Below are 107,254 nucleotides of genomic sequence, written 5' to 3'. Positions count from 1 at the left end.
GAAGCTGCCACAGCCAAATTTGGGCCAGATTAAACCAAACGTCTCAGATTTATGAGGTGTCAAAGTTTCATTTTTTGCTCATTTTTCCACCCCTTCCTGCCCCTGTCATGCCAAGACGAAACGCGCTCCAGCGACACCAAACTCACAGATCCACTCATTGTCACCCCCCTGAATGACTTTGTGAAACTCAGCCCTCTGGGATGAGCCTGACCAAAGATCCCCACCCTAGCTCAAGGATTTAGGCTTCATGGAGCCCCACCAGGCCCAAAGAGACACCAGTAAGATCTACTTAACTTGGAGATATCAAACGCACGGTCTAGGGTGTGAGTATAGCAGGCCCTGGTCATTTGGGGTCCCTATCTGCCCCAGGGCCGAGAGAAAGCCGTGCTGTGCCGTCAAACCTAATAACCGGTCAAAAAACGACTAACAGATGGAAGTCTTTGAGAGAGTATAGGCTCTTCCGAGGTTGGTAGCCACCTTACCACAGGAAGCTGCACAGCAAATTGGGCCAGATTAAACCAACGTCTCGAGTTATGAGGTGTCAAAGTTTCATTTTTGCTCATTTTTCCACCCCTTCCTGCCCCTGTCATGCCAAGACGAAACGCTCCAGCGACACCCAAACTCACAGAATCCACTCATTGTCACCCCCTGAATGACATTTGTGAAAATCAGCCCTCTGGGATGAGCCTGACCAAAGATCCCAACCCTAGCTCAAGGATTTAGCTTCATGGAGCCCCACCAGGCCCAAAGAGACACCAGTAAAGATTCTACTTAACTTGGAGATATCAAACCGCAACGGGGTTCAGGGTGTGAGTAGAGCATGCCCTGGTCATTTGGGGTCCCCTATCTGCTCCAGGGGCCGATAGAAAGCCGTGCTGTGGGCCGTCAAACCTAATAACCGGTCCAAAACAACTAACAGATGGATTGAGGCCTTTGAGAGATAGGCTCTTCCAGGTTGTAGCACCTACCACAGAAGCTGCACAGCAATTTTGGGCCAGATTAAACCAAACGTCTCAGAGTTATGAGGTGTCAAAGTTTCATTTTTGCTCATTTTCCACCCCTTCCTGCCCTGTCATGCAAAGACGAAACGCTCCAGCGACACCAAACTCACAGAATCCACTCATTGTCACCCCCCTGAATGACATTTGTGAAAATCAGCCCTCTGGATGAGCCTGACCAAAGATCCAACCCTAGCTCAAGGATTTAGGCTTCATGGAGCCCCACCAGGCCCAAAGAGACACCAGTAAAGATTCTACTTAACTTGGAGATATCAAACCGCACGGGTTCTAGGGTGTGAGTAGAGCAGGCCCTGGTCATTTGGGGTCCCTATCTGCCCCAGGGGCCGAGAGAAAGCCGTGCTGTGCCGTCAAAACCTAATAACCGGTCCAAAAACAACTAACAGAGGGAAGGTCTTTGAGAGATAGGCTCTTCCAGGTTTGTAGCACCTTACCACAGGAAGCTGCACAGCAAATTTGGGCCAGATTAAACCAAACGTCTCAGAGTTATGAGGTGTCAAAGTTTCATTTTTGCTCATTTTTCCACCCCTTCCTGCCCCTGTCATGCCAAGACGAAACGCTCCAGCGACACCAAACTCACAGAATCCACTCATTGTCACCCCCTGAATGACATTTGTGAAAATCAGCCCTCTGGGATGAGCCTGACCAAAGATCCCAACCCTAGCTCAAGGATTTAGGCTTCATGGAGCCCCACCAGGCCCAAAGAGACACCAGTAAAGATTCTACTTAACTTGGAGATATCAAACCGCACGGGTTCTAGGGTGTGAGTAGAGCAGGCCCTGGTCATTTGGGGTCCCTATCTGCCCCAGGGGCCGAGAGAAAGCCGTGCTGTGCCGTCAAACCTAATAACCGGTCCAAAAACAACTAACAGATGGAAGGTCTTTGAGAGATAGGCTCTTCCAGGTTTGTAGCACCTTACCACAGGAAGCTGCACAGCAAATTTGGGCCAGATTAAACCAAACGTCTCAGAGTTATGAGGTGTCAAAGTTTCATTTTTGCTCATTTTTCCACCCCTTCCTGCCCCTGTCATGCCAAGACGAAACGCTCCAGCGACACCAAACTCACAGAATCCACTCATTGTCACCCCCTGAATGACATTTGTGAAAATCAGCCCTCTGGGATGAGCCTGACCAAAGATCCCAACCCTAGCTCAAGGATTTAGGCTTCATGGAGCCCCACCAGGCCCAAAGAGACACCAGTAAAGATTCTACTTAACTTGGAGATATCAAACCGCACGGGTTCTAGGGTGTGAGTAGAGCAGGCCCTGGTCATTTGGGGTCCCTATCTGCCCCAGGGGCCGAGAGAAAGCCGTGCTGTGCCGTCAAACCTAATAACCGGTCCAAAAACAACTAACAGAGGGAAGGTCTTTGAGAGATAGGCTCTTCCAGGTTTGTAGCACCTTACCACAGGAAGCTGCACAGCAAATTTGGGCCAGATTAAACCAAACGTCTCAGAGTTATGAGGTGTCAAAGTTTCATTTTTGCTCATTTTTCCACCCCTTCCTGCCCCTGTCATGCCAAGACGAAACGCTCCAGCGACACCAAACTCACAGAATCCACTCATTGTCACCCCCTGAATGACATTTGTGAAAATCAGCCCTCTGGGATGAGCCTGACCAAAGATCCCAACCCTAGCTCAAGGATTTAGGCTTCATGGAGCCCCACCAGGCCCAAAGAGACACCAGTAAAGATTCTACTTAACTTGGAGATATCAAACCGCACGGGTTCTAGGGTGTGAGTAGAGCAGGCCCTGGTCATTTGGGGTCCCTATCTGCCCCAGGGGCCGAGAGAAAGCCGTGCTGTGCCGTCAAACCTAATAACCGGTCCAAAAACAACTAACAGAGGGAAGGTCTTTGAGAGATAGGCTCTTCCAGGTTTGTAGCACCTTACCACAGGAAGCTGCACAGCAAATTTGGGCCAGATTAAACCAAACGTCTCAGAGTTATGAGGTGTCAAAGTTTCATTTTTGCTCATTTTTCCACCCCTTCCTGCCCCTGTCATGCCAAGACGAAACGCTCCAGCGACACCAAACTCACAGAATCCACTCATTGTCACCCCCTGAATGACATTTGTGAAAATCAGCCCTCTGGGATGAGCCTGACCAAAGATCCCAACCCTAGCTCAAGGATTTAGGCTTCATGGAGCCCCACCAGGCCCAAAGAGACACCAGTAAAGATTCTACTTAACTTGGAGATATCAAACCGCACGGGTTCTAGGGTGTGAGTAGAGCAGGCCCTGGTCATTTGGGGTCCCTATCTGCCCCAGGGGCCGAGAGAAAGCCGTGCTGTGCCGTCAAACCTAATAACCGGTCCAAAAACAACTAACAGAGGGAAGGTCTTTGAGAGATAGGCTCTTCCAGGTTTGTAGCACCTTACCACAGGAAGCTGCACAGCAAATTTGGGCCAGATTAAACCAAACGTCTCAGAGTTATGAGGTGTCAAAGTTTCATTTTTGCTCATTTTTCCACCCCTTCCTGCCCCTGTCATGCCAAGACGAAACGCTCCAGCGACACCAAACTCACAGAATCCACTCATTGTCACCCCCTGAATGACATTTGTGAAAATCAGCCCTCTGGGATGAGCCTGACCAAAGATCCCAACCCTAGCTCAAGGATTTAGGCTTCATGGAGCCCCACCAGGCCCAAAGAGACACCAGTAAAGATTCTACTTAACTTGGAGATATCAAACCGCACGGGTTCTAGGGTGTGAGTAGAGCAGGCCCTGGTCATTTGGGGTCCCTATCTGCCCCAGGGGCCGAGAGAAAGCCGTGCTGTGCCGTCAAACCTAATAACCGGTCCAAAAACAACTAACAGAGGGAAGGTCTTTGAGAGATAGGCTCTTCCAGGTTTGTAGCACCTTACCACAGGAAGCTGCACAGCAAATTTGGGCCAGATTAAACCAAACGTCTCAGAGTTATGAGGTGTCAAAGTTTCATTTTTGCTCATTTTTCCACCCCTTCCTGCCCCTGTCATGCCAAGACGAAACGCTCCAGCGACACCAAACTCACAGAATCCACTCATTGTCACCCCCTGAATGACATTTGTGAAAATCAGCCCTCTGGGATGAGCCTGACCAAAGATCCCAACCCTAGCTCAAGGATTTAGGCTTCATGGAGCCCCACCAGGCCCAAAGAGACACCAGTAAAGATTCTACTTAACTTGGAGATATCAAACCGCACGGGTTCTAGGGTGTGAGTAGAGCAGGCCCTGGTCATTTGGGGTCCCTATCTGCCCCAGGGGCCGAGAGAAAGCCGTGCTGTGCCGTCAAACCTAATAACCGGTCCAAAAACAACTAACAGAGGGAAGGTCTTTGAGAGATAGGCTCTTCCAGGTTTGTAGCACCTTACCACAGGAAGCTGCACAGCAAATTTGGGCCAGATTAAACCAAACGTCTCAGAGTTATGAGGTGTCAAAGTTTCATTTTTGCTCATTTTTCCACCCCTTCCTGCCCCTGTCATGCCAAGACGAAACGCTCCAGCGACACCAAACTCACAGAATCCACTCATTGTCACCCCCTGAATGACATTTGTGAAAATCAGCCCTCTGGGATGAGCCTGACCAAAGATCCCAACCCTAGCTCAAGGATTTAGGCTTCATGGAGCCCCACCAGGCCCAAAGAGACACCAGTAAAGATTCTACTTAACTTGGAGATATCAAACCGCACGGGTTCTAGGGTGTGAGTAGAGCAGGCCCTGGTCATTTGGGGTCCCTATCTGCCCCAGGGGCCGAGAGAAAGCCGTGCTGTGCCGTCAAACCTAATAACCGGTCCAAAAACAACTAACAGAGGGAAGGTCTTTGAGAGATAGGCTCTTCCAGGTTTGTAGCACCTTACCACAGGAAGCTGCACAGCAAATTTGGGCCAGATTAAACCAAACGTCTCAGAGTTATGAGGTGTCAAAGTTTCATTTTTGCTCATTTTTCCACCCCTTCCTGCCCCTGTCATGCCAAGACGAAACGCTCCAGCGACACCAAACTCACAGAATCCACTCATTGTCACCCCCTGAATGACATTTGTGAAAATCAGCCCTCTGGGATGAGCCTGACCAAAGATCCCAACCCTAGCTCAAGGATTTAGGCTTCATGGAGCCCCACCAGGCCCAAAGAGACACCAGTAAAGATTCTACTTAACTTGGAGATATCAAACCGCACGGGTTCTAGGGTGTGAGTAGAGCAGGCCCTGGTCATTTGGGGTCCCTATCTGCCCCAGGGGCCGAGAGAAAGCCGTGCTGTGCCGTCAAACCTAATAACCGGTCCAAAAACAACTAACAGAGGGAAGGTCTTTGAGAGATAGGCTCTTCCAGGTTTGTAGCACCTTACCACAGGAAGCTGCACAGCAAATTTGGGCCAGATTAAACCAAACGTCTCAGAGTTATGAGGTGTCAAAGTTTCATTTTTGCTCATTTTTCCACCCCTTCCTGCCCCTGTCATGCCAAGACGAAACGCTCCAGCGACACCAAACTCACAGAATCCACTCATTGTCACCCCCTGAATGACATTTGTGAAAATCAGCCCTCTGGGATGAGCCTGACCAAAGATCCCAACCCTAGCTCAAGGATTTAGGCTTCATGGAGCCCCACCAGGCCCAAAGAGACACCAGTAAAGATTCTACTTAACTTGGAGATATCAAACCGCACGGGTTCTAGGGTGTGAGTAGAGCAGGCCCTGGTCATTTGGGGTCCCTATCTGCCCCAGGGGCCGAGAGAAAGCCGTGCTGTGCCGTCAAACCTAATAACCGGTCCAAAAACAACTAACAGATGGAAGGTCTTTGAGAGATAGGCTCTTCCAGGTTTGTAGCACCTTACCACAGGAAGCTGCACAGCAAATTTGGGCCAGATTAAACCAAACGTCTCAGAGTTATGAGGTGTCAAAGTTTCATTTTTGCTCATTTTTCCACCCCTTCCTGCCCCTGTCATGCCAAGACGAAACGCTCCAGCGACACCAAACTCACAGAATCCACTCATTGTCACCCCCTGAATGACATTTGTGAAAATCAGCCCTCTGGGATGAGCCTGACCAAAGATCCCAACCCTAGCTCAAGGATTTAGGCTTCATGGAGCCCCACCAGGCCCAAAGAGACACCAGTAAAGATTCTACTTAACTTGGAGATATCAAACCGCACGGGTTCTAGGGTGTGAGTAGAGCAGGCCCTGGTCATTTGGGGTCCCTATCTGCCCCAGGGGCCGAGAGAAAGCCGTGCTGTGCCGTCAAACCTAATAACCGGTCCAAAAACAACTAACAGATGGAAGGTCTTTGAGAGATAGGCTCTTCCAGGTTTGTAGCACCTTACCACAGGAAGCTGCACAGCAAATTTGGGCCAGATTAAACCAAACGTCTCAGAGTTATGAGGTGTCAAAGTTTCATTTTTGCTCATTTTTCCACCCCTTCCTGCCCCTGTCATGCCAAGACGAAACGCTCCAGCGACACCAAACTCACAGAATCCACTCATTGTCACCCCCTGAATGACATTTGTGAAAATCAGCCCTCTGGGATGAGCCTGACCAAAGATCCCAACCCTAGCTCAAGGATTTAGGCTTCATGGAGCCCCACCAGGCCCAAAGAGACACCAGTAAAGATTCTACTTAACTTGGAGATATCAAACCGCACGGGTTCTAGGGTGTGAGTAGAGCAGGCCCTGGTCATTTGGGGTCCCTATCTGCCCCAGGGGCCGAGAGAAAGCCGTGCTGTGCCGTCAAACCTAATAACCGGTCCAAAAACAACTAACAGAGGGAAGGTCTTTGAGAGATAGGCTCTTCCAGGTTTGTAGCACCTTACCACAGGAAGCTGCACAGCAAATTTGGGCCAGATTAAACCAAACGTCTCAGAGTTATGAGGTGTCAAAGTTTCATTTTTGCTCATTTTTCCACCCCTTCCTGCCCCTGTCATGCCAAGACGAAACGCTCCAGCGACACCAAACTCACAGAATCCACTCATTGTCACCCCCTGAATGACATTTGTGAAAATCAGCCCTCTGGGATGAGCCTGACCAAAGATCCCAACCCTAGCTCAAGGATTTAGGCTTCATGGAGCCCCACCAGGCCCAAAGAGACACCAGTAAAGATTCTACTTAACTTGGAGATATCAAACCGCACGGGTTCTAGGGTGTGAGTAGAGCAGGCCCTGGTCATTTGGGGTCCCTATCTGCCCCAGGGGCCGAGAGAAAGCCGTGCTGTGCCGTCAAACCTAATAACCGGTCCAAAAACAACTAACAGAGGGAAGGTCTTTGAGAGATAGGCTCTTCCAGGTTTGTAGCACCTTACCACAGGAAGCTGCACAGCAAATTTGGGCCAGATTAAACCAAACGTCTCAGAGTTATGAGGTGTCAAAGTTTCATTTTTGCTCATTTTTCCACCCCTTCCTGCCCCTGTCATGCCAAGACGAAACGCTCCAGCGACACCAAACTCACAGAATCCACTCATTGTCACCCCCTGAATGACATTTGTGAAAATCAGCCCTCTGGGATGAGCCTGACCAAAGATCCCAACCCTAGCTCAAGGATTTAGGCTTCATGGAGCCCCACCAGGCCCAAAGAGACACCAGTAAAGATTCTACTTAACTTGGAGATATCAAACCGCACGGGTTCTAGGGTGTGAGTAGAGCAGGCCCTGGTCATTTGGGGTCCCTATCTGCCCCAGGGGCCGAGAGAAAGCCGTGCTGTGCCGTCAAACCTAATAACCGGTCCAAAAACAACTAACAGAGGGAAGGTCTTTGAGAGATAGGCTCTTCCAGGTTTGTAGCACCTTACCACAGGAAGCTGCACAGCAAATTTGGGCCAGATTAAACCAAACGTCTCAGAGTTATGAGGTGTCAAAGTTTCATTTTTGCTCATTTTTCCACCCCTTCCTGCCCCTGTCATGCCAAGACGAAACGCTCCAGCGACACCAAACTCACAGAATCCACTCATTGTCACCCCCTGAATGACATTTGTGAAAATCAGCCCTCTGGGATGAGCCTGACCAAAGATCCCAACCCTAGCTCAAGGATTTAGGCTTCATGGAGCCCCACCAGGCCCAAAGAGACACCAGTAAAGATTCTACTTAACTTGGAGATATCAAACCGCACGGGTTCTAGGGTGTGAGTAGAGCAGGCCCTGGTCATTTGGGGTCCCTATCTGCCCCAGGGGCCGAGAGAAAGCCGTGCTGTGCCGTCAAACCTAATAACCGGTCCAAAAACAACTAACAGATGGAAGGTCTTTGAGAGATAGGCTCTTCCAGGTTTGTAGCACCTTACCACAGGAAGCTGCACAGCAAATTTGGGCCAGATTAAACCAAACGTCTCAGAGTTATGAGGTGTCAAAGTTTCATTTTTGCTCATTTTTCCACCCCTTCCTGCCCCTGTCATGCCAAGACGAAACGCTCCAGCGACACCAAACTCACAGAATCCACTCATTGTCACCCCCTGAATGACATTTGTGAAAATCAGCCCTCTGGGATGAGCCTGACCAAAGATCCCAACCCTAGCTCAAGGATTTAGGCTTCATGGAGCCCCACCAGGCCCAAAGAGACACCAGTAAAGATTCTACTTAACTTGGAGATATCAAACCGCACGGGTTCTAGGGTGTGAGTAGAGCAGGCCCTGGTCATTTGGGGTCCCTATCTGCCCCAGGGGCCGAGAGAAAGCCGTGCTGTGCCGTCAAACCTAATAACCGGTCCAAAAACAACTAACAGAGGGAAGGTCTTTGAGAGATAGGCTCTTCCAGGTTTGTAGCACCTTACCACAGGAAGCTGCACAGCAAATTTGGGCCAGATTAAACCAAACGTCTCAGAGTTATGAGGTGTCAAAGTTTCATTTTTGCTCATTTTTCCACCCCTTCCTGCCCCTGTCATGCCAAGACGAAACGCTCCAGCGACACCAAACTCACAGAATCCACTCATTGTCACCCCCTGAATGACATTTGTGAAAATCAGCCCTCTGGGATGAGCCTGACCAAAGATCCCAACCCTAGCTCAAGGATTTAGGCTTCATGGAGCCCCACCAGGCCCAAAGAGACACCAGTAAAGATTCTACTTAACTTGGAGATATCAAACCGCACGGGTTCTAGGGTGTGAGTAGAGCAGGCCCTGGTCATTTGGGGTCCCTATCTGCCCCAGGGGCCGAGAGAAAGCCGTGCTGTGCCGTCAAACCTAATAACCGGTCCAAAAACAACTAACAGAGGGAAGGTCTTTGAGAGATAGGCTCTTCCAGGTTTGTAGCACCTTACCACAGGAAGCTGCACAGCAAATTTGGGCCAGATTAAACCAAACGTCTCAGAGTTATGAGGTGTCAAAGTTTCATTTTTGCTCATTTTTCCACCCCTTCCTGCCCCTGTCATGCCAAGACGAAACGCTCCAGCGACACCAAACTCACAGAATCCACTCATTGTCACCCCCTGAATGACATTTGTGAAAATCAGCCCTCTGGGATGAGCCTGACCAAAGATCCCAACCCTAGCTCAAGGATTTAGGCTTCATGGAGCCCCACCAGGCCCAAAGAGACACCAGTAAAGATTCTACTTAACTTGGAGATATCAAACCGCACGGGTTCTAGGGTGTGAGTAGAGCAGGCCCTGGTCATTTGGGGTCCCTATCTGCCCCAGGGGCCGAGAGAAAGCCGTGCTGTGCCGTCAAACCTAATAACCGGTCCAAAAACAACTAACAGAGGGAAGGTCTTTGAGAGATAGGCTCTTCCAGGTTTGTAGCACCTTACCACAGGAAGCTGCACAGCAAATTTGGGCCAGATTAAACCAAACGTCTCAGAGTTATGAGGTGTCAAAGTTTCATTTTTGCTCATTTTTCCACCCCTTCCTGCCCCTGTCATGCCAAGACGAAACGCTCCAGCGACACCAAACTCACAGAATCCACTCATTGTCACCCCCTGAATGACATTTGTGAAAATCAGCCCTCTGGGATGAGCCTGACCAAAGATCCCAACCCTAGCTCAAGGATTTAGGCTTCATGGAGCCCCACCAGGCCCAAAGAGACACCAGTAAAGATTCTACTTAACTTGGAGATATCAAACCGCACGGGTTCTAGGGTGTGAGTAGAGCAGGCCCTGGTCATTTGGGGTCCCTATCTGCCCCAGGGGCCGAGAGAAAGCCGTGCTGTGCCGTCAAACCTAATAACCGGTCCAAAAACAACTAACAGAGGGAAGGTCTTTGAGAGATAGGCTCTTCCAGGTTTGTAGCACCTTACCACAGGAAGCTGCACAGCAAATTTGGGCCAGATTAAACCAAACGTCTCAGAGTTATGAGGTGTCAAAGTTTCATTTTTGCTCATTTTTCCACCCCTTCCTGCCCCTGTCATGCCAAGACGAAACGCTCCAGCGACACCAAACTCACAGAATCCACTCATTGTCACCCCCTGAATGACATTTGTGAAAATCAGCCCTCTGGGATGAGCCTGACCAAAGATCCCAACCCTAGCTCAAGGATTTAGGCTTCATGGAGCCCCACCAGGCCCAAAGAGACACCAGTAAAGATTCTACTTAACTTGGAGATATCAAACCGCACGGGTTCTAGGGTGTGAGTAGAGCAGGCCCTGGTCATTTGGGGTCCCTATCTGCCCCAGGGGCCGAGAGAAAGCCGTGCTGTGCCGTCAAACCTAATAACCGGTCCAAAAACAACTAACAGATGGAAGGTCTTTGAGAGATAGGCTCTTCCAGGTTTGTAGCACCTTACCACAGGAAGCTGCACAGCAAATTTGGGCCAGATTAAACCAAACGTCTCAGAGTTATGAGGTGTCAAAGTTTCATTTTTGCTCATTTTTCCACCCCTTCCTGCCCCTGTCATGCCAAGACGAAACGCTCCAGCGACACCAAACTCACAGAATCCACTCATTGTCACCCCCTGAATGACATTTGTGAAAATCAGCCCTCTGGGATGAGCCTGACCAAAGATCCCAACCCTAGCTCAAGGATTTAGGCTTCATGGAGCCCCACCAGGCCCAAAGAGACACCAGTAAAGATTCTACTTAACTTGGAGATATCAAACCGCACGGGTTCTAGGGTGTGAGTAGAGCAGGCCCTGGTCATTTGGGGTCCCTATCTGCCCCAGGGGCCGAGAGAAAGCCGTGCTGTGCCGTCAAACCTAATAACCGGTCCAAAAACAACTAACAGATGGAAGGTCTTTGAGAGATAGGCTCTTCCAGGTTTGTAGCACCTTACCACAGGAAGCTGCACAGCAAATTTGGGCCAGATTAAACCAAACGTCTCAGAGTTATGAGGTGTCAAAGTTTCATTTTTGCTCATTTTTCCACCCCTTCCTGCCCCTGTCATGCCAAGACGAAACGCTCCAGCGACACCAAACTCACAGAATCCACTCATTGTCACCCCCTGAATGACATTTGTGAAAATCAGCCCTCTGGGATGAGCCTGACCAAAGATCCCAACCCTAGCTCAAGGATTTAGGCTTCATGGAGCCCCACCAGGCCCAAAGAGACACCAGTAAAGATTCTACTTAACTTGGAGATATCAAACCGCACGGGTTCTAGGGTGTGAGTAGAGCAGGCCCTGGTCATTTGGGGTCCCTATCTGCCCCAGGGGCCGAGAGAAAGCCGTGCTGTGCCGTCAAACCTAATAACCGGTCCAAAAACAACTAACAGAGGGAAGGTCTTTGAGAGATAGGCTCTTCCAGGTTTGTAGCACCTTACCACAGGAAGCTGCACAGCAAATTTGGGCCAGATTAAACCAAACGTCTCAGAGTTATGAGGTGTCAAAGTTTCATTTTTGCTCATTTTTCCACCCCTTCCTGCCCCTGTCATGCCAAGACGAAACGCTCCAGCGACACCAAACTCACAGAATCCACTCATTGTCACCCCCTGAATGACATTTGTGAAAATCAGCCCTCTGGGATGAGCCTGACCAAAGATCCCAACCCTAGCTCAAGGATTTAGGCTTCATGGAGCCCCACCAGGCCCAAAGAGACACCAGTAAAGATTCTACTTAACTTGGAGATATCAAACCGCACGGGTTCTAGGGTGTGAGTAGAGCAGGCCCTGGTCATTTGGGGTCCCTATCTGCCCCAGGGGCCGAGAGAAAGCCGTGCTGTGCCGTCAAACCTAATAACCGGTCCAAAAACAACTAACAGATGGAAGGTCTTTGAGAGATAGGCTCTTCCAGGTTTGTAGCACCTTACCACAGGAAGCTGCACAGCAAATTTGGGCCAGATTAAACCAAACGTCTCAGAGTTATGAGGTGTCAAAGTTTCATTTTTGCTCATTTTTCCACCCCTTCCTGCCCCTGTCATGCCAAGACGAAACGCTCCAGCGACACCAAACTCACAGAATCCACTCATTGTCACCCCCTGAATGACATTTGTGAAAATCAGCCCTCTGGGATGAGCCTGACCAAAGATCCCAACCCTAGCTCAAGGATTTAGGCTTCATGGAGCCCCACCAGGCCCAAAGAGACACCAGTAAAGATTCTACTTAACTTGGAGATATCAAACCGCACGGGTTCTAGGGTGTGAGTAGAGCAGGCCCTGGTCATTTGGGGTCCCTATCTGCCCCAGGGGCCGAGAGAAAGCCGTGCTGTGCCGTCAAACCTAATAACCGGTCCAAAAACAACTAACAGAGGGAAGGTCTTTGAGAGATAGGCTCTTCCAGGTTTGTAGCACCTTACCACAGGAAGCTGCACAGCAAATTTGGGCCAGATTAAACCAAACGTCTCAGAGTTATGAGGTGTCAAAGTTTCATTTTTGCTCATTTTTCCACCCCTTCCTGCCCCTGTCATGCCAAGACGAAACGCTCCAGCGACACCAAACTCACAGAATCCACTCATTGTCACCCCCTGAATGACATTTGTGAAAATCAGCCCTCTGGGATGAGCCTGACCAAAGATCCCAACCCTAGCTCAAGGATTTAGGCTTCATGGAGCCCCACCAGGCCCAAAGAGACACCAGTAAAGATTCTACTTAACTTGGAGATATCAAACCGCACGGGTTCTAGGGTGTGAGTAGAGCAGGCCCTGGTCATTTGGGGTCCCTATCTGCCCCAGGGGCCGAGAGAAAGCCGTGCTGTGCCGTCAAACCTAATAACCGGTCCAAAAACAACTAACAGAGGGAAGGTCTTTGAGAGATAGGCTCTTCCAGGTTTGTAGCACCTTACCACAGGAAGCTGCACAGCAAATTTGGGCCAGATTAAACCAAACGTCTCAGAGTTATGAGGTGTCAAAGTTTCATTTTTGCTCATTTTTCCACCCCTTCCTGCCCCTGTCATGCCAAGACGAAACGCTCCAGCGACACCAAACTCACAGAATCCACTCATTGTCACCCCCTGAATGACATTTGTGAAAATCAGCCCTCTGGGATGAGCCTGACCAAAGATCCCAACCCTAGCTCAAGGATTTAGGCTTCATGGAGCCCCACCAGGCCCAAAGAGACACCAGTAAAGATTCTACTTAACTTGGAGATATCAAACCGCACGGGTTCTAGGGTGTGAGTAGAGCAGGCCCTGGTCATTTGGGGTCCCTATCTGCCCCAGGGGCCGAGAGAAAGCCGTGCTGTGCCGTCAAACCTAATAACCGGTCCAAAAACAACTAACAGAGGGAAGGTCTTTGAGAGATAGGCTCTTCCAGGTTTGTAGCACCTTACCACAGGAAGCTGCACAGCAAATTTGGGCCAGATTAAACCAAACGTCTCAGAGTTATGAGGTGTCAAAGTTTCATTTTTGCTCATTTTTCCACCCCTTCCTGCCCCTGTCATGCCAAGACGAAACGCTCCAGCGACACCAAACTCACAGAATCCACTCATTGTCACCCCCTGAATGACATTTGTGAAAATCAGCCCTCTGGGATGAGCCTGACCAAAGATCCCAACCCTAGCTCAAGGATTTAGGCTTCATGGAGCCCCACCAGGCCCAAAGAGACACCAGTAAAGATTCTACTTAACTTGGAGATATCAAACCGCACGGTTTCTAGGGTGTGAGTAGAGAAATTCAATTCAATTTTTCAATTCAATTTTATTTATATAGCACCAAATCATGAAACATGTCATCTCAAGGCACTTTACAAAGTCAAGTTCAATCATATTATACAGATTGGGTCAGATTATACAGATTGGTCAAAAATGTCCTATATAAGGAAACCAGTTGATTGCACCAAAGTCCCGACAAGCAGCATTCACTCCTGGGGAAGCGTAGAGCCACAGGAAGAGTCATCTGCATTGTACATGGCTTTGCTGCAATCCCTCATACTGAGCAAGCATGAAGCGACAGTGGGAAGAAAAACCACCCATTAACGGGAAGGAAAAACCTCCGGCAGAACCGGGCTCAGTATGAACGGTCATCTGCCTCGACCGACTGGGGTTACAGAAGACAGAACAGAGACACAACAAGAGAAACAAAAAAGCACAGAAGCACACATTGATCTAGTAATCTGTTCTACATTAGATGGTAGTAGCGGGTGAGCCGTCTTCTCTGGATGATGTCACAGTTAACAGAACGCCAGACCAGGTGTACCTACTATGAAGAGAAAAGAGAGAGAACAGAAAGTTAAAGCAGAAATGACAACACATTATGCATAATTGAAGAACAGTAGAACTCAATAGAGTGAGAAAATAAGATCCTGATATACTCCAGTAGCCTAAGCCTGTAGCAGTAAAACTATAAAGGTAGCTGAGAGTAACATGAGCCACTAGTTATAATTTTTGTCAAAAAGAAAAGTTTTAAGCCTAGTCTTAAAAGTAGACAGGGTGTCTGCCTCACGGACCAAAACTGGGAGTTGGTTCCACAGGAGAGGAGCCTGATAGCTAAAGGATCTGCCTCCCATTCTACTTTTAGAGACTCTAGGAACCACCAGCAGACCTGCAGTCTGAGAGCGAAGTGCTCTGTTAGGAACATACGGGGTAATCAGAGCTCTGATATATGATGGAGTTTGATTATTAAGGGCTTTATACGTTAGAAGAAGAATTTTAAATTCTATTCTTGATTTAACAGGAAGCCAATGAAGGGAAGCTAAAATTGGAGAAATATGATCCCTCTTGTTGATTTTCATCAGAACTCTTGCTGCAGCATTTTGGATCAGCTGAAGGCTTTGAACTGCATTTTGTGGACTTCCTGATAGTAAAGAATTACGATAGTCCAGCCTTGAAGTAACAAATGCATGGACCAGTTTTTCAGCATCACTCCTGGACAGAATGTTTCTAATTTTGGCGATATTCCGGAGGTGAAAAAAGGAAACTCTGGAAACCTGTTTAATATGGGATTTAAATGACATGTCTTGATTTTTTATGCATTATGTATTCAGAAAAAAGAGGGTTAAAAATAGATCTTTGTGGGAGCAACAGGCCTGTAAAAACTAACCAATCATTGCTCTTTATACGAAAGGGCAGGGATTTCTCAGAGTTTTGGTCCTGCTCTCACTCCCCTCTGTCCCTCAAGTTCCAGGGGTATCATCTAAAGTCGAGCATACACTGTACGATATTTTCAATCATTGTACTCATATACAGCTCAAACTGTACAATAAAACCGCAGGGTTTAAAAGTTCACTGCTTACCATATCTGTTGTTACACTGTACGGCCCGATGCTCTGATGCGATCTGACTGCTCACACTGTACGTTAAAAAAACACACGTTGGACTCAGCTTCGTAGAGAGATGGCGCTTGTTGGACTCGTCTATCCGGAAGCCAAATGTAAACAGTAGAAGAAGAAAAAGACGGAAGTGTTGATGCTCATTGTTAAATATGAGGCTCACTGGAATGAAACACACTGCCTTGGCAACTCTATGAGTTGCTCCTCTTTAGTTTGACTCCATGTCACATGTATCGTCGCCATGCTTATCTCCACTCAGTGGCGGCTGGCCCATAGGGGGCGCTCGGGCGCTGCCCTCCCTAGATGTGGAGGGGAGAAGTCATGACATCACGAGCTACATCCGCGCTACATCCAGGTAATGTTTTTTTTTTTTATGTTTTCGCTTACCAGCGTGACAAAACGGGTGAATTAGAGCGTACTTTTAGTTTATTTTTGGAATCTAAACAATGCCTACGACTTGTTGTGCTCCCGGTTGCACACAGAAGCATTCCAAATCGTCGGATGTACGTTTCTTTCGTTTACCGAAGGACAAAGAAATAAGAAAGAAATGGATAATTTCAATGAAAAGGATGCAGGATGCCAATGGACTGTGGGAGCCATCATACTAAGACAGTCTACACTTCATCTCCGGTAAATACAACTTAATTTTGCACTAGTCATTGTTCTACTACTTAAATCATTATATAATTAAAAAATTAGGATACATATATTAAAGTCAAGACGTAAACGTTTGTTTTGTAATAATATACATACATGTACAATGTATGCAAACCCTCTGGCATGAGTCTGTGAAAAGGATTAATAAGACAAAAACACCAAAATAATCATTTGTGAACAATGTTTTTTTTTTATTAATTAAATGCTTATTGTGGAATCGTAGTAATTTTCCGACTTTTAATTTAAATGCATGTACTGGGTTAGGCAGGGAAATCTATTGGCCAGCCCCACCAAGATTTTTTTTCACCAGCCGCCACTGTCTCCACTCCTATGTTTTCATCTGAGAAGAAGAATTCCCTCTAATGCGCGAAGTTGGGAGAAATCGACTTGTGGATTCTCGTAGCTCTGCTGAATTTCAAACATTTGATCTTCATCCGACCATCCGATTCCTGATTGGGAGGTGGTCGTGAGAGGCTTATCGCCCCTCATTACCCCCTGTATACTACAGGACGCACGATGCGGTTGAAACTCAGCCCGATCCAAAAAATTCTCGCACGACGGAAGACTCGGCCCAAAAAGGGCAAAAAAATCGTACAGTGTATGCCCGGCTTAATCTATTGGTTGTCCCACATACGCTCACATAACGCCAGTGTGTATGCACGTTCCTTGTTAGTTTCTGCTTGCTGGCTGTGCATGCACACTTATAGTGTGTTTCCAGTTAGTTTAGCGGTTAACTTCAGTGTTAGTCGTTCATTGTAGCTCCGCTGGTCTTACCGTACACTTTGAACAAGGCTGAGCAAACCCCGTTCATATTTATGAGAAGAGGAAGGACTCAGTAGAAAGAAGTAAGACCAGAGTGGATTTGAGAAAAAAATATACGCCAACCCCCTGAACAGCGAAGAGCAAGGTAAGATGGTTTTGCACATGCGCAGTTATTCAAAAAAGGACTTGGGGAAACTTCTGGAAGAATCGCCGACCCTAGCTTTAAAAGCCACCTGGTTGTTTCCAGAGTGGGTGAGCTCACTGATCTTACTGATTGAACTCCAGCGTATCATTTTTAACACCTCCTTTTAAAGACTCATTTACACCGAATCAGCAGCATGCATGTAGTGACTGTTACCCTAACAGTATCATAATAAAAACTACTGGGGAATTTTTTGCCATGTAGATATGTAACTTCTACCAAAAGATTGACTAGGTTAGTGATAATGGACTGCTGTTATTTTCAATTCAACTGTATGTCTGTAACTCTTTAGCTTATGTGAATAACTGATGCAACAGGCAAATACTTTAACAAATAACTATTTATTGATTCACAAAAAAATCCATCTATTTCTAGTATAAAAAAAAACATACATTCAGATTTTACACAGCACATACAGAGAGGAGTAACTGGAGAACAAAAATAAATAAATAACCAACAGCACAGACGCAGATATCTAATCCATCACGACCTGGGCTAGCAGCAAAGTCTTTAAATAATCTCTTAAACATGCGCTGACCAAAGGAAGTTCAACAACAATTTATGTTGGAGGCAGTGTTTTGTCCAACTTGTCTTCCCATAGAATTCCTTGCTAAATCTCATCTACCAAACACACATTGACAGCTTTAATTCAATGACATAAAGGAGAAGCAGAGAACCGCTCTTCGTTTGTAAATTACCTTTAACAGGTAACCTTGACGTAGGAAAAGAAACCTGCAGGACTGGAAAGCGACAGGACTCATTGGAGGTTGATTCCACCATTCAAAGTTTCACACCGGGCAGGAAATACCTAGTCATTACAATCAAAATGTTGCATACACTGGAGACCAGGAAGGTCGTTGCTTAATACAAATTACTGCCAAATGGAACAACATTGCACAAAAAATTAATACTGATGATTATTTTTGATTAGGACCAAAAAAGAAAATACTAAAATTAGAGTTTCATAGTTAAAGTTTGTTGGTTTGTACGTAAAGCACATTTGGCTCCTACAAATTTCCTCTGAATTGCTTTTTTCTGTTTCAAATCATCAAAACCGTGTTAATACCAGACAAAGATAAGCTCAGTAACTAAAAAATGCCTTTCTAAAAAAAAAGTTTACTTTTGGGAAGAAAATAATGTACCTTTGGGAAAAAAAGTCTAAACCTGAGTTAACTGTAATAAACTACACTGACTGCCAGATACAAATAAATACCTGCAGAATCAAGAAGTAACTAGAACCTGTCTGACAACATGAATAACACAAAAAAATCTCAAAAGTAATGTAACTTGATGTAAGGAAGTTCAAGAACCAAGGACAAAGTTTCTGACATCCATCATTCTGGAAAAGGTTTACAATGTCATTTGACTCCAGAGAACCATTATCCAAAAATGGAAAACCCATGAAACGGAGGAGAACCTTCCCAGGAGTTCTGAGGCTGAAACTACTGCTGACCAAAAAGAACTCAAAGGCCCTTCTCAGAATCTACCAAAAATATCCCCACAGGAGGGGTACCCAAGTCCAGTACTGGAGAGCCACTGTTCTGCAACTGCTAGCTGCATCCCTTCTCCATCACACCTGAATCAGATACATGTCTGGTTACCAGGCCTCTGCAGAGCTGAGAGAGCTGATGAGGGAAAAATGAGTCATTTTTTAAGTGAATAGCGCATTGCATCTGGGCATGTGTGATACATAGATACATAGATAAACTTTATTCTGGACTCATGGTCCAATAAATACATAAACAAAATAAATAAATAGAATAAAAACACAATACAAGTACCATTATCAATTAAATAGGAGCTTTAAGAAGACAGGAATACCAGTGTCTCCACAGCTTAAACTGGTATCGGCTTGCACTATGTGTGGTATCAGTAAGTGACAAGATATCATTGCCAGATGCATTTAACCTACAGATAAACTTATACATTAACTTTCGTAAAACAGCATGTAAGGTATTGACTCCTGCTGTGACAAACATCTCACTTGCACTAGTCCATCTTGGCCATTTTAAAAGTACCTGCAAAGTCATATGACTTTGTGCGTCATATGACTTAGGAAATTCTGGCTACTAAACAAACCCCGCCTTCACTGTAGTTTGTGTGGAGTGCAGGTAGCGGACGTGAACATAAGGCTCACAGGCATTGGTTTTAAGGATTTGTGCCATATTCAGTTGCTTTAAAATGGACTTTATAGGCTTGAACGGTGGCAGAAAAAACATGATTGCGAGGCTCCACCGAGTTGACCCAAAGAAATGCTGTTCTTCACAATTTCCTGGCAGAAAATAAAGATACAGACGGACGTACAAGATGGACTAAAATTGCATGTTTCTTTTCACACATTTATTAAGTTTAATCTTCATCTTTATTTAGGCTATCTAATCTTGAAACCAAGAAAGCTGTCAGGCTCAGGGAGGCTGCCCTGTAAGCAATAGCCGACAGAGGAAGAGAGCAGAGAGACAGAACATGGACAGACATATTTCCCCCACTGTCATTTTTTAAATGATTCAAATGCAACAGGAATAACAGAGAAAATATAGATGAACGCTCAGTGTCTGCTGCCGTAATATGACTTCAATCATGCTAATGTGGCCTGTAATGCCTCATTATGTAATAACGCTGCAATCTGTAATAAATTCCTTGACTGCCTTTTTGTAATACGTTGTAATAATGTGGTGCATTACTTAATAAACAATCACAAACCAGCATTTGTATTCATCCTAATAAATACATTTATAATAACAATAATGTCCCAGATACAACACATTAAATATCGTGTGCATTGTCGATGGCTTTGCAGCCATGGACAGTTCAGATGACTCTCACTGTGGCTCTACGCTCCTTCAGGAGGAGTGAATGCTGCTTGTCAAGACTTGATGCAACCTGCTGGGTTTCCTTAGAGAGGAAACTTTTGGACCAATCTATTTAATCTGATTGAATTTGACTTTGTAAAGTGCCTTGAGACGACATGTGTTGTGAATTGCTGCTATATAAATAAAAATTAAAAACTTTGTTCAGTAAATGCTAAACTCATTCATGGTTTTCTTCAGCAGACAAAAAAAAAAAATGCTATCAGTGGCAAGTTCGTCCGTTAAGGCCGCAATGTACTTTTTAAATCCCCAGCATTAGTTGGTGAAGAGCTGAATAATAACTACTGGCTGTGTCTCATTTATTAAGCTTAATTTTGAGGATTCTATGACATTTTGGGTCGATTATTACATAGTTTGGTTTCAATTATGCTTTATTACATTTTGAAACCTGATTTTATTACATTATTACATATTGCGGCGCTATTACACAATGTGCCGTTACATGGCCAAAACAACACTTTATTCAGGGTAATTGGGTTTTAGTGGATTACAGAAATATAAGGTTACAGTATTACATCATATTGCTTTAAAAACTATGATTATATATTACACTTTATCTTCGCAGTAAGGTGTGCTGTACAGAAGCATTTTATCATGGTCTGATGTTACGTTCTTGCTTGCCCCTTGCCTAAAGAAATCTCCAGGCCGTCAACCCGTGCAGTATTTCAGAGGTACTTTGGGTCACGAGACCGCTGTGGTGAACCTAGAACCTGCTTCCAGCCCCTTCACCCCTCGCTGAAGAAAATAGCTGAGGAGCCTGAAGTCTTTGGAGCAGCAGCTTATTTACAGTTGTGAGGAAGTGGCTAGGAAAGCTCATCAGGAAGACCAGTTCTAGACCAGTGTTCTAGGATCACTACAGGTGGTGTGCTGCTAGACTTTAGAACCATCACTGCTCCCATCAACCTCATTAAATGTTTACATCCATATTGGTTTCCCAGTTTTTCCCCCACATTTTGAACTTTTTTTAATGCTCATACTGAGATGCACAATTTTATGAATCTGAGTACACAATTTTTAATATAACTATTGTACTTCTTTCTTATTTATTTTTTTTAATCATTTCTATCCTTTTGCATGTCTGAATGCTTCCATTTGCCTTTCACTTTACAGCTCGTCCACCTTAACTTTCCCACTTTGGGACAATAAAGGATATTTCTAATTTACTCTAAAAAAAAAAAAAACATCACAATGACATTCAAACATGGAGTGGTAGTGTGATGTCTGGGGCTGGTTTACTGCCTCAGACCCTGGATGATTTAGTCTAAATTATGGAACAATTAATTCTGCTCTCTTACAAAAAAATCCTAAAGGAGAAGGTACAGCCATCAGTGTGTGATCTTAAGCTCAAGTGCATTTGGCATATGCTGCAGAACTATGATCTGAAACACATCGGCAAGTCTACCTCTGAACGTCTTTTAAAAGTTTTTGAGTGGCCAAGTTAAAGTCTGGGCTAATATACAACAGAAACACTGGTGTGGCGCCATTTATGCTGGAAAGCCCTTCATAGTGGCTAAATTAGAAGAATTCTGCAAATCAGAATGGACCAAGGTTCATCACAGTGACGGAAACATTAATTAGCAGTAATCAAACACTGGATGGCAGTTGTTGCCGCCATAGATATTTATTACTAGCTTGGACATCACGTGACTACCGCATGACACACAGGCGCCATTGCTATGTCCTGAGTCAGGGCTGCTGCAGAAGCAGCGTCAGAAGTACACAGAACTGGCTCTTTTTAAAGGGTAGTAAAGTTTTATTAGTAGAGTGACCTGTTGCTTTGACAGATTAACTTAAGTGTAATTGAGATAAAATTGACATGAAATGCAAATTGAGATAGTATTCTAGAGAAAATAAGCGATTGCATGAGGGGTAGAAATGTTTGAAATATTAAAACAAAACATTTTATCTGCTTGAAAAACGGTTAATGAAATAGTACAAGGAATTCAATATTCATATATAGTAATTTTTATGGTGTTTATGGTTCACACAATATGAATTGATGGACATTTTAACACTGAACAATTTTTAAGATAGTATTCCTGAACAGGGGGGCGACGGGTGTCCATCTTCAGTCTGGTAGCTTCAGCGAGGCAGAAACTGGAGTGAGCCGCACAAACTGCATGTTTTTTTTTTTTTTTTTTTTTAAATCAAACTGGATGCGAACCAAACCATTGTAAAGTGCTGCTACTGTAAGAGATTCCTCGGTTTGCTTAACAGCGCCACATAAGATGAAAGGAGAATGGACTCAGAGCCTGGCTTCTGAGTGGCTAGATATGCTCTGTAGGGAACTCCCCCCAATCTCTGGCACTTACTGTCTACAATACGGCATCCTGGAGGGAGATTTACCATCCCAAAATTATAGACAAACATGCACAGATTTACTGAACACAATACAGTCTGTTACACTATAGTAAGAAGGACCTGCAGGCTGGATGCCTCGGAAGCATTGGGAAATGTCCTGGATTTATGGTTAGAGAGAGGACATATTTCTGTGTATGATCATTTTTTGGCAATGTTCTCAGCTTTAATTTTAGCTATATTTTATAAAAATTGGATATTCTCATTCTACGTCAGAAGAGCATGGTTTATTATATGACTCAATGCACAGCAATGGAGCCTCTGTGCGCACTTCCCTATTTATAGCAGTGAATTGGTGATATCCAAGCCAGAATTATATATTAATGCAATCAGAACAATCAGTTATTAGGTTTAGGGGTTAATTAGTTGTCCACATAGGGCCAGGTTGGTTTGGATAGAACTTGAAGGGGACACATCATGCTTTTCAGTCCTTTCTTTTCACATTTAAATCATTCTGTTGTGGTCTTTAGAAAGGGGAACTGCAATGCTTTGGTCTGAGTTCCTCATTAATTTACCCCCATATTCCCCTTTTCATCCCTGTTCTAAGATGCGTCTGAGAGCTAGTCATTTTGGTGCTGTCTCTTTAAATGTAAAGAAAGAACTTCACAACCCACCCCTCCCCAGGTCGCAGAACGTTCAACTCCACCTCATTCAGCCAAGTACTCCAAGTACACAACAAAATGTATTTCAGGGCTAAAAAAGGAAATTTTGCATGATATGTCCCCTTTAAAATCTTCCTTTGCAAACATTTTGAATTTACTCTTGTTACATTTATCTGATGATCTAAAACATTTAAATTACATAAAAAGACAGAAACTAAAGTCTGTAAGGTAAAAAGTTTTCCACATTAAAGTAAATTATTAATAAAGTATAATAAACCTAACAGTAGGCTCTGATTCCTTTTAGAGGGATCTACTGAGAATTTCCAAACAATTAGGCTGATAAAAGAAAGAACAATGTAAAAAGATAAACATAGTAGGAATAAAAATAGACATCTTGGGAGTCAGTCTAATTTTCTAGAATAAGCATCTATGATTGTGGATGGGTTGTGTAACAAAACATTTGTGGAATCGGATAATTGGGAGGTGAAGCTTGCTAGTTGCACACACGCATAAGACAAGTCAGAAAAATGTTAACACCTTACTGATCTCTAATCTCTCGCACCTACAGCACAGAAGCTACATTGCATACTCCAATATGGTAGAATCCAGTGGTTAAACTAATCCTAAAATCTCATAATATTTTTCTCATAAATACTTCTGCTCACTTAAGTTATTTTAGTATCAGTAGAGAATGCATTTGAAAGAGTAAGAAATAATCTTTAAAGCCCTCATCACCCAGTGGTAGAGGAGTCGCTCTTGTCCATCTTTAGCAGTCCCTCAGGAGCCACTCAGTACTCCTGGCTGCCTCTGTGTTGGCTATGTCTGCCCTGAAACTGCAAAGATCTGTTTAACCCCATTTATCTTCCAAGACTGGTCAAAATGTAACCTAGAAGTCCATTCCAGTGAGGTGATAAGAAAGCAATAGTGAGACCCCGTGTCTATTAGGTCCGACATGTTAGTACGTCCGCAAACGGGCCCAAGAGGTTCTTGTTGAAGATACATCTCACCCAAACTAGGTAGGTAGTGAAGGGCTTTATGTTCTCAGAGAAAGTGTAGTTCTGTTGAGGAAGGATATAAGGCATGTAGGTGTTTTCTCCCTGCTCCTGGATCCACACCTCGTACTTGACCTCTCTCACCTTCAGGTACTTCAGATTCCACGGGATCTGCCAAGACACTGTGAGTTTGGCCTCGTTGGGGTTTTGTACTGATGTCTGACAGTGGGCTTCTCTGACGCGGCCAGGGTGGACCGTGCTGGTTATCTTTGTTTTCTTCAGGGCTGGCTTACTCTTCATGCCGTCTTTGAGAACCATAAGGAACGATGGAATATCTACTAAAGTATCCTGGTAGATTCGGAAAAGCCACTCTGGGTTACGGCAGCACAGGTGCCTGGGAACGTCTGTACTCGCCAGGATGCGCTGCTGCTCCTCTTTTTCTAAGTGGGCAATGCCACCTTGTTCCCACGGTCTGTCCGGATGGGTGACAGTGTTTTCTTCAATAGAGTTCCTCCAACAGATGTAGTGAAGATCCATGCCTGGAAGGGAGGCGAGGGTTTTATACGGAGTATACTGCTCTGGGTTCACAGCGAAGGGGAATAGCTCTACCACTGTTGCACCTCTGGGGAGGAACATTGAGGTGATAAGCTGAGCTCCATGCATGCTCACTAACATAGAAGCAGCGCTGATCACCTGGATGATACTGGGAAAAGACTGTTCCTCCAGGGATAGTGTAACCACTCTCATCTGGAACTCCTGGGCTAAGGCCATTATCAGCTCTGCTTCATTCAGTATTAACCTTGTTGTTGAGCGACTAAACACAGCAATGTATTCATCCTTCTTGTCTCTGTCCCTCTCTTGCTCGGAACTTCCTCCATCCTTCTCTGCCTCCTCCATCCTTGTTATGTTCATTTTGCCCATCAAAGCACTGGCAAAATGTCTGATCTCATTTCCTGAAACCAAAATGTTGGCTTTGGGTCCCTGTGGCTGGACAAACCCATACTGGTACCAGGTGGTCATTTTGGACAAACCAACATAAGATTTAGTAAAACACATTAGCTTTCCAAAGTTCCTCAACTGTTCTTTGAGAAGTGGCTGCTTGCTGCTGAGAAGTCGATAAAGGTCAAAGTGTGGCCCTTCGGCCCAGCCTTCCATAAACACAAGACGCGCCTCATCGTCCAAGTCTGAATACTGCCTCATAGTAAAGAAGGCTGGAAGGAGGTCATCGTGGAACACGTGCATGAGGTTATCCGGATTAAATCTGTTGAGGATCAGAGTCACATCTGGTACAAACACGGGTTTGGGCATGAATTTTAAAGCTGCTGCGGGGAGTTCCAAAAAGTTAAAATACTGGGTGTTGTGATCCTCTACCGAGGACAAATCCAGCAGGGCAGGTTGAAAGCGCCTGGATCCCAGATTAGGCAGCATGACCGAAGAGTTGGAGTGAAAAAACACAAACTCCTCTGCCTCGGAAGAGTAGCACAGATAGTCAAAGCGGCAGATGCGGTCAGTATGCATCTTGCCAGTGCATACCATGCGGGTGCCATGTTGCTGGAGAGCCTGCAGGGCGACGTGGTAGTCGATGCGGGCCTGAGAGAGCTCCTGGGACTGCTGGGTCATATGCAGCTCCTCTTCCAGCAAGGCAACATGCTCGCTCAGCTTAGAGTACTTCCAAAGCAGAGCTGCAACCACTGAGACCAGCAGCCCGTTAAGGAGTGCGCCCAAGCTCATCCTGCAGCCTGCCACAGAAGCCCGCATCACTGCAGCTGCTGAGGACACGCCGCCCAACTCCAACTGGCCTCCAACTTCGGACGGAGGCAAGGAAACATTAATTACCTGAAAAAGAGAGAGGAAGAGCAGGATTTAGAGTTATAAAGATGCAGGTAAATGACTGGCAACCGCATTACAAAACTGTGGGGAAAAAATCCCATCTTATTGCAGCAGCATCATTATGAACAGTGTAGAAGAGTACAACCTTTAATTTAAGGACATGTATTAATTTATTTAGTGGATTAATATATCATATTTTAACAAACACCACAGCTTGAACAATGGTTGGAACCATAACAGTTGAACAGTTTTCCAAAGCTTCCTTAAGGCCAACCAAAAGGCTCTCTTCACAGGCTCTCCAAATTCCTCCCATGCCTGAGTTTTAGTTTCTGCAACCACAGAAGCTGCTGTCCTTCTGGGTGCCCAGTCCAGTACCTGTCCGCTACATCAGGAATCCTCAAGGACAACCGAACCCTAAAGGCCTCCTTCTTCAGCTTGACGGCTTCCATCACCAGTGGTGTCCACCAGCAGGTCCCCTGGTTGCTGCCACGACAGGCACTGACAACCTTCAGGCCACAGCTCCTGGAAGCTGCCTCAGTAATGGAGGTCCTGAACAGGGTCTATTCCAATTCCATGCCCCCAACCTCCGACAGGAGATGAGAGAATTTTTCCTGGAGATGTGAATTGAAAATCATTCGGACAGGGTCTTCGGTCAGACGTTCCCAGTTCACTCTCACCACTCATTTGGGTTTACCAGATGTGTCAGGCAGCCTGCCACTGGATTTAATTTACTATGAAGTGGTGATTGGTTGAAAGCCCTGCCCCTCTCTTCACTGGAGTGTCCAAGGAGTAATCCAGCAGGTCTGAGGACACAGTTACAAAATCGATCATTGACCTTTGGCACAAGATGGCTTGATACCAAATATAAGTAGGACCACCTTGTGCGTGAGCATGGTGTTTGTTATGGACATCCTATGCCTTGCACCTAAGTTCAGCACCACAACACTGTTCAGGTTCAGATAAGGGAGGCCATTCTTCTCGATCACACTCCTCCAGGTAACATTATTATTGCCCACATAGGCATGAAGGTCCCCCAGGAGCACCACTGACTCCCCAGATGGCACCCCTTCCAGGATACATCCAGGTACTCCAGGAAGGCCGGGTAATCTGAACTGCTGTTTGGTGCATAGGCACCTATAACAGTCAGAACCTTCTCTTTTGCTAATTGAAGTCGCATGGAATGTACCCTTTCCCTAATCATGGGGAGAAATTCCAAAATCAAGGTATTCAGCCGGGGCGTGTAGTCATCCCCACCCTGGACTGACGTCTCTTGAGTAACTCTGAGCAACTCTTGAGTAGGAGAGAGCCCAGCACCTCTTCAGGAGCTGGGTTACAGAGCTGGACTTCTTACCCCCAATGAGGTGGCATTCTACATCCCTAAAGTCAGTTTATGCCATCAGGGATTAGCACACCCTCACCTGCCACCCAATTTGCATTACAACCGATCTCAATGTTCCTCCCAAAAAGAGGGGGCCTCCTGTAGCTTCTAAATGTGGCCATAACCACAGGAGCCAATAACCTGGCCAGCCAGATTGATAATGTGTAGCACTCTAGTTCTACACATTATCTATATGAGACCACTCCGTTGGAATCAGTTTGGGGAAAATAGGGAATTTCAGCAAGACTCTCTGAGCTGATTGGGCGAAGCGACACCTAGTGGAGAGTATAAAGAGAAGTCCAAATTAAATTGTCACCAAATATTCTGAATTAGTTAATGCAATTATCAAAATAATAATGGAGATAGTACACATTTGCAATAACGAGAACCAACAAATTAATACACAGACCATATTCCAGGAGGACTGGATCCATCCAGACATACATCAGGCGAACACAGCTCTCACCTTTAGGAATTGTGTCCATTTACTTTAGCAAACAAAGTCTCCTAACCTTGCATTCACTGTCATCCACCCTGATGTGTCAGGACAAATCATACTGAGAAGGCACAGAGAAAGAACATTGATCTCAGCTCTCCTCATCTGCATCCGGAAAGAACAAGTGAGTCATTCAGAGATGTCAAATCAAAGGAACAGCTAATGGCCAGCAGCTGCCTGCACACACGAGGCAACTGGCATGCTAAATATCCCTAGGACTGCTAGCTTAATTAGCTAAACCGACTTACATAAAATTATTCTACTCCACTCAGTGTCATGCATCCACTAATAATAATGATAAATTAAACTACAGGGGGGGGGGGGCTTAAACTAAACTATGGCAAGAGTCTGAACACACACTGAAAGGTTATATCGGACAAGATCTATATCAATACACTAAGCACTGAATGAATGAATGATAAATATCCCTTTATCACATAGACTGAATCATTCTGCTCGTTGCTGTCTATCACATTTTGCCTTTTTGCACCCTTGCTGCTGTAGTCTCTCCCAGTGCTTCTACTCCACTCTCCTCTACTGTTTCCATTCTGCAGGAGCCCGTCACAGTCCCTGGGCTATTTTTGACATTCATGCGAGTAGGATGTTACTGGCAACAATGTCACCTTTTCAGTTCAGAATGAGTGTAAACACACGCACAATCCAAACACACTAAAATGCAGCAAAGAAAAAAGATTCACATCTCGATTGTCAACCTGAATATTTAACTGGGTGTAGCTACCGGCAGCCCAAACATTTTCTGCAAGCAGTTGGTACAATAGGTAGGGGTTGTCTTGTAATCCAGATGTTGTCAGCTTCATTTCAGCTACCTCCTGTCATATGTCGATTTAGGGCATTTATCCCAAGGTTGTCTACCTATCTGTGCATGGTGCATGAATGCGTGCATGTTAGTGAGTATGACTTGTGATTGTGGCTCTAGTGTAAAGTGCTTTGAGTGGTCATGACTAGAAAAGCTCTATAATAATTAAGTCCATTGAGCATGTATTGAAATATTAGAATATTTCTCAAAGAAGAGAAATAATTACTCAGTACTACATACCAGTTGTTTTACAGCCATGGTATCCAAACATGGGATTAAACATTTTTGTACCATTTTAGAATTTGTTTTAGCTGAAAATAACAAAATATTTATGATTTTTGTTTTTTTACTTGCTCAACAATAACCTTAAGGTGTAATATTTCAATTACATGGTTAGAAATAAAGTAGTTAAATTTATTTTGTAGGAAATAGAGTTTGCTAGACCAGGACCTTTAATATCTCCCAGGGGGTAAACGAAGGTGTATCAGCGCAAAGTGACTCTAAAACTAGGAACGTTTTGAAAAACAGTTATACAATGTGAGTGTGACAGAGTGTGACAGTGATATGATACAAAGTGAAGACAGCTTCAGAAGGAGGAGTCTTTGGAGCGTAGTGAGACCTGTGCCAGTATTCACAAAGAATCCTAAGACTAAAAGTAGCTCTTACTAATAGTAATTTTGCAAAAAAAAAAAATAAAATCTTAGAATTTCCCGAATTCTATGATTTTTCTTAGAATTTTACCTTGACAATGTAAATGTTATTCACAAAGCATCTTAGGCCTTAAAAGGGCTCCTAAAGTGGAAAAATGTTAGGAGTAGTGAGGAAGACTTTTAGCAAGCCTAAGAGTGTCTTATAGGAAAGAGGGAGGAAAGACAAAGAGCCGATTGGCTGATCCGCCACCTAAACAGTGGAGGAAATGAACACAAACTTCCATAGCAATCATACAATTATTAATACGTAGATACTATAAACTTTATCATCCCCATAGAGTTAAATTAATTCGTTCCAGCGCCCCGAAGGGTTAAAGGCATGGCTCTAGCAAAAATTATTTTATTGAGGTAAATAAATAATAGGAAATAATCAAGAATAAAAAGTTTAGCAATTTACAAAGAACATATATAAAAGCGGTGAGAATGTATTTTCTGTATTGCATGATAACGGCAGTAGCCTAAATGGCCATCTAGAAGTTCATCTGTGTGATGCCATCTCCTCGCTTTCGATTGCCTAAAAGCACCAAGACGCGCAGAGAAAACGTTGCATTGATCTGGGGCAAAACGATTCAAGAGTCCGTGTTATTTGCGCCGTGATCCAGGGACCATTTTACCTTTCAACTCTCCTTTATTCTCATCCCAGTGCTGTGAGCTGTGCACTGAGCAGCACTGGTGTCCAATTCGGTTTTCACCACCTGTTTATCTCCATTTTTATGTCAGTCATTTTGCCAAATACAGACGCTTCATACAAGCAGACGATCCCAGTACAATGCTGACAGGTGTGTGCGCAATAATATCAAGTGTATCAAGAGTGACAATTAATTTTTGTTAAGGTTTAGCATCATGTCACACATTTCTTCATCCAGTTTAATCTGTTAATTTCTCTCCTCTGATCACTAGGAGCGCATTTGTGTGTTTATTTCTTGTGCTATCAACCAATCACAGCTCTTGAAAGAGCCCAGCAACCTCACTAAAGATAAAGATTTTTGTCGTCTCCTTACTCAGTCGCCCTCAGCATCGATCTGAATCCCTCTGAAGCTAAGACACCTAGGTAGGAATGTTTAGGCTAAGATAGGAGCTCTCTGAGAGGACTCTGAGAATCTTTGTGAATATGAATGCTGATCTGACACAGATAACATGTAAAGTTGGGCCAAGAACTGTGCTAGCATGTAAAGTACTGAATGGATGCGGAAAGGCAGCATGAGGATTGCAGCAGAAAGTCTGCCTCATGTCTTTTGCATTGCCATGGATCATGGATCAGGAATCCCAGAACATGCATTTTAAGCACAGGGCAAAAGGCACATTGATCCATAATGGGGGGGGGGGGGGGGGGGGGGGGGGGGGGTTGGGGGGGGTTGGTGGTTGTGTTGTGGGGCTATAATCTGGGAGCTGCTTGTTTCTCCTCCAGCGTTACCGTAGCAGGCCTCCCTGTGGTGGAGATAAGTGCTCTGATGATGTGGTAAGGGTGGTGCTGGCAGTCTGGAGGCTCTGATGCATTTTAATGAGAATCCTGGAAAGTAGCAGTTGAAGGTCCTGTGGGAGAAGAGTAGCTGCACACACATCCAAGGTGTTCATCACTCTGTCCAGCCAACCCTCTTTGGAGTAACCTGATTCTTTTTCTCTACACTCCAACCCCATGGATTGCATTTTAAAATTAGCGCTGGGAACGCACCAAAGCTTTATTAAAAGAGCGATTAAAGCAGAGCTAAGTGCTTCACTTGAGCCTCGACCTGTGTTCCCCTTCCTTTTGGAAGCTCTACTAAACATGACGGCGTGTCTTTATTTGTTGTCATTTTTATTTCTGGACCTGAATGTGGCCTGTCAGCTTGGCTCAAATTGCCTGAAGCTCAATGTGGCGACGGGGAGAATGAATGGCCCAGCAGCCATTACTTGGTTGTACCAAGACATGCCTTGCTCCTGTTCTCTCGCTTTGCATCTGCTTCTCCTTCATGTTCGGACAGAGCGTTAAAGCCTTAGAATCGGGTCCAACAGGATGGAGGATAAAAACGCTGGCTGCCTGAATACTGCTAGAAAAGACCAATGGTCTATATTTGACACAACACACGTCATCTTTTTTTTTTTTTTTTTTTTTGAAAGTACGACTAATTACCAACAAGATTTAAACCCACGCTGCATTCTGTTTTCCTACAGACATTGTTAGAGAAAATATATGCTCAACAGATGAATGAACAGAACTGACCACATCTTTGTATCGTCTCTTCTCCCTCAGGGTACATAGGCTGACGTGGGTTTTTTGCAGAATGTCCACATTTAAGTGACAAAGGAAAAAAATGAATAAAACGAGGAAGCCAGACATCAAAAAACGCAGCACACAGATGTATAGTACCAAAACAAGATACGTCTTTACTAAAGCATTTAAGCCGTATGCAAGATTCAGGCTTTCTGAAGATACAGAAAGATTTAAACCCTGCTCAGATGTGTAGGGCAGCAGAGCAGAGGTTATGAGGAATCATCTGCTGCTCAGCAGCCTACCAGCTGCAGACAGCGTGGGTACTGCATGCTTATGTTACGCTGTACTCCCATCTGGAACCAGACATATGTTCACGTTTGTCAGTATTTACAGTTTCTCCATGTGCTACAGGTGTAATTCAGGGGACACAATCTGTCTGGGATTGTCACACTAAAAACCTGTAGAAACCCAGGAACAGATTTCATCATTGATGCCAGGTTTAAAAAATGTTCTTTTCATTTTATATATAAAAAATTGATGAATACCAACATGGGCAAAATTACATTGGTTATTAAAATACATTTTGGTGTTGGTAAATTTTCAAGATTTGTCTCGTTAGCTCAAGTGACTAGTGCAGATGGAAACTTTTTATTTTTAAATTAGGACAAAATTATTAGACATTTTAAAATCTTAAAATTCTAAATGTTAGGTACAACGGGAAGCATTTGTCTTTAATTAACCACATTTTTACATGCTCTTTAATGTCCAAGTAAATACGACATCTATTCAATGAATTTTACTCAAATGCAGACTATGGTGCATTCAAATCTGCTTTAAATGTATTAATTCAAATTGACTAAACAAAGCAATGTTTTCAAAGAAATACTGACCCAAATCCTGGTCTTATATAGGTAACTAGACCAAGAAGAATTCAGAGTTTCTACAATCCATCCCTAAATAATTTGCAAACTGGATGATCAAATTTTATTAAGGCAAATGACCTTTGGTTCTACAATTATTTACAAAACCCTTTTCCTGCAGAACATCAGACTAATTTGTTTATTTAAATTATCATGTTTTGTAGAGGTAAACATTTTTTTATACACTATTATTCTTTTTTTGTCTTTTACTAATTTTTCAGCCCTCGAGCGCTTTTAACTCATGTGCCGAAAGGTTTGGACACCCTTGGTCTCCTGCTTTCAATGGAAGCGACTGGAAGTTAGAGGCCATGGGGGTGGAGCCATGTATTGGTTTGATTATTCTTAAATACTCTCTGAAGCAGCACAGTCTGAGCAACAGCGTCTTAATCGGCCCTCAAATTGAACCCCAAACAGAAACCCAATCCAACCGAAGGCTGAAATAAACACTGCAGGCTTCTGAAAATAAATTCCAGGTAGATGCAATCATTTAGGGTATTTTAGATGATAGGGCAATATTCCTATTAAGATCTCTTATTAGTTTTTCTAGAGAGCACAACATCATGTGTAGGAGCCAACATCCCACCTGGGAGCTGATCAGCAACGACTACGAGACAGATGGCTCTACATTTTTAGAACTGTAAGCCTGTTTTAAGGCACACATTGTTCTGTGAGCTGTTGATGAAGGATTGAGCTGGGAATAATGGATCCCTGGTTCAGTCTCGTAGAAACAGTGGCAGATTCACACCTTCTAAAGCTTTCTTCTATGCAGTTAACCTTCTCCAGACCAGGCCAACTACCAGGCTTACCTAACTGTGAGGCGTGTTCAGTCGTCCAGGCCTTTCCACCAGGCACGGAGCCAGTATCACATTACAGAGGGGCCGGGGACTTGTTGTGTGGGCCCTCATAGCTTTTTGGCTATTTCCCTTGTTAACAATTCACATTACAGATCTGGGGTCTCATTTATAACACTTGCATACACACAAAATGGGGCCTGAAACGTGCAAACGCCACTTTCCACACAAAAGTTGGAGTCTATTAAAAAAAGAAATAAAAATTGGAGAGGTGGGAAATTGGCGACACAGATGGCAACATGGTGAATCGCAGCCAAACTGCATCATGATTCCTTTTAAACTCAAACTTCACTCCATATCAGACTTTAATCATAGATCAACTTCATAAGGACTCAAAACTGCAGTGTTATTCATGCTGGTGCTGGTGATGCATAACTATACTAAATGAACTTTCAAATAAATAGGTTCGCACAACATTTTATCTGGGTTTTCAATGATCATGTCTCCCGATGAACATGTTTCACAGAATAACAGATAATTGTGACAAGGCTCTGGATGTTGTGGGACTGTGTTGGTTAATGCGGCTCTGCAGCATTGCATGGACATTGGGGGCAGTTCCCCTGGATTGGCAGACTGGGGTGGTGGTCCCCCTATTTAAAAAGGGGGACCGGAGGGTGTGTTCCAACTACAGAGGAATCACACTCTGAAGCCTCCCTTGTAAGGTCTATTCAGAGGTTCTGGAAAGGAGGGTCCGTCGGATAGTCGAATCTCGGATTCAGGAAGAGCAGTGTGGTTTTCGTCCTGGCCGTGGAACACTGGACCAGCTCTACACCCTCAGCAGGATCCTGGAGGAGGCATGGGAGTTTGCTCAACCAGTCTACATGTGCTTTGTGGATCTGGAGTCACCGATTCTGTTCATAACTTTTATGGACAGAATTTCTAGGCGCAGCCAAGGTGTTGAGGGGATCCGTTTTGGTGACCTTAGGATTGCGTCTCTGCTATTCGCGGACGACGTGGTCCTATTGGCTTCATCAGGGCATGATCTTCAGCTCTCACTGGAGCGGTTCACAGCCGAGTGCGAAGCGGCCAGGATGAAAATCAGTGCCTCCAAATCCGAGACCATGGTCTTGAACCGGAAAAGGGTAGAGTGCCTTCTCCGGGTTGGGGAGGATGTCCTGCCCCTAGTGGAGGAGTTCAAGTATCTTGGGCTCTTGTCCACAAATGAGGGGAAGATGGAGCGGGGGATTGACAGGCAGATTGGTGCAGCATCTGCTGTGAAGTGGGCGCTGTACCGATCCGTTGTGGTGAAGAGAGAGCTGAGCCAAAAGGCAAAGCTCTCAACTTACAGGTCGATCTACATTCCTACCCTCATCTATGGTCACGAACTTTGGGTCGAGATCCCGGATACAATCGGCCGAAATGAGTTTTCTCCGTAGTGTGTCTGGGCTCTCCCTTAGAGATAGGATGAGGAGCTCAGTCATCCAGGGAGGACTCAGAATAGAGCCGCTGCTCCTCCACGTCGAAAAGAGCCAGTTGAGGTGGCTCGGGCATCTGGTCAGGATGCCTCCCGGATGCCTCCCTGGTGAGGTGTTCCGGGCACGTCCCACCGGGAGGAGACCCAGAGGAAGACCCAGGACACGCTGGAGGGACTATGTCTCCCGGCTGGCCTGGGAACGCCTTGGGATTCCCCAAAGGGGCTGGCCCAAGTGGCTGGGGAGAGGGACGTCTGGGCCTCCCTACTGAAGCTGCTACCCCCGCGACCCGACCCCGGATAAGCGGAAGAAAACGGACGGACGGACAAAACACCACTGAGTTGGTGTCTGGCGGAGTGACTCTTGATACAATGATTGTGAGCATATGGAGGTTTTATCAATTGATTTAACCCTGAAAGATTAGTGAGAAATGTCAGTGTTGGATACAATCTTGTAACCGCGAGGACTTTACTAATGAATCTGACCAAAGACACCTAAATGTGGTCTCTATATTTCATCAGTGGTAAGGAGCCAATACTCAGGGTTTCCCGCAGCGCTATCTTGGCGAGGCGGCCGAGTCGCCAAACTCACGCTACCGCTTCGCCAACATTCCAAAAAAAAAGAGAAAAAAACAAAAAAGAAAAACCAAGTCGATATGCTTGCATGTTTATTTGACGTTAACACACGGTTTTTTGTTGTTGCTTTCACGCGTGCGTATAGTGAATGACAGGGAAAAAACACATGGATACGGCCTACCCATCCTCTTGCGCGCAAAGGTTGTCGACCACCCCCCCTCCGCGAGTCGGTCCGCACAAAACTTGTCGTCTCCCCCCCGCGAGTCGGTCTGCGCAAAACTTGTCTTGGAACCCGAAGTTGCTTTTTTCCGACAGAATCCCTTTTTCTGGTTATCACACACCGCAACAATAGCTGTTAGCTCCACCTCACCTGTCCTCCCTGACTATTTTAGTGCCATCTGTATTACAGTGTGGTGGTTTGCGGCTTTTTTTCATGGATCAGGTCGGTCGATTGTTTCTCTCACAATGATCGTGTGTGTGTGTGTTAGTAGGTGAGATGGGATCCGAGTGTCTGATGACAGCAGCTTTAAAAAATAAGTTGTTTTAAGTCTATTTTTGCAGTAAGCCCTATAATAATTAAAGGATAGACCTGTAATTATTAGTATTAGCTGTAATTCTACGCATGATTCATCAGGTTTCTTCCTCGTGTTTGATCCGTTGTGAGAGGAGAGGACAGCCTCGCTTGCCTTTCTACTAATACCGCTTTCTACTCATTTTAAGGCCTCTGCATTTTAACCAATGTTTAAGCTGTTCTACGCTGGGTTTCTCAAATAAAGCAGGCTTAAATAAAGCTCCTGGGACGCTGTCATCTTCCAAAATGACAGGACGTGACTGTAACTTCCATCAGGAAGATCGGATTTCTTACCAGGGCTGAACTGACTCCAAGTAACATAGAGGCTTGCTTACGTTACCATCAATTGCTGAGATGTGGAACCACGTGACAGGCGCTGAGGCACAACGCAGTTCGACCCTGCTGGCAGCTTTTAACTCAGAAATGTCATTCTCATTCACTCACTACACTGCAGGCACCTCATATGTTCAAATTCTCAATGCTGCTTGACTTTTTTTATTTTATTTTAAACTTGACAACAAAAATGTAAACGCAGGTTTAGAATACGGCTTCCCATTATACAAAGAGGAGTTGATAATATGAACACAGCGGCTTTTAAACACATTATTCCAAATACAATTTAAAAAAAAAAAAAATTTGCATGTCATTTTTAAAATTATGACTAACAGGTTTTTATTTATTTTTTATATTTTTCTTTGCGCACATAGTATGTAGATTCCCTAATGGGATAAATCCTAATTGAAAGCAGCTCATAACAGTCTTGTGTATGTCAATTATGACGTTAAAAGATTTGAGGAGAATTATTAAAGAGGTCAATAGCAGAGGGTTTGAACTCCTAACCCACAGTGATATAGGAGGACTAGAGGAATGCATTATTTAAAAAAAAATGTTCGCTTCAGGCATTAGAGACTTATAATAACACAAGAAAATTTCAATGCCTTAAAAAGGTACACATCAGCAAGAGACTTAATTTAAAAAAAAAAAAGTCTTGTGAGCACTTCTGCTGGATTTCAGAGATAGGACAACAGATGAGCCAAAGGGATGATCTATGCCCTTTCCTGTTATCATTTAGAAAGGTATGATGAGAGGGAGATGTCTGAAGCACATTTTATGCGTAGCGCTTCATGCCAGCACCGCAGTACCAGTCCACCGGCTCCTCCATGCTTGTAAAAGTGGTAGGGAATGATTGTTTTGGTTCAGATGCGAGGCAGCAAACATCATACAGATGTTAGTTAAAGAGGAACCTTCCTCACAGAGCCCATCTGACTGCAGAAACATCCCCACAGCTGTGTGTCACCAGGATGCTCTGAAAAGGCTTGTTCAACCCGGGTTTTCTGTTCACTACCGCTCACTGACTTCCACTTTTGTTCAACCCATTTTCTGACCATTAGCATTAAGGGTATACTGCTTATTATCTATGTGCAGCATGTGGATGCCTGACAGCTGAACTGCTAATCAAATATAGAATATTTGATTATCCGATGTGTTGTTTGGGGAAAAAAAAATTTCTTTTTCCTGGCCTCCCTCCTCGTCAACCAGAAGACATGTAACTAGTCTAATGGTTGTCATGGAGATGTGGTCACCCCCAAGATGCCTTTGCTGCAGGTCCCCAACAGTGAGCTTTGGAGCTGCTTTTCCTTTCCTTACCATCCCCCTCACGGTGAGTAGGGGAAGGAGAAATATGGGTGCTCTACCATCCTAATGATTCTGATCATTAACTTTCTTTCTAAATACATCACTGTGAGACGATGCCAGTGGAATAGCAGGCGCATTTATTTATTTGTTGACTTTTTTACAGATTTATGATGGGCTGGTGAGCAGAACTGTACTTCAACAACACTTACATATTTAAGACGTTATGATGAGAGCCAGCAGCACTGAATTTATCCAGCTGAGTGTCTGCGGCTGCTCTTACCTGCAGTCCCACAAACAGTCCCGGTCCCAGAGACGGTGCTGTCCGTGCGGCTGTGTGAGGACAATCACTCGGGCATCATCAGCTCTCCAGTGCGGAGCCCCGACCGGCAGAAAAGAGAACGCCGCTGGAAACAGGGGAAACACCGGCGTGTTCGCTCACAGAGACCCTCGTTCACCGTGTCTGCCGCTGGTCCCGGCCGGCCAGGCTGTCAGAAGGACAGATGGAGACAGGTACACAGGCTGCAGAGCTGCCCGGAGGAGAGAGACGGGTCCGTCTGCATGTATCTAGCAGAGCTCCGCAGGAAGCGGAAGTAGCTCCGCTGGACATCTGAGAAGGACCGTGCGTTCTTCTTCTTCTTTTAACTGTCTGACTGTCAGAAACAGAAACAGAAGCCAGTACTTAAAACAATGTTAATTGGTTGCAGACTTTACAAATTTGATCGAGCACAACACATAAATAACCAGATATGACATTTAAATATCTAGTTACTTTTACAGCTCCCCCTACTGCTTCGGCGTGGAAACATGAGACAGGCAACACTCCTACTGATACCTGAGCGTGGATACTACTGTGGTTACTACGTCATCAATGTCAGGAACGGAGACTTTAAAGTTAAAATATAAAATATAAATGATCTGTAATCATTATAGAGATTAAAAATAAAGGCAGTGTCATTTTACGATGCTTCAAAAAAAAAATCAAATTTAACAAAAAAAACTAACACAAATCATATACGTATATACAGTCCATGTAAAAACTAGTTATCAAACAAAAGCAGTGAAGTTAAGTTTAAAATTTGTAATTGTTAGAAAGTATCTCTCACTGGAAAAAAATCCCTAAAAAACCTCCAGCAGAACCAAAACCTGTCAGTCTGCCTGACTGAGTGGCCAACTGCCGCAATTGACAAGGTTTGAGAAGGCAGAGAATACATAAAAAAAGAAAAGGAACACTGATCTAGGAGTACTATGTGAAAGAAAAGTAATACAGGCAATGGCAGTACTAGTTCTATTAGTGGCTTCAACTGGAAGAGAAATAGAGCAAATATAATCAGAGCCAGTAGTATTATCAATACCATGACAAAACAAACATAACAGACTAAACTGCTGCTATAGCTTCTTGGATATAAAATTATGAAAACCCAACACGCTACTAGAATATAATTTAAAAAAAATTTATCCAAGAGAAGTGAAATTCAGGTGTAACAGCTGCAAGGAGCACATTTTCAACATAAGAAAATAATACTTTTTCAGAAATGAAAATGATCATACTCTAGAATTCAAAGATGTTTGCATCCATGTGAGTCGGGTGATTTAAGAACAAATGTGGGAAAATGTGTTTGTACATTTATGCATATTCATATTATGTACACCCTTGAATATGGTCGCTCCCCAGCAGTCCGTTTAACTCCTTTAAGCAGCTTACCACAATAAACACCCTCTAAAAATGACTCAACTTCAGAGTTTAGTTTAGCAATTTATTCTGACGGCAGATGAATAATCACAAGTCACAGGGCTAGACCCTTACCACAAACAGGCTTAAATTGGAGCGAGGAATGCTCATCATCCTACATCGGAGAAACCAAACAACAACTACATAAGCGCACAACACAGCACAGGAGGGCCATCAGCTCAGGGCAAGACTCAGCAGTCCACTTGCTCCTCAGGAACAAAGGACACTCTTTTGATGAAATTGTTGTCCAGAATTTGGTTGGGGAGAACAGATGGTTTGAAAGAGGGATGACAGAAGCCATCTTGTCAAAAGAAAAAGCCATCACTAAACAGAGGGGGAGGATTGGGCTTCCAACTCCCAAGTGTGTACTGCTCGGTCCTCCAACACATTTCTCAAATTCATTCCAATCATCAGCAGTTTCATGATTCTTGTGACCAAGTACTCCACTCACACCAAGCAATAGCTTCTAATGACCCAGGACAGTGACCAGTGGGTAGGTCACTGATGTGCATCTGACCTGGAATGTGCCTATAAGAGGATGGAAAATTAACGGTGAAAAAAAGTTTGTTGACAACAATAGTAACAGCCTGAACAGCTGGCAGAACAGCTTCTATGTCTACACAACCTGATTTCTTTTAAACTCTCTTCCCTGCTAACAATAACAAACAACAAATAAATAAAATAAAAAAGAAAGGCAAAGGCCCCAAGGCCATCTAGTCACTTTCCAAAAAGATAGTTGTGATATCTTCATATTCTAAGAAGGGTTGCCAGGTCTTGTTAAATGTCTTGAAAGAACCCACAAGAGAGTATAGAAGCTTCCCCATTTACTGCATCACAAACTGTGATGATGGCAGCAAACTGTCAGTGTCATAATTTAAATGATTTAATAAACCAACCAATAAAAGAGAAACTGCAAAGAAAGCCGTAATCAGGTTTAAGCTGAAGCTTTTTCTCCCCATACCCTGAGATCTACAGGACTGTCTCAGAAAATTAGAAATATCTCAAATATCTCAAAATATTAGAATATCGTGAAAAAGTATACTAGTAGGCTATTGAACTAATCACTTGAATCGTCTAATTAACTCGAAACACTGCAGGGTTTCCTGAGCCTTGAAAAACACTCAGCTTGGTTCAGTAAACTAAATCTAAAGTATGGTAGTGGTTAAGAGACGACATCAGATTCTCACAGTAACTGGTGTACTGACCATGGCATTACTGTCCTTGATTGGCCTGCCAATTCCCCTGACCTGAACCCCATCGAGAATTTGTGGGGTATTGTGAAGAAGAAGCTGAAAGACACCAGACCCAACAATGCAAATGAGCTAAAGGCCGCTATTGAAGCATCCTGGGCATCCATAACACCTCAGCAATGCCACAGGCTGATTGCCTCCATGCCACGCCACATTGATGTAGTAATCTGTGCAAAAGGATTCCCAACCAAGTACTGAGTGCATTAATGGACATTTTCAAATGTTTGAATTTGTTTTGCTGTTATAAATTTTTTTTTACTTGGTCTGAGGAAATATTCTAATATTCTGAGATAGGATATTTGGGTTTCTTAAGCTGTAAGCCATAATCAGCAATATTAAAACAATAAAAGGCTTGCGATATTTCAGTTGATTTGTAATGAATCCAGAATGTATGACATTTCATGTTTTTTAATTGCATTACAGAAAATAAATAACTTTATCACAATATTCTAATTTTCTAAAACAGTACTGTGTGTACAAAATTAGACGTGACATGGCTTGAATGCCAGATTTCACTGATCCATTTTTTATGCCACTTGCGGTCCTTTTATCAAAAGTGGGCTGACAGGAAAGTGCTCTAGATTAGTGCTTTGAAATTAAATGGTACAAAATCTTCTTCCTGGGGAGCATGCCCCCCAGATGGGTTTAATCCTTCTCACCTTTTCCACCCCTGACCCGTTTTCATGCCTGGGGATGGAGGGGATTGTGGAGGACAGGAGAAAACTGCAACTGCTCTCAAAGTTCTCAAAAACATTGTTTTTCCTCATTCTGGAGAAATGGTTTCTAGGTTGCTGAAGGGCTTTTTGTTGAGCTATTACTCTACGGTGAGTTACGTGTTGAAGGGAACATGATAAGTTAGCTCGTAGCCACATGCTAACATTATACAGGGATGTGTTGTGGATGACCCAATAGCTGGGCCTTGCAATCTATGTTTTGAATATTTGAAAACAATCTGAGATTATTGTTAAATGGATAAAAATGATTAGTTTCTTCACAATTTCTCAGCCTCTTGATGGTAATAATGAAAAAAAGCCTCAGATGTCATCCAGCTTATAATGCAGGTGTTCCCTGTTGGAACAGGAAATTCTGGTAGATCATTTGACAATGAGGGAAATTTAAGAATATTGTACAATGATTGGATTGAAGAGAGGAAGAAAGATGGCTATTCCTAGGATTTTGTACAATTGACTGAAGTTCCACGAGAGAAAATTCATCTTTCAACAGTAGATTGAACAAAGTCCATGTGATAGAATATGTGCGAGTTTGTGTTAGAAAAAGTTGTTCAATATTAAGTAATGTTCCTTCAATAGGCAGGTTTTTTTTTTTTTTTTTTTTTTTTTTTTGTGGAAGAGAGGAGATTTCTTTGGTGATCCAGGATCCAGATCCACAGGAGAAGACTTCTTTAATGGCCAGAGCAACACATTGGAGCTGCAGGAACTTTGCCTCTGCTGGTCCAAGCAGCGGGATCTAAACATTATACGCCACCTGGACACCAACCACATAATACACACATCCCAAAACGGTTCTGGTTACAATAAAGAGCTCTGAACACTTCTGATCCAAGGGCTGGATTAAAAACCAGAAAGGTGTGCTGCTGTTATGGGTTTTTAATGTTTCGATGTTATGTGTGGGATACATTAATAAAATGTAATTATTTAAACTGTTAAACTGTTTTTTCTTTGCTCCTCATTCACACCCTATCCCTGAAGAGCCCAACGATTGTTTGTCACAGTTTCTCATGAAGCGACTGGACAGGGCTATAACATCAAATCCCGATAACATAAATTCAAGTCTGTTAAAATGTGAGATTACAGAGTATGAATGCTTTTTCATAACCCAGATCTTCTGTTCAGCAATGCAGCAGTCTGTTCTATCCCAGCTAATTTCTGTTTGGTTATCGTCAGGAAATCAACCACTTGCAGGCGAGGAGAAGGTGGAGGAAGTCCAAAACACAGACATTTTATAAAAAATAAAAAAAAAGGAAACTACGAAAAACTGAAGTCCAAAATGGAGCATTAAAAAGAAGCCAAAACGCAGAGCAGGAACATGGAAGAGAGAATAGAAGGAACCAGCAGAGAGAGGAAGAACCAGAGGGTAACATACAGTCATATTAAATACATTTGAATAATATTGGAAAGTTAATTTATTTCACTAACTTGATTCACTCAGAGAAACACACATTACACACATTGATGTTTTCGAGCCTTTATTTGTTAATTTTGATGATTTTTTCTCCCCTTACAACTGATCAAACTTTGACACGAAAGAACAAAATATTACATCAGACCAGTACAAGGTAATTCTTACGGCGATCTTCATTTTTGATTCATAAATCTTATAATCAGAAAAAGAACAAACTTGTTGCAGTGGAGATAGGAGTAAGACTAAGGACAGGATTACTTCCATATATTAGAAGGTAGGAACGACTTTTGTCCAACCGTCGTTCACTAAACCTATGTTTAATAAATCTTATAAAACCGTTAATCCGAGACATTGTCAAATAGGAAGTAACACGCGGTGATGTCATCAAGAGAGGAAAAATGTGTTATTTAGTACCAAGTGTATACTCGTCACCAGCCTACATTATGTGGTGTAGATGAAAGCTCTGATGGCGAAAAATAACTTCTGTTTTTTTTTTTTTATTTTAGAAACAGCAGCATTGTGGCCACCTGAAGTCATTTGCTCCAGAGATAAACATCTGCTCTGTGCTGCAGCATTAAGATGGCAGTCCAACAGAGCAGAGGAGGACGGAGCGCCACCTGTGGCATGTTTGGTTTGAAGCTGTTTCAACTAAGGTCAGTAGCATCTGCTTCTAAATGAATGTTTACATTGTTAATTACACCTTCATAGAGCTTCCCACCAACCAAACAACGGAAAAAATTTACTTCTCTAAATGTTTTTCAATTTGGAACTCAGGATTCTAGACAATAAACCATTTAACAATTTATCACCTAAACTCTTTCTACAAACAGGCCTTGTTGCCTAATTATGTTCCAGAAACTGGAAAGCTGAAGCTAAATCCAAGCTAAAGCCTGATTCTTTGCTTTCAAGCAAGAAAGAGTTTGCCATTTTCTCTGAATGTGGACAAATGACCTCCACACATTACCTGTCAAAAATTTGGACTCACCTTTGTCGTTCAGTAGTTTCTTATGTTGATTATTTTCTACATTGCAGATACAAAGTGAAGACATCAAACTAGGACTCAAAAGTATAGAGAATTGTGTATCAAACACAAAATTGTTAAATAACTTAAAACATCTTGTATATTTGGGCTTTTTCTACTCCTTTTGATGACTGCTTTGGTCACTCTTGACTTTCTATGGATGAGCTTCATGAGGTTAGTTCCGGCTGTCTTGAAGGAGTTCCCAGAGGTAGTAATAAAAATAAAGACAAACCATAAAAGGAAAAGGGAGACCAAACTTTGACTTGTAGTGTATGTTCTGCAGGCTTTTTAACAGAGAAAGACTTTTGCATTGATTTCCACTGCATAGTCTATTATAGATCTTTACCGTGTTGACAGAGTATCAGAATTGTAGTCCAAATCTGTAAAAACTCCAAAGTTCCAAATGATGAAGAGGATTCCATGGCTGCTATGGTTCCTCCACAGGCGCATCATCGCAGCATCATTTTTAACACAAACTGAACTCCAACCCTCAAGAAAGATTTTCACAGACTTTGCAGAATCACTCCTTTTAAGGATTTCTACATCTACATCAGGAATTCAACTCTGCCAGAAACCGAAGAACGTCGTTCAATTCTCAGCATGTCATACGTGAGAATTGAGTTCTTTAAAATCTGCATTGGTTTTTGTGGGTTTTATTGGGGAAGCTTTGACAACTCTTGAAGTTATATGATGTTAAAGAGAAACACTTCTGGAGTTAGAGTGAATGTGCTACATGGTAAAGTCACATAGAAGTGAACAGAAATCTAGATTTACAGAAAATGGTGATGTTGTTTTGGACTGGGCCTTGATGGAGTCGTTATTTTCTATAATAGTGCTGAAGTAAAACTATTATTTCATTGCTGGTAATAACTATTTTTATTAAAACATTTTTTACAAATTTAATCAACAGTCGTTGAAGTCGTTGACTTCCCTCAAAGTGTTTGTCACCTAATTTAGTTAAATGATGTCTTTGAAAGCATATTAGTTGAATCCATCATAAAGGTGGTCAGTAATAACCTTTCTATAACTAAAACGCTTTCTGTGTTGAGACATTTAAGACCTGAACTGCTCTAACAACAAGTATGTGTGACATAAACTCAGTGGCTCTCAGTTTAGGCAAAGATAGACACAATTTGTAGTGATGAGAATGCAAGTGCTTCAAATGTAAAAGGAAAGAAAGAAATGCTGAAAATGTCAGATGGTGGAGAACCATGATCTGACATGATCATGATCAACGAATCAGATTTTACTTCTCTCGAGGTCTAACACAAGCTGAAATTGCCCTTTGTCTTCTAGAGATAACTTTTTATATCAGCCTCGTCATTTAAGGAGACAACTGCCCGACGAAGTTTGTTTTCTCCAGATAAATCATCCCATTATCACCAGAAAACAGCCTTTGTTGTCTTTAGAAAAGGAGAAAATTAACTCATAACGAGAAAATCATCATCAAAAAGTATGGGAGGGACCGGTCCGCTCTCAGCTTCCATAATGAGGTTTGTGTAGACATCTAGATCTGGCTTTTTTTTTTTACGTTTTAAAACAGCTGATTTTAAGAGATATGCTGTGAAGGCCATGGTTGCTATGGTTCCCACTTAGGTGCATCATGGCGGCATCATTTAAACACCAGCCAGAATCCAACCTTAAAGCCTTCTCAGACCTTATTTGATTATTTTGCCTTAAAAATCGCTTCTCTTAAAGATGTCCATCTTCCTGACAACAATTATTGTCTCTGAAACTGAAAAAAGTCAATCTAGAAACTTTCAGGAAGGAAAAAAAGGAAGATTTCAGTTCTTTCCAAGTCTGTCATGGTTTCTGTGTTTTTGTGTTCTTAACACTTGAAGTTCACTGAAGTTTATTTAACTAAAAAAACAAAGAAAAAACTATCAAAGAAACACTTCTGGAGTTAGAGTGAATGTGCTACATGGTAAAGTCACGTAGAAGTGAACAGAAATCTAGATTTACAGAAAATGGTGATGTTGTTTTGGACTCGGCCTTGATGGAGTCGTTATTTTCTATAATAGGGCTGAAGTACAACTATTATTTAATTGCTGGTAATAACTGTTTTATTAAAACAATTTTTACTAATTGAATCAACAGTCTTTGAACTTTCTGAGTGTTTGTTGCTTAATTTAGTTAAACGGTGTCTTTGAAAGCAGATTAGTTGAATCCATCATGCTATCAGTAATAACCTTTCTATAACTAAAACGCTTTCTGTGTTGAAACATTTAAGACTTGGGGTCCGTTCTTCATACGTTGCTTAAAACATCTGAGATCAAATGACACATCCAAGATTATTTCATCTGGCTAATCCTGATCCGGCTAATTGGGTTCTTCCAACACACCTGTTGTTATGATTAGTATGGCTGGATTGAGTTATCTGAGATAACTGCGCGTTCATGCGTTTGTTTAAAAGGGGAAATGTATCGATAGTAGAAACATTGATCAGCAGCGCTGCTATTGGCTGTTCAGCATGGCCAAAGAACGCCCACAGTTTTTCTCCCAAGCAGAACAAGCTTCCACAGGACCCACTAAAACATGGGGACAAGTACAAGTGAAGTACAAGAATATTCTACAAAATGGTAGATCCAAATTTCGGTGTCATTCCTTAGACACTGGAAGTAAAGGACACGTGCAAACTGGGAATTTTAACAACAACTGTATTGCTCCGTGTCTAGATAATCCATCCATAGTTTTTTTCTAATACAATATACGGTTCGACAGGAAGCAAGCCTTTCAAAGTAAAACTAAACTTCACAATAAAATGGCCTGAACAAATCTTCTTACTGAATAGGATAAAAATCGAAAGCAAACCATCATACAAATAACTTAAATATTTTCTATTTATGGCTTTAACACCACTTTTTCCTCTTTAAAAGCCACTGTTAAATGATGTGTTTGTCTGTTTATAACAGCCACCAAGAAAAATCTCTCTACAATTAAACTGTTGCGCTGCGCTAAGGATCTTGTTCTATAATAAGAAATTATTCTTGCACTTTCCGCAACAGGTTGCTGTCGTAAAAATGGACAAGACATGGCTACGGCAGACTTGCTTATCTCCTCCGCTTATAAAGCCGTGATCTAATCCTGTTTACATGAAATAAGCCTGCTCTCGAGCAGACTTAAGTTTGTGCACATGTTGCTATGACAACAAGTGCAGGATGTCTTTCGAAGAACCAAACGATTCAAGATCATGCCAAATCGTCAACAATCAAATCCAGCTAACTGAGTTAGTGACGTACGAAGAACGGACCCCATATCTGTTCTAACAACAAGTATGTGTGACATAAACTCAGTGGCTCTCAGTTTAGGCATAGATAGACACAATTTGTAGTTATGAGAGTCCTTCAAATGTAAAAGAAAGCATTCAAATACACCCGCTCTCAGCCTCCGTAGCTCATCACTGGTTCCAGGAAAATTAAAAAACCTGTTGCCTTTGAAGCATTCTTTCTTTCCTTTTAAACAGAGAGAGAGAGATTTATGTGTGTAGAATTTATGTGTATAATTTGTGTTTTTATTAGATATTAATATGTAACTGCAAAATATGTAAGTGTGTGTACATTTTTCATCCAGTTTCACTTTAGTTTAAATAGTTTTGGTTCTGAATAAATATGTGTAATCTGTCTGAAAGGTCACCAGCATTGTGAACAAATAATTCAAATGAGATCTGAGCTGCCTCCTATTCATTCTGACTGCAGCTGTCTGATCCGTGGTCTGACCTAAGATGGCCGCCCTGTGGGCACGTCGGCCTAGCAGCCGGCAGCATCCAATGGGGTGTCTACGTATAATAATGTCTATGAGCAGCAATATGTGGTTGTGGTTGGGGGGGGGGGGGTCTCAACCGATGCTCCATGCAGTTTCTATTTCAGCTCTCTCTTTCTCTCAGCGTGGGAAGTGGATGGGAAGGAGGCTAATCCGCGCTGTCTCAAGTCACCTTTCCTGTAACAGTTTAAGAGAAATAAACAAAGCCCATTTCGGCGTGGAGGGATTTCTCCCTCCTGCGCCTGGCGCTGAAGTTAAGATAGCAGACTTAACTCTGATTTGCCCGGTTATATCCTTCGGGCGAAGAGAGATTCCTCCCAGGTGCTGGCTTGTGCGTCTTTCAGGCCCTGCCAGAGCGGACTCTGGATCAGGTGTGGCTGGCCCCGCCACACTCCTTCAGATGTCCCAGGCAGAGGAAGAGTACTGGAAGTCTTTTGTCTGTGCGGCTCGCAGGGCGGCAAGCCCTGCCCTCCAGAGCAGAGCCAGGAAGACGAGTGAAGACCAACTGGCTTTGTCCTGGGGTGCTTTAATCTTTTTGTCTGTGGGGGGGTGGTCTAACAGCATGGAGCCCTGCTGAGAGAGAGGCCGTCCCAGCCTGAAAGCGTGAAACTCTTTCACACAACCCCCTTCTGAGTTGTCCACTGGCTACAATCTGACATTGACTATTTCATCATGGCTTTAATATGGCACGACAGATGCATTACTGTTGTGAAACCAGAAACAGTAAAGTGCTGTGAAAAGCTCTTTGCCCTAATCCGGTTTAAGTTTTTTTTTTTTAAACTTGTGTGTTTCAAAATTAACAAACACATTTTAATAGCAGATAAAGATGATGTAAGTAAATGCAAAATGCAGTTTTCATCCCATGGCCATATGTGAAAGTTAGTGAGTTATCATTCCCCTAAGTAAATCATGATAAAGCATATTTTCTTCAATAGTTAAACTCAGTTTCACTAGCCACAACTAAGTCAGATTACTGCCCCACCTTTAGAACTAGTTACACACAATCTGAGAAGTAGGGTCAAAATAACACAGCAGGTCCTGATCCAAGTCTGGAAAGGTTTGCAGAGGGACCTTTAAGGTGAGCAGTCTCCAGCAAACCACAGTGAGAGCCACCATGCACAAACAGAGAAGATTTGGAACAGTGGGAAACTTTCCCAGCTCTGGCTGGCCTACCAAAATCATTAAGGTGACCAGATTTCTCAAATGAAATCCGGTTACACTTCCAACTTCACGAACAATAAGAATTTTGTCATGATAGTTTGTAGGAACTGGAGCTGTTCCAGGGGGTTGGAGGGGTAACAATGCCGATAGGGGTGGAAAGCATGTCATAGGCAGACACAACACCCACCTGCCTCTGCTTCTACCAACAGCAATGCAACAAGCTATCAAAATAGCACGCAATATTTGATAGTCATTAATGCAATGTTGAAATCAGAGACATTTCTGGTGGTAGGTTATGTTTGGAACAGGTTGTCAAAAACAGGCACTGTCCCTGGAAAACGGGGAATTCTCCCTACTGTAGGTTCATTAGTGAATTTCTGCATTACCGTTAAAATGGCTCGTCTTTGTTTTCAGCTAGAATGTTGGACACATGGAGAGGAAAATGATTGAAGGTTTAAAGAAATGATGAGAACAGCGGAAGTGATTCAGTCGCTCCAGCAGCAGTAGCTTATGTAGATAGAGATTAGCAAGACCCAGTTTTTGTTTTGGTAGCCCACTTTCATTTATAGGCAAGTGAATATGCATTTTAGCTAAATATTTAGGTCCGAAATAAATATTTAGTTTGCAAATTAAATATTTAGCTAAGAAAATTAAAATTTAGTTTGGAAAATAAATATACTAATAAACTAAAACTAAACATTTCATTTTTTAGTAGTATTTAGTTTGAAAACTAAATATTTAGTTTGCAAACTGACTGTGGACCTAAATATTTATCTTCAAACTAAATTTTTAGGTCTGAAATAAATATTAGGTTTGCAAATTATGTATTCAGTATTTTTCTCTTAAAGCCCCAGTGTGTAAGATTAACATACTGACCTACCATCTGGTGGTGCACTAAATATATTACAAATGACCTGCTGTTAAGCGCGTAATAACTACTACATAAGCCATGGCTATGGTCATCTTTTGAAATGGTCTTCAGCACTGGTGAAAAGTCTTGTTTTTTTTTTCTAAAGTCTCTTGTAAATTCTGTGATTTGTGGTTTTTGGGCCTGTTTCTGAATGTGCAGTCGCTTATTGGGGCTCTAAAATTATAAACATGAGTAAAGACACCCGCCCGCGCTGTTGCGCTATAGACACCATCTATCAGTCCATCCCTCTGCGTACACACATACTCCCAGAGAGGGAGACAAGACAAACGAGCCGTCTCCGTAGAAGAGTAGCTGCTGGACCACACAGCCCTGATTCTAACATAACGCCAAAATAAACTTCATTGTTATATTGAATTAACCTACCTGTCCAGCAAAAGCCTGCAGCCTCCGCATTCGTTTTAATCCCTGCTCTCTCCTGAATTATCTACACTCCACCTGGTAATGATAGTTACGCTGATGGAGCCTCTCGTTTTCTGGCGGTTATTACTTCTTTTTCTTTTGTTTACTTTCTCTTCCCTCACGCTGGGAAAAGAGTGGATGTTCATCCACTTCCACAGAAAAAGGCAGGCAGAATGATCTACAGTCATCTTTGGTTGTTTTCTACTCCTCCACCGACAGCACGTCCTTTTTTAGAAGACCCTTAGGGAAAACGAGTATGGCTGACAAGTTTGTCCCTTTTTGGCTACTGAAATCATAAATGGCAATGACAATGGTTTAATTTTTGATGTGATGTTATTAGACTTTGCCTGAATAAGCAATACTTGAATTTTGTTCATTAAAAGCCAAATTGATTACACACTCTCATTGTATAGCCCAAAATATCTTCAACCCAGACCCCTGAACCTAATAAGTTGTGCCAGCCTTGGCTACAGCAACTTTACAAACAGCACGGACCAATCATTTTCCCCTTGGTCATCATTCGAAAACTGCATTATGTTTTCTCTCAGATTAGCTTTGTGTGATCCTAAAATTCATCTCATAATTTGAAATATTTAAGTTGGAAGCAAAAGCAGAAACCAGAAATCTTTAAGATGGTAAATACTTTTCCACATCACTGGATTTAACAATAACATGAAGAGAAGTTGTCTTTGCTGTGAAATAATGTTTGTTTTCATGCGGCAACATTTAAAAACTGAATTACTGCTGGGACACAACTGTAAAGTGGACTCAGTCGGTCTCTCTCAGTTCAGGAACAGGTATGCAGGTCCTTAGAATGTTCAAGGAAATATCAAACATCTTTACAAAGCAGCCAATCACTACCTGTTCAGGAAGTAAATGATGAGGTTCGGTTCAAAACTTTGATCAGTCTGTTAAAATTTGAAAAGAACTTCATAAAACAGCCTAAAGGGTAAAGATCAAGATTTCCTCTGACTTCCCTCAAAGGTTTCAGATTATTTCTTCAAAACAATACTTTCTCTAAAAACAGTCTTCCAACAATTAAAGTCTCTCAGAAACCAACCAAAGTCAAACAACAAACGCAGAAAGTGGTTGATTTGAATTTGTTCCATCTGTGCTATTATCTGCATGTTTTATTGGGGAATAATCTGGTTTAGAGGGATTTTATTTTGGGCAAAATTACAATCATGATGATTATGGTATATTACTCATAAAGAAAAACAGAGCATCTAAATGAATAAAAGCTGATATAATGAGCAATATTCTGTGCTGTAATATTTGTGATATTCCTGTACAAATGCAGCCTCGGTCTAATGCGTTTTTTACCATGTGAACGTCCTATCAATCTATCTGACCGTCAGAAAGCAGCAAAGACCTCAGTAGACAGGACTTCTAGGGAGTGTCCATGCTGCCGAGACGAGCGGATAAAATCTAATTCTCATGTTTTAAACATTAACACAAACACTTTTAATAACAACTAAATTACATTAAATCTTTGTAAAATGAAACAAAATTCTGGAATGTAGAAAAATCCCTTTGGTGAAATCCTAAATATAATAGGACACAACATACAGATCTGCTGTATGTTTTTAATAAATTAAACCTCAAAGTAGGTTCTGCTCCAATCTCATCTTTGTGGTCCTTATCTTCTCCAGGTCACAAAGTTGTCTGGAAAGTGCCATCGCACTCCTGACTCTGTCAACCTTCCCCAGAAGAGGAAGCGTACAAGGCCAGCTCGTCTTTGGCAACCTTCTGTTGTGACCGCAGCTCCTGAGATCTCCAGTGCTTTTGAGCCTTCTTTGCCCTCAGCCCGTTCACCACGAGCTCCACCACCACTCCAGGGCCCTTTCTTCCCTCCTGAGCCCTCCACCCGCCCTAAGCCTGCCACCTCTACCTGGCCCTTCCCTACATGGCCTTCTGCTCCTGGGCTCTCAACCCGCCCTGAACCCGCCACCACAACCGGGCCTTCGACCTTTCAACATGCCTCTAGTGCCCCTGGGCCCTTCTCCGCTCCTCTGCCATCCCCATCACTATGGCCTATGCCATACGGCCCACCACTGCTCTTTGGAGCCTTCCCCATTGCTTGGCCATGCACCCCTCCTGAGCCATCAAGCACTTCAGAATCTGCTACTCTTAATGAGTCCTCCACCAGTCAGCCCTCCAATCCTGGGGCCTCCACTGCTCCACTGCCCTATCCATTCCTTTGGCCTCTACCTTTTTACCCTCCAATGTTCCTGGGCACCTGCCCTAATTGTGGATATGGCAATTACCCTCAGAATTTCTATGCTCCTCAGCCTGCCACAGCTACTGGAACTTCCACCACTCAGCCCTCTGTTCTGGACCTCTTCAAAGCTCCTGAGCCAGCCTCTGTTCCTGAGCCCTCCACCACTCAGCCCTCCGTTCCTGAGCCCTCCACCACTCAGCCCTCCGTTCCTGAGCCCTCCACCACTCAGCCCTCCGTTCCTGAGCCCTCCACCACTCAGCCCTCTGTTCCTGAGCCCCTCACATCTCCTGGGCTATCCACCGCTGGACCCTGCGTTTATGAAAATTTGATCCTAAAGCGTAGGGGCACCATCAACCCTGCAGACCTCCCTGTTGTCCGTTCCTTGCCTGTTTTCAACCAGCCCTCCATTGCTGATGTACAGGAAGACGGACCTGCAATGATCCATAACCACCCAATGGAAAACTACCAGCAGGTGTTCCATGAAGTGGTCGACGACATGCTGCGGTCAGTTTATAATTATATTTAAAGTCCGGACTTGTATACTAATGTTTTATAGAAATTCAGTTGTTGTGTTTCTGACTTCCATTTTGATGTTTCTCCTCATCACAGGTACAAGAACGGTCGTATCCGACCTTACAGTGTGGCTCATGGGCGGCGCATTAAACAACAGCTTTGGGAAAGGATGAACAAGCCCACGATTTCAACGTCTGTCAACAATGATGGGTTAGTGAGAGTGGAAATGACCTATGGCAGTGGGCAAAATCCTCCTCTTTACAACTTGGACACAGAAGACCCCAAATTTGAAGTGCCAAGAAAAAAACATTGAAAAACGACAAACCTCCACCTTCTGGCCCCTGCAGATTTCACATCCACCTGCAAAGCATCGACCCTCAATCTCCTGCTGAATTAATATCCACTTGCAAAACTGTAGCCCTCAGTGTCTAGCTGCAGATTTAACATACATCTGCAAAACCTCCACCTTTCAGGCTCCTGTAGCTTTGACATCCACCTGAAAAACCTTCACCTTCAGCTTCCTGCAGCATTGACATCCACCTGCAAAACCTCCATCTTCAATCTCCTGCAGTGTTGACATCCACCTGCAAAACTGTAGCCCTCAGTGTCAACCTGCAGATTTAACATCCATCTGCAAAACCTCCACCTTTCAGGCTCCTGCTGAACTGACCTCCTTCCACAAAACCTCCACCTTCAGGCTTCTGCAGCATTGACATCCACCTGCAAAACCTTGACCGTCATTCTTTTGCACAGTTGACATTTGCCTGCAAAACCTCCACCTTCTGGCTCCTGCAGATTTAACATCCACCTGCAAAACCTCCTCCTTCGATCTCCTGCAGTGTTGACAACCACCTGCAAAATCTCTACCCCTTAATCTCCTGCAGCATTGACATCTGCCTGCAAAACTGTAGCCCTCAGTGTCCACCTGCAGATTTAACATCCATCTGCAAAACCTCCACCTTTCAGGCTCCTGCTGAATTGACCTCCTTCCGCAAAACCTCTACCTTCAGGCTTCTGCAGATTTAACATCCATCTGCAAAACCTCCTCCTTCAATCTCCTGCAGTGTTGACATCCACCTGCAAAACTGTAGCCCTCAGTGTCCACCTGCAGATTTAACATCCATCTGCAAAACCTCCACCTTCTGGCTCCTGCAGATTTAACATCCACCTGAAAATCTCTACCCTCTATCTCCTGAAGCGTTTACATCCACCTGCAAAACCTCCACCTTCTGGCTCCTGCAGATTTAACATCCACCTGCAAAACCTCTTCCCTCTATCTCCTGAAGCGTTTACATCCACCTGCAAAACCTCCACCTTCTGGCTCTGCAGCGTTTACATCCACCTGCAAAACCTCCACCTTCTGGCTCCTGCAGATTTAACATCCACCTGCAAAACCTCCACCCTCATTCTTTTACAGAATTGACATTTCTCCGGAAAAACATCCACCCTCAATCTCCAGCTAAATTAATATTCACCTGCAAAACTGTAGCCCTCAGTGTCCACCTGCAGATTTAAAATCCATCTGCAAAACCTCCACCTTCTGGCTCCTGCAGTGTTGACAACCACCTGCAAAACCTCCACCTTCTGGCTCCTGCAGATTTAACGTCCACCTGCAAAACCTCCACCCTCATTCTTTTGTAGAGTTAACATCTGCCCGCCAAACCTCCACCTTCTAGCTCCTGCAGATTTAACATCCACCTGCAAAACCTACAGCCTCATTCTTTTACAGAATTCATATTTCCCTGGAAAAACATCCACCCTCAATCTCCTGCAGTGTTGACATCCACCTGCAAAACTGTAGCCCTCAGTGTCCACCTGCAGATTTAACATCCACCTGCAAAACATCCACCCTCATTCTTTTGTAGAGTTAACATCTGCCCGCCAAACCTCCACCTTCTAGCTCCTGCAGATTTAACATCCACCTGCAAAACCTCCTCCTTCAATCTTCTGCAGTGTTGACAACCACCTGCAAAACCTACAGCCTCATTCTTTTACAGAATTGACATTTCCCTGGAAAAACATCCACCCTCAATCTCCTGCAGTGTTGACATCCACCTGCAAAACTGTAGCCCTCAGTGTCCACCTGCAGATTCAACATCCATCTGCAAAACCTCCACCTTCTGGCTCCTGCAGAATGTACCTCCTCCTGCAAAACCTCCACCTTCTAGCTCCTGCAGATTTAACATCCACCTGCAAAACGTCCTCCTTCAATCTTCTGCAGTGTTGACAACCACCTGCAAAGCATCCACCCTCAATCTTTTGCTGAATTAATATCCACCTGCAGATTTAACATCTATCTGCAAAACCTCCACCTTTCAGGCTCCTGCTGAATTGACATCCACCTGCAAAACCTCCTACCTCATTCTTTTGCAAAGTTGACCTCCTCCCGCAAAACCTCCACCTTCAGCCTTCTGCAGCATTGACATCCACCTGCAAAACCCCTACCCTCATTCTTTTGTAGAGTTGACATCTGCCTGCAAAACCTCCACCTTCAATCTTCTGCTGAATTAATATCCATCTGCAAAACTGTAGCCCTCAGTGTCCACCTGCAAATTTAACATCCATCTGCAAAACCTCCACCTTTCAGGCTTCTGCAACATTGACATCCACCTGCAAAACCTCCAACCTCATTCTTTTGCAAAGTCGACATCTCCCTGCAAAACCTTCACCTTCAATCTCCTGCAGTGTTGACATCTACCCGCAAAACCTCCAGCCCCATTCTTTTACAGAATTGACATCTGTCTGCAAAAGCACAGCCAACAGACATCCACCAGCATAAGCTCCATCCTCAGGCTCCTGGGATCCACCTTTAAAGCTTTCAATTTCAGTGTCCTGCTGAATTAATCTCCTCCTCCTCCTCTAAAACCTTAACCCTCATTCTTTTGTTGAGTTGACATCCACCAGCAAAACCTCCTCCCTCAATCTCCTGCAGCGTTAACATCCACCTGTAAAGTCTCCACCCTAATTTTTTTGCAGGGTTGACATCTGCCTGCAAAACTACCCGGTCCCGCTCCGGAAGTCCCGCCCTTAGCCTCCTCCCACAATATGACATTACCACGTGACCTATGATTTATGACTACCAGATGTGTGACCTACGACCTATGATTATGATCAATTGACAGATGCTAGTGGCCATTTTAAGACATTGGCTTTCTGATGTTTACCACATTACTGCCTATTTTAACGACCGCCTCCTACAAACTGCGTCTAGTAACAAGATCAAAGACTGACTACAAATTGGAGAAGCAGTCACTGGATCATCAGCAATAGAAATGGATGAAATAGGTGCCATGTATTTCCAATCTCTTTGAGGCACATATTGCTGGGGCATTCTCTTCTCTGTGAGAAAAACACTGACATGTTAGGACCTGCCTCTAGAACCAATCCTCTTCTAAGACCCCCGCCCTCCCCTCTATAGAAGGAGTGAATCAAGGCTGAATGAAAGAATCAGACTTTCTTTCAAGCCAGTATAAATGTTACCGTGGTAATTCACACATTTAAACTATTAAAGAATAGGATTAAATTCTGCACCATACAAACATCTCACCATTGTATTATGAGTACCTCTTGATGGCTTAGCAGCCAATTTGTTGAGACTACCTCCTATTCAGTTTGTAATTCTTACTCTAATCATTTTTGTTCTCCTTAAAACAATTTTGCTATATTGAGAAATATTCCAACTGACGTCATCTGATTTTTATATATAAATGAATCAGTTTTTCTTTCAAGAAGATGTTGATTGCTGTTCCTACAAGATATATTATCAGTTTCAAACCCAGGCAAATGTTACTCACATTTGGGATCTCTGTAGTTCAAAATAACCACACTGGGAGTTTTTAATGCTGCCTCAAGTCTCAAGTAGTCAATTATTATCTGTCACAGACAAAAGTATTATTCTAAAACTCTGTGTTTGAGGACATAGGTCTGATGCTGTATCTGCAACTGTATAATAGCAATGTAGCAATCCACATACAAGCATAAATATCAGTTTCTTTCCCCACTACTCACATACTTACCCACGCATACCCACTCACACCAATAGGGTAATTTGTCCCACATCATATCTGCAAAACCACAGCCTGCAAACATCCACCTGCAAAAGCTCCACCCTCAGGCTCCTGCAAACATGTGATCCACCTTTAAAACTTTTAATTTCAGGCTCCTGCTAAATTGATCTCCTCCTCTAAAACCTCCACTTTAAGTCTCTTGCAGAGTTCACATCCACCTGCAACACGTCCACCCTCGGTGTCCTTCAGCATTTCCATCTGCAGGCAAAATCTCAACCTTTTGTCTTCTCCTGCAGAGTTAAGGTCCACCTGCCAAACCTCCATCCTCATTTTCAGGCAAAGTTGACATCTGTCTGAAAAACCGCAGCCTACAGACATCCGCCTGCAAAAGCTTCATCCTCAGGCTCCTGCAAATATGTGATCCATCTTTAAGACTTTCACTTTCAGGCTCCTGCTGAATCTATGTCCTCCTCCTCCAAAACCTCCGCCTTGAGATTCTTGCAGAGTTTACATCCACCTGCAAAACCCCCACCCTCATTCTTTTGCAGAGTTGACATCTGCGTGCACAACCATGTCTTCTTCTGCTTTAACTGACTTCATGCAAAAGGTCCTGAACTCATGAGGAAACCTCCACCATCCAGGTTAGCAGTTCTTCATCATTTCCAACCTCTGACCATTCTCAATCTTACAGTCCTATTGGGGGATCATATATCGCTGAGTGATAATATACTCCAGTTAAAGCTTGTGGTACATATGACATAATTGAAACTTCCTCCACAGTGACCTGAAGAGAACGTGTTCTTTTGATGAATGCGGTCAAACTTGATGATGTTGAGCCTTCAACTAACCTCTTCTCTGAAAGCAACAGTTGTTGTTGGGTAGCAAAGGTAGGCCTACACCCATCATCTCGACATGCTACCTGTCTCCAAATTTCATAAAACGTTTGATTTTTACAGCAGCGCCAACATCAAACATCAGCGTTCACCTCTGCAGCCGGTCTTCAAGTCTTCTCTCCTCTGAAAAGACAATCAGCCTCCCCCTTACATGGCCACTGGATAAAGAGTCTGTCTTAAACTTTTTCAAGTTAAAGCTCTACATCCCCTCCACGCTCTGACATCCACCATCAGCAGGTGGGTCATGTCTCCACTGTTCCCAAAGCTCACATTGTGACCTATAACCTGCTGACCTGTTTGTGCTTCCTGCAGAAATCAGGCAGCAGATCCACCTACAGAGTTCCGTTTGGGGATTGATGGGTAGGTCTGTTGAATCTGGCATGTACTGCTTAATTTACTACAGTCAGTGATGGTGCAAAGTTACTTCTCTCTAAGGCTTTGATGCTGACTTTGGCTTAAACTGAGGCAAAAACTAAACCTATAGCACCAAAACATGATTCAACCATACGTTTGTGTTTGGACTTTTATGTTTCCGTCTTTTCAGATTTTCCAGGAAGGTCCTTATGTTAAAGGTGGTCACTTCCAACTGAAGCAAAGATTTGAGGCAAGATAGTTTTATGAAGCTGTCCAAGAACAAGGTGGTATGGGCTGGACTGAATGGGATCAGTTATACATGTGTTGTGAAAAAGTTCCGTTTTGACAGTAATTGTGCTTCTGTAATCATTGACTAATTATTGTCCGTTTGAGTCTTTAGGCCGTCCTCAGATGAGGGGAGGGGCCAGAGGATGGGAGAACCTTGTTGTGGGTCAAATGCAGATGGTATTTTACTTGAGAGATCTTGGGAATCAGATCATCAGGGGACAACCAGCTGTGTTTCTGAGTTGGTAAACAACTCGATCTAAAATAAGTGATAACCACAATACGGTTTTCATGCTTCTGTTGTTTAGGGAGCTGAATGTTTCAACAGCATTTAAAGCCAACATGGAGAAAGAAATGGACATCAACATTTGAGGTAAAGCGCATGATTTATCCATAAAACATATTAATAAAGAAGGCAGGATCTCATATGTGAAATAGTTTGGCAAAATTCCCTTTGTTTAGTAGATGGACCAAGTGATGGAAACACCCAATGAATGTCAGCAATTAAAGGGATTGGCTTCTAAACATAACTTTGAACAGATAAAATGTTCAACCAACTCTAGCACTAGTGAAGCCTGAAGACTGAGCGAATCATATCAGTTCTAAGGACACATTTGTCTTATTAAGTAAAGCCAAACTGTTCTGAAGGGATCTACATTGTCTTTTGATCTTTGAGTTACTGCACTAAGGTGTAAAAATATAACTACATGAAGTAAAAAGAGAAGCAAACTTTAGTTTTCTAATGATTTTGCTCAACATTAGATGAAAACATTTCTGAAAACTCAGGGTCTGAATCAGCTGTTTTTTTAAATCTGTAGTTGTCAATTAAAACCTGTTCAATGCTAAAATGCTCACGTTCACACCTTCTGCCTTTTTCTGAGCCTGGTGCTTAGGCCATGATGGAGTGTGGAACTGGACCACCCTGGACACACGGAGGTGAATGATGCTGAAAAGTTTGGGCTCTGGGAAAGCCTTAGATTGCTGGCTTAACGTTCATATTAAGAGTCGTTCCCTACTCCTTCCTCCCAGGGTGCACCTCTGCAGGTACAGCTCTTTAGGCTCATCAGGTGGAGCCTCTAGAGAGAAGCTGGAGCTCTGGAACAGACGCAGGATAGTTTGTTCACCTGAGTGCTAATCAAGCTCATCTCTGTTGCTTTTTGCTTTCTCTTCGTCCTCCTCCACAGATTGACGCGTTCTTCATATTCACTCTCCTGGAGCTTTGTGCATGGAGACCTGCGTCTGTTGTCCAGTCCCTTACCTGAACCTTTACGCTGCTCCTCCACCCATCCACCAGTCCTCCTGCAGATCGCTGTCACCAGCCAGACTCAGAGCCGCGGTGCATTTGCCTCCTCCCAGACTTCCCCACACCCTGCCCACTGTAAGCTCTTCTTCTTGTGTTAAGATTCATTTAAAATCTATTTTCTGAGTGGTTCTAATAGCTACCTCTCCTCCTAGTGCAGCCCTGGAAATCAGCCCGGATTCTGATCAACCGTCATTTTGTTCTATTGTAAATAAACCTGTTCAACCTTTATCTGACACGGCGTTCTTGCTGCTGCACCAGAGTTCGATCTCATATCATGACACATTTTCCCTCTTCATAGCAACTGCTTGCAGTACTCACTCTGGCCTCTGCTTCTTTGAGGGGGTAACTGTATCTGACCAGCAGTGTTGTAGTCAAGTCACTATGCCTCGAGTCCGAGTCCAGGTTAGAGTTTCCAGTGTTCAAGTCCGAGTCCAGTCCAAGTCATTAAAAAAAAATCTGAGTCGAGTCTGAGTCGAGTCACTATTGATCCAAGTTGAGTCCTTATTGATCAAGTCGTGTCCAAGTTCCGCACTAAAGTAAGCATATCCTACATGTTTTTAAACTAAAAAAAATCCACACTCCACCACATTGCACTAATAATTTAGATATTAAAATCATACACCAAATAATATTCTAATGACATATTAAAATTATAGCCTAATGATATAAAAAAAGTTGAGTCTTTTTCTCAATTTCCAAGTCAGAATGATCTGAATGTAGGAGTCCGAGTCCAAGTTTGAGTCATCAGTGCTCAAGTCCAAGTCAAGTCACAAGTCTCTAAATTTAGCTAATGACTCGTCGGACTCGAGTTTGAGTCTCAGACTCGAGTACTACAACACTGCTGACCAGCATCTCGCCAAGATGCAGAGGCTGTTTGACATGATTTGGGTTTTGTTTTTGGACTTTTCTTTCCTACCCCTCTCTCTGTTCAGTCACCTCCCAGCCACCACTCAACACATTACCAGATCCACCTGCTGCCACTAATTACCCTCAAGTCATTCTGTCTGATCCTCTGCCTCACTCATCCCCTCCCTGCCAGAACATCTTGTATTGTCCCATTGCCTGCAAATGTTTGTCTCCTAGTGTCTTCTTAATAGTGCTTGTGTGCTCTGCCTGGTGGAGAATAAGTATTGGATTCTTTGTGCTGTTCTCTGCATCACTGGGAAATATTTACTGCTTCAGGTCAAGTCTGTATTATCCAATAACTTCTGCTTAGTTCCTGTTCAACTTGCATCGTCTGTTCAAGTCAGCTCCTGCCTTCATCACCGGTTCCAGTTTGTCTCTGCGTGCTTCCATCTGGTGAAGTCTGGTTCTGCCTGCCTGCCTCATCAGCCACTATTCATCCGTCAAGTCTAGCTCTGTCTGGCTGCATTTTCATCTGTTACTCAGCCATTTCAATAAACCTTTTAAAACGTAACTCTGTCGTCTGTCTGAATATCGGGTTCTCAGTATGCTCAAGTCACATGACTAACAAGTTTCCCCACGCGAAAAGAGAACATGGCTGCAGTTCCCTGTGGAAAACTCAACATTTAAAGAAAACTACTGCATTTATATGCATTTTGTTGACATTTCTAGCAAGAAGCGTGCATAATATTTATAATCTTTGTTGAGGGAAGGTAGACTATATTTCATTTATTAGTGTTTTACAGAGATTTTAGTGGGTTGTCAGAAAGACACGATGCAGTTTTCCTACCGTTGCTACGGTGGTCGCTATGGATGCAGGGTTCTGCATCACTCACTTCTGCCGAGATTCCGTGCATCAAAAAAAAACATTTGCCCAGCCTGGATGCCCGTCTTGCCTTGGTAGAAGTCCTCCACGAGGAATTTCAAGCCCTGAGGGAGTCGCAGGAGTTCAGCCAGCAATAAGTAGCTTCACTCACAGCCGAGAATCAAACGCTGAGGGATAACATGAGGAAACTTACCGATGGAGCTGTACAGAGAAAATGGGCAAATGAAAGAGTCCATTCTGGATCTACGGGCACAAAGTATGCGTGGTAACCTTGTTTTTGCTGGGATCCAGCAGTGGCAAGACGAGGACGCCAAGGCCACTGTCCATGAATTTCTCCAGCATCAGCTCCCAGGTGATGAGGTGAAGAACATCACGTTCCACCGCGTTCACCGGCTTGCAGCTAAGAAGCCCGATAACAACAGGCCTTGGCCTATTGTAACTAAGTTTGAGCACTACAAGCAAAAAGAGCAGGTCAAAAGTCGGGGCATAGAGCTACAGGGAAAGAATTTTAGCGTCAGTGACCAAAAGTAATCCTTGATCGAAGGTAAGCATTAATTCCAGTCAGGAAAAAACACATTGGAGAGGAAGCTAGAGCCACAGTGGCTGTAGATAAACTTCATGTTAATGATCAGCTGTTCAGGGATCAGAAGGCAACTGAATTTAAAGCATATGACACTGCTTAAAAAAGAATAGAGCTGGTAACGGTGATTAATTAAAGTGACTGTATGCATACATTCACTTCATACATCCAACAACTTAACCCTTATAGAACAGTGCAAATGTCCTGCTGAGCTGTGTATGTTTCTCTCTCTTTTCACACTAGCACACGCACATATACTTCATTATATAATCCTTTATCCACTCACCCCTGCTCACTTTCTGCACCTTCTTGATTTTGTGTCTTTCTTTATCCTAGCTTCTTTCCTGTTAATCAGACACTGGCACTATGTATGATTTCACTATGTCTATGTATATCTAGATCTATTTTTATAGGGACATGCACTTTCCAACCTCAGCTCACATCTTTCTTTTCTCTCAGGAGTTAGGGAAGGGTCAGTGAGATAGCGCCCTCTAGAGTTATAGAATTGTATTGAACAGAGAAATCAATTTAACTTTTTTTTGCTATAGAAGTAGCTCCAGATCAATGTGTTTTATAAATCAATATGAGTGTGATGTGCTTCAGTTCCTCATCAGCCTCCATCAAGAGATGTTGCTCTATTGGTCTGAAGTTTGGTGCGCACAGCTCAACACTGGCATCAGTGAATCTGTGATCGACCTCATGGTCTCCTGGAAGAAGGTGAGGGCGAGCATTAACCTGAATTACTTACACCTGGCATGACATAGTGTGGAACATTTTGTAAATATCCAGAGAGCTGTTTCACAAAAGCAGAATTTAGAAATCCAGGATAAGTGATAAAGCCAGGCTTGTCATAATGTGATCAGTGCATGCTTTATTTGTTTCACAAAGGCCTATCCAGGCTCTGGAGGCGCAACTGTCAACCCTACGTTGAGATGCTGCTGTACCATCATGCATTTTGCACATTATCTCATAATGTTCTGTAAATGGGCTGGTATTTTTTCCACAATTTTTTCCACAGTTAACTTAAATAATGCATCTTTTTTGCCCGAGTATGCCATATTATCCATAATTGTGCAGTATTTATTCTGGTATTTATTTTCATTTTTAGCCTTTCCAATAAAACTTATCTTCTGTTATTTTAGAACCAACTTTAAATGAGATTGTTTTTTTCTATATGCTACATCAGACAAACTCTGCCTCACCCTGAGGCAGAGTTTGGGTAGTCCATGAGGAGTAGTCCTCATGGACTACTCAAACCTTCTAGGCCAATAATCAATGTTCTTCTCAGTCTCATCATCATCAACTCACAGGTTCCCTCTGCTACTGTAACTGTTATCTCTCCTTTCCAGTGTCCCTTGGTGACATACCAAAAAAACATAAAGCAATTATATATCAATATACTCCTTCAAACGCCTCGCCACCTCCATTGTTTCTATACTAATGTTTCACCTAAACCTCCTTAATGTGGATGTTAAAATCCTTGCTAAGGTCTTATATACAGTTATTCCATAGGACCATTCATTTCTGAAAAGTGCAACAAAGATTCAAAGGCTTCAGCAGCTGTAATCTGTGATGATACCCATGAGTCTGAGTATTGGCTTAAAAATATGCATTCCTGTATCCCAATAAAGTAGGTTTCTATAAACATTTCTAGAATGTGTTGATACCAACACTATGAGATCAATTTCAAAATTTTAAAATAATAATCATAATTGTCATTGCAACATACATTCCAATGAAATCTGTTCTCTGCATTTAATCCATCCCTTTGGGGAGCAGTGGGCTGCCATTGTGGGGCACCCGTCTTTATTTACCATTGAAAACGGCCCATGTTGAAATATTGCCAGATGGGAATTCGTCCTGTTTGAGCAGGTGATGGAGGTAAAAATAAAAGGAGCTGAGGTTGACAGGTGATGATGAATTGTGGCTGCGGAATGTTTTCTTTTGTTGTTTTCTGTCAGCTTAAGATCGGAGGACATTAAAAACCTTTAACGGTGGCGGGGCAGGAGAGCGAAAGGTAAGGTGTTGGAGGGATTCAGACAGTTGGTGTCACAAGGGAAGCCAGAGCAGCAGAGAGGAGATCTTAAGAGTATTTCTCTCACAATCGCAATGAACACGGAGCTCTGGAACACAGGAACTGGTTCCCTGCATAATGGCAAAACAAACATCTACCTCAGAGCATCAGCTCCACTTTATGCTCCTCCTGATTGGTCCTGATGAGCTCCGGCTGTTAGGAGAGACGCACATGCACACGTCGACCTGACCTGCTCTCTGGAGATGATAATAAGTTATCATGAGCACATTTTATATCATTTAATGTTTTAGAAGAATCATGTGGGTTCCAAAACATATCAGCTAGAAAGTGTCCAGCAGCTCAGGTTCCAGGTCAGATAACACATCACAGAAGCACTGTCATGAATAACCACTTCCTTGACAGGTGACCTAGTGGTTAGAGCAGTGCGCTTGCGCTCTGAGAGGGTTGCAAGTACCTTGTTTGATCCCCACAGCCTGCACTCTGAGCCCTGGAGCAAGACCCTTAACCCCAGATTGCTCCCCAGGCACCGCACAGTGGCAGCCCACTGCTCCCCAAGGGGATGGGTTAAGATGCAGAAGTGAATTTCTCCATTGTGAGATCAATGATGTTCAATTATTATTTTTATAAATCTAAATGTCCCAACGTTATTTTTTATTTTAAATCCTCATCATCTAAACTTTCAGAGGTCGAGACTTAAGCTGTTATTTGTCAGACAAATATTGCTAAATCCCAAACTGCCAGCCAATACAGTAGAGGATTCTCATCAACCAGCCACACAGGACAAAAGATGCTCCAAAGGGGTTTCTTACAAACCAACACGTGTCCAACCTGCATGGGAGGTTTACCAGACTATCTACATACTGGTCCTACTCGCCTCTTTGTGACCTCTGGCTGAGGGTTTGTGAAGACGAGGCCCAGTTTTCACAGTCCCTGTCTTTCCTTCACCCTGCCTGCTTGGTGATCTCACAAACACTGACGTGGAAGCAAACAGATCCCACTGTCTGCTAAGCAGTGGGAAGAAAAGACTTCAGAACTTCAGTAGAGCCAACATGGCTGAAGTATATCTTATTGTAAAAAAAAATTGTCATCGGATCATGTTCTTACGGAAACTATTTCTGCTGGTTTGCTGATAAAATCAAGCGTTCTGATGACTGCTGAAACTGAAAGGTGGCCAAAAAGCAACAGCAATATCAAGAAGGAAAACATGGATGGGGATCTAGTAGAGGGGCAACAACTTCTATCTCCCTTTTGACATTTCAACTTACACAAACAATGATCAGTAAAACTTTCTAAAAACCCTCTTTTGTCCATACTGCCCTGTTCTTACCTTTCCCCATTATAATGTTGTTTTTCTTTTTTTATATACATATTGTAGTTGCCCTGCGATGGACTGGTGACCTGTCCAGGGTGTACCCCGCCTCTCACCCATTGACAGCTGGAGATAGGCACCAGCACCCCTCATGACCCCAACAGGAATAGAGGTGTTAGAAAATGGATGGATGGATGGATCTATTGTTGTTTTGCTGTTCTACTTTGTCTGGTGTTTTAATGAAGTTAGAATCTGAAGTCAAATTTATTTTTGTACCCACAACCTTGGCAAATAAATTAAATTGTGACCTGTATTAACAATGTGACATATGTTTAGTAGATATTATTTAAAAAAAAAATTGTATTTCTTTGCTTGTTCAAATACATGTTGCAGGTTTTCACTCAGATGTCAAGCCTGAATGATGACAAATTGGCCTTTTAATCAAATAGCTGTCACTGCAGTCTGTAAAACTTTGCAGTGGTAAAGTCAAACATTAACATTTCCAGTATTCTCTTTAATCAAGTTGAATGATTTCCTCTGATTATCATAGTTGTGTGTCCAGGCTCTTCACTTTGAGCCTGGACCTAAACTCATTCAGTGCATCAAAGCTGGCTGATAGCGGCGCCATCGTCCTGTTTAATAAGATCTGCTCGATCCAAAAGTTCACTTTTATACAGTTTTATAACTAAAACATATGATTTGTTTCGTTTAATGAGGTGACATTATCTAATGAACGATTGTAAAACAGGATTTCACTGTTCAAGCAGAGCAGCCTAACAAAAAATGTTCATTTTAGAAAGAAATTCCTTTTTTGTTATGGATGAGTTTGCTCATTATTTTCTCAATTTACTGCCACTTATTTTCTGCAGGTTTTGATGCTCAGTTCCTCTTGCTAGTTGTTCTGGCAAACAAATACACCTTTTCAAAATGTGTCTATTGATCAAACAACATTTTTGGCCAAACAACTTGTTTTAAGACTGGAAATCGAAAGTTTGGTATGGTAACATTGACCTGGCTTAAAAGGGGAAAATCTGAAAAAAAATACACAGCCCCATTAAAAATAAACAAAAAAGAGAAGAGTACTCCAATACTCTGTAAGATGTATATTTGCATTAGTGCATTGCATACAAACTAGTTATCCTGCACAGTGAACTGGGATGCTGTTTCTCTTTGGGATGAGGAGAAACAAGTTTGAGCCACCTGTGCAACACCCTGGAAAGTTTCTATTGTGTTTGATCAGTTTTAAGGTTAGTTACAGAGAATAAAAAGCCCTGTTATAACACCGGGCCCAGCTGACCAAGATTTGGTTCAGTCCACCTTTCTCTGTCCAAGAGATCACACTGTGGCGCAGTGAAATGATCAGACCAAATGTGAGGTGAAGGAGAGTGGGATACACATTCTTGGTAATATTTCCAAAAGACAGTTTTTGTTTGCTGGTTAAACAGTATAGGGAGCAGTAACATAAGTTTGCTTTTGTTGAGTTTGGAAAATGTGCTCTGCTTCATTCATTTTCAGGCCCCTATACTAAGATGTAGATTTGAGGATATTTTTATGTGCTGCAACCTAATCAATCTGCAAAGTGTAGCTAGAACTGCACAAGGAATAATGGTGGTTTCAATTTAGTTCTACCAAATTAATCTTAAACGGCATGACCAGTAAGTTAAAGGAGATATCTAAGGCTGGGGGGTGTTGGACGCCACTTTACACATTACACACAATAGCAGGCAGCAGCCACCTGTAAGAACTCGGAGGAAATTACGCAAAACCACGGAAACATCAAATGTAGAAGGCCTACTGCTCACCATCACATTGACGCTAGATGATATCAGTTCTAAGTGATCGCCTTACTATGAAAAGAACAGTATATATATATATATATATATATATATATATATATATATATATATATATATATATATATATATATATATATATATAATTACTATTTTTTTTTTCTAAGCCGCTTGTTTATCCTGCTGCGGTCTTTTGCCATCAAAAGCGTCTGTTTGACGTCAGAGCTGGATGCGGTCGATGATGCTCCTGTGCTGCATTCAGCGAAATCTTGTGAAAAAAAAACCCTGCTGCTTAGCTGATGTGCTCTTAGACAGGAAGTTTAAAGAATCTACACTCTCGGTGCGTTACAATAAAGAGCGTCGCTTCTGTTGGTCAAACATATTGAACGGATTTAAAATTCAAATGTGTTTTATCCCTTGAGTTCCATTGAGCTTGAAATAACGCATACTACTTGAAGTGTGTGGAAATTGTTTAATATTACGGAGCTACATTGAAATCATTCTGCCTAAATTAGGATGGCCAGCCGCCACGAAGAACCAAGAAGAAGAAGAACAGTTCTGGAAATATCGACACTATGTTGAGTACTTGAACGTAGCATCTCAGCCCCCAGCCCCGGCTGGGAGGAAACAGCCATTCCGAGCAGCGCAGCCGTTGCTAACGATGCCATGTCCCGTCTCACGGATGAAGCCTGGCTTTAGGGACTGCATGGGTGCCGCGGTCACCGAAAACAAGGTGCGCTCTCCTTCTCTTCTCTGTTTGCTATTTGTTAGACAAGCCGGCGGGCGTTTGCCGCGCTCTCCGGCACCGGTCGATGAGCAGGTTCGGGTTTCGGTGCTCTGAAGGGGCTGAGGAGCGGAGCCCGACGAGCCGCCGGAGCTCTAGCCTGCTAAGAGCTACATGCTTCCAGGAGCTAGCGGTGTAATGCCTGCGCGCTGTTTCGGCCGAGCCGGACCGGGCAGGACCGGGGCGGTGTGACATAACTGCGGATGGCTTTGTGTAGCTGCTCGTGTTAGCCTGCGTGCAATAAAGAGCTCTACTTAACGGCACCTGGTCTCTGTAAATCAATGAATACCGGGGCTAGCTTGTTCCGTCGTCAGGCTAACGCGGAATAAACGTGCCTGTCTGAACGGGGCCCGCTTCGCCGCATAACCACCTTAGCTAGCTCTGTCGGTAGGTATGTTTTTCCGGAGGGTGTCCGTTCTGTCGCGTTAATCTCGCTAAATAAAAAAAAACAAAAAAGTTTCGGCCGCGTCCCCGGCGGCGGATGCGGTGTAGCTCGTCGGCGGAGGGAGGCAGCTGCCATCCTGTCAAAACAAGCCCAGCCTCCTCAGAGCGAGCGGAAAAAGGGGCGAGCTGTGGAGGAGAGCGGGCTCAGCTGCGGTTAGATGTTTACATCAGCTCATTAACCGGGATTAGGTTTCAGCTCCTTCTGGTTCATTCACGCCATTCTTTTGTTTTTTCTTTTTTATTTCCTGACTGGAATGATTAAACAACAGACTTAGACGGCTTTTATGCTCAAGAATTAGGCGCACGTGTTTGCATTTAATATGATTGTGAGTAATCCACCCAGGATCACCATTATAGACACAATGGTGTGTTTGGGATGGTCGTTTTTGACGAGCCTTTTCCCTGCTAACTGTTGATTTATTTGGTGTGTCTGGAGGTAGTCCCTCTCCATTAGTGCATCCACTATGTGCACCGCATCAGGACCACTGAAGGCGTGATCCTGCACTCTTTACATTTGGTTTAGTGTTCTTAGAAGCCGGTACGAAACTACTTCTAACATGCTTGTCATCAACAGGTCAGTCCTTAGCCGCTTTCCCAAGACGTTTCCGTCATAAACCCACCAGATTGTGCTGCAATCAAACCTGCAGAATTGTGCAGGCCTTAACTTCCATTCATCCTTTCAGCACACCTCCGGCTACGAGTGGTTAGTGCGTTATATTGCGTATTAATTACAAATGAATCAATTGCACTTCTTGTAAGAACTGCACACTGAACATTTTTAGAAAGTAGGAGCCGTGAAATCTTCTAATCTCCAGTCCAATCGTTCAGTCTGGTGTTGGATCGAGTTATTAGCGCGTAGCAGCTTCCCCCCAAACTGATCCAGATCAAACAAGTCAAAATCTGTCTTTTTCGGAGAAACGAGCCCCTTCAGCGTACTGCGTCACAAATGCTGGTATGCTGTTTCCATAAAATATTCTGCATGGACAGACGGAGATATAGAACTGAACTGCCGGTATGCTGCTCTGACAGACCCCTGGATGATGGGAGCTGACACCAGTCATTTAATCTGGATCGTAAACTCTGTCCGTACTGCTCTCTTCGAACAATAATAATAATAACTTAATAAAAAGTACTTTCATACAAAGTGCTGGACAGTTACAAGGAGATATAACACACATTAAAACAGTACAGATAACAAACAGTGGGTCTTTAACATTAAAAACACCCACAGAACCTGCCTGCTTATTGTACTGAGGGTGGTTGTTCCACAGGAAAGGGGCACGAAAAGAGAACAGGGTGAGCGTCATCAGGTTAGCCCCAATAAGATAATTATGGATGTAACTCTCTGTTTTTTTTTTTCAATTTGTAGTCCGTGAAACATGTCATGCCACAGAGCAAACTCTCTCATGAACCATTTTTGCCACTTTTGTCTAAAAAAGTGGCGCTGTAACCAGCAGCGCTGGTTACAGCGCTGCTGCATTATGGGTAATTCTGCTGCTTAGAGTGAGGCATCGTAATGTCCCGCCTCCCGCGCTGTGATTGGTGTGGTCTGTTTTAGGCCAGAGGAAGTGGAGCCTTAGCAGACTGACTTACCAGACGGCCGTGTAAGTCTGGCTGGCCAGGCTGATTTAGAGCTCTGAGCTGAGCAAATGTTCCTAATTTAAGGCATTTAGCTCACCGTATTCTACTCGTACGTGAGGGTTACCGTAACGTGTGCCGTGCAGCGACGTCTCTTTTCTGTAACTGTGTGTCTCTTCCTTTCAGGAAGCTGGAGCCATGGGTTTCCTCTCCAGCCTCGGATGAAGTGAAATAAGCTGGACCCACGCGAGCCCAGCGACCTGCCGCCGCCCACCAGGGGGGCTCCCCTCTCCCCTTCGCCGTCTCCAGCCATGGCGGGTTTCAAGCGGGGCTACGACGGCAAAATCGCCGGCCTTTACGACCTGGACAAGACGCTGGGGCGGGGCCACTTCGCCGTGGTCAAGCTGGCGCGGCACGTCTTCACCGGGGAGAAGGTGGCGGTGAAGGTGATCGACAAGACCAAGCTGGACACGGTGGCGACGGGCCACCTGTTCCAGGAGGTGCGCTGCATGAAGCTGGTGCAGCACCCCAACATCGTGCGCCTGTACGAGGTGATAGACACTCAGACCAAGCTGTACCTGATCCTGGAGCTGGGCGACGGAGGGGACATGTTTGACTACATCATGAAGCACGAGGAAGGCCTGAACGAAGAGCTGGCTAAGAAGTACTTTGCCCAGATAGTCCACGCCATCTCCTACTGCCATCGGCTGCACGTGGTGCACCGGGACCTGAAGCCCGAGAACGTGGTGTTCTTCGAGAAGCAAGGACTAGTTAAGCTCACCGACTTCGGCTTCAGTAACAAGTTCCAGCCGGGGAAGAAGCTGACCACCAGCTGCGGCTCTCTGGCTTACTCCGCTCCGGAAATCCTCCTGGGCGACGAGTATGACGCTCCGGCTGTAGGTACGTAACGAACCCAGGCTACGGCCTGGAATGCTGGGGGAAGTTATTCAATGTGAACAAGCAGGATGTGAGACACGAGGTCCCTCGTGTTTTGGCCTGTGACCCCATGACCTCGGCCAGCCCTGTGCCACCACACTTGTGTCTCTGCTGGTTTTTGCAGAGACCCAGCTGCAGGGCTAAACGGCCGCCCGTGATCGGTTGACACCAGTGTTTGGTGTCCCTGTCTCTGGAGGCTCTGTAGAACTGCCACTCTGAGTCAGGCCCGAGGAAGAAGCGTCCTGATCAGGAGCAGGAAGTGGGCTCATGGAAAGCAGCAGCTAATCAGAAGGCTTAGTTTCACTTTTCATCAGCTTAATTTAGACCTCAGTCCTAGCCTGAGCTGCTTTGTCCTCCGTCCATGTCAGAGTCAGAGCAGCTCATCTCAGCTGAAACTTTGCTGCTAAGTGTGTAAACCCCAGTTGTGATTGCCTTGGTGGTTCAGATCAGCATCAGTACATGGATAGGGTGAAGTTTGGCCATCTGGTTGGCCCATCCAGAGAGAAATATCATGATTGGACTTGTCTCCATCTATTTCACTAAAATGCCCTCAGAATGGAAGGATAATCAAAGCTTTAGTTCAGCAGAGGTTTCTAGGGTTTAGGTTGTGTTTATAGAGGTGTAATGACACAGCTCCAGGTTGGGTCAAACCAAAGCGGTTCTGTCATAGAACCAGCTGAGAACTAGCTCTAGCATCAGTGCTGGTTATGCTCAGGAACTGATGGAAAAAGCTGGTTTGTGCCAGAACACGGAGCAGCTCCTTCTACTGGGTCTTCATCAAAGCAACAGGCTCACTGCTACCGCGGGGTAATGAGGGTGGTCGCCGGGCTGGAACCTGGCAGCATCCTGTTTCATCATGCGTCACAGAGAAATCTGCCTCTTTGGAGCATAGAGTAACATCGGGCTGCCATCTGCCACTGCACTGCTGGTCAGCTTGCTGAGCAGGGGCGGACTGGGACAATAATTTAGGTCGGGAATTTCCCAGCACCTCCGGCCACGCCACCTCCAGCGTACCTTTAGAAGCTGCAGGTGTTTTGTGCTCCTGTGTCGTACCTGGAGGTTCCTGCCCTGGCTCTGTATGGCAGCTGTTCACCTCCAGCCAGCAGGAGCTCACGCAGCACTGCTGCTGCACTGAAGTGGCGCTGCTTTCACCACCGTGGTAGAAAACCAATGCACAATGCATCTATTCAGTTACCATCGGTCTATTACGCATTTGCTACGTTCATATCACAGCGTTCATATCACAGCAAAGATTTTCTACTTCTCAAAGGGAGTTTACCAGGTTAAACAAATTAATTACAATAATATACCTATGATTTAAAATTTTATATAGTTTAATAATGGAGATTATGAAGGGTACACTAAATCTGAATTCCTGGTCGTTTTAGTATTACTGTATTTTTTTAGACTATTAATCGCTCCAGAATATAAGTCACATCAGTCAAAAAATGCGTCATAAAGAGAAAAAAACATATATAAGTCGCACCGGACTATATGCATCAGCATCAATGAAGTTGTAACCCGCCCATACAACAGAACTGTAAGCTAGCGCTAGCTGTTATTAGCTTCACAGGAAGCCCAGTAACAGGTTCTGTCTCAGTCTGGGTCCTACGAGCTGCACCACCCAACGCTCCGCTGTGTGAATGCAAGCTAAACAACATAAAACATGTTAAGTCTTTGTTGTGCATAAGTTAATGATTCAATACATTTTAAGTTACGGTGACCAGATTTCTCTAACAAAAACTGGGGATGTCTCGTATTTTGTAGAGAAGCTCTGTTGGGGGCTTGGTTTGTTTTGCATGATTGCAACGCTGACGGGGCGGAGAAGGCGCGTTCCACTCAGCTCATCTATATGTCGGGACAGCGGCAGGAGCTGTCGAGCTGTCGTTGCACTATATATATATATATATATATATATATATATATATATATATATATATATATATATATATATTGACCCTGGGCTCCTCAGAGAGCCTAACCTCCTTATTAAACTATTGTGCAGGATAAGCTGTTAGCCTCTTCTCTGTTCACCACTGGCGTTTATATCTGACCTGCTCCCTTAGGGAAAAAACGTCAATTTAACGCTCTTTGCTGCAGCCGGTGCTTTTTTCTTCTTTAGCCTCTCCCTCTCTGCTTTATATGATCTACAAGGCGAGCGGTCAGAGTGTTAAATTAGACTGATTTATACCTGAAATTGAACCAAACTGACTGACTGATGTTTGGAGCCACTCAGGGCTGCATGAAGCAGGTGACCGGGTGCGACGAGTTCAGAGTGTGGCATCTCTGACTCTACGGCGCTCGGTGCGGCGCGCAGCTTGCTGCGTGTCTCTCTAAGCCACTTTGATGCATCTGCAAAGTGCCAAGGGAGCGGAGGTGGAGCGGATCGCTGTCCTCTCTGCTCTCTTTGCTCCGACTGCAGGCGGGGTTTGCAGGACGAGGCCGACTACAGTGCCTGAGGAAGTGATGAGGGAGTCACGGCTCCCTCAAGCAAGCGGAGAACGATTGGAGCTTTGAAGTGAAGACGCTGATAACACAGAGAAAAGACAAAAGTCACTAATAAATAAGGAAATGGCGAGAGCAGCCCTAAGTTGGCCCAGTCCTGCCGTGACAGAGAGCCTCAGTAAATGAAAGTGGGGGTGAAGGGGGGGTCAGTCAGGCAAAGACATGAGTGAGCTGCATGAACGGCAGGGATTGTGAGCCGAACCATTGTGATCGCTGGCCGGGCCGGGCCTCCTGTAAAATCCTGGTGCTCCTGACAGCCAGTCCGCCCCTGTGGCTGAGCGAAGGCTGCCACGCTTTGGCCTTGCTTACCAGAGCCGAGCTGGTGTGAAAACTAACGGAGCTGTGTCCTGATGGGTTCTGTACAGGAGGGCCGTATGGGGCCCAGTGTTAGACATCAGCGGGGTGGTGCCGCCGTCGTCGGTTTGTTCTGTGGTACGAGGTCGGCCGCGTTCCCTCTCGTGTGTGCGGGAGTCCCATTGCAGTGAATTAGCCGGCTGATTGATTCTCCAGGGAGACTAACGGAGCAGACGTGTGTCCTTTCATTACCAGGCATCCTGCAGCTCCTTTTATTTAAAGCAGCAAAATGTCAAACAGGTTTTCACTGCTTTTAAACGTCGTTATAGTGGTTGGTTACCTCCTATTTTGTATTGTTTCTCACAAACTTGAAAGAAACAGCGGTCACTTTATATGAATCTGTGCTCCAACATTTCGAAGCCACATGCAGGTGTCTGCAGACTACGGCCTCACCGCGCGTTGCTCTGCGTTTTCTAGCTTCCCAGCATGAAGCCGAGGCTCCTGCAATCTTTGACGACTGGCTGGTGGCCAAGTGGAGGCGGACTGCAGACTCTGTGGTGCAGACTGAAGCATCTCTAGCAGCAGTGAACACATTCCTTCCCCAGCAGGTTTAACTGGCTGTGTAACAGGTAGCTGCAGATGTGCATTGCCAGTGATGAGCGTTACCACGGTGATTCCCAACCCTGGTCCTCCAGACCCCTGTCCTGCATGTTTTAGGTCGAGAATGGGATCAATCACTTTCCACATTCCAGCTTGAAACATGTTTTTTTTTAACCCAGACCTGTTTCTTATTTACTGTCAGAAACAGACTTCTCAGTTGTATGAAAATAACTTTGAATCTACATTTGCCAGGGGTATGAATAATTATGGACATGGAGTCATTTGAACTATGTTATTACATGAAAGGTGGAAAACTCATTTAAGTCAGTTTTTGCCATGTGTTTTACTACAAAAGCACTGACATGAGAAAGGTAATGGAGAATAAATGTGTGAATTTAGAGTGCAGCGTCAGCGCAGGGACACTAAAGATAGTAACTAAGAGCTCGGCTGCCTGAAACCTGTGATGGCTTGCAGGCAGCTGTCTGCTGCTTTACACTGCTTTAGTGGGAACATTGTGCTGCAAAACACTTTTAGTTCGGATCTGTTCTTCTTTACTGGAATGTTGTTAGATATATTGTGAAAGCTTTGCCTCTTCAGAAAAACCAGTTCCGTTGTTTGGAGTTTGAAGGGCAGCTGTACGCCTCGGGGCCTTGGTTCTGGATCAGCCAAATGGAACGTGGTAAGGCAGGCTGTAGGAAGCTCAGAACCTGATGCAGCAGTGGCTTGTGCACAGCGGATGTGGTTAGCACGAGTTTGTGCTGAGGCAGATGTGCAGCAGTCACACAGAGATCTGCCTCCTGCCAGGGACCCTGCAGTTGAAGTCGATGTGAATGTCTTCTGACGGTGGATGACTTGAGGAACATCTCCCTCTGGATGGCGCCATCAGTGGAGTGAGGCATGTTGTGCTAGCCGAGTCCATCTGGTTCCCCCTCCTTTTCTCAGCGGCTCCCTCCAGATCAGAGCTGATGTTCACGCTTTGTTTCACCTGCTAAATGACCAAGATAATGTTGCCTCCTTTTTTCCGCTCCTGATTAATGGCAGTAGTTATTTTCCATAAACTCACAGTGCAGGACACTGAGCACCAAAATCCAGAATAATTAGTTTGCCAGTGAATTCACAGAGAAAGAGAGAGGTGGAACAATTATTGCCATTTACCTATTAATGCCTATTAATTTTATTTATCATGTTGTTTTCTATTGACAAAGTATAAAAGTCTGCGCCCAACCCACCACCATGATTGGCTCAGGCCAAAAAAGAAGAAACATTTAAATTAAGGTCTAGACCACACATGTTGGCTGTCTGGGAAAACTAATCAATCTTTGTGCTTTTGCCTTTCATCCACACAGAAGCTCCGTTTTACATCACCAAAAACTATTATTTCTAGAAACTCCAGTCAGAGTGGAGATTTTTGAAAACGTAGTTGTTGTGTGTGTGTGTATACACGACAAAACTGAGTTCTGGGGTCCGGCGCTTCACAGTCTGCGACAAATAATGCGGCGCTGACGTCACATGTGCGACCTTTGTTGGTCATGCAGTGGAGGAGAAATGAATCCTATCAGAGAGGAGCTGATTTCTACGTTGGTGTTGTGATTGGTTGGCTACAATATGGCTACATTCCCACTGCGGGTCTTAATGCTCAGTCAGATTTATTTTTTTCTTTGTAAGGCTGTTCCCATTACATTTAAAATGCTGCCTTAATCTGACTTCGGTGTGAAAGGTTTGCGGCTCCAAACGAACCCGCATACGCAAAAGAACAATATCAATAGCTTCACGCAGTCCGCTTTGGGCCAGCAAACATGGAAGAAATGGGTTTTATTTATTTCATTGACCAACAGAAGCCTTTTATTGTCAGCGGGTGCTGAGGGGGAAATAAGAAGAAAGTGAAACATTTTGCAAAGTTTTGGCCAAACACAGGTCTGTTTGGCTGCAGCGATGCAACCAGGACTGGTGGGGCACGGATTTGAACAACTTCACAGAGACCGAGTTAATTCATAACTTTAAAAGTTGCCCTTGACTTCCTAATAATAGCAGCGCCTTTCATCTTAACTCCAAAGGCAGGACGCTCGTCACAATCATTTACATGGCTTTGCTGCAGGGGCAGATTACGGGTCTGTCCCAATTCACGGGCTGCATCCTTCGACGGACCCAGTCTACGGGGGCCGGGTCCTTCGTGAGAAGACCGGAAGAGATGGGCTTGTGAATTGGGACCACCGGCTGTCCCTGCCCTTACCTTAGCGTTACTCATGTTGCCGAGCAACTGGGACAGTGCGAAGCAGCTTTGAAGCCAAACAAACGGAGCCAAAGGTTAATCCTGTTGTCTCATCTGTAAATAACTACACGGTTTTTATTTCCCCCTTAATGTATTCATTATGGCACACAATCCTTTATTTAAAATGCTGCTTTGTCATACTCTGTTCTAATTAATTAATCAGCCAAATGGTTCTTTTATATTGAAATATACCACTAAATAAAATTAATAGATGACAAATGCCATTTGTATGATTTAGTGAAACATTTTCCAAATTAAATACTAACCCTCTAGCTTTCTTAGCAAAGCATAAATGAGTTTATTTGTAGAGAGTAATAATAAGAATAATAATGAACTAACCAAACATTGACAGTAGATATCTGAATTATTTTTCATGTGGAAAGCCAGCAGGAACTGGAAAGGAATGTGCCGGGAGAAAGGCGTAATCCCTCAGCATAGCGAGCCGGCTGCGGTCAGAGCATGTCAGTGTCTTTTAAAAAGTGACGTGCCAACAAACCGAGCAGATATTCCCGTTTAACATAGCTAACTTCTCATCTAAAAACTTTTAAAAAGTTACCTTTATGTCACAGTGTAATATATTCAAAATTATTTACAGCTTTTCACTCCCTTCTACCATTGCTGTTTCTGGTTAAAAAGTTCTCTTCAACCCGCAGTGAATCATGGGAATAGAATTAGCAATTAAGGACAATAAGGCAATTGCAGCCGTGGAGACCGCAAAACACCCCCGTCCCACACAACATGGCTACGGACTTAAGAGTTAGGGGACAGGGAAAGGTGTTTTTAGCTGGGGCGTGTTTTCTGCTGGCTGCCGCTGCAGCTATACCCTCAGTGTTTCCCTCACTGAGAATTTATTTGTGGTGGTTGGTAGTCGGAGTCGCTTTGTACGGTACGGCGTAGCATGGTGCCAGTCTCCAAATCACATCTATCCCTCATATGGCTGGACGATAATTCAATAACAACATATATGGATCCATAGATATATATTGATGATAGAAAAAAAGGGGTCTATAAAAGGTTCGATAAATTAACAGTTTTCCTTCCTTCTGCATTCTAGCCATGTAGGTTAATATTACGGTCGTTACATCCTCCCAACCAATCACAAACGCAGACTCAGGAACCAAAGTCTCCTTCAAAGAGTTCAGAGAGCACACATTCTTTTTTTTAAAAAGTTGCAGTTATGGTAAAAAGTTGGTTGAATAAAGGGTTGATGTTTTATTCAGTATTTGTGTGTTCTGTATCTCAAAATAGGTTGCTAAGCAACAGCATAAAATGGACAGGGCTTCCCTTAAAATATGTTTTGAATGTGTTGATAATTATTGATATTGATTAATATGATTTCTAATTTATCAATATGCTTTTTTTCTATATCATTCAGCCCTAATCCCTCATACTGGAAATCTCAAAAAACAGGTGATAATTATTTACACTGAATAATGTGTAATCAGAATTGTACCCCGCCCTGGTCTGGTAGCTCTTATTTGGGTTTTGTTTATGTTTTTTTTTTTTGTTTGTTTTTTACCTCAATTCAACCAATCAAAACAGCAAGAAAAGCAACATGCTAGCCAACTACTGAGAGGGTTACACAGATCACTACTTCCTAGTCTACTAGGAGATGACCGTGGTCACCGTTGCTAGTGGGGCATGGATGTTCTGACTTATTTCCAAATACAAGAAGTGGGAACTGAGCAAACAAGAGCGAGCAGGAAGCAGCGCTGTTCATTTATTTTGGGAACGTCATCACTGCAGTCAACACTGGAGAAAACGTTAATGCTAGGAGGGTTAGCTACGGCAGCTAGGAGCACGAAGAACAGAACCAGTCACCAAAATGAAAGAAAGCTGGGTTGCTTGAAGGCAGAAGGGAACATTGCTTTGTTCTGATCCTGGTTCTCCTGAGCTGCTGTAGTTACCTCTCCTAGTCTGAATGTTTACTTCAGTCAGCAATCAGCCTGACATCAGCGCTGATGATGTTGATCAGACCATCTGTTTAGACTTATTCTTGACTTTGGAGTTAATTGAATGGACACAGCACTATGCTGCGTTGCCAGATCTGACTGTTTCCAGCTCAAACCCAAATGTAAACCCCACCCAACTAAAAAAAACAAACCCAGAAATCAAATAATCTGCACACACAAGCTCACCTTCCCAATCATGTTGTCGTAGCAACCGCTGAATGTTTTACCGATAGCCTCCCAGCATGAGATCTAAATCTATCTTAATATAACATTTTTCTCTCCACCAAACATGTTAAAGTTGATCAGTAGACCTTAACCCATTTGAGGCGTTTATAATTGACATTGACCACTTCATAGTGACACTTGATTAACCAGAAACATTGATTTTATCCACAGATTCCACACATTTCAGAATAAATGAACTAATACAATTAGTGCAAGGAGATATCATTTTATTAAAATGTAGAGGTTTTTACTTTTCTGCCACATAACTATTTTGATATAATTTTATCTTTATATAATTAATTATTTCTAAAAAAAAAAAGAAGAAAATTACTAAATGTGAAATGCGGCCTAAATTTTAACAACCCACCCAGAGCTGTTTTTTTCCAGCCCGTGTTCAAAAGAAGCCCGATTGGCAACACGTTTTTTTTAGACGTTTGGTATTTTATTATGTTTTTTTTCAAACAGTTGTAGGGTCTCAGAGCCACTGTTTGCTGAAAAGTGTGCCCCCCTGAAGGCCAGCCTTTATCTTGTTTCTGCAGCCGGTCTGCTCGGCCTTACCGTGTGGCACCGTGAGCCGCGGGGACTGTCTGCCGATGTTCTATCCTTCATAATCGGGCGCTCCTATCACATGTCTTGTGACAAACCAATACGTTTCCCAAACCTTCTGCCAGTGGCTTGAAGCGGGGGGATAGTAGCATGTTAAGCTAGGTGGCACCGACAGCCGTTTCCTCTCCAGCAGGCACTGTCAATGCGCGGCGAACTGCTTGGAGACGTTCAGAGCATCGGCTCCGAATCACATAAACAGTCGGACTGCTTCCTGCTAGGCAGATTTCTGACTGACCACGTCGTAAAAATGAGAGCTTTGCGTCCCTGGACTCATATCCTCGAGTATAAGAGCCTTTGGTTGGCTGCACTTTCTGCAGCTAGTGCTCGTACTTCTGTTTGATGGCGTGTGTGCTGGCTGTTATGTGCCCCACAGCTCTGTTCCTTTGGTAGATTGGAGGTTTAATGGTTTACTGTAAATTATGCGATTCAATGTTGGGTTATGGGTTAACCCTAATCCCAGCCACTAGCTACTTTATCCATACCTTATAGAATAGTCAGTCATACATTATGGGAAAAAGGATTATTTAGCTCTGAAACACCAGCTTTACACTCTAGTTGTGTGCATCAAGTAGGCTGCTGATCGATGCGTGTTCTTTTTTTGTTTATTTGTTTTGGGAAGTGGCATTTACCTTCCTGGGCGGGCCGCTCAAGTAGAGTCTATGTATGGCAAACCCTTTCTTTAAATCAGGGAAAAGGACACATTCACCGTCTGCATTTGAGTCTTTAAAGGATTCATGAATGGGGACAGCCTTCGTCGCCTCGCTGTGACGTAACCGGCTTACAAATACGTTTGAAGGTTGCAGCCCCTGAATTAAGACGGACCCTACGAAGTGGGATACAATGGATTGCGACGACTAAAAAACCTCTTCAGGATGGCAAAGTCCTCAGTTTGCAGGATTGTACAAATGTTGCACGGCTGTGCATCTCGTCACTCAACCAAACGGCTCATACACAAGCCGTCTTGAGTAGAGGTTCTGCTGCATGAGGGGGTCTAAAATCTGGCCGTCCCCCACCGAGCAGCGCTGTGGCAGACAGCTGCTGACCGTCTGTCTTGCTAACGCCGACTGCTGTCACCTCCAGCTGCTGCAAAGTTGGGACACGCGTCAATGGAGAACCGATGGGAGTGATGCATTTACACTTCTAGCAAATAATCTGAAAATATTGAATATTAATTAGACAACATATTTAGTGTATTTTAGTTGTGTACAATTCATATGTGAAGACAACAAACGATTTCTTCTGAGCATTGCCAGCATCTTTTTCTTCTGAAAAACCAGTCTGGGCACTGGGCTCCTGAATGAACTCTCCTTTATTGCGGCGCCCCCTGTGGGATCCCCACACCTGCTGGACGGCGCTGGGGGACAGTCCAGCCTTTGTTCTGATGGGGGATACCAGGCTAACGCTGCTAGTCCAAATGGCAGCGGTGAAGGGGAGACCTGAACACCTTGCAGCAGGCGGTGGATGAGGCTGCAGTCTGGCTCAGTGTAATGACCTCTCCTCCATTATACTGAGTAGACACAGAAATCCTGTGTTACCAACAGCAGACAGCGACGGAGCATCAAGGCCAACGTCCTGCAGAGGCACCTCTGCTGTTTTCACGGAGCGCAGGTCGGCCCAGGACTCTGGCCACTTCTCCAAAGTTAGCAGGTGTGGTTTCCTGCTGCTGCTAGCATTCTCTGAACTCGTCATCGTGTTGGCTGTTTTAGATGCTTTCAGAGCTGCCAGACCTTCCTCCTGACATCTCTGATGAGCTGAATTTGCCGTCTGCTTTACTGCGGTTCAGCATGCTGCTTCTTTCCTCGTACCCGTTTGGCCAGGGGGCTGCAGCTGCCATGGCCTGACTCCTGGCAGCCTCCAGGAGCTGAGGCTGCCTCCACATGGCTGCTCTCTCCATTCCAACAACTTTTCATCTCCAGGTGACAAATCATGGCTCCTCTAAACTGAGGAATCTGTGGCAGGATTCGAGCAGTGACGGTTCCAGACGTTCCCCGTTCAGAGCTATTCATCAAAGAGAACCTCAGGAAGGCTGGCTGCTGTCATTTCAGCCAGTTGAGTCAAGGGGCAGGAATACACATGCAGGCCACTTTTATGAAAAAACAGAAAACCATGAGTCATTTTTCTTTTATTTAACAATGAGGTAGTCCTGGGTTGGTCATCACAGAAATACACGGCAGTTTGTGGTTGGAACGGGGCAAAATGTGGAAAAGCTCAAAGGCGCTGTCTGGGGGCCTTTTTCACAGCTGCAGCTGGTGGTTAGGCTTCAAATGGTCTGATTTCAGGCAGACTAATAAAAGCATCTGAGCATTTGAGTCTGATTAAAGTGTTGCTGCTGTGTGGCCCCCTCTTCTTCTGCTTTTGGACATATATCAGAGTGATTTCAGTGTCAGTAAACTGGGTTCTACCACTGGATCCGGTAAATGTCTTCAGAGGTTCTTTCACTGAGCTGCAGTGAAAAAAATGTATGTGATTCTTTTTGAGATGTTTGATGTTCCTGAAAGTTTTGAAATGTTAGCAACTGCTGCCATTCCTTTTCTTTCATTTTCCATCCAGTCCTTACACCAGAGGGATCCTGTTCAGCACTGGACACTAGAGGAGAACCAGCGTTCTCTGTCCATGCCGCCCATAGAGAGGAACCCATTTTCATTAGCTTTGGACCCATTCTCCCTGGCTGCTTGTTGCAAAGCAAAACACTGTCCTGTCTGGCCTCATCCCTTAAAAATACCAAACTTTAGAGAAATGTGCAGCTCTGAAGTGTGGAGTATAAATTGCAGAAGAGGGCAGTCAGTGATAACAGCTTCTAACTGGACCTCTGTGTCTCCCTGCTTCAGACATCTGGAGTCTCGGTGTGATCCTGTTCATGTTGGTTTGTGGCCAGCCACCTTTCCAGGAAGCAAACGACAGCGAGACTCTCACCATGATCATGGACTGTAAATACACGGTACCGACCCATGTCTCCAGTGCCTGCAAAGAGTAAGTGTTGCTCAGCATTCTTCCCCTTTTATTCTGCTTCCACTCTCTATGCATTTATTTCTTTGTGACGTTTTTTCCCCTCAAACAAAATGTAATCAAACTTTCTTTGCTTTGTTAATACCACCGATTATACACTGGTTAAAAAAAATAAATAAATGAACCTGTGAGATACATCTCAATTGAATACAAAGATCCTGCTGGCTCTCCACCCTGATATGGATCAGGTCAGGTGCTAGGAACTACAGGGTGCACCTGAGGTCACAGAGAAGGTGAAACTGAAAAAGTGGTCAGGCTAGTAGTTTACTGAGATGTCATTGCAGCCAGCCTGCATGGTACTCAGTAGTTAGACTGGGCCCCATGTATGCATGTCTGACCACGTTGGCTCATGATCCCAGTGAGATGACGGGCGGTGTCCTGAGGTATCCCCTCTCAGATGCAGACCAGGGCATCACTGAGGTGCAACCTGGTGACATCAAATGGACCTAAACATGACGTCCCAGAGATCTTCTATTGGATTTAGGTCAGGGAGCGTAGCGGGCAGTCAATGGTATCAATTCCTCCATTAAGGTTTGGCATGATCATGGAGGACCCCAGGTCCCAATGCACCAGCATAGGGTCTAACAGTGGGTCTAAGGACTTCATACAGATACCTAATGGCAGTCAGAGTGTCATCGTCAATCTCTACAGGTCTGTGTGCTCCTACAGGGATATGCCTCCCCACACCAACACTGACCCAGCACCAAACCGATCAGCTAAACAATGATGCAGGCAGCATAGCGTTCACCGCAGCTTCTCCAGACCCTCTCATGTCAGACCTGAGCTCATGTGAACCTGCTCTCTGTGAAAAGAACAGGGCGCCAGTGCTGAGTCTGCCAATTCTGGTTCTCTGTGGCAAATATCAGTCGACTTCCACGGTGCCGGGCAGTGAGCACAGGCTCTTCTAGAGGAGGTCAAACCCCCAGGCGACCTTCATGAAGTCTCTTTCTAATGTTTTGACCAGAAACATTTGTGCCAGTGGCCCACTGCAGGTCATCCTGTTCCTCTTTGCACAAAGGAGCAGATGCTGGTCCTGCTGATGGGTTAAGAACCTCCAACAGCCCTGTCCAGCTCTCCTAGAGTAACTGCCTGTCTCCTGGAATCTCCTCCATCTTGTTGAGACTGTGTTGGGAGACTGGCAACGACAGAATGAGCCTTCCTGTTGGAGTTGGACTGCCTGCGCAACCTCTGTAGGGACCAGTAGTGACTCTGACCCTGGTCAAACATAAAACTACTGAAAAGGAGTTTAAAGAAGAGGGGAAATGTTTTTGTTGCCCTTTTACTGCAGCTCTTAATTTCATTAACACCAAAACCAGGATTAACAACTGACCTGACCACTAACATTTGACAAATTTAACTTAATTTATGTTATACTCTGATTATATAGTATATATAGAATCTATCACCATGTAGCTATAAAAGTCCACTCCCTGCTCCTTGGTTCTCCCTGCATTGATCAGGAGCTGATTCAACTGGCACCAGGCCAAGAAGTCCTGTGTCCTCATTTATGAGAATTGGATTGAAATAGATGGATATGATCATCCCTCGGCTCATGAATAACTCATCGTGAGTTTTAGTTGCTTTAGGTAGCACCGGATGACCTGAGGGATCTGGAGGGAAAAGCCAGTCTCATCAATATGGTGGATTAAGATTGATAAATGAATGAACTGAATTTAATCAACTTTTTTTCTTGTCATAATGAACACTAAAAGGGTTTTACATCAGAACCACATTATGCCAATGAAACTTAACAAACACAAGCAACCATTCCACAAGCAATCTGCTCAATACACCAGAACAAATGAGACAAACTGAATGAACAGGAAGAACTTGAACTTTGTCTGACTGGATTTAATATATTTTAAATTTGACAATCATGTCAAACACTGCTGTGGATCCCTTTGCAGTCCTAGAAACCACTCTTTCTCAGTACCTGAGCTGGCCCTCACACAGACACTGTTTAGAAGGAGACCCAGCTGAGACTGGACTTCCTGCAACAAACCTAAGAAATCCAACCTTCGACAGGAGCTGCCCTCATCCAGTCTGTTCTGTGTTTGTGCATCACTATGTAGTCTGGCTTATCCGCAAAATAGGACCGGTCCAAACTGCACATTCAGGCCTGCAGAGAGGATCATCAGGGGTGACGTTCTCTTCTTCAGGAAAACGACTGCCAGCATATCTGCAGATCACAAACATCCTGCACACAAATTGTTTAGCCGTTCACCTTCTGGTCATTTGAAAAAACCAGCCGCCACAGAGACAGTTTCTTCCTCCAGGCTGTCTGTCTGAAGAACACAACCAACACCTCACAACCTGACTAGTCATCTCCACTACTGTGGAACAAAATAAGCATATCTGTACTACAACAGCCTGTATTTAAAAAAATAAATAGTTTGGTGTACATGCACATATGTGCATATTGTGTGTTTACCTTTCATTTCCTCTAGAGTTGATATTTATTTACATTTAAGGTCTTTACGCTGTGAACGGATGAAGCTGGGGTTTGTGCACACAAACTTGGCTGAAAAGACTGACTGACTTGAAAGAGGTGTGAGCCATGCACTAGGCTGCAGCTTCAGAGCAGAAATGTTGGGACAAACGGGACGTGCAGATACAGCTTTTGGTACGACCGCTCACACCCGGCAATAATGCACGGAATCAAACAGTACACACATGTAAGGCAGAACATGTTACCAATGTGTCATCATTAAAATATCAATCATTGAAATGAAACTCAACATTTTACTAATCCCAAGAGGGGAATTAAAGGTGCAATAAGTAATAACTAACCTAGTGTTGCAAATCAGAACAAAACATTCACTACAGCCTGAACATCCATTTAATCAATGGTCCGTCGCTGCTGTGAAACTCCACTGAATTTTTACTTACACAGGATAGGTATAAGATGTTGTATTCTCTGCTACTTCTGGTCTGCTTCTCTTACTGGCTTTCTGTTACCAGGCTGATGCTCTTTTGCCAAGATAAAATACCAAATGCTGCACTCTGCTTTGGGAACCCTGGGAACTCTCGTATGATTGGCTCAGGAACCAGGAAGTAAACACAGGCTACACTCTGAACTGAAGTAGTTCCGGACCGTACCTCTAGGTTTGAAAGGAGAAAAGCTTGACATAGACATTGTTGATTGGAGAGATAAATGAGAATGAGATAGATTGATTTTACAGTAAATATCTTATAGCTCCTTTAAATGTTGCTGTATCACTCACGGTTCTTAGAGTTGTTGAAGATGGTGATGACTATGGGCAGGAAATATCACCTGTTGTGGTCGGTATTACAGTTGATCTGTAGAAACCAACACATTCATCTCCTGAGGGTTCAGAGGAGTCCACAGAACAGAACCAGCCTTCTTTACAAGCTTGCTGAGCTTCTTTAAGATAGTTCCTCTGATGCTGCTACCCCAACAGAGGATGACAGAGGAGATCACACTCTCCACAGCAGAGTTATAGATGATCTGCAGTATCTTGCTGCAAACCCTGAAGGACCTAAGCTTCCTCAGGAAGTCTAGTCTGCTCTGACCCTTGTAGACATCTTCACAGTCCAGTCTGTTGTCCAGAGTGAACGCTGAGATATTTTCTTTCCTCCGTCACCTCCAATTCTTCTTCCATGATGGTGTTTATCCTTTTCCCGATTCTCCTGAAAGCTACAATCATCTCCCTTGTTTTATTCACGTTCAGATGAGACAATTGTTTCCACACCATGCCACAAAGCGGTTCACCAGCTCCCTGTACTCAGCTTCCTGCCCATCTCTGATGCATCCAACGACTGCAGAGTCACCTGAGTATTTCTGGAGTTGGGTGGTTGTTGTAGACGTGTTGACACTCTTCATATATTTTGGCTCTGGGTGAGCTCAGCGCTTTTATTGCTACACAGTGGCAACGTTGCCAGCACTATTGCCTTGTAGCTAGAAGTTCCTGGGTTTGAAACCCGACCTGGTGTCTTTCTCCATGGAGTGTGCATGTTCTCTCTGTGCACGTATGGATCCTCTCCATGTACTCCAGCTTCCTTCCACAGTCCAAAAACCAAGCCCGAGCACACACTTAGGATGGATGAAGGTATTATTTCAACTTGGTAAAAACATATACTGTTCTTTTTGGGTTATGCTCAGCGATCAGGTTGGTTGTCTGCTCTGGCCTGCCTTCCAGATTATCATGGTTCCATGTTCCTGAGTGTGTCTCTCTCCCTTATTCCCTGTTGGCCAGTCAGCTAGCGAAAGTATGCCTCAGTAAATAGTTCAACCCCCCACCGTCTTCTAGGATTCCTTGTTTGGTCATCTATGGTTGAAACTTCTCGAGCAGGCTGAGAACAGTACTTGTTTCTAAGCACCCCTCCACCCAATGCTTTTGTTCATCCTGGAGAATTGCTGAAAACATTTATGCCCGTTTATTCTCGCTGTTCATGGCTCGCTGGCACCTCTTTCACACCTCCCCCAGAAAATGTGGAATGTTGTGATTTTACACTTGCATGTGTGTTACCTGAGGTGTGAGATAATACAGGATAAGGCAACTTGCTGTGAGTGTTGACAGTACAGCGCTTCACCCTCTGAAAAGCCAGAGAGGCAGAGAACAGGAGAAAGGACAAACGGTCTCATCAAAGAATGGCACGAGCTGAGAAGAGCACGCTTTTGACCAGCGCTGGAAGACTTGTTGGCCGATGGGAGTGCAGACAGCAGCTCCATTTAAACACATCTCCCACATCAGCAACACTGATGACCCTTCAGCACTGCTGTACAAATGCATATTTTTTTGGTGGTTGAGGTGCTAGTGGTTTTTATTGACAGTAATAATCCAGGAAATGGGCAAATAGCCAAAAATGTTGGCAGAACATGCGTCACAAATCCCAAAGCTAACCTGTGTAGCTTATGTAGTCCATACTGGTACAAGTATGAGCCATGCCCATTTTATCACGCTTTTAAAGTGGAAGTTTTTAAATCCCTCTAAGGAGGAAACTTTTGTTTCATAAAACAAGTCCCCAACATTTATTTATTTATTTTTTTACAAAAACTTGCGTTTACAGCACACAGGATGCCATTTACATATCTTATCAAACATTGCTGACTGTCTCAGAAATGTGCTTCACTGCACAGACATGCTTAGCAACCCCCCATCCATGGTTGGTATGGTTGGGAATCAGAGAGTCCTACCTTTTAAACAAGAGGCACGTCTGTGTCCAATGTGTTCTGGTGAAGTAATGTCTGTGTGGAATAGAACTTACAAAACTACCAGTCACTGCTGCTTCTCAGAGCTGCATGGAATAGCAGACACCTATGGCTCATTGAACATCTAAATTTTGTCAGCATTCATTTTTTCTCTCTCAAAGTCTGTCATAATAGTGGCAAAGAAGAGGGAGGCTAACAGCTCTGGAAACTTTGGAAGAAGTTATAAGGCAAAATGACATAGTTCAGCCTATTTTCTCTTCATTTTATCAATATTATCCTGTGCTCAATGGTACATTATGACAATAAACAGTTTAAATTTTATGACCATTTTTTTTTTTTTTTTTTTTTTTTTTTTTTTTTACATATGCAGAAAGAGTCCTACAATGGAGATCAGCACTTTGATTTCACCAAATTCCCTTTTTATAAGGTAGAAAAACACATTTGGCATAGTTTTGGTATGTTGGCTAAATTAAAACATTTAACTTAAAACAAATCACAGGTCTGCCTGGCACATGGCCCAATAAAACCTTTGTGAAAAAAAAATGCTTCACCTGATTCAGTTCAGATTTGCTGCAGTTCTAGTCAAGGTGTGGATCCACAAAGTCGGAGGATTCTCCTATTCTTTCAAAATGTTTTTTGTGGTGTTTTGCAATGTTTATTTTGAAAAGCATATAGACAGGCGCAAATTATTTGTTTTTGTTTTCTTTGTTTATTCAGACATAGTGGCATTTGTAATGGTGGTTTTATTGGAAAAATATTCTTATAATGCTTTACCTTCACACAGATAACTAAAAGTTTGCATTTACACTTTATAGCTGTGGAGCTGTACTTGTCTTATATCAAGTATGTAATTTCAGGCAGAAATTGCTCCTAAACCCCTCTGGGCTTAACAGGTTAGCAACTGAACCTCGGCAGCTGTGTTGAGAACAATCAGCCTCCATGTATGGGGCGCTGGCTCTGCCACACACCATCCCTTGTGCATGTCCTCTGAAAGGATGTGACCCAATAAAGTTAGTTTTTTAAATCCCAATTTTTTAAATCTGTGACCGAAAAATTGACATAATGTTTGAATTAAGATGATGTACAGCAGGTTTTATCATGTGTAAATTTAACCAGGGGTGTTGTGGCTTTTATTCAGTAGTTTTGAAACCTCAACGAGCTGAGAACATGTGGACCAGCAGGCTGCGAGTAACATCTCCACACAGTCATTATTTACTGTCCTTCCTCTCTCACTCTCTTCTCCATCTCATTCCAGTCTAATAGACCGCATGCTGCAGAGGGACCCTAAGCGCAGAGCCTCACTGGAGGAGATTGAGAGCCACACCTGGCTGCAAGGGGTGGACCCCTCACCGGCCACCAAGTACAGCACTCCTCTGGTCTCCCACAAGAACCTGTCCGAGGAGGAGCACAACAGCATCATCCAGCGCATGGTGCTGGGAGACATCGCTGACAGAGAGACTATAGTCGAGTAAGTGTCCTTCTGAGTAAACCCAATGCTGATGCTATTTATTATTAGGGATCAGAGGTCGACCAATTAGGGTTGTCACAATACTAAAATTTCAAACTCGATATCAATACCCAGGAAAATATCCGACACTTGATACCCTTTTTGATACCAAGGGGATAAAAAAATGGCAAATAATCAAAGGCATAAAAATATTTTAGTGACATGAAAAACTCACATTTTTCAATCTCAACATTAAGTTAAATTTTTATATTCAACTTTTCACAACACGTCATCTCAAGGCACTTTACACAGAATGTGCTTTAAAGAAGTATACAAATAAATGCTGAATAAATAACCCAAATACAACTCATGCCTAGCAGCATGCTAGCCGCCGCTAACCACACAACATTAATGCGGACCACTGGTCGTGCTATCAGTAATATCTTTGATTTTTTTAAATGAAATTGTGAGCTAACTTTAATTTATTAACCTGTTGGAATTCATCATGAAGGCCCGGGTGTCGGTCCTTGAGATGTTTGACCAAGTTTGTTGTGCTGCTCAACTTCATTGCCACCACTTTAACGCACTGCTTGCTCACAGGCTTGTCAAGATCTTTGGGGTTTCCTTCTTTGTTTGCCTTGTATGCAAAATATTTTGTATCGGTACCATGCCAAATTAGTATTGTATCTATCTGGATACAGCATTTGAGTAGCAATACTTTTAACAACCCTATGACCGATACATCGGCCGGCCAATATTTGCATTTGTTGTCCTATATCGGCATTGGCCGATACATGCATCCCTTGTCAATCCATTATCTAAAAACCCACGTCTGATCCGCAGTGGGCGAGCTGCCACAGCTGGGGATGTGTTTGTTCCCATGGAGAATCATGTATGCACATAAAAAACAATCAATCACTACATGTAGAGCATCTAACTTTACATAAAATAATGTCCATACACTGCAGCGATGGTCAGTGTTTCCTTCTCCCTATTGAATTAAAGAAGCTCTTTTCTTGCAGTGACACATTAATTTAGTATGAGCAAAGTGTTGCCGTAAGTGTTGTGACACGGGGGGTTTTCGGTGTACCTTTCAAACTGCAGTCTGAAGCTGATTGTTAATATTAGTTGGTTTTAATGCAAGTTTTGAGACTTTTATAACATTTGTTATCATTGTCATTTTTATCATGTAAATGGAGGAAGAAAAAGCGATACTGGGTTTACAAATTGGCCCCAAAAAGGCTGTAGCAAATATCTGCTAGACTGATGTCAAAATAATCGGTAGCGGCATCAGCCTTAAAAAAAATTGTATCGGTCGATCTCTAGTAGGAAGCCATTATTGCTCACATAACACATTTCCTGCTTAGTGTATTACTAGATATAATCTACAGTCATTACATGATTAGAGGAAGACACCTGTTTTGTAATTTTATTTGAATAAATTTCTGGCTACTCTACCTACTGCGAGAAACTTCATGAATAAAGAACTGATTTGTTTTAACTAAAAATGTACCAGAGACAAAAACCTGGACTTTATGTTAAAGTGAGACATCTTTTTGTATACAAGCTTGGTTATTTTAATGTTATTTTCTAACTGCTGAGCTCATTGAGCCATTTGTATACATTAACTGCTGTAAGTATTGCTTACAAGATTTATGGGGAGGGGGGGGGGATTTAGAAAAGTTTTCTTTTGTTTTTAATGTCTTTAGTATATCTTTTCTTTAAAATACCAGAATTTGCAAATAACCTTATATTTTTTGATTACATAAGTTTTTAAATATTAAAGCATGAGATGCTATGATTAAGTTACTCAGTACTTCAGCTGCCTTTTTACTGAATATTTTATATTTGAGTAATTTCTTGGCTGACAACTTTTTACTTTTACTTGAGTTAAAATATGTTGAAGCAGTGCTACTCTTACTTGAGTACAGCTTTTGGCTACTCTACCACCTCTGTACCTAGCTGCCGTCGGGCGTCTTCCTCTGCTGAGAACTGCATTTACAGATGAATCTCCAACTGGAATCTCAACGAAAGGCTCATTTGTTTTCATTCCAGACTGAAATATCTCTAGTGGTTTTGTGTTATTTTTGAGGATTCTAGCTTACAGCTAATGAAGACCAAAAATGTAGTTGTGCATTTTACAAATCTGGCCTCTGTGGATGAGTGGCAAGAAGAAAATCATTGCTGATGGAAAACCAGTAAGAAATTCAGTTTAATCTCTCGGTCTATGTAGAAGACGCAGCAAGCAGAAGAAGGTGCTCTGATCAGAGGAGAGCAAAATGGCACTTTTTGAATTGGAAGCATAATAACTGTGTGTCAGAATGTGATCAGTGATGTCAGCCTCACACCATCTCCATGATGAAACATGGTGGGGGCAGCATCATACTGTGGGGAAGCTCTTCTCCAGCATAGGCAGAGCAGCCAGTTAGAGTTGATGGGAAGATGGATGGAGGTTAAATGCAGAACGACAGTAAGAAAAGCAGAAAAGCCTGTTGGTGGCTGCTTGAAGGTTTTTTACTTCCTGATGTCTCATTCGTAAAAAAAAAATGTAATACCATTAATGATGTTCTTTCCATTTCACAGTAATGCACTGCTTTGTGTTGGTCTGTTTCATAAAACCCCATTAAAATCTAATGTAGCTTGTGGTTTAGGTCTAAGCTTGCATGCCTACATTTACAAGGCTTTGTGCGGTGACTTTGAAACAGTGGCTTGTTTGAAAAAGAATTTATTTTTATCGTTTCTGTCAGCAGTTTGGCTCCTAACATGCAAACTGTTCGGTCTGCCACCCTACAAAGTCTGAGCGGGACTCTCCCTGTTTGTTCTGCAGCCTCATCATGTGTTTGTTGTTGCAGGGCTCTGGAGACCAACAAATACAACCACATCACGGCAACATACTACCTGTTAGCAGAGAGGATCCTGAGGGAGAAGCAGGAGAAGGAGGTCCAGACACGCTCCTCCAGCCCCAGCAACATCAAGGCACACTTCAGGTAACGTCTTTACATCACATCTTATGCTGCTGCAAAGGGAGAACTCGGGAATCTGCAGCAACTAAATTAAGGCTCTGAGTCACTGTGTGGGAAAGACCTCTCACTGTCCGCTGCTCCACCGATCCCAGTCACATTTAAGGCTCCGTTTGAGCTCCAAATGTTTTAATCATCAAGCAGACGAGGAAACGTTGTGAGCTCTAAAGAGATCCTTCAAGTCTCAGCCTTTATCTCTCTCGTCATTATTTTCTATCATTATTACAGATGTCTGTTAATTCTGGCATTTCTTTTAGTCAAAGCTTGGACTTTTGGAATCATGCTGCTATAAACTAAGCAGACATGTCCTTGTTTAGTTTATCGCACAGCTGTCCAAATATTTGCTCCATTTTTCCTCGCCACCATTGTTCCTGCGCTCTAAGAGGAGGAGAGACGTAACAGAACCACACCAACTAACCACATAACTTTTTTACTGAGCAGAGCTGGGAGAATCAGTTTAAAGCAGCCATTTACTGACATCCTGACTTGGATGTCCAGGTGCTCTAAGGGGAATCTGAAGGCTCTCAGCTGATTAACTTCATATCTGGTTTAAAACACTAGAGGAGGAGGCGAGTGTCATCAGATTCTCCAGTGCTGTGTACATAGCAACAGTGGCAGAGCCAAACACCACCCTGACGTCTGGAGGTGTGTTTTATGGTTCTTGTATCCAAAATGGCAGCAGTTTACTTTTGTACAGGATAACTGATATAATGTCGCGAGTTAAGAAAATCTCAGCTTTAAACTAGGGGAGGGCAATATATCGAATATACTCGATGTATCTCGAGTTTTCCTTGCCGCGATATTGAAAATGGCTTTATCGCGACCATTGTGTGCAAATTTTCACAGCAAGATTGATTCTGTGAAAGCATCATTCGTTCCGCCTCCAAGCCAGAAAGCGCTCTGGCGCAAACACGCACACACAACAACGAAGCCGTGCAATTACTTACGTTGACGAGACAGCGAGAACCACGGCGACAGCGGGCTTTTCAGGCGGTGGAAGGATGTCGGACAAAACGCGGCAATTTACAAAACATGCCATAACACCATTGCCACAAAAGGTAGCAGTAGCACAAATTTGTTCCACCTAAGTCATCCAGTGCAACTCTTGTAAACTCCGCGTGTCGACCCCCCACAGATGTTCTGTTTTTAAGGTCCAGTGTTTATCACGAAAGAGCTCTAATATGACAATACTATGTGCGGCTGTGGTTAAAAAATGGCTAAAATATAACATTAAATACATTTTTATTTTGCAATAAATTTTTCAAACAAAATTTTTTTTGAGATATACCAATGCAACTTTAGGCACTAGTTGGCTAAAAACATTTGTTATTCAGGGTTATTTGAACATATCGTGATATATATTGTGTATTGTGATATAGCCCAAAGATATCGTGATATTGGATTTTCTTCATATCGCCCAGCCCTACTTTAAACACTTGCAAAATGTTCTTAAATGGGAGATTTACGTCCATCCGTCCGTTTTCTTCCGCTTATCCGGGGTCGGGTCGCGGGGGTAGCAGCTTCAGTAGGGAGGCCCAGACGTCCCTCTCCCCGGCCACTTGGGCCAGCTCCTCCAGGGGGAATACCAAGGCGTTCCTAGGCCAGCCGGGAGACATAGTCCCTCCAGCGTGTCCTGGGTCTTCCTCTGGGTCTCCTCCCAGTGGGACGTGCCCGGAACACCTCACCAGGGAGGCGTCCAGGAGACATCCTAAACAGATGCCCGAGCCACCTCAACTGGCTCCTCTCGACGTGGAGGAGCAGCGGCTCTACTCTGAGTCCCCCCCGGATGACTGAGCTCCTCACCCTATCTCTAAGGGAGAGTCCAGACACACTACGGAGAAAACTCATTTCAGCCGCTTGTATCCAGGATCTCGTTCTTTCGGTCACGACCCAAAGCTCGTGACCATAGATGAGGGTAGGAACGTAGATCGACCGGTAAATCGAGAGCTTTGCCTTTTGGCTCAGCTCTCTCTTCACCACAACAGATCGGTACAGCGCCCGCTTCACAGCAGATGCTGCACCAATCTGCCTGTCGATCTCCCGCTCCATCTTCCCCTCATTCGTGAACAAGACCCCAAGATACTTGAACTCCTCCACTAGGGGCAGCACATCCTCCCCAACCCAGAGGGGGCACTCTACCCTTTTCCGGTTCAAGACCATGGTCTCGGATTTGGAGGCACTGATTTTCATCCCGGCCTTTTCGCACTCAGCTGTGAACCGCTCCAGTGAGAGCTGTAGATCACGCCCTGATGAAGCCAATAGGACCACGTCATCCACAAATAGCAGAGACGCGATCCTAAGGTCACCAAAACGGATCCCCTCAACACCTTGGCTGCGCCTAGAAATTCTGTCCATAAAAGTTATGAACAGAATCGGTGACAAAGGGCAACCTTGGCAGGGTCCAACTCTCACCGGAAACGAATCCGACTTACTGCTGGCAATGCGGACCAGACTCTGATACCGGTATCCATACAGAGACCTGACAGCCCTTATTAAAGGGCACGGCACTCCATACTCCCGGAGTACCCCCCACAGGATCCCTCAGGGGACACGGTCGAATGCCTTCTCCAGATCCACAAAACACATGTAGACTGGTTAGGCAAACTCCCATGCCCCATGAATGGATTCATGAATGAAAAGCTGCTATCTGTTATTGAAAAAAGGGTGGCTACATAGGTCACTGATTATTTTAGTTTTAATTTTTATTTTAGTTGCATAATAAGTCTGCACACTAATAGTTGCACAATAATTGTGCACACATAGATATTCTCCTCAGAAAGCCTAAATCTCACTTTTACTTTCTTAAACATTCAGGGCTAAGGTTTATTGACATTTTGAATAGACCAAAAGCACTGTAGTTAAAAAATTTTATTTCATCCTCAAAACTAGAACCTGCCTAATAATTGTGCACACATTGTAGAACCTTTGTCAAAAAGGAAATTTTTAAGCCTAGTCTTAAAAATAGACAGGATGTCTGCCTCATGGACTAAAACTGGGAGTTGGTTCCACAGGAGAGGAGCCTGATAGCTAAAGGATCTGCCTCCCATTCTACTTTTAGAGACTCTAGGAACCACCAGCAGACCTGCAGTCTGAGAGCGAAGTGCTCTGTTAGGAACATACGGGGTAATCAGAGCTCTGATATATGATGGAGCTTGATTATTAAGGGCTTTATACGTTAGAAGAAGAATTTTAAATTCTATTCTTGATTTAACAGGAAGCCAATGAAGGGAAGCTAAAATTGGAGAAATATGATCCCTCTTGTTGATTTTCATCAGAACTCTTGCTGCAGCATTTTGGATCAGCTGAAGACTTTAAACTGCATTTTGTGGACTTCCTGACAGTAAAGAATTACAATAGTCCAGCCTTGAAGTAACAAATGCATGGACCAGTTTTTCAGTATATGGGATTTAAATTGCATGTCTTGGTAAAAAATAACACCCAGGTTGTTTACTTTAGAGCAGTTAAATTTCATCCGAATTAGATTAATTGCTAAGCAGTTTCTTTTTTTCAAAGACTCTGGTCTAAAGATGAAAACTTCTGTCTTGTCAGAATTTAAAAGTTTGTCATCCAGGATTTGATGTCATCAAGACATGCCTGTAGTTGAAGTAATTGATTGACTTATGGGAGAAATATAGCTGAATATCATCAGCATAACAGTGGAAATAAATCCCATGTCTGAAAACTTTATCTGTTGGAAGCATATGTATCGTAAAGAGAATTGGCTCAAGAGTTGAACCCATTTTGTTGGAGACAGTCTTTTTTTTCTTTTTGCACAGTTACAGTGGCAGTTTGTCAAACAGATGTTAGCTGGTTGATTATTCAGGCAATCTGCTCAGATAGAGCCTGCAGTTGGCTGCGCAAAAGACATGAGGCTCGCAGCTTTGAAGCTGTAGTTTTCACACAGCTCCGCCCTAATATAGGTCATGGGTGGAGTTCCTTTGAAATGCTATCACAGTTTGATCAGTCATTGCTATCACATGAGGAGATGAAGCAGATCGTGTTCTGCGCTCCTGGAGTAAAGCATGTGTATTTGGACCAGGAGTGTGGGATTCAGTGTCATGCTGCATCAGGGTGTGAAATATGCTTATGGCAGTAATGTCTTTTTTCTTTATGTCTCATAATTAAGGATCCGAGGACCATGTTCGGATACAATTTCATTTCTGCGTGTCCCAATGTGATCAGATCATTTCTAACTAAATACTATTGAAAGAAGGTTAGCTTCCAGATCATGGATGTCTTTTCCTTGACTGGAAATATTTCCTAACAACTAAAGAGCGTGGAGCGTTCTTTCAGCCAGATAACCAACAGAGTGAAGGGTTAGTACTGCGTTTCTCCATGCGCCGTACAGCCGGAGGAACTTTTAAAGAGCATCTTGTTAAAAGGACTTTACAGTATGACAGTGTGATGTAAAATCCTTCAGTTTTATAACAATAAAACCTGATACTGCTAACCTAGTGATGTCCTAGTGCTGGTAGAACATTGGTTCAGCAACTTTTCTTCATCGGACCACAGATTCAGTCAAAACGTGTGTAAAAATCTGGGTTTTCATGTAAATTGTGAAGAGATGGATGGAGAGCTATGTGTGTGACTGATTTCAGCTGTGAAGGAGAAAAGCTAAATGTCAGCCCCCCAGGGATCCAGCAGAGGGACGGTGTAGAGCGCTGACTGCTGTTCATGGACCTGTGCTTTAGGGAATCTGAACATACACAAAAGCTGAATTATTGATTCTCTGCCATGATGCTCCTGCTGCTCCATGTTTTGATCATTTCCTCCCCTGCTGTTGATTTGTAGTTAATGTTATTAGAACGGGACTGTTGCTGTGACAGCAGCTGTTATAACCTGGTCTGACACATTTATTGAACAAGGACCTCACAAAAGTATTCAGACTCTTTTTCACATTATTCACGTTACAAACACAATCTTTAGAGGTGTTTTTCATTTACTGATAATAGACCAAGTTTTGTTCACTGGAAGGAAAATTCTACATGATTTCTAAATTTTTACAAAAAACAAACAATCTATTGAGGCCTCCTTACTCTGATACTTTTATGTAAATCCAGTGCTATCCATTGCCTTCAGAAATAACCCAGTCAGTAACCAGAGTTCAGTAGTTCTGTGTCTGGCCTCAAAGGTCTTTTAGAGAACAATCAGCATCATAAAGACTAAGGAACACAGCAGACACGTCAGGGAGGAAGATGTGGAGAAGCATAAAACAGGGTTAGGTTCTAAAAACTCTGTTCAGTCTATCATCTGAACGTGGAGAAGGTGGACCACCTGCAGATATATGCACCTCTGCCAACGGGTCCCACCATGCCCTAAAAGAAAACCTGTTGGCGGCTGCAGATCCCTTGTGACCGGGGTGGAGGTTCACGCTACAGCAGCCCAATGACTGCTGGGGTTGGATAAAACTTAGTTCCACACTTTTGAGATTTCATTCATTAAAGAATGTCTAATCCATGAAGGATTTTCCTTTCACGCCACAGTTGTACTCTACTTTGTGTTGGTCTGTCACAGCATCCTAATAAAAACCCTAAAGTTTGTGGTTTAATTTAACAACCTGCCATTTTTAAGGCTCTGAGCCTGACAGTCTTAGAGCCGCACCTAAATATCTGCAGCCCACAGTCACAGAGCTCTGAGCTTTACAGGGTGCAGCATCTTCCCCGACCCAACTTTAACACTTAGAGCGGCTGGTTCCCTTTAGCACTCCACCTGGACAGTAGTTTCCTCCTGCTCTCTGGACCAAGCTGTTTGAAGGTGTGAGCCTCTCAGCTGCTGTTCATTAGTCCTCTTCACTAAGTCAAACGGCTGCAGATGGTGTCTGATGTCATTCATGTTGTCAGAGAGGCTTTTGTCCCTGGTCCGGTTCCTGTCAGGACCAGGTCCGTTCACCCGATGAAACCAAGCCGTTTCCGTCTCCTCTCTGCAGGCAGTCGTGGCCAACAAGAGTGGACATGCATCAGGACATAGAGGACACCTTGGCTTCTTCATCTATCTCGCACGCTGGAGGCCCCCAGTCCCCTGCTCGCAGTGCAGAGAACCTGCTCAACGGGCATCGCTCTAAAGGCATGATGGACCTGGGCCGACGGGAGGAGAGTTCAGTCACCGACTCAGCTCAGGTTTTCATCACATTTCACCTCACGTGCAAAAATGTTTTATCATGACTAGTCATGATCAGATGGAACATTCCAATAAAGCTCTTTGTTAATGTTTTAAATATACGACTTAGTTTCTTTTGTTATCAGACACATTGTTTTTTGTCTAAAACATAGCTGACATGTTTCCACGGTGAGGTGTTGTCAGTTTGTCTGATAACAAAAAAAAAAACAGAATAGGATGGTGACATGTAACATTAATAGCAGTGACCATTAAGGGAAAGCATTCCCACCTACTAATGATGGGTTTAAATGAGTTTTGACTGTAACTGACTTTGGAGGGCAGGAGTTCATTCAAGATGTTGAACAGCTGGATGAATGGATTTCCACTGCAGCTGCAGATGTACCTGCGCTGAAGGAAATGCAGAGCCCAGGCCACCCTGTCTAGGATGCTCAGCTGGTCTCGTCAGGCTGATGTGCTCCTATAGACTGTTTTATGTTCATCCTGGTTCTGATGAAACTGGTCTGGACACATAAGCCCTGATCATTCTGTTTCTCTGTGGATCCTGAGTGGGTTTAGTTCAGCTTATTTATATAGAACCAGTCCACAGTAAACTGAGTTTTCTATGTGAAAGAACAGTAAAAACGTAATGGCCGGAGTATGTCTCTTAGAGGCTTTACCTAGGAGAAAAACAACTCCTGAGGAGGGATGAAGATGCTTCATCAGCTGAAGCAATAGTTCATTTAGATCCTTTTTGCTGGAGAGAGATGGAGTTAATCACAAAGAAAGGGCTAAATTCATCATTTTCAGGAGAACATGAAGTTGTTGGCAGCAGTAGTCGATACAGAAATAATTTCTGCCAAGGGAGACTAATAAAGCAATCTTAATCTTGGTACCCCCTGTCCAGGATGGTGTGACGGCTAAACAGAACACCAGACCACATGTAGCTGCTGTGAAGAGAAAACAGAGAGAGCAAATAATGCAAAATTGGAGGGTAGTAGGGATATCTAGTAGAGGGAAGAATAGTGGTCATTACGGTCCTGCAGCATAACTATAGAGGTAGCTCAGGGTAACATGAGCCACTCTAACTATGAGCTTTGTCAAAAAGGAAAATTTTAAGCCTAGTCTTAAAAGTAGACAGGGTGTCTGCCTCATGGACTAAAACTGGGAGTTGGTTCCACAGGAGAGGAGCCTGATAGCTAAAGGATCTGCCTCCCATTCTACTTTTAGAGACTCTAGGAACCACCAGCAGACCTGCAGTCTGAGAGCGAAGTGCTCTGTTAGGAACATACGGGGTAATCAGAGCTCTGATATATGATGGAGCTTGATTATTAAGGGCTTTATACGTTAGAAGAAGAGTTTTAAATTATATTCTTGATTTAACAGGAAGCCAATGAAGGGAAGCTAAAATTGGAGAAATATGATCCCTCTTGATGATTTTCATCAGAACTCTTGCTGCAGCATTTTGGATCAGCTGAAGGCTTTGAACTGCATTTTGTGGAATTCCTGATAGTAAAGAATTACAATAGTCCAGCCTTGAAGTAACAAATTCATGGACTAGTTTTACAGCATCACTCCTGGACAGAATGTTTCTAATTTTAGTGATAAAATTTTGTCACTGACAATAAAATCCTAGAAAGCTGTTTAATATGGGATGTAAACGTCATCTCCTGATCAAAATAACACCAAGGTTTACTTTGTGACTGGAGACCACTTTCATGCCTTCCACTGCACAGCGTGGGTTGAGTGGGCTGTGTTGGTTCTGTTCCTCGTATGTTATTTTGATTTTAGCGTCCAGCTCTGGTCACTGACATGTTTCTAGGGCCAACAGGTGTGTGTTGTGATGCTGCCTGTGTCTCTCTGTGTGTGAGGCGTTGCCTGTAATGCTTCTCCTGTACTGTGTGTTCACAGGGAGCCTGTGCAGCAGCTTGTGGCCCTGCTCCTCCTCCTGGGACCTTCAGAGCTCAGGGTCCCTCCACGGCAGCAGCCAAGCAGAGAATCTGTCTGTTCAGGTCTGATTGGTTTCCTGACTTCAGCTTAGGAGAAACACAGAACCTCCGCTCAGTCCAGGCTCTCCCATCTGAAGCCATAATTCTCTAAACTGAACCACAAACAGTTGATAGATCAGATGAATTGATAAAACTACATGTTGCCTGTTGATCCCCTTCTAAAGTGGTCATTTCTTTTCTGTGTGGTTGTTAGAGTGGAGGAGGATGAAGAGGAGGAGGAAGAGCAGGACCCCTCCCCCCTCCCGACCCAAGTGATCCTGCGGCGTAAGCCTCCTTCCATCACCAACCGCCTCACCTCCAGGAAGAGCGCCCCGGTGCTCAACCAGATCTTCGAGGAGGAGGGCGAGTCAGACGACGACTGTGAGATGGACGAGGGTCTGCCGCCCAAGCTCAGCCGACTCAAGATGAACATTGCCGGGACCGCCGGCGGCGTGGGCCCCGGGGCCACCTCGGCGACGTCCCCGGGGCCCACGCAGAAGCACTACCACAGGCGCAAGAGCCAGGGAAGGGGGTCGTCATGTTCCAGCTCGGAGACGAGCGACGACGATTCCGAGAGCCACAGGAGGCGTCTGGACAAGGACTCGGGTTTCACCTACAGCTGGAACAGAAGGGACAGCAGCGAGGGGCCCCCCGGCAGCGAGGGGGGCAACGGAGGGGGCAGCAGCTCCGGGCAGGGGAAACCCCCGTCTGAGGGAGGCGGCTCCTCTGGCGCTGACAGAGGCAGTCCTCCTGGTGCTGGTGGGAACGGAGAAAGGGAAGGTGGCGGTGGTGGAGGGGGGAGCGGGAGAGCAGGGGGGGGCAACCAGGGACAAGACCGGCCCTCCAGTTGCTGCAACAACAGTAGCTCTACCAAGCCCTCCCTCAGCGTGGCATCCCGGCCGTCCCGCACGGCGAGCCGCGGCTCCGAGCTCGTGGAGAGTCTGAAGCTGATGAGCCTGTGCCTCAGCTCCCAGCTGCAGCAGCACCGCGGCGGGCGGGGGGCGCGAGGGGGAGGGGGCAAGCTCATCATAGACCCTCGAGATGTCAAAGTCCAGGAGAAGTCGGCGTGGAGGATCTGCATCGGCTCCAGCGAGAGCCCGGACTCCGTCACCCTCCCCAACACCACCACCACTGGCCTTCCACGCACTCACGCCGTGCTGCACCTGCACCAGAAAGCGGTGGCGCCCGGCCTGCAGACCGGGCCCGGCAGCAGGGACGTTCACAGCAACATGACCGCCCTGAAGAAGGGCGTGCTGCAACTACCTCTGTGTGAGAAGACCATCTCTGTCAACATCCAGCGGGGCTCCAGGGAGGGGCTGCTGTGTAGCTCGGCTCCAGCCAGCTGCTGCCAGGTCATCTGACCAACGCCTCCTTCCACTTTGTCCCTCATGCCTCCTGTCCCACCCCCGCTCTGCCGCTCGTTTGTAGGAGGACGTGTTCTCCCGTTTCCCCTCGTTCTTTAAACCCAACCGCACTTTAACGTTCTTCAGCTGAATGTCAAGCAGAGTAGCAGCGAGTCCAAACTGTCCAAGAGCTGAAACCACTAGAGAGAGCCGGTTACAGTCATCTTTAAACAGGACAGAGCGCAACGTGCTTAAAAGCATGTTTGGTCGAACAGAAATCTGCTACTTTTGTGTGGAGAGTACGTTCTCCGAGCACGGGTCATATCAGAACATCAACTTGGAATGTTGCAAGCATGGAGAGCAGAAGCCTTGTTGGTTTCAGAAAAGGTTCTAGGACAGGTTTCTGCCAGGGTCACGTTTATTCTCCTGAATAACGTTTCCCGCTCAGACCAAATTCTAAATGAGAGCGTGCCGCAGTCTGGGTCCTCCAGCCTGGGTCCTCCAGCCGGTCTAACATTCATCCCGTTGTTAAGAGAGAACTCTTTCCAAAGGTGGCTCCATGCGGCACCTCACAGCAAGTTTACAGTCCTCCTTCTACTCTCCCACCTCTGGTGCTGTTCCAACCAGGAGCTTCAGTGTTTTCATGGGGATTTTATGTGACAGACCAGCAGAAACGATTCCTGCTGCTCATTTCTATCTTCTGCCATCTGAAAACGGTGGTGCTTGTAGAGCCACCCTTGGGTGCGGGTCTTTTGGGTATCTCTCTACCAGCTTTGAACATCTACAGACTAGAAAGTTTCACCCATTGGTTCTAATACAGCTGGAGCACATCTGGAGACAGATTGGATGTAGACGATGTTGGAGCAGGTTCTCCTAACGTGATTCTGCTGTGTTCTAGACCAGTGGTTCTCAGCCTTTATTCAGCCAAGTACCCCCTAACAGCGCAGATCATTTTTAGTTGAGAAAACAGACTTAAAACAGATCACTGTGCTGTCAGAGTCTAATTAATGAAACTTTGGAACTCATAAACACATACATTTGGAAATTTAAATGTTAATAAACTATTACTAAATGTATTACAAAGATTTCTCATCACTAAAATGTAGTGATTCAAACTAATGCAGTGAAAACAGTGACCATATAACCACTTAAAGCTATAACATGATCCCTATAAAACTCCTTAAAATTTGCAAGACACCTCACTTGTAGTGGTCTCTCTTGAACTATTTGGACATAAAAGAAATAAATAAATAAAGATTTTTGCACATAAAACAATTATCAACATAAAGTGTCCTCCTTTGGGATCACAGTAAAGATCTGTTCTCAAAGAGAAATCATTAACTTAATTTTAAATAAAAGCAGAACTTGCTAAAAATAAAAGATAACAATATTTAGCATCTTAAAATATTTTAAGAATCAAAAAGAAGACTGACGTCTTACCATTGTTACATTGAACAGAGTGTTTTTGCTCTTAATGAGACATTTCAGTGACACTCTGTGCTTCATTGTTGGTGTTCTCCAGCCACGGTGTGTTTCTCTGCTTTGATCAGTCATTGACTGAAGGAGGCAAAGCGTGCTTTCTGTGTGCTGCAGTGTTCAGCTGCCATCTTTCCCCAGAGCCGGGCTCTGGGTTTTTAGGATAATCAAATTGAATCGCCTACTGAAATATAACATTCATATTTTCCTGAACTATTTATGAAGCAATTATTTTTAAAGGATTTTAGCACGGATGCTACGTTTTAAATATATGCATTTTTAAAATCTCACGTACCCATTTGAGAACCACTGTTCTAGACCATGCCAGTCTCCATCTGACTGCATGTTTCCGTCTTCTCATCCACTCTGACCTGCTTACCTGTTGAAATAAAAGGGTCCCCACAGCATGATGCTGCCACCACCGTGTTTTAAGCTTAGAGTTTCCCTCCAGACACGTTATACTCCTATAAGTCCAGTTGATGTCTAATCTGAACTACAGGACTTGTGCTAAACAGGACCTCTTACTGCTTCTTGCTGACACTCTTCCATTAGGGTCAGAGGTGTGCAGTGCACATCCAATAGTTTGTCCCACCTCCTCTTCCTCCAGAGTCACCATCTTGGCTGCTTCTCTGACTGAAGCTCTCCCAGCCCAGCCTGTCAGGCTAGGTGGACGTCCGTGTCTTGGTAGGTCTGCAGACATGGAGAGTTTTCTCCATGTGCAGATGATGGATTGGACAGAGCTCTGGGAGATGATCAACGATTGGGATGTTTTCTAACCTCACCCTGCTTCACACTGAACCAGAACTTTCTCCCTGACCTGTCTGCCAGGTTCCTTGGTCTTCATGATGCTGATGTTCTCTGACAGCTCTGAGACCTTCCTAGGAGAGCTGGGTTCAGACGCACAGGGTAGCACATGGGCATCATCAGAGTATATGCGCCTGTATATCCGTTGCCTTTGTCTCAGGTTCCTATGTGTTTAAAGCAGATCAAATAAAACCAAGTATGGCGTTCCGTCATTTTCACAGATGGTCTGTCACCTAAAATCCCTCCAGGTTTGTCTGCAGACAACACTTGGAACAGATCCAGGATCTCCAAACCAGCTTTGGGAAGCTCAGCTGTAGAGCGGTACAAGATCTGTCTAAATGGACTCCTGAGTCCAGGTCATGTGATTTGAGAGGAACGCCTCATCTTACTGGTCCGTGATGTCTTACATCCCACTGACAGCGTGTAGTTGGTCCAGTTCAACATTAGAAGATGAAACGCCTGAAGGACAGCAGCAGATATGGTCTGTTTTTCCACCTGGTGCTCGAGCTGGAGACCCGTCTCTTCCAGTCCGTGTCCGATCTTTGTGTTATCCTGACAAGTCCAGTTTGGAGGTTTTGGTTCCTCTACATTAGAGAGCAACGTGAGCGCTCAGCAAACAGGAGCTAGTCTCCCGGTTTGAAGCTGGATTTGTAAAGCGGGCCACAGGCGGCGGTGGTAGAGTCGGCTGTAAATGCATTCTGGATGCGCCTGACACGCGTTACGGTAAACAGCAGGAGGATTGCAGACGGTAACCTTTGGGATGTTTTACTGATTTTTTTTTCCTTTAATCTCAACTCAAGCAGAGTTTCAGGAAGACAAACGTTTGAGGTTTAAAAGAATGTGGTTCTGGTATCTTTAAGTGGGTTTTCAGTCCCGTGAGTCCGCTTCCTGCTCTTAAAGCTGTTCTTTCTGTTGACCCAGCTAAGAGATGGTTCTGAACCGCTGGAGGAACTGTTGCAAAGTCAGCAGTACCACTGGTTTCACACTGGACCTGGTTCTGGTGGAACAGCCCCCTCAGATGTGGTACCATAAATTACATAAACATGTTGGACCTCAGTAATGATGCAGTCGTCAGCAAACATCTGAGCGCAAAGTTCCCTAAATAACTATTGAGTAAATCTGCCCAGTAAAGGCAAACGTTCCTGAAGGCATCAGCTGGAGACGGCTGTGTGGTCCGACATCCAGACGAGGGACGTCCCCGGCTGGCCGGGCTGGCAGCAGACCAGCAGCAGACCAGCAGCACCTCCCCCAGGGCCGCACCTATATTAGAAAAGCTTTTCTTTCTCTTAAAGCTCTTGGATGCAACAATAATTTACTGTTAAGGCTGGTTCACACAGCAGGATTTTATAGTCAGCCCATTTTCAAAGCCTGAGGCAGCACATGTAATAATAAAACAAAATCTTAGATGTTTGGTCATACAGTGTGTGGTGTCCGGTCAGACAGCAAGTTCAACACACCACACAAACAGATTTCACTTAAGATCATTCAGATGTCAGACGGGAAATCTTGTGAAACCTCTCATGATCAAACGTCGGTTCAGAGTAAATAAACATGGACGAGCAGGAAAAGTAATGGCAATAGTCTGTGGACTGATTTTAACAGAAAAAAACAAACAGAAAAGGTGTGGGTTAAAGAAGTGGAGACAACACAACCGGGTCCTCTACACTTACTGCACTATGAAATGGAGGAGAGTTGAGGGTTGTTCTCTCAGGGAATCCCTCATCGTGCTTTCTGATTGGCTAACGTCACATTCAACAGGCTGCGTGCTCATTGGTCCTCAGGAGACACCTCACACACTAGGATATCAACAAGACGATCCAACATGTTGAATATCCTGATGTGAGGTCTGAGTGGTCCCAACGTTCCACGGAGCGGACCTGATCCCTCTTAACGCATCACACACGGCAGGATATTCTCTTAAGATCATCTGAGGAGAGACGGTGATAATCGGCGCCTCTCAGAAGGGGAAGATCAGGAGGAAATTGGGCTAAAAATCCTGCAGTGTGACCCAGCCTTAACGTTTTGATGCCTTCTATTAAAAGAAAGAAAGAAGGTTGTTTTGGATCTAATGTCTTCATCATGTTATCTTTCTGTCCCATCGCTGTAGCTGCTTCAGTCCTGGACTGCCTTCCCTTCTGATCCCGCCTCAAGTTCATGACAATCCGCGGCTCGTGCTGGCCTCCTTCGTGTCAGAGGAGCCAACAGAAATGTCTGGGCCCCCGTTAGTTCCAAGGATCAGAAATCTAAACACAATATGAGCATGACTGTCATTCATTCAGGACTGTTAACGACCTCTTAGAAGTGTTCATTCTACAGGGTGGGATTATTAGACGGCTACAGGAAGTTTTAAAAACTACTGGTTTAATGCTCCTCAACAAGCGTCCTGCTGGGTGTCTGAGCGCTGCTCTCTGTCCAGTCAGTAACAGTTGGTAGTTTGGCTGCAGGCGGTCAGGACCACTAGCAGTAAAAGGCCTCGGTCCTGGTTCTGGCTGAAGCTTTGTTTATATTTGGGCCATAAATTAAAACGTGTGCTCCCTGTTCTAGTTATATCCAGGCAGAATGACCTCCATGGACATAACAAGAGGAGGGAAACCATGGCACCTTCTAAGAGAAACATGTTAGTTAGCAGAGAAGTGCAGCATTGAGATCTCACTGCTGATGGACTATAGAAAAATGAGCTGGTAGTTTTCTCCTACTTGCACCCAAACGCCTCCCAAAGCTCAGCCATCATGTCGCTGCCGGTACCGTTTATGTACATACAGCGTTACAAAGAGTAAAAATGTATTTTTTAAACATGAACATTTTGTGAGAAGTCTGCTGTTTTAAGTTTTTTATTTTTATTTTATTTTTCTTGCTGGTGTGTTAAATAAAACCCACCAGGTAAGAGTCAGCAGGAAGTGGAGGAGCGGCCATGTTTTAGGGCATTGCCAATAAGCTATAGCATGTGTTGCAGCTATTTGTACAGAATTATTTTGTTTAGTTTCACTTTTTGTTTCTTTTTATTCCAAACCTCCGCAGCTTCTCTGGCTGCTTTCAACTCCAAAATACAAAGAGTGTCAGTTTTGTTGATTTCCTGAAGAACCAAATGTACATAGAGTTGTAAATATGGTGCTCTCCTCATCTAGAACATTTGGGTGCATAGTTGTACAGTGAATCTAGCCTTATAACGACTGTAGTGATACTGGATGGATGTGTTAGTCGCGTGAGCCACATGACCGTCGGGTGTCTTTGACTGTTGTTACTCAGCTGTTTTCAGGTGAATGATGTGCATGTGTCTCAGTGTTGGAGCAGAGAATCAGCCACAGAAATCCTACTGGACCAAAAGGCAACACCGGGAGAAAAATAAATGAATTAAAAAAAAAAATCACTGTAATATTCAGTAGTTGCTGCCTGTTGTCAGACATACATATAGCTCTGGTAATATCCCAACAATAAAAGTAGAGTTTTGTCTTCATGCATGTGGTCAGAGTGTTTCTTCTGAACTGCTTGGTGGGATGGATGTTGCTCCTTAAAGCCACACGTTTCATTCTGCTGGCTAAAAACTGTGCTGTGTTTAGAAATAACCCACAATTCATTGCTGATTTGAGCGTTGAACTGAAAAACCATCTTACTGCCTGGGGGTCATCTGGAGTTGGACTTCTGCTTCCAGCCAGAACCATCATCACCTCTGATGACGTCAGAAACAACCTGACCTAGGCTCTGCCTGATGACATCATCACTGGACGACTTATGTGTGCTATAGTTTCAATTGAAAGAACAGAACCAGCACCACGCAAAGGCCCGATCAGATTAGTCAGGTCTAAAATTGTGTTGCAATGGTTTTTTTTGCCGTAACGTTTCGTCGTTCACCACTGGATCATGTAACTTCCTGATGTTTTGCTTTCGTACAACTGTGCTACTGACCAGAAGTCATAGCCAGCTTAGGTTTTCAACAATTCTGTTCTGGACCTAGACTGGGC

The 107,254-nt window shown here is 44.0% G+C and overlaps 2 protein-coding genes and 1 long non-coding RNA gene across 3 annotated transcripts; 2 read left to right on the top strand and 1 right to left on the bottom strand.

The window, feature by feature from the left end:
- Positions 1-21,158: 21,158 nt before the first annotated feature.
- pomgnt2 (protein O-linked mannose N-acetylglucosaminyltransferase 2 (beta 1,4-)) lies at positions 21,159-37,901 on the bottom strand. Its single transcript, XM_012881877.3, has 2 exons — positions 37,619-37,901; positions 21,159-25,788 (listed from the first exon to the last, which is right to left on the bottom strand). Exon 2 carries the CDS (start codon positions 25,708-25,710, stop codon positions 23,902-23,904), a length of 1,809 nt encoding a protein of 602 aa, XP_012737331.2. The 5' UTR covers positions 25,711-25,788; positions 37,619-37,901; the 3' UTR covers positions 21,159-23,901.
- Positions 37,902-57,923: 20,022 nt separating this feature from the next.
- Positions 57,924-59,613, top strand: LOC110366559. Its single transcript, XR_004927968.1, has 7 exons — positions 57,924-58,005; positions 58,119-58,183; positions 58,312-58,376; positions 58,897-58,939; positions 59,033-59,047; positions 59,188-59,381; positions 59,459-59,613. It is a non-coding gene; the product is annotated as an uncharacterized LOC110366559 (long non-coding RNA).
- A 7,585-nt stretch (positions 59,614-67,198) lies between these two features.
- snrka (SNF related kinase a) lies at positions 67,199-102,398 on the top strand. The gene is made up of 8 exons (XM_021308279.2): positions 67,199-67,485; positions 69,745-70,458; positions 81,774-81,915; positions 88,380-88,592; positions 91,424-91,558; positions 97,518-97,707; positions 99,596-99,696; positions 99,887-102,398. The coding sequence occupies exons 2-8, from the start codon at positions 69,870-69,872 to the stop codon at positions 101,031-101,033; spliced, it is 2,517 nt and encodes an 838-aa protein (XP_021163954.2). The 5' UTR covers positions 67,199-67,485; positions 69,745-69,869; the 3' UTR covers positions 101,034-102,398.
- The last annotated feature ends 4,856 nt before the right edge of the window (positions 102,399-107,254 follow it).

Source organism: Fundulus heteroclitus, chromosome 3 (genome assembly GCF_011125445.2).
Source record: "Fundulus heteroclitus isolate FHET01 chromosome 3, MU-UCD_Fhet_4.1, whole genome shotgun sequence".
Classification (NCBI taxonomy): Eukaryota; Metazoa; Chordata; class Actinopteri; order Cyprinodontiformes; family Fundulidae; genus Fundulus; species Fundulus heteroclitus.
This window is presented reverse-complemented; position numbering and strand designations above follow the sequence as displayed.

Excerpts from the sequence above, each read along its gene's own strand:
- snrka (XM_021308279.2), top strand. The coding sequence starts at position 69,870 with ATGGCGGGTTTCAAGCGGGGCTACGACGGCAAAATCGCCGGCCTTTAC. Across the intron at positions 70,459-81,773 it reads GTATGACGCTCCGGCTGTAG|ACATCTGGAGTCTCGGTGTG; the intron begins GTACGTAACGAA and ends TCCCTGCTTCAG. Across the intron at positions 81,916-88,379 it reads GTCTCCAGTGCCTGCAAAGA|TCTAATAGACCGCATGCTGC; the intron begins GTAAGTGTTGCT and ends ATCTCATTCCAG.
- pomgnt2 (XM_012881877.3), bottom strand. The coding sequence starts at position 25,710 with ATGCGGGCTTCTGTGGCAGGCTGCAGGATGAGCTTGGGCGCACTCCTT.